Genomic DNA, 144,179 nt, shown 5'->3' with positions numbered 1-144,179 from the left:
TCAGTTAAAGAAGGAAAAACCCACAATTCTCACTGAAATCACTTGAAACTCACAAAAGTAACAATAAATAAAAATTTATTGAAAATTAAATAATCAAAAACAGCCATTACTTTTGAATTGTTGATTAACATAATTATTTTAAAAAACAAACTAATGAAACAGGCCTGGACAAAAATGATGGTACCTCTATAAAAGATTGAAAACTATTTGACCAGAGTGACATGATTAACTCAGGTGTGTCATTTAATTGACATCACAGGTGTTTCCAAACTCATAATCAGTCAGTCTGCCTATTTAAAGGGAGACAAGTAGTCACCCTGCTGTTTGGTGAAAAGGTGTGTACCACACTGAACATGGACAACAGAAAGCGAAGGAGAGAATTGTCCCAGGACATCCGAAAAAAATTATAGACAAACGTCTTAAAGGTAAAGGCTATAAGACCATCTCTAAACAGCTTGAAGTTCCTGTGACAACAGTGGCTCATATTATTCAGAAGTTCAAGACCCACGGGACAGTAGCCAACCTCCCTGGACGTGGCCGCAAGAGGAAAATTGATGACAAATTGAAGAGACGGATCGTTGGAATTGTATCCAAAGAGCCCAGAGCAACCTCCAAAGAAATTAAAGGTGAACTCCAAGGCCAAGGTACATCAGTGTCAGATCGCACCATTCGTCGTTGTTTGAGCCAAAGTGGACTTCATGGGAGACGACCAAGGAGGACACTACTGCTGAAAAAAACTCATAAAAAAGCCAGACTGGAATTTGCAAAAATGCATGTTGACAAGCCACAAAGCTTCTGGGAGAATGTCCTTTGGACAGATGAGACCAAACTGGAGCTTTTTGGTAAGGCACATCAACTCTATGTTCATAGACTCAAAAACCAAGCATACGAAGAAAAGAACACTGTCCCTACGGTGAAACATGGAGGAGGCTCAGTAATGTTTTGGGGCTGCTTTGCTGCATCTGGCACAGGGTGTCTTGAAAGTGTGCAAGGTACGATGAAATCTGAAGACTATCAAGGCATTCTGGAGAGAAATGTGCTGCCTAGTGTCAGAAAGCTTGGTCTCAGTCGCAGGTCATGGGTCTTCCAACAGGACAACGATCCAAAACACACAGCCAAAAACACCCAAGAATGGCTGAGAGAAAAGCGTTGGACTATTCTAAAGTGGCCTTCTATGAGCCCAGATCTGAATCCCATTGAACATATGTGGAAGGAGCTGAAACATGCCATTTGGAGAAGACACCCATCAAACCTGAGACAACTGGAGCTGTTTGCTCATGAGGAGTGGGCCAAAATACCTGTTGACAGCTGCAGAACGCTCATTGACAAATACAGAAATCGTTTAATTGCAGTGATTGCCTCAAAAGGTTGTGCAACAAAATATTAAGTTATGGGTACCATCATTTTTGTCCAGCCCTATTTCATTAGTTTGTTTTTTTTAATAATTATGTTAATCAACAATTCAAAAGTGATGGCTGATTTTGATTATTTAATTTTCAATAAATTTTTATTTATTGTTACTTTTGTGAGTTTCAAGTGATTTCAGTGAGAATTGTGGGTTTTTCCTTCTTTAACTGAGGGGTACCAACAATTTTGTCCACGTGTGTATAGATGTTAAATATTTTCAAATTAGGGACAAAGATATAAAAACAACGCTGATCAGGTCATCCCGAATAGGTACGTATATATTATCTGCAACGATTGATCACCTACTTCACAATTGTGAAATTTATTGCCAACTATTGTGATAATTGTCCTAAATGTTTTGATTCCAGCTGTTTTTTTCTGGTTTCTTTCCTCTTGTACAACTCAACACACTTTGGAAAACACTGATGGACATTTTTCTATACACACTTTATAGACTAAACAACAAATTGATTAATGCAGAAACTAATTAACAGATTAATAAATGATTTAAAAAATCAGGAGTTGCAGCTGTGATGTCTGATGTAGTTTTGGAAAACGTGAAATGACTTCATGCACGTATCACTGTAGGAAGGTTTATTTCATTTGGATAAGCTGTTTCCTCTCACGTCACAACCACAAAAATAAAAAACAAAGGAAGTAATGAGGTGACATTTCTGCAGCAGGAAGTCCTCCGGGATGTGATTCCCGACAGTCTGATAATCTGAGATTTAGTTTGTGGGAATTCCCTCCTTTTCAAAACTTCCCAGCGGTTTTACGACAGACCAGCATCTTCTGATGTAAATTGACCTTCAAATATTCTAGATCAGCTGCAGTACCTGATTGTTCCACCAGGTGGAGTCTATCATTCGACCAGAGGAGGCGCCACTCCACCTACAGTTTATGTTAGCAAACAGGGAGCATTGTGGGGGTTTAACTAGTAAAGGGGCAACAAGACAAGGACTTTTATGACACTTAATGACCTCTGATGGTCATTGACTCAGATGTTTCAATGACAACTTAACTGGCCCCAATCAGCTTGAGGCACTTCTTATTAAGACCTTACGGTGGAAATGTCCCAATCTGTTTTTGTTTTGGGTTTTTTTTTGCCCCAATTGAATTGGAGTCATTTGGTATTTAGTATCTGTCAATATCAAGTAACTATCTGTATCAATGGGCACCACGACAAAAACTTCTGTGAAGGTTGATGACATCAAAGAACAACTTGATGAACTTTGATGCATTTGAAGTTTGTTTCATTTGAAAAAATTACATTGAATTTGGACTCGATATCTATAGATCTATTCTCAAATCAAGAACAAAAACTGAATCAACTCTAGTATGTCCGTATACATTAAATACCTGCTACTGACAACTGTGAAATTTATCACCAACTATTTTGATAATCGATTAACGTATTTGAGTAATTATTTAAGAGAAAACGGTCTAAATTCTCTGTTTCCAGATGTTTTTTTTTTCCTGGTTTCTTCCCTGCTTTATGAGTCTGAGCTGAATATCTTTTTCATCTTGAGTTCTGGGAAAAACACTGATCAACATTTTTCACCACTTTATACATCAAACAACCAACTGATAAATCAATAAAATAATGAACAGGTAAATCAACAATGAAACTAATCATGAGTTGCACCTCTAATGTCTGACACTACTGTTGAAAAGATTGGGGTAACTAAAAAATGTCCTTATTATTGAAAGAAAAACAGATTTTTTTCAATGAACATAACATTAAATGAATGATAAATCCAGTCTAGACATTGTTAATGTGCTAAATGACTATTCTAGCTAGAATTTTTTAATGGAATATCTCCATAGGGGTACAGAGGAACATTTCCAGCAACCATCACTCCTGTGTTCTAATGCTACATTGTGTTAGCTAAAGCTGTTGAAAGGCTCATTGATGATTAGAAAACCCTTGTGGAGTTAGCACATGAATAAAAGTGTGAGTTTTCATTTAAAATATGGAATTGTCTGGGTGACCCCAAGCTGTTGAATGGTTGTGTAGATTTGGAAACATGAAATGACTTCATGCACGTATCTCTGTCGAAAGTTTTATTTCTTTGAGCTGTTTCTGCTCAATCACTGCTTTTATTTTTCCTTCTCTTGTCCACAAGCACAAAAATAAGAAACAAAGGAAGTAATGAGGCGACATTTCTGCAGCAGGAAGTGCTCCTGTACTACGATAATCTGAGATTGAGTTGTTGGGAATTCCCTCCATTTCAGAACTTCCCAAAAGGCAGTGCTTTTACTACAGGAGGCACTGCGTCACGGTCGCTGGTGCTTCATGACTGAAGATCACGTTTTCATTGGTCTCAACAGGATCTGATGAAGCTCTGAGCTCAGAATTAGCAGCACTGAATGAATGGATGTGTCAGCAGATGAGCAGGGAGAGGGAAGCTTCCTCGCACTGATTCATCTCTTTCCTAAATTCTGCACCGAGGAGCAGGAAAAGCGGCATAAACACTTCTGGGACGGGGTGAGGAGGTGGGAGGACATCCAGGATGTTGTTCCAGCTCCAGATCCTGTTTTTCCCAAGAAGCTACCCTAACGCAGGTGCACAACCGGCCGATTCGCCTCCAGCGCCACCTTCCAACCAAATAAGTCCAATCCTTCCCTTGTTCTGGTGGCAGCAGCGTTTTATTGGATGTGTTGGCATCCGCAGGCTGAGGAGATTAAGGAGGACACGAGGTTCAGGGATTTTCGTGAGGACTTTTTGTCTTATGTAACACTTATTTTCACCCTTTATCGACGATGAAAACATGCATTTGTCAGCCGCCTTGAAAAGCCTGAAGCCTCGGGGGGACGGCTGTTGTGCTCCAGAGGCCAGAGAAAGAAAAGGGAAGAAGGAAAAGGGTCAAGTGAGGCTTTGTTGGGTCATATTTGCAGCTCAAAGCCGCGGGGCTCCAGAGGTAAAACGTCCATTAAGGCCCACATGTCTGCCGGCTGGACATGGCGGGATGGAAAAGCTGCTTCTGGTTACGTCCGAGCAGAAATGCTGAGAGTTTAATGAACATAAAAACTCTTCCCTCCAGTCCAACCTCACATCCCCTCCCCGAGAAAGAAAAAGAGAAAAGCTCTGCAGGGGCTGCGTTTCATTATAAATCATTCTCCAGTTTTTAAGTGCGCTGCTCACAAGAGTTTCCATGACATCATCAGCTGTTGGTCTGAGAAGCCAGAAACTCAAATCAGCAGCACCGCAGACCTGCAGCCACGCATCTGCTGCATGCAGGAAAAAAACCTGCAGCCACGCATCTGCTGCATGCAGGAAAAAAACCTGCAGCCACACATCTGCTGCATGCAGGAAAAAACCTGCAGCGCTGCATGTCGGAGGTCAGAGGTCAGGTTCAACAGCAATGTTTTAGTGACTGGAGGAGGAGAAAAAAGGTTAAAATTGTGATTTTTTTTTCTTAGCAATTTATTGTTATTTCATAGATTATCTAAATGGTAAATGGTTGTATTTATATAGTGCTTTTATCCAAAGTGCTTTAAAAGATACATCACATTCACACACTGATGGCAGAAGCTGCCATGCAAGGCGCTAACCACGATCCACCAGGAGCAATTAGGGGTTTGGTGTCTTGCTCAGGGACACCTCGACATGAGCACGACAGGCCGAGGATCAAACTGGTAACCTTCCAGTTACAAGACGGCCACTCTACCCACTGAGCCATGCCACCCCCAAACATCTCTGTTTATCTCTGTTTTTATTAAATTACTGATAATATCTGGTAAAAATGCAGGAAAAAGAATTAAAAGCCCAGTATGGTAACTGTCATCCACATCTAAATCAGTATTCTTATAAATGCAGAATTATTCTTTTACAACATTTGAATGGAAAATTACACAATTTTTACTGCAAAGAAAATTTTACAGAAATTTGCAGTTTTAATTTGAAAGAATAAAACTGTATATAATATCTTAAGGATTAAAAATAATTTTAAAAAGAACTTGGCTTGTATTTTTAATATTACAGAAGAAAGTCATAATTTACATGCTGACTTCACAAAAATGGGCCACAACACCCACGTCTGTGTTTTCACAAAAAATTAATTGTTCTGTTTTTTTATTTTTCTCTTTTCCATCTCCAGTTTAAATGAATGATGTCAGATCATCATAAAAGAAAAAGAACAGTTTGTGAAAAACAAACGCGTCAGCAGTGGAATGAGAGCGGAGCTCCTCCTGACCTCTGAGGCCACAACGCCGACCAGCTCCACTAAATAATAAACTCAGACATGTGGCTTTTCTTTTGCTTTCTACGAATGCAGGACAAGCTTTTCCAAACTGTGGCCTGAACTTTGCTCCCCGACGTCTGAGAGAAGCTGGAGGGAAGGAAGCGCTAAAAATATGCAGTCCAGACTTAAAAGTGAGCTAAGCTGGAGGGATGTGCGTCAGATGGAAGCAGTTTCAGGTGGTTGAGCTTCTCTCATCTCATTGCTGTTTGTCAGGAGATTCTCTGTTTTTATTTTCTCTCTCGGCCTGAAGTTCAGCGGGTGCAGCTCAGAGATCAGGTCTGCTGCTACGTGACGCCTCCCGGCCTCCGCAGGACGCTTTACCACCAGATAATGTTTAGACAGCAACTTCAAATTAGAGATGAGAGCTGTTTCTACAAAACTGGACGTGTTTCAATCAGAGCATCGACACGCTGGACAGAAAATAAAGTTACTTCCATGAAACAAACTCAAGAGATCCAGAAGTTTGGTCTTCTTTGGATGCTCGACTGAAATAAAGAAAGAATGAAGAACAGATTTGATGTTCTAACAAGTTACAAGACATCAGCATGAGTGTTCCAGTAGAAAAACATACAAGAATTTATCAGAAAACTGTGAAAATACTAAGATTAAACCTACAATATAACATGAAGTACAAATTTACCGGTCTAACTTACATGATAAAGATAAAAACCTACAGGATTGTACACTCTGACATGATTAAAATATTAAAGTTAAGATGAATTATTATTATTTAAATGAAACAAATGACATCTTCACCTAAACTAACCCTGAATTTAACTGAAATATTTGGATTTTTGTTCTTCTTTGGATGCTTGACTGATAAAAGAAAGAATGAAGCAGAGATCTGATGATTTATAAGTCGCAGACATCAACATGAGTTTTCCAGTAGAAAAATAAAATTAGAATTTACCAAAAAATAGTGTAAATATTAAGATTAAACCTACAATATTACATGAAGTACAAATTGTGCCTGAGTTAAATGTTAAAGGTAATACCTGCAGTATTGTACACTCTGACATACAACCTGATGATTTACAAATCAAAGTTTATTTAAATGAAATGAGTGACGTTTTCACTAAAACTAACCGATGTGGAAATATACTGAGAACTTAACTTCCCATGGGACCCGGCGCCGTCGCCACGGCAACCCTCCCCGAAAACCCACCCGACGGCAACCAATAAGAGCCCGTCGTCCACGTACAGTAGCATCTCTGGGTCCCCCCCGCCCTGAATCAAAGAAGAACACGACAGCGCAACACCAGAATCACGTAGAGCTGAGGAGACCAGCGCTGAACCAGAGAAACACCAAGCTCCACCGAGTCACAAGTCATGGATTGGAGAAATGTGCAACATCCATCCATCCATCCTCTATACACCGCTTTATCCTCACTAGGGTCTCGGGGGGTGCTGGAGCCTATCCCAGCTGACTCAGGAGAAGGCAGGGGACACCCTGGACACCAGTCTGTCACAGGGCTACATATACAGACACACAATCACACTCAGACCTACGGGCAATTTAGAGTCATCAATTAACCTCAGCATATTTTTGGACTGTGGGAGGAAGCCGGAGTACCCGGAGAAAACCCACGCATGCACAGGGAGAACATGCAAACTCCATGCTGAAAGATCCCAGGCCCAGGCCGGGATTTGAACCGGGGATCTTCTTGCTGCAAGGCGTAAGTGCTAACCACTGGTCCACTATGCAGGCCGAAATGTGCAACAGAAAGAACCAAATAAAAACCGTCTGAAGCTTCTAGAAGTTTCCTCTGATTCTCACCTCCACATCCAGTAAAACCTCCTCATGCAGAGATACGTGCCGGCGGTGGGAAAAACTCAGAGGAACAGTGATGGGATGTGAAAATAGTCAGTTTCCACTCGGACGTCCTGCCCTGGTAACCCCCGGCAACGCAGCTTTACTCAGCAGGTGAGAAAAGACACAAATAGACTGGAGGACGGGAAATCCCACATGAACATCCAAGCAGACATCTATGAACGCAAGAAAACCCCCCGTTTAACTCGGTGACGGTTTATAAAGATAGACAGTGAGCGGGTCGGACAGGAAGAGACGCCTGACTGGACGTGACTCTGTCCTCAATGAAAAGTCAATACGAGTCAACGGAGACATGAAGAGTCACAGAAACAAAACCATGAGGTTCTGGAGCAGCTAAAGGACACGTCGGGTTTACTTTAACCTTCTTATTGATGTTTTTGTTGAGTCAGGAGTCACAGAAATGAAACATGAATCATTTTAACCCTCTGAACTGCAGCAGCTTTGAGAAGCGAGATATTGTTCAAAAATAATTTTAAAAAATCACAGAAATTACCCCATTTATCAGAGCTAGAAACTATAGAAACAGAAAAAATTATCTGATTTTTAATTTTCAGTCTGTCCATGCAGCTCCATCAGGAAAATTAACCAAATCTAAGCTTAAAATTTTGACATTATCATTATCAAAATGGATTAAATTTGCCAAAAATCAACTGTTTGCTTTAACCAGATTCTGTAAATACAACATGAAACTTTTGAACCCTCTGAAAACCACCAGTAGGTTTTAGCAGCATTTTAGCAAAAAATTACCCCATTTATCAGAGCTAGAAGCTTGAAAAACAGAAAAAATCTGTGACTTTTTCATTTTCAGACAGAATTCAAACCAAGAGATTCTTGATTTATTCGGGAAAATTAACCAAATCTAAGCTTAAAATTGTGACATTGTTTTATCAAAATCAATTAAATTGCTTTGAACAGATTCTGTAAATATAAAATGAAACTTTTTAACCCTCTGAACACTGCCAGTAGGTTTTAGAAGCATGTTGTCTTTTAAAAAATTGCAAATATTAGCCTATTTATCAGAGATAGAAACTGGAAAAATAGAAAAAAAAAATCTTTGACTTCATTAATTTTATTCCAAGACAAGAAAGAAACGCTGCAGAGCGAGGAGGAAGTGAGGAGGAAGTGGACAGAAAGTGGACAGGAAGCGGAGAGGTGATGCCATGCAGCGTGGAGAGGAGGAGCTGATCCCTGGTCGTCCTGATCACAGGATTCCTCCTTTTCTATAGAGAGGCACATAGAAGGCTGGCAAGTTACCGTTTCAAAGCGTCTGGAGCCAAGAAGAACACGACATAAAACATAAACGCACACACAAGAGTCTCTAATGGAGCGTCAAGTTTCCAGAGGAGGAACAGCAGTCGTAATAAATAAGAGGAACTGCAGGAAACACGCCTGGAGTAAATAATAACAACAAGGATTAAGAGAAGAAGAGCAACAACGTCCAGTTCCTTTCCTGTCCAACGCAGAGTGGAGAAGGTAGTGATTGGCTCAGAGCAGACGACAACACACACACACACACACACACACACACACACACACACACACACACACACACACACACACACACACCACTTAATAATGTGTTTGTGGTTTGCAGGGCTGCACGGCTCCTCTGCAACATCAGACTCACGTGTTTTTATAACTTCAGAGTGAAAAAACTGAGTTAGAATCACAGAAATCAAAGAATCCAACATAATTTGTGACTAAAACTTTCTGAATCTGGACGAAACAAGGAGATGAATTAAACCTGACTCGCTCTCAGAGGCATGACGAGGCTGCAGGAGAATAATTTCATGAATAAAAAGCTGCATCCTGAACCTTGTGGCTCACAAGGCTGCGTCACAATTTTGTCTTGTAGCTTCTGTGTGCGGATTTTTGCAGCTTCTGAGAGAAAAAAATGACTTTTAGTCACGTCCGTCTTCAGGGCTACGTCTCAATTTTGTCTAACAATTTCTGTGCACGTTTGTGCAACTTCAGAGGAAAAAAAACTGAGTTTGAATTGACAAAATTCAACACAATTTGTGGCAAAAACCTTTCAGATTTGAACACAAGAAGGAGATGTAATTCCAAAGTGAAAAAACTGAGTTAGAATCAAGGAAATCAAAGAATAAAAAACAATTTGTGACTAAACCAGAGGCTCAACGAGGCTGCAGGAGAATCATTTGATGGAAAAATGCTGCATCCTAAACCTTATGATGTGCTGATTTCAGTTTTCTTTCAATTTTTGCTAAATAAATAATTCAACATTTTCAGTTTTTTTTTCTGTATTTTTGTAATTCTAAGACATTTCTGAGTTCTCTCCTCCTTTTTTCTGTTTCCATAGAGGTGCAGGACTTTATTCTGCAGCAAAAATGAGCCACAGTGAAGAAGAACAGCTTAATCTGTCACAATTTAATCCAAAAAATGTCCCACAAAATTTTCTTTTTTGGCAAAAACTGCCTCCAGAGTCGAGCAGCCTCACAAACACACAAACACACGTTAATCACGCATCAGCTCGCGCACACTGTAACACACTGTAACACACTCAGGCAGCACAAAGAGCCCAAAACGTGACCTGGGCAGGAACCAGGGATAAAGCAGTGCAGTGCAGTACCTGTGTGTGACCACCAGGGGGCCCTGAAGTCTACAGCTGCTCCTCACTGGCTGTCTGAGCCCGTTTCTACCCACAGATAAACTCTGTACATGCAGTCAATTAATAATCTGATGCAACATGTTGCTTGGAGTACGCAAACATTTAGATTATACACAGAGAGCACTATATCGTCGGCACATCGCCTGAACCTCCGCAGCACAAACCACTCGGTTCAGGAGGCTTCAGAGCTGAGCGGATCTAATCAGAGGGAGCTTTTTGCATACAGGTAATGATTCCAGATTACTGACGCTCCGCCCACCGGGTCAGGTGATGCAGGCAGGTGGACCAACAGGTGGGAGGACTCCTGCAGGTAGCAGGGGCTGCTTTGTCGGTGCTTTTTCTTTGTGGTATTTTTTCTTCTCCAGCGGATCCTCCCTCCTCCGGCTGAGAGCTGCAGCTCAGTCCCCCAGGATGACCTTCACAAAGCTGGCCACGTCCGTCTCTTTGGCCTCGTGGGAGGTGAAGAAAGGATGTTGCTGACGAGGAGACGGACACCGAGTTAGTCGGAGTGGACGAAGAAGTCATGACAGCAACAGCTGTGAAAAAGTTGATCTCCAGACAAACATCTGTAAAACGGCCTCCATACCTCAGGCATCAAACCAGACAAACATGGTGTGGGTGAGTTTACCTCGTCTGTTTGTAGTCATCTTGCATCTTGCATTTTTTTTGCTTTGCGCTTATTTGTTGTTATTTTGCATCTTGAACCCATCTTTTTGTGCCTGTGCATTAGTTTTGCATCTTTTTGTGGTCATGTTACATCTGTTTATCGTCATGTTACATCTTTAGTGGTCATTTTGCATCATTTTGTGGTCATATTAGATCTATTTCAGGTCATTTTGAATCTTAAGTGAAAATTTAGCATCTTTAGCAGTCAATCTGCATGTTTTTGTGGTCATTTTGCATCTTGATCCCATCTTTTTGTGTCTCTTTGCATTAGTTTACATCTTCAGTGGTAATTTTACATCTTGTGGTCAATGCACATCTATTTATGGTAATTTTGCATCTTTTTGTTATAATTTTGCATCTTTAACTGAAAAAATTTACATCTTTAGCAATAATTTTGCATGTCTTTGTCATAGTTTTGCATTTTGAGCCCATCTTTTTGTGTCTCTTTGCATTAGTTTTGCATCTTTTGTGGTCATGTTACATCGGTTTATGGTCATTTTTGTTTTTTTTACAGTCATTTTGTATCTTTTTGTGTTAATTTTCCATCTTGAACCCATGTTTTTGTGCCTCTTTGCATTATCTGTATCTTTTTGTGGTCATGTTACATCTGTTTGTGGTCATTTATCATCTTTAGCAGTAATTGTGCATCTTTTTGTGGTCATTTTGTACCTTGACCACATCTTTTTGGTCTCTTGTGCTTTAGTTTTGCATTTATTTGTGATCATTTTGCATCTTTTTGCGTTACAATGTATCTTTCATAGTCATTTTGCACCTCGTAACCATCGCTTTGTGCCTCCTTGCATTAGTTTTGCATTTCTTTTTGTTCATTTAGTATCTTTAAGTCGTAATGTTTCTTCAATCTCTGGTCAATTTTCATATTTTGTGGTGTTCTGTATCTTTTTCAGTCTATTTGCATCTTTTTTGGATCATTTTGGTTTTATCGGTAGTTACTGAGTGTCTCTCTCTGTTTTTACCTCTTAGTGGTCATGTTGTATCTCTTTGCATTGGTTTGTGTTGTGTGTTTGTGTTCATTTTTCACCTCACAGTTGTCACTTTGCCTCTCTTTTGGTCACTTTAGTCTCTTTCTGCTTTGTTTTAATCTCTTTGTGGTTGTTTTGCACCTGACAGCAGTGCCTGTTTGATTGATTTTCCAACAACAAACATCAACACTTGTCCCTTTAGTTTCTGTACAGTTGGTTCATTTATTAATCCTCTGCTGATGTTAATACTGAAGTGTATTTGCTCGTCTCCTCAGATGTGAAGGCGAAGGTTTGTCTTATTCTGCCCTCTAGTGTCTGACTTACAGCATTGCAGGTGATTCTTCTGTTTGTATGTCAGGATTCTAACACCAATAAGGAAACTCTCACCATGAGTTCTGTGTAAGTCGGCCGCTCTTTGGAAACTTTCTTTAAGCTGCAGCACAAAAAACAAACAAAACACAAACAACACCAGAAATCTATTTTAGTTTCTACACTTCCTACAAACTAAGAGTTTATCAAATATTGTTGGTAAATAAAGGTTAATTTTGCAGAACAAGAAACAAAATCTGAAGTGAATCTGACTGCAGGAACAGCTGGACAGATGTGTTGGATGACAGAACCAGAAACAATAAAAAGATCCTCCTCAGATCACACAGAGTTAAACGCTCGTGTCTTCCCACTACATGGATACCTGCATGCGTAACCAGGCAACCAAGAAAGTAGAAAACAAAACACAGGAAACAGAAGCAAATGATCACAGAGTTCACGTCTCACAGGAGAAGAAGAAGAAACACAAAGAACAGACAGGTGGAAACACAAAGACACACTGATGTTACACAAACTACCAGAGCTAATGAGGAGATGGAAGATAAAGAAACTCAGCTAGGAGGTTTTTAGTACAGAAAGTTTGTTAGCGTCTCAATCGATTGATTGTTTGCAGAAAAAAATCAATATGTTGTCTTGAAGTGAACTAAATGACTCCACCTGCAGCATTTTTAGCATAAATGATGCCTAAAGCAGCATAAAGACCCAGAATCTGCAGCAAATAGAATCAATCATCAGGATTAAACAGAAAGAAAAAAGACCAGAGAGGGAAAAAGTGGAGAAACAGAGTTAAACATGGTAAAATGCAAAACACAGAGTTTCAGCATAAATAAAAGAACAGAGCAAACTTCAATAATATAAATTAAACAATAACTAAAAAGGAGTAAACAAGGAGAAGTTACATAAAAGCAAATCAATAGAAATGGGTTTTAGGAAGTGAACTGATTCTCTCCTCAGATAGGACACTCCACAGCCGAGGAGTCTTAACGGGAAAAACTCTTTAGATTTATGTCTCGACTATGGAACAATCAGAAGAAGCGGACCTGAGCATCGAAGGCTGAGAAATGGCTCATATGGGGTCAGCGTTTTTGTTATAGAGCTTGGGGACAGACAGTGATAAGTCTGAATTGTGATTAATACAGCTGACTCTGAAATGAACAGGAAGTCAGTGGAGGGAAGAAAGGATGGGAGTAACATGATGTCCGTTCTGAATGTGGTGAAGAAAATACCAGACCTTTTTCTACAGATACTGACCGTCACGTGTCACTCCATTTCTCACGGTTATCCACAATTCTTCTGTCTTTCATTATGTGCTACTGTCTGCCAGATCCCCTCTTACCTTTTGTTGTCACACCTTTACTATCTGCACTTGTTTACCAGACTTCTTGATTCCATGACCCTTTTGTTCTGTTGTCTTCCCCTCAGTCACTGATTAGCAGCCATACACAAATGAACCTCTGTTCACCCTGTAGTTACATACAGTCCTCCCTACCTTTGATCCATCCTCTGACATTCCCTGAAAATGCTCTGGGTCGACTTACCTTTACAGATCCATGCTCTGTGTCAGTAAATCCACCATATTACTGGAAAAACCACTAAAACACCCAACTACAGCAAACTACGAAGGATTAAGAATGAGATTTCTTCAACAAATGTTTAACTGAATGTTTGGTGGGTATCACTTGAATGCATTACATGCAAACTGCCTTAAAATCACAAAACAAAACCACAAAGTTCAGTTCCATGAACAAACTCCAAGTGTGATTCTTCCTGGATCATAAACAGTCGACAGCATCCCTTCATAGCATCTCTCTGTACGATCTCTGGGGTTTCCCTGCAGGTTTTTTAAGGTGTGCTAGTCCGCCACCACCAGAGTGTCTCCACACTCCAGTAAACACCCCCAGTCCTCCCCTGGTGGAGGCTGCAGCCTTTGTTGGAGGCTTTGGAGACAAAAACAGCCCCATGTCCTCCACCTTACTGATGGACTCCTGCTGGCCTGGTCTGAGGACTGATGGACTTGGTGTTGGGGATCGTGTATTGCAAAGAATCTTTCATGAACAGAAATACTAACAGAAGTAATGATATTGCACAAACTGTTCATAAGTACAAAAATATCTGTAGAGCACCTCTTCTGGTATATGTAGAAAAATAGATGTTGCATTAGTTTTTAAGAGTACACAATATTCATCATGAAACAATGATATAAAGAAGCGATATTATGGCTGTTTGTCCTGTTTCTGTTGTTTTGACCACAAGGTGCGCCAGAGTGTTGAATTCACAAGCAGAGCAGCAACAGTAAACTCCCAGACGACGGTTTAACGCTGTAATCCTTTGTGTACATTGATCAACAATACAAATAAAGTGGTTTCTAACATAAACTAACCAACCAGTGAACCGCTGAAGGCGTGTAAAGCTGCATCACTCATCAAGGTGTCTCGGGTCATCATTCTTACCTGGAAACTGTGACTGGACTTCAGCTCAAATCAGTTTTTTTTGGCTGAGTCAACAGGGAGGTGGAAGGCATGTTGTCCTTTTTAAATCCTGCGTGTCGGACCTCGGCGTGACTCAGTGAGTGGAGTCGTGGGAAAATCTGTGCAGAGGTGGAGGAAGTAGTCAAACTCTCAAAAAAAACATTTTTTTTTTACTTTCAATGCTTCTAAAAATGCTGATAGCTTTATTAGTAAGTGGCTTTCCTCACATTTAACAGGTGAATTTGTTTATGTACCTGATATATAATCACCAAGTTCAGTCCAGTGGTTTCCAGATAACCCGAACCGTCTTTCTTCATTGCATTTTGTCTGCTTGTGGTCATTTTCTGTGCCTCTGTGGCTGTTTTATGAGTCTTAGTCATATTTTTTGGGTCTGTTTTATTGCAGTTAGCTAGTGTTTTTAAACATTTTATGTCTGCTTGTCTTATGTTTGTGTTTATTTTGGGTTCTTTTATGTGTTCCCTTGATATAGTTGTGAACAGAAGTGCCCACACATTTGTAAAGATCATACATATCATGGCAGGCTTGAGTTTCCAGTGGCTCCTATAACTCTGAATTTTCTATTATAAATCACTGAAACACAAGCGTCCTTGTCTCAAAACAGCTTGATTTGTTAAAGAGCTTCTTGAAATAAAATCTACTTGGTCAAAAATGTACATACAGCACCAGGGGTGGACTGGGGCAAAAAATCAGCTCTGGCATTTCTGGTCCAGACTGGCCCACAAAATTATAGGTTGACTGAATTAAGCACTAATTTTTGAATGACAAAAAACTGACAGAGAGGTTGGATTTTCAGAACAAAAATTCAAAAACATCCTTAGAGACCTATACAAACTTGTTGACAAGTTGGAAAAAAACAATTGCAATCCAGTAGAGCAGGAGTATTAAACTAAAATTCAAAGTGGTCCAGTCTGAGAAAATGTATGAAAGCAAAGGTCCAGAGCATCATAATGTCAAACCTGAATTAGTACGATAGCTACATGTTGATGTAGCCTACTAGTTTTATTAGCGTCTGCATGTAACCAGTAACTGACTATCAAAACCACAACCGATATTTTTTTTTTTTTTTTTTTGGGGGGGGGGGGGGCAATGAAAAGTTGTAAGAAATAATGAAAGCTGCTACCAACCTCCACCACCACTTTATGGTGTGCCGAAAACTGAGTGACGCTCCCTCTTCCACAGCGCTGCATCACGTCGGACCAGCCGTGAGGAGGACTCGGAGGTACGGAGGCCAAGGAGGAAGTGTGCTGCTCGTCACTCATCGCCCTGCGTCGCCTGTTCCCCGGAGAAGATTCCCTTAAAAGGACTATTACACCGGCCAAGATAAGCATAGCCTCAAAAAGACCAGTGTGCTCTGTTTTATTGATCTGATGCCCCCAACGGGACTGTTTTTCTTTTTATAGATCTTAGTAGGATTTTAGTCTATTCTTTTTAAGAGATTGTTTATCTTGTGTTGTTTTTTAAATTTAGGAAATAAATTTCCTTCATTGTTCATTGCATTTGTGCACGTTTTTTTTTTTTTTTTTTTTTAACAGTGGAAATCAAGTCTGTTGACTGCTGGCAAAAGGTTATTCGAATCTGTGCAGTCCGTGTGACATTATCACCAGCAGGGGAGTCTGGGCCCCTGTAAAGAAATTTTACATGGTCCCTGTAGCGCCGGACATAAGGCCTGCGAAAATATTTTGTGCTGTTTACATAAAACTGCATTTTAATAATATTTTTGACTATTATTTCCCATGTTTGTGAAAAGGACAATATGTGACAGTTACTTGGTAGGGGAAGCATTGAACACTCTGAATACAATGTTTCATTTATTTACAGCAAGATTGATTCTCATTCTTCAGCATAAAATTTCCCCAAATTAAATTACATGCCTGAATAATACAAAACAACCTCTTCCATTAAATAAATTGCAATTATCTGTGAAGAAACAGATAAAATAAAATACAAAAAGCCAACTGCCTTTTATGATTTCTCATCACCATCTATAGAATCATACAAGAAGCACAATAAAATCAGCTGAAGATGTTAAACTAAGTAAACAAAGTAGGTCCATTCATAAAGGAAAAAACACAACAGGCCAGATACAGCCTTGCTCAGCCAAGCTTCCTCTTGCACACATATTTACAACCTTTCTAACCAAAGAGCCCAACGCCGAGCCTTCTCAGTAGCAAAATCATTGATCAGGTCTTTGAACTCTAGCTTTCTAGCCAACTGACTTTCGATGGACAGCATGGCAAGACTGCAGAGCCTTTCCTGTGACATTTTGGACCTAGTTTTTTTTATCATTTATACTTTGTCTTACTTCATTTTCAAAATCAGGTGTAAGATCACCAGAACACTTTGTGATCAATTGTTGGCACAGAGAAGAGATTTTGTCCTCACTAATCTACCCAACTTTCAGAACAGCAGAAAATTCATTTACAATATTTTCTGTGGTCTGGAACCTAATTCCCAAGTCACTTATGATCCTGTCCATAGCAGTAAATAAGTGTTCCGAAACACAGTTTCTGCACTCTCCTGAGACCGCTCCTCTTCAGAGGTCTCGTCATGGAATCTTCGCCTTTTCTTCTGGCGGCTGCAGTTGCTCACCTCCTTCCTCATTTGTGGGTACTGGGGCTTGTTCAGTGGTAGGGGGCTCACAGGCCTCATAGACAGCAGCTGTTGCTGCTGCACTTGACGTGTCTGTTCAAACATGCATCATTTTGACAGGGGGGGCTGATTAAATATGGACAGCTTGCTAAATGTGAACAGTGAAATATAAAATTCCAGAGTTTTCTTCAAAAATATGAACTAATATGGGGAGAAAAGTGAGCTAGCTTAAAAATCACAAAGTTAAGATAGAGTAGAAATAACAACAGGCTAATGTTCCAGAACTTTCCACCACATGAACCAACCCCACCTTGTTTTTTTGAAAAACTGGGTAACATATTGCCGGCCCTTGGCCTCTCTCTCCTGCCTTATCTTTTTTTCTTTTCGTTTCTGACTACCTGACTTCTGAGGCATACTGTCGTCACCCTACTCAGTCTGACTGAAGCACCGCTGGCGCGCAGCAGTTCAGTTGATTCAGTAGGACTGAACCATTTTACATAAAAAGAGAGGGGGGGCCCTTGAGAAATGTTTCCAAAACAAATAAACTTAGCGTTACCAGCGCATTGTAAATAATATTTATTTGTGATTATAAATTAACAAGATAGTGCCATATTCATTTTGTCAGTATTAAAATGATGGGCCCCTAGAATCATTCCCCTTTCCCCCCCTTTTCGGCGCCCCTGATCACCAGGAGAACCGGTCCTGACGGTTTGTTCTTCATCAAGCATGAATCATGTCGGGTGTGGTTCCTCAGCAGATATTCAGGTTTCCTCTTAGACAACTGTCTAACTGTTGTACTTTAATTTTCTCATCTGTCATTAGGCTCCAGATGGAGGTGATCACGCCCTGTTTGGACGACATGTCTGTCAGCAGAGGAGCACCCACCTGGAGCTCAGGTGTGACCAGGAGGGCGGGGCTTTAGATTCGTCTCCAAACTGAACGCTGATCTGCTCTCAAAGGACCTTCTGCCTTCCAGTGCAAGCGACAGAAAGCAAAGTAAGTGCTGCCGTTTTGACGTTTTCATGCAGTTTTTGTGTTTGTGTAGCATTTGCCTCTGTGAAAATATTAAATGTTTCTGAGTTGTGAAAGCCTCTAACGAAACTGTGTCCAACCAATAAGCTGCATTAAGTTAAATTAATTAATTTTTGCTTTATAATCAAAGGTACACTGTAAAAAATGAACAGATCTTTCATTTCTAAAATTGCATGTACTCTCTAGTAAAATCACTGAAAAAAGCAGGAATTTACACAATATCTATGAAAAACACTGATGAAAATAATGTCCACATCATTTTTAAAAATTGTTATTATATTTGTTTGGCTGCAGTGTTTGACGGTAAAATTTTTTTAACTGTATTTAAATAAGCATTTTTTTTTAGTTTGCAGACATTTTCAGATAACTGAAAGACAAAAATATATATTAAAAATTGAAAAATGTGACTCATTTTTAGATGTTGAATTTTAAGCTTTAATACATTACGATTATACTGTAAAAATAAAAGCTTTAACTAAGATTTTTTTCGAGAATTTGTTGTTATTTTACAGATTTTGTTTTTGTTGCATTACAGAAATATCGAGTAAAACCTCTGGAAATTCACTTTATGTTCACTATAAAAAATGAAAAGCAAAAAAACATGCCATGAGTTCGCACAATGTCTTAAAGAAAAATATGAATTATATGAATTAATTTATAGTTGTACAGCTATAATATATGTATAAATAATATTTTTAAAAGCTGTTTTTTTTTGTTAAGTTACAATTATCATAATAAGCAGTAAAACCCGTGAAAATAATAATAATTTACATGTTGATTGTAAAATAAACTGAATAACTGTAAATAATGCCCGCAAAAATTGTCATTTTTTAAAATAACGTTTGAAAATATAATTGCAGCTTGACTGTATTTAAATCTGAGAAAGAAATTTTTTGAGAGATATTTTTTGTTATTTTTTACTTTTTTGGCAATTTTTTAAGCATTATAGTATTCCATACTTTTTTATTCATTTGTTTTTTCCATATTTTTTACAGTGTATTTATTTGCTGTAATTGTTTTTTAACATTATAATATTTCATAATTTTTTACTGTGTAATTTAAACTACCACTTAACGTTTTTTATAGGGATTGTAAAATAATATTTTTTATTTAATTACAATAATTAGGAACCACAATTTTCAAAGTCTATATATTTATGACATTTTTTAAAGATTTTTTAAAAATAAACTGCTCCAGTGTTCAGTACGTAGAGGAGGGAACCTTAAGGTGAAAAAATAATAGTTTAAAAATTTAGTTTTATTAAGTTTCATCAAGTTGAATTTAGTTTCAAATTAACTGATACAAAAATTTGAGTTTAAATCACCAGCAATTAATAAGTTGATGCAATTTTGTGTTAACTAAACCCATCAAAAACAATTTAAAGGTTCATCTAAAGCAGCAAAGTTGACTTTTGTACCCTCGCCTGAACATTTGACGACGGTTTTTCCTTATGTTTACATCTTTTCACTCCACCTCTGATAGCCTTTTCCAGCTGCCACCATGCCTGACACTGCAGAGTCCCACTCCCACACTCTGACCACCAACCGGAACTGCACCATCGAGATCACCAACATCACCAGTGACATGTGTCTGGTCAACCCAAAGTAAGAAACACCAGACCGTTTACCTGAAACACGGTCTAGCTTCACATTTACAGACGCACCACGTTGTTCGGTTATATCAAAGAGACGTTTACCGTCCAACATCGAGGCTCAAATGAGTGAAACTAGACAAAAAATCCACTCAAACGTTTGTGTCTTTAACATGTTGGATCAATAAACTGAAACCGAACACTTTAAATAGTTTAAACCCTGGATGAGTTCAGTAAAGCCCCACCCTCCCGACAAAGGACAGTCATAGATTTGAGGAGGTTTTGTTGATTTTGTGTCTTGCTAAAGTCATATTTTGGTCATTTTGTCTCTGTTTGGTTGTTTTCCATGTCTTTACTTCTATTTTAAGTCTCTTGATGGGGGTGGGGGGTCTCATTTAGGATGTTCTGCATTTCTCTTTGATTTTTTGTGTGTCTTCTTAGTTGTCGTTTGTTTGTTTATCATAATTTTTGTCTCTTTGTGGTTGTCTGGAGTCATTTTTTTGACTGTTTTTCATTTTTTGTAATCTCTTGGGGATTTTTGTCTCTTTTTACTCATTGTCTCTTTGGTTGTTTTGCTTCTGGTTTTTGTTATTTTGTGTTTCTTCCAAGTCACTTTTTTCACTTTAAGGTAATTTCTGGTCTTTTTTTGGTTCTTTTGCCTCTGTTTTTGTTTGTCAGTGTGCTTTTATTGTTATTTTTGTCTGTTTTTGGTCCTTTCGTCTCCTTTTGGATGATGCTACTTTTATGCGTCTCATTTTTATGATTTTTAATTTCTTATGTTCTTCTGCGTCTTTTTTAGGTAACTTTTTGTCTCTTCTTGGTCATTTTGTGTCTGTTTTGGTAGTTGTTTTACAGAGTACCATCAACCCACTCACTCTTCCTCCTTCTTCGTATGTTTCAGGGTTCACATGGAGAGCGGCTTCTCCTTCAACCCACCGCAGCCCACCGTACGACTCAACAGGCCTGAGGTTTGCTCCTTCACCAAGGACGACAACACAGCGTCGGGCGCTGTGGGCATCCTGACCTACGAGCTGTTCAACATGCGCACCCGCCAGTTCAGTGAGCAGATGGCGGTCATGTTCTCTGTGCCGTTCGACTACAACTTCTACAAGAACTGGCTAGGGATTGGCCTCTACGAGCGCGAGCGAGCCTGCGATAAGAAGCTGTTCGACGAGATGTACAACGACAAGGACCAGAAAAGCTTCGTCCGCCACGAGGCCGACGGTTCGGGCGTGGTGCACAGGGGGAAGACGATGGACGTGAGGGCCTGCATGTCCAACGAGGGCAAGGCCATTATCAAGCTGGAGCTGTACGACAGGTTGGGCTGAGGGGATAAAACGAGTCGATGCAGATGTTCCTAAAAGTCCTTCCACTGTATCGGTGCTTTAAATGAATAAAAAAACAGTTGAATCCATTTCTTGTCTTGGTATTTCTTTGTTCATCTGAGCTCATGAATCACACTTGTCTTGAAGTTAGAGGTTGTTTTGACATGCAGGCAGCAAACTGTCAGAGGAAAGGTGTGGCGCATGAGAGACGAGGAAGCTCAACAAACCTGCTCGTCTCGGTGCGGGAACAAAAAAACTACAGTTGCATTGTTTTTCTTGGCTGCGCCTTCTGTCTGTACGCCTCCTGGTTCATTCCTGAGGTGGGGCGTTTGGGTGTGACGGGGTTCAGGTGTGTTCTGGGGGTGGAGACACTTCACCGTCTCCATCAGGACGCCTCCAAAAGACGACACTTCAGGTCTGACAGCCCGGCAGCGAGCATCGCACCCGTGATCCGGACAGGTAAGCTGAGTTTGAAGGTTCTCCGGCTGATGTTTTTCAGAGCCGCTGACGGATTCTGTTAAACTTCTCCACAGATCTTGAGTTCACTTCAACCTTTGCACCATGAGCGACTCAGCGGAAGCTTTGGCTGCCAGCCAGACGAGCCGACGAAATATCACCATCGAGATCACCAACCTGACCAACAACTACTGCCTCATCGACCCCAAGTGAGTCCAAACCACCGCGTTCATCTGATCAGTCTGAGGTTTAAACACACAGTCAGTGCAGACACTTTATGTAAATTTTCCTTCTTTTGTTGAAGAAAAAATGTCTGTGTACTATAAAATAAAATTACATACGATACATAAATTACAACAAAGTCTGCATCAGTGTGTATTACACGACACATAAATCCCTTTAACATTTGGATGTTCTTTATATGGAACATTTTGCATTTTTTTAAATTGTTTCTTTTCAGTTACTGCACATTTTTGCTGATTTATTTGTATTTATTGTGGTGGGAACTGAACTCTTTCTTTTTCAACTAAATTCATAGAAAAAAAGTCACAGATTCCAAGAGGTTTTTCTTCATTTTGCATCTTTTTTAAAATTTATTTTGTGTTGTAAAGTCGTTTTTTTTTGGCATTTTTTGGTCATTTTGTGTCCCCTTTTGGTTGCTTTACATGTCCTTACTGCTATTGCAAGGCTCTTCTCATTACACATAAAACACTTTAAGATCTACACTTTCTTTACATAGAAAATGTTGCAGTTTTTCTTATTGTTAATTTTTATTTACTGCACATTTTTGCTGATTTATATGTATTTATGATGGTGGGAACTGTACTCCATCCATCCATTCTCTATACACCGCTTTATCCTGGGAACTGTACTCTTTCTATTCTGTTCTATTCTATTCTGTTCTATTCTATTCTTTAATCTTTCCTAATAACTGCGGTGGATACACAGTGAACCATGTCTGGTGAGGAAAACGGCAAAACAGAATAACAGAAAATGGCAAAATATATACTGCAGAGACTTCTGGATTTAGTTTAATACTTCTTTCTTTAAAAAGCTGCATTTTTCCCTCTCTGGTTCCTCTCATGTCATTATCATATTTTTTCTTCCTCTTGTCAAAACATCTTCATATTTCTCTGACAAATATGACCATTAAAAAAAAACACAGTCGCCAGTTAATAAAAGAACAGACACCATCACGTACTGGATGCCACTTGAGCGCCATCCACTGGTGGCCAAGAAAATTACAACAGAAATATTAAGATTATAAAATGTGCTTCAGCCTGTATTATTTGAATTATTTATTATTTCTTGGCTGTTTAATGAAAAATATAGGTTTTAATAAACGGATAAAATCAGTCTAAGTCACATTTTACAGTAATGAACTGTGCCTGATGAACAGTGAATCATATCTAACGAGAGAAAAATATAGAAAGATAATTTTTTGACATCACTGACTAAAATCATCGTTAACATGCAGAGCACAGCTACAAAAAAGTGCAGAACAGAGTCTATGTGAAATTAAATTTGTAAGATGCCGTGTCCAAAGCTGACCAAAAAAATAAAGATTTTATGTCTTAAATGTGACTTGAGCGCCATCTGCTGGTGACCAAGATAATAATAATAATAATAATGTGTGGTGTGTAGTTATACACAGTAAATATATCCATACATATATAAATCAGGGGTGACAGTAAGCCGGAATGGTCCGGAACTGCGTACTGGCAAAAGATCTGGTGGCGGTACGCTGCTCTTCCACCGGTATCTATGGATACGCCGGTACGCTGCCTGGCAGCCTGCTATCCATAGATATCGACCGGAGTTCACTCAGCAGTATGTGAGTGCGCATGCGTGTCTACTTCCATAACACAGCGATTGTTATGGCCAGTAGCAGCCAATAGCAAATAGGTGCGTTTGATTTATTGCACTGGGACATTTTCCACAACCAGTCAATAGACGTGAATAAGCGCACGGGGCGAGCAATAAATTACGCCTGAAATTTCACACGTTCTTGTGATTGGCTGAAAAACTTTAAACTGGATTTACAATGGTTAGCATTGACAGAATGGGGTGAAAGTAAGCCAGAACAGCCCGGAAATATTACTAATAGTTCTGGCAAGAATTTAAAACTACTTTCACCCCTGATATAAATATATGTATAGATAAATACATTTACTGTACATAAATTAGCAAAAAATGTCCACATTAATTTTTTTAAACTGTAAAAAAAATTAAAAATGTTTTTTTACTGAATTTAAATGAGCAAAAAGTGTTGTTATTCTGCAGAGATTTGCTGTTAGCTGTGATTTGTCTTTAGGAATGTACTGTTATTTCACAGATTTTCTCTTTTATTGGGATATTGTAGATTATATCTAGTAAAATCCTCAAAAAGTATGAATTTACTTTATGCTCATTGTGAAAAACTAAAATCAAAAAACTTGCCTTAAGTGCACAGAAAATCTGTATTTCTTTTTTAAAAAGTAATTCACTGTTGTACAGCTTTCATATCTGTATATATAATATTTTTCTTTTTTTAACAGATTGTCCTTGTTCTGTTAAGTCACAGTTATTACAATACGCAGTAAAACCTGTGGAAATGGGAACAATTTACATGCTGACTGTAGAAATGAAAAGAAAATCTAAATGTGCATCAGTCTGTATCTTCAAAATTATTTATGATTTATTTACCGATTAAAGTCTTTAGAAACCTGCCTTTTATTAAAAACACATTTTGTCTCTTTCCTGTTCATTGCAGGGTTTACCTGGACAGTGGTGATGTCCACAGTCCACCTCAACCCACCATTCGCCCTCAGATGACCAAATTGTGCAACTTCGACAAGATCAAGAGCAAGTCGACGGGGGCGGTGGGCGTCCTGACCTACGACCTGTTCGAGAGGCAAAGCAACAGCGCCCGTGAGAAGGTGGCCATCATGTTCTCGGTGCCCTTCGACTACAACTTCTACAAGAACTGGTTCGCTCTGGGCCTCTACCCCAAAGACACAGAGTGTGACGAGAAGCTGTACAAAGATATGTACAACAACAAAGAGCCAAAGGCTTTTGTGCGTCAGGAGTCCAACGGCAGCGGTCTCACCTTCGAGGGCTCCTCCCTGGACATCAAGGGCACCATGTCTCCGACAGGCAGGTGCATCATGAAGGTGGAGATCTGGGACAAGATCTTCTCTCCTGGGATGCACCAGCAGTACTGAGCTGAGTCCAGATAACCCGCCTGCACAGCTGTGTGTTGTACACCTGCAATAAATCTGATACGACAGAACACCAGTGTTTCTATTGTTATTATTATTAAGCTTCAGGGCTGCACAGTGGATTCAGTGGTTAGGACTGTTACCTTGCAGCTAGAAGATCCCTGGTTGGCATCCCGGCCTTCCTGGGATCTTTCTGCATGGAATTTGCATGTTCTACCTGTTCATACATGGATTTTCTCCAGGTTCTCCAGCTTCCTCCCAGTCAAAAACATGCTGAGGTTAACTGGTGGTTCTAAATTGTTTGTAGGTGTGAATGTGAGTGTGATTGTTTGTCTCTATGTGTAGACCTGTGATAGACTGTTACCTGCAGATAAACCTTCATCCTAAGTCAGATGGGATAGACTCCAGCCCCCTTCGACCCCAATGAGGATTAAGAGGTGTATAGACGATGGATGGATGGATTATTAACCTTTATTTTACCAGCAGAAATCCCACTGAGATCAAGAAGCTCTTTTTCAAGCTAGTTCTAGCCCAGACAGGCAGCAGCAAATACAAAACACAGTTACACAATAAACACTAGCAAAAAACAAAACACAAACAGATTAAATTTACAAGTGCATGCTGTGGAGTCAAGAACTCAGAGTTTGGATTTAAAAGTCAGATTAACTCTATTAGCTTCCAATCTTTCTACAATGTCTTCCATGCAAAAGGGGCAGAAAAACTGCAGAGCAAATTAATAATCTTTCCTCTTTGGTTCCTTTCCCGTCCTTATATCATTTTCTTCCACTTCTCAAAACAGCTTTAAAATTCCCTGACAAGTAGAAGCATTGAGAAAAGGAAAAAAGCAACATGTTTGTGTTTTGTGAAGTTAAATTCGAAAAATACAGCGTACAAAATTGATTAAAAAAAACATATGACTCAAATGATATAAGTGGCATCCGTTGGTGGCAGAACATAAAATGTGCATCAGCGTGTATTATCTCAATAATTTATTATTTCTAGGCCATTTAGTAAAAAAAAAAAGTTTTAATGTACAGATACAATCAGTCTAAGTCCCGTTTTATAGTAATTAACTGTGACTGATGCACAGTGAATCATATCTAGTAAGAGAAAGACACAGAAAGACAATTTTTTACAGACTGAAGTCATTACTCAAAAAAAAAACTGCAGAACTGCAAGACACAGCATCCAAAGTTGATGACAAAAATGAAAAAATATGATTTCTTGTATTAGATGTGACTTAATGCATTATCCCAGTTAATTTCCAATCTTTCTGTGACACCTTTCAAAATAAAAGCCTTTTTAACCATTTGGTATGGACATAAGGAACAGAAAGCAACAAATGATCTCGAAAGAGTAAAGATCAGCACTTTTCTGTGCAGTTAAGGAAAAAATGTAGGTGGGCAGTAGTCCAAATGTTGCCTCATATATGAAAGTCTGCTACTAATGAGTCCTTCTGGTGGCTAAAGCTGGCTCTAACACCCCAGAGTAGATTTGTAATAAACCTCAGAGAAGCAACCACTGAGCAGAAACAGTAATAAGACCTCCAGAATCGAAGAAAAAAAACAAAACGTTGGTCTGCATGAGTCATTTCAATTGTTTGTTATTTAGTTCTTCATTTAAAGCAAATTTCAGTGGTGGAAAGTAATGAAGTACACTACCGTCACCCAGACAATTTAACGTTTCCCATGAAAACTCACACTTTTATCCATGTGCTGCACAAGGGTTTTCTAATCATCAATGAGCCTTTCAGCACCATCAGCTAACACAATGTAGCATTAGAACACAGGAGTGATGGTTGCTGGAAATGTTCCTCTGTACCCCTATGGAGATATTCCATTAAAAATCAGCCGTTTCCAGCTACAATAGTCATTTACCTCACCTCACTTTTGAATAATTTGGCTGAAATTGGTAAAGCTATTGCAATTTTTCACACATAAATGAATTACAAACCTGCCAATTTGTGTAGCAGAGCTCTCTTTATCTTTTTCACAACCCTTATAAACCATCACACGACCTCTCACATTTATCTAGTGACCCGAAGAGGCCGGACCCCATGGTTGGGAACCAGTAGAATTAACTTCAAGGTATTTTCTATGAAAGCATGACTTTTACTTGTTATGCAGTGTCTGATTACTTCTTCCACCACTGATAATGCTGTTCAGAAAGGTTCCAACACCATATCTTACATAAAGTAGGGTTCTAAAGTGTGATTTTCGTTCATTTAGCAACTCATCTACACCTTTTACATTTGTTGCACAAGGGCACCACCTGGTGGTCATAAGTATTTAGTGCATGTCAATACTAGTTGTACTCAAACACAACATTCATGTTTTTTTGTTCTTTAACACTGAATCTTAATGAATTTAGGAGATGCATCTTTGGCTGAAACTACAGCATTGATAGGCTGCAATCAGAATCATTCACCTTGTTGTCTTTAAACCATTTCTGTGGAGTTCTGGTTGTTTGCTTCAACTCATCACCTGGATGGAAAATAAATCTTCTCCAAGTCTCAGTTCTCTTCAGACTGCATCCATGATTTCTCTAGACTTTGCTGCAATAATTTTACCCTCACCCTTTACAAGCCTTCCAGGACCTGCTGCTGAGAAACATCATGATGTCACCACCATGCTTCACATCATGATGCCTCTACCGTGCTTCACGTCATGATGCTGCCACCGCCGTGCTTCACGTCATGATGCTGCCACCGCCGTGCTTCACGTCATGATGCTGCCACCACCGTGCTTCACATAACAATGCTGTCACCACCAGTCTGGGTCAGTTGATTTGTTCCGGTCTGGATAACTTGTTGTGTTTTCTTGTGTGTAAACAGTTTTAATATGTGTCTAAAGGACGATTCAATTAGATCTTTTTGATTTATTTTCAAACAATGGGCAGGTTGATAAATCTGCGGGCTCATTTCACCATGAATCTCACCTGAAAGCAGGTTGTGAACTTCCACCTACAACCATAGTTACACCTATGAAACAAACATGCACTCTTACACACCTGTTGTCATGGTGACTTGTTAAGCTGGGCTGTAAAAAAAAAAAAAAAAAAAAAATATCACTGTGTATGATAATGGAATAAATTATGTCAGATATTCAGACAGACTAAGCTCAGATTAACTTGATTATTGCTAAGTTTTATCTACAGTAAATAGTGTTCATACTTCTAAAGGATCTCCATGGTTTCTTAATAAAGAACTATTTAACAAAGGAAGCATATTTTATGTACTGTTCCCTGCTCTGAGTTCAGACAGTAACTAACAAGATTAAAGGCTGATAACATGTTTCATAGTTAATTATTTCCAACACATTACTGCTCCTAACCCAGCTAGCAGGGAATGTTCTCACAACACTGGCTCTGAGAAGGTTTGATAACGTGTTAAAGTATAAATCTATTATTCGAAGAACTTTTTAGGAAATTTATCATTTCCAAAATTGTTAGTATAAAGTTAAAAGTTCACTAAGACTTTTAGAAAAGCTGAACAAAACATGGAGTAGACTATGTGTTAAATTTACAGACAAGAAGCCAAACTATATGGAAATGAAACATCATACAAGGATAAATACACATTTTGGGAGGTATGAAGTAATTGATATCTGTTGTCATGCATAAATGTGAAAATAAAACAGTGAAAACAGCTAGCAGATGTTTTGTTGAGATGTATGCTTAATGCACTAGTTTATTTCAACAAGTGTTTGTCGGCTGGACGTCATTAAGTTTCATAGAAGTCTATGTCATGGTGCTCCTTGACTAGCTAAACTCCCACAATGTTTTCTGCTTACCAACAAACAAAATTGCTGCCAGAGTAAACCCACAGTATCTGCTAAGTCCCAATCAGATATAATTTTCCTGGATAATACACCATTAAAGTAGATTAGCTGTAATACTTGATTATTCCACCAACCTCTTACTGTTTAATGCTATCGCGACCACAGGAGGTTGGCATTTCCATGTTGACAAGCAGAGAACATCGTGGGGCTTTAACTAGTAAAGAGGCACAATGACAACATCTTTTGTGATGCTTAATGACCTCCAGGAAGTGCATGTGTTGAATAAACCTGAAAACTCTTCAGTTAATTTTCTGGATTTGGTGTTTTTAAGTTCAGTTACAGCACTTTTCCACAACTCATGATCTGCATAATTCATCCAGGATCAGCCTGATCCGGAGCACTGCTCATAGAAAACACTGACGACAGTGTTGAACCTGTCCTTCAGGTACATCTCCAGCGTTTCCAGGGACATTTGTCTCACATCATAGCCTCTGAACTGCCTCTTAGCCGTCTTGTTAACTGGTACAATCTCCTCGGTGCTGTTGGGGTCATTGCGTCCAACGGCGGCATATGTTGGAAAGGCGTCGCTCAGCTGCTCTGGGAGACTGTGGTTGTAGTTTGGGCAGCAGTAGGCAGACCAAAGATATTCCGGTACTGCCACACGGTGATTCTTGAGCCAGTGCTCATTGTTCCGGTATGGGATGATGCCCGTGACTATGTAGGCCTCCCCAAGACAGTAGGCTGCTAAGGTGTTGTTGACGTCTTGCTCCAGGAACTCCCAGGGCCCATCGTTGGATCCAGCCTTCTGAGGAACCACGTTGGTGAGGGTGAAGGTGGCCGAGCGCATCTCACGGCTCTGGTGGTGAAGGCTGGGGTTCAGGTGGCCCCGAGAGTAGGTGGAGTTGATGTAGTCCAGATCCACCGCCTGGCTTTCCACCACATTCTGGTCCAGAGGGCCTGGCGGGAATGGGATCATGTTGCCATCAGCTCCTGGATACGCCAACTAGGACAGAAAGCAGCGATGTTAACAAATTGCCATTAGTGGCCTGAGGTCAGTCAGCCAAATGGTAGCTGTAGTAGACTACTGTGGGCTTAGTGGCCTGAGGTCAGTAAATTATATAATAATCTCTGAAAAGGAGCGCCATTACTGAGACTACTATGGGCTTACTTTACTAGCTAACTCCCACAATGTTTTGTGCTTACCAATATCTATATCTACTTTTAGATGTATGTCGCTTTGGATGAAAGCGTCTGCTAAAGGAAACTGATGAACTGTAGAATAGAAAATTGCCCACCCACAACAGTATTAAACAGCAAGAGGCTCCACCTGGTGGCACAACCAGGTACTACAGCTCGACCAACTACAGCGTTTGGATATAAAATCAACCAAATCTGATTAAAGTTCCCACCTGACTCCCTCGTAATCCACACATTTTTTGTACAATAGCTTGAGTATGTGTAGTCATGAATTATGTAGCCAAAAATAGGTATAAAATCTGGTTTCTGTTACTCTACATGATAGGCCAATGCAGTTTTGCCGTTAAAACTAAGATATATCCCATGGTACTGACATTCAAGGTTGGTTATACACTTGACAAAGCTCATCACAATATTTGGATCTTGAAAGTTTTACCTCTATCAGTTAAGACTTGTTTGCTGGTCTAAGGTCACTGAGCCCATAGTAGTCTCTGTAAAGGAGCACCATGACAGAGACTCTGTCATAGTGCACCTTTACGAGCCAACTCCCACAATATTTTCTGCTTACCAACACAAAACTGCCCATGAACTACAACATTAAACAGCAAGAGCATAGACTGTATATAAAGATGGACGTAGCATCTGGCTCCAGAATTGAAGCCAACCCGGAAGTGTCAAAAACTTGCAATATCACGCCGTCCGCTAGGGTTGGCTCCAAAAAGCTTTTTCTCCATAGACCCCAATTCATGTTTGGAAAAAATAAAATTTGATAGACTGATTTTCTACAGCTCAGGATTTTTTTCCCGTTAGTTTTCATGGTCAAAATGAGAGATCAGGTGGCCGATCTTAAAATAAATCAATACTGAATTTTAAATAAATCGTTAATTTGGCGGAGCCAGGGGGCGTGGCTATACTTGATAGACAGCAACAGAAGCCTCTGCGGTAAAACGTGGGCGCAGTAAGAGAGTCCTCAGCCAATCCTGCCCCTAGTTGCTCTCCAGTCCAGCCTGTTTGATGACGCTTTTTATGTCACTGGCTCCAAAAAATCCAAAACCAGGCAACCAGGAAGTAGCAAAATCCGGGTTTCATTTTCTCAGCGCTGAAACCAACGGGTGACGTCACGGTTAGTTTACGCCTGAGCAAGAGGTTCCACCTGGTGGCATGACCAGGTACTACAGCTCAAACAACTACCGAGTTTGGACATAAAATCAACCAAATCCGAAAAAAAAAATCTCACCTGATCCCCTCAGAACCCACAGATTTTTTTGTACAATAACTTCAGTATATGCTACCATGCAGAGCCATGTAAAATGCCACTTTTATATGATAAATATTTTCAGAGGTACAAGTCCTTCAAATCCATAAAGGTAGGTCAAAATTAATTTTTCCAACATCTTTGTATCAAAATATAGGCATAAAAACTAATTTCTGTTACTCTACATGATAGACCAGTGCAGTTTTGGCATTAAAACTAAAATATATCCCATGATATTGATGTTCAAGGCACGTTACACACTTGAACAAAGCTCATTAAAATATTTGCATCTTGAAAGGTTTAGCTCTATCAGTAAATTAGATTTCATTTAATTGGGTGAAGTAGGAATATGCCTCTTGGTTTTTTACTTTATTTAAATCAGGCAAAAATAAAATTAGTTTACAGATATTTGCTGTTTTCCACACTTTCTGAATTTATGCCAGTTGTTTGACATTTTTTTTGACACCCTTGCTGAAACATTTGTACAGATGTAAAACCACTGACAGTTCAGTATCATTTACCCCATGCAGAGCAAACAGAGTGTGATCGGATCAAACTGTTCTCTTTCACTGGGACTCGTTTCCTCATTTTATTATTTGCTGAAAACCACAGTCTGAAATGTTGCATAACTGCTGCTGAACTGGCTCCTATAAACGGTGGCGCCTTTTTAAAGAGCAATGTCAATGTGCAACCTGTTGGTCTTTGCAGATACACTCATTTTAAATCCCCGCTCACCTGTGGCTCAAACTTCCAGGACGCTGAAGGCCTTTTTCCTGCAGGAATGGAGTACAAATAAGCCGAGAACCAGGGCGAGCGGCGAGGTCGGCTGTACAGCGTGGCGAAGCGGTGCTGGTTGTAATAACGCTGGCAGATCGGGGTTCCCATCAAACCTTTAGGAGGCCAAGAGCTGTAGAAGAACTGCAGACATGGAGCGAAATCCCCGACGTCAGCTGCACAGCGACCGGTGGCGAAGACCAGGACGAGCATAACGCCAAGCATTTTGATTTCGTAATCTACAGTTCAATGTTTAGAGACCTGTCATGTCCTCCACAGACACAAACTCTGAGGAATTAATGGACAGATGTTCCCTTTTCAGTAACACTTGGCCTCTGTCTAAAAGCAGAAGCATTTTGAACTTTAGTTTCAGGTTTGTTTCTTTTTTACAGGAAGCAAAACCACTGAATTTGCCAACAGGGATGTCTGCACTTCAGCAAATAAGTCAGACCTTTCACTGAACCAACGTGCCAAATATACTCTGGATTATTATACAGAATTCCCCATTACAGTGGATGATAAGAATAACTCATGCATCACTTTAATTCCACATAAACTGCAAAAAAAAACACTAAAAAATCCTGGCAGCAAGACTTAAAAATATGTTAAAAGAAAGTAGAATATTGTAATGTTCAAAATCTATAAAAAAAATGTGAAAATTGCAAAAAATCTGTAAAATAATGATTTTTTTAGTTGATTAAAATGCAGTAAAATAGTGTAGTATTACGGTCAAATGTTGTAAAAGAACAAATAACTACTTGTAAAAATACAGATTTCCTCGAATTTTAACAGATATCTGAATGATCTAAATCTTGACAAAACAGCATTTTTTTTGGAATAATGGTTAAAAAAAACGCTTGACATTTTTCAAACCATATCTTTAAAATAACAGCAAATATCTGTACAATAATAACATCTTGATTTAATTTAAATAGTTTGATTTTACCAGACATAATCTGTAATCTAATAAAATTGCGTAAATCTATATAAGAAAAGCAAAAGAAAAAAAAACCCATGACAAAAATATTTAGATATTTTAAAATCATATATATATATATATATATATATACACACACAAAAAAAAACTGGAACTTTTTAACAATCTGATAAAACCAAGAGTGATGGAAGAAAAATATTTTATTCATAGTAACTGAAACCTTAAAACATGCCATTTAAGAAACAATGATGGAATTTTCATTTTTTAAAATTGCTTCCTGTAGATGGCGTCCTCCTGTACGAATGCATTCTTGAAATCTACCTGGGGCTATCTCAAGAGTAAAGTGTACAGGACTCGACCAAGAACTCTGGATGAGTTAAAACAGAGAATTCAGGATGAAATTCACAGTGTCCCAGCTGAGATGTTGCAGCGGTCAATTATGAGGAATCTCAAAAGCAGACTTCAAGAATGCATTCGTACAGGAGGACGCCATCTACAGGAAGTAATTTTTAAAAAATGAAAATTCCATCATTGTTTCTTAAATGGCATGTTTTAAGGTTTCAATTACTATGAATAAAATATTTTTCTTCCATCACTCTTGGTTTTATTGGATTGTTAAAAAGTTTCTATTTTTTTGTGTCGCCCTGTATATAATTTAAAAAAACATATTTTTTTTCTCCCTGTGGTGTTATCAGTTATTATTAGTAATTTAATTAAACAAGAAAAATCTGTAAAATAACAGCAGCGGCAGTTATTTTACACTTGACACCTTAAATTTTCGATACTTAATATACAACTGTAAAATAATAACATTTCTAGCTGATTTAAATGGAGTAAAACAGTATAATTTTACGGTAAATTCTTTAAAATAAAATTATGGTTACGACTGGTGAACTCCTTCCTGCAGCGCCCCCTGCTGTGTGACACCTGAATCTGCAGTTTGTTTACGTGTGAAACCGGCTGCTCATCAACTAAAATGATAGAATACATCATATAAATGCAGCTCTGAGAATTGTTAGCAACTAAACATGTGAAAATCAAACTTTGAAAGTTGTTTCGAAATTAATTCCTAATTACACAAATCTGTTTTTATTGCAGCCGAGTAGACATTAAATGGATTGAAATGAATTGAAAGTCATTTTCTTTCACCACTTAAACATCATTTACTATCATAGCAAGAAGAATTTTTTTTTGCCTTGTGTCATATTGTTTTTATTGTATTTTTCTAGAGAAATTGTGCATTTGATGCCCTAGATCAGGTGAGTAAAAGAAGTATTTAATGCTCATATATTTCATGGTGCAGGTGTCCTCGTGGTTCAGTCACAGGTCAAAAGCATTCAAAAGGTTTGTGAAATCACCAGCAGCTGCAGAAAGTTTTGTTCCGGCCTCTAAATGAGCTCCTTGTTCCAGTTGCAGCAGCCAGATTTCCTTCCTTCTGCTCTGTTTAGATGAAAATATCGTGTTACTGCTGCACAGTTAGAGGGCGGTCTCTGATGGAAAACTGTTTGTCTTTCCTCCCACATGTGTGCTAAGTCCACACAGTCACGCACCACTCCTCTCTTTTCTTTACATAACACAATAATCGGGCTTTAGGTTCTTTTGCAAACAGACGCTGAGCTGCAGTTGAGCACGGATGCTTCAGAGTTTGTTTCTTTGCTGGATTTAAGGTGGGTTTCAACACTGTTTCTACAGAACTTAAAGGCCTACACAGCACTTCTGAGCAAAGGAGACAGGAAGAAAACTTTTAGCTTGTTAGCAAGTCCCAGCTGAATGCAGATGAGGAGATTAGATCAGTAGTAAGACCAGGCATTACTCAGCACATGCATTCTTCTGGACTTTACTGCATGCATTCCTGCAGCCGTGTGTTTATTTTACTTTGTGCAAATCAGAAACCATGGAGGAAAAAAGGGGGATTCAGAGGTATGAAAATGCACAACTGTATTTAGGAGCACAAGCAGAATGAGATAACATAGACTGTTAAAAATTAATTTTTATAGCGTCGCCTCCTTCAAAAGGCTGAGCAGCTGTAAAAAGACATTTTAAGTTACGTACACGAAGGAATCCCATTCATCATTTACAGCTGTGTTCAATCATTTTCTAGCAGCAGTTTATTCACCCTGTGATGCACTGTTCTTATTCAGCTCGTCATAACTGCATTTTTAAAGCTTTTTATCTTGAAAAAAACAGTTCCATGCTTTTGTCTTTTAGAGTTTATCTGACTGGTTTGTTCACTGTAAACATTTTTTGAACATTTTTTTTGGGAGGGGAACAATTCACTGTTATTTTGTAGATTTTCCTATTTGAGTTATTTAAATATACTGACTAGTAAAAAAAATGTTTAAGTTCTCTTGTTTTTTTTTCAGAGTTCATCCATGGGGAGCCTTCCAGGAGTCCCTCTTCTCCTTCTGGTGGGGAGTTTGTCTCTCCTGATGAGTCCCGGCGTCCTCGGTGGGAAAATCCTGGTGTTTCCGGTGGACGGCAGCCACTGGGTCAACATGAACTTGCTGATTCAGAACCTCCACGCCAGAGGCCACGACATCACGGTGGTCAGGACCTCCACCAGCTGGTACATCAAAGAAAGCAGCCCCCATTACAGCTCCATCACCGTCACCCTACCTGAAGCCAGGAGCATCGAGAACGAAGACTACTATGTCACCTACCTTGCCAAGATGTTGGAGTTCCAGAAAGGAATGTCCTTAATGGGCTTGTTGAACTTCTTCTGGGACTCTTTTGGCATGCTGTCAGAGATCCACGAACAGGCCAGCCAGGTGGTGGTGAAAATATTCGAAAACGAAGAAATAATGCGGAGACTTCATGACACTAAGTTTGACATGGCTCTGATAGACCCAGGGGTGCCTATCGGAGTTCTGGTGGCTCACGAACTGAAGCTGCCGGTGGTTTATAATGTGAAGTGGATCACCAGTGGAGAAGCACATTTTGTGGCGGCTCCATCTCCACCGTCGTATGTTCCGACTAATGGATACGTTGCGTCTGACCGGATGACGTTTTGGCAAAGACTCCAAAACATGCTGCTCTACGGCATGAACACCGCCATCGACAAGTTCATCGTGTGCTCTCACTATGACAAACTGGCGGACAGATACTTTGGTCCCGACGTGAACTTCTATCACCTTCTTCAGGGCGCCGACATCTGGCTCATGAGGGTGGACTTTGTGTTTGAGTTTCCTCGGCCAACGATGCCCAACATAGTCTACATCGGTGGGTTTCAGTGTAAACCATCGGAGCCGCTGTCGTCAGAGTTGGAGGAGTTTGTTGAGAGTTCTGGAGATCACGGCGTCATCGTCATGGCTCTGGGGACGCTGGTCAAAGGTCTGCCGCTGGAGATCACTTCAGAAATCGCAGCTGCCTTTGCCCAACTTCCCCAAAAGGTGATATGGAGGCACGCTGGCGAACGCCCCAACAACGTGGGCAACAACACCCTCCTGGTGAAGTGGATGCCCCAGAATGACCTGCTGGGTCACCCCAAGGTCCGAGCCTTCGTGAGCCATGGTGGCACCAACAGCATCTATGAGGCCATTTACCACGGAGTCCCGTTTGTCGGCATGCCACTACAGTTTGACCAGTTTGAAAACGTTCTCAGGTTGGAAACTCGCGGAGCTGCTAAGACGGTGGAGGCGGTTAAAATCACCCGCCAAAACTTCCTGGAAACTCTGCAAGAAGTTCTCCACAATCCGTCCTACAAAGACAACATTAAGCGACTGTCGGCTCTCCATCGGGACCGACCGATTCATCCTCTGGATGCTGCGATTCACTGGATCGAGTTTGTCATTCGACACAAAGGAGCTTCACATTTGCGCACTGAGTCCTATAAGCTGCCCTGGTACGTCTATCATTCGGTGGATGTTTTCTGCTTTTTCCTGGTCGTCTTCTTGGCACTGACGGCTGCTGTAGTAGGATCCATACGATTCCTATGCCTTCGACTTTGCTGGAGAAGAAAACCGAAGCAGGAGTGACTTAACTACATAAAATATCCTGATGATATTGTGGATTGTTCTGACTGAGCAAATTCAATGAAAAGCCTGATTCTAGCAATCATACCGCAAACACACTGCAGTTTACTTTGACTTAATCTGTCATCCTGCTGCTGCAAAGATGCGTTAAAACGTCAGTTGTGTCCAAACCTGAAAACAGTCCCCGACAAACACGATTTATTCCTATTGTTTGCTAAAAAAACTACAGTGCTCAGGTGCTTTATGGATCAGCACATTCAATCAATGCACTCAAAAAATGCGACAAAGGCGAAAACATGCAATGCTTTGAAAGGAGAAATAAGAAATTTTTTCATGCATTTTGTAGTACCACTGCAGTAACTATACTTATACCATTAATTACAGTACACAGATGTGACATTTAACATTGGACTGATCTGCTGTGTTTCATGGTACATCTTTTTAAAGAGAAAATCAACATTTTACGATTGATGCTGCAAAATTTGTTGCGGATTATTGCTTGAAGACAAAATACTTGATGAAAATAAAACATTAAAAAGAAATTGCTTGGCTGGTTCTATTTATGTTCTCTGCAATAATGTCTTAGAGGCCTTTGGAGGGTAAATGCTGCTTTATTTTGAGAGAAAACACAGGCACCTTGTACAACTCTGATATTCTAAAGGCAAACATAAACATATTCCATTATTATTTAACCTGATAATGATACAACCACATAGTAACTCTTAGTCACCAAGTTAAATCACAGACAGAACGTAGTATTTCTGAAATTAGCATTTACAACCATAACTTGGTACTTATAGAATACAATTTCAGTCGATATAACCCTTAATACTTTAAGTTCTTGGACATATAGTAGTGTTTGGTCTTGAATAAACCTTTAAATCCATAACTTGTTAGAAAGTACTGTTTGAGTAGAATAAACCTTTAAAACTACGTGTAGTGTTTGGACTGAAATAAGCTTTAAATCTACAAGTTCTTGGACATCAAGTAGTACTTTGTGTCGAATACTCCTTGAATAGACCTTTGAAATTTTAAGATACGTGTAATAGTAGTATTAAATAGAGTGCCTGTATAGCAGAGTGGCGACAACTGGGGATTTGACGCCATTTTGTTTCCATTCACTATGCCACGCACTAATGCACCCGTGACTGTGTGTGTACTTGCTTAGCGCTATGTGTTTTATTTGGATTTTTACATTCTAAGCTTTCTAGTCATCGTTCAAAAGTAAAAAAGGATGATTGCTTATCAATAATAATGATTTTTTTTTTACAATTTAGAGGACACAGGAACTCTACTGGAGCCTATCCCAAATATGGGATGCGCAGCGCGAGGTGCACATTCACGAAAACTAGCTATTTGTGGATTGTTTACTGATTTCAAGACATGTTTTGGACAAAATATTTTACTCGCTTGTTTTGTCTGGATGTCCAAGGTTGGATTATGGCCGTTTTTTGTTGAATATTTTCATCTGTGACTCGTTATGAGCCTTCAAAGGTGAGTTGTGCTGTTTAGGTTATTTGTTGTTTGTTGGACAAATGTGTTTATATTACCCGCTGTGGTAATCACATCTGAAAGTGGTTTATACCGGCGGATTCATGAGAATCTAAGCTTTCCATGGGTGTATAATGTTTCTATCATCGAGTTTGCAGCTTCAGTCAATTTAGCAAAATACGTTTGCACATCTCAAGATGGCCTGAATATGGGCCGCTGAAGTTTAATGGGTTACGGTACCCAACAGTCACCAGTAACACATCTCCATGCATGAAAATGGTCAAAGTCAAAATAACCACAACTGCCTAAAATCACATCAAACTTTTCTATCTGTCATTCACCCATACATCATAACATGAAAGTACATACATGGGACTAATCTGGCACAAAAACCATGATGAAGTCGGTTTCCATCCCACTCTCCGGACTTTATTTTCCCACAGTTTCCTTCTTTCGGGATCACTGGGAAACCTAAACATCTGGAATCCCTTCTCTGACCGATTTGTGCACCCAAAGGCACAACAGCCCGTCATTTTTCAGGGAATTTAAGAAGCGTTGGAAGACCTGGAATTACTCTCTGCGGTGTAAACAACGTTAACAGGAAAACCCGGCGTTCATGAATAGGAAACAAAATGGCGCCCATAGATCACGTGACCAAAATTTTTTGGACCTGTCATGTCGCCACTCTGATATACAGGCACTCTAGTATTAAACAGCAAGACGCTCCACCTGGTGGCACAACCAGGTACTACAGTTAATCTGCAATACTTAAAGTGTGTGTTATTTAGAAAAAGACACTAAATATTAAATGACTTGAATTGGATCAGAAGCAATGACAAAAACTACATTTGTGCATCTCCAGTGAAGACCTTAAATGCTGATTTAGAATTAAATTTTAAGATGCTCTAATTCTAACTTTTCAAACCTTGTATTGGCTTTTTCTGGTTGTTTATTTCAATTAACTGGGGATCTAACTGGGGATGCTCTAATTTTTGGGTCCAATCCAAGTCATTTCTCAGAGTATCTGGTGATGCATTTTTTCCTGGATAATACTTTTGTTACAACTTGTTCAGGGCTGCTTGCTACATCCGTCTTTATATTCAGTCTATGGGTTGAGCTCTCGAGACTATAAAGGCATCTGATTCCACTGTCATTGTATCTGATAATGACACAAGCATATATTTTAATCAGAGGAGGATAGGAATATTCCTGGTTAAAATAAGTAAACCAGCAGATTCTTCTGTTTGGTAAAAACTATGGACCTGTTAACTGCTTCCAAACTGTCTGCACACTGTAAACCCTTCTGATGTGTCTGATTAAGACACGTTTCCGGTAAGTGGCCTTCATAATTTTTTCATCTGTGATTTTTTTGAGATAACACTTATGTCTTTCACCAAACAGGAAATATCTGTCAAATAAAAATTACAAAATGATTTATCATTTTTCAGTCCTTAATATACAGCATTTTAAATTCCAAATATTTGTAAAAAAGAAAAACAGCTAATCAAAAAGCAGCAAAAAACATAACAAAAATGATGAAATAGTGTAACATTACATGGTGAAATTGTTGAAAATAATGTCAAATATATATAACTTAAATATAGTAATGCTCTCATTTTAGGGTCGCACGCTGCAAAAACAAGTAGTCACTATTTGTAAAAATACAGATTTTTGACACAATACAAGAACTTACTTTAAATTCAGTTTCAATTTGAGTTGAATGATGTGGACATTACTGTTGTCATTTTTTAAATTTATATTTCTTGACATTAGTTTTAGAGTTTTTTAAAGTCAGTATCTGAAATAATATTTTATAATATTTTATTCTGGTGATTTTACTGTATATTATCTGTAATAAAAAATGGAAAAATAAAAAAACATTTTTAAATATTTAACTGTTACTTCTAGTAACGGAAACCAATCTGCTCTATTTAAATATAGTAACAATGATGACATTAAAATACTACTTTTAAAACTACACATTTTGAGCCTTTAAAAAAATAATAAATATTTTTTCTGCAAATTTCTCTGTTATTAGCTGTAGATTGAGAAAACAGGGAAAAACTGTAAAACAAGAGAAAATTTGAAAAACTTAAAGGTAAAAACTGTTTAAAAACATTTATTTTTTGGCAATGTAGACATAAATATTGTTTAATGGAAATAAGTCCTAAACGGTGGAGCAAAAACTTAAATATCTGATTAGAACTTATCTCGTATAATTCACAGAAAACACTCCAACTAAATCTAAGCTCATGGCTGTAAGACATCTAGAAATGTAGATTTTTTTCTGAACCACCTGTGATGATTTTCTCATAAACTTGTTCTGCGATGAAGGTGGAGACTAATCCTGGACTTTACTCATCCAGACGACCAGATAGATGAGGACGAGGACGAAGCCGACAGGGATGATGGTGAGGACGACGACCAGGCTGTGAGGAGCGTCCTCCAGGAACTCCTCTCCTTCGCCTCCTTTACTGCAGTTGTGGAAGTATGTGGAGTGGATGAAGAGGAAGAAGTCCTGGATGTCGGGGTTTGGGAAGTAGCAGCCGAACAGACGAGTCAGCTTCTCCAAGCAGTTTGTCATTTCATGGTATGGCCTGCAACAGATGAGGAAAAGTTACAGATGCAATGTCAAAAACCCCAAAACAAATTTAAAAAAAAATCTTAATGTTTTTACAGTGACACCCAAAAATTATGGAAAAGTAACAGAAATTAACTGTCTCATAACAATTGTAATAATATTCCATCAATTAAATACATTTTCTAGCCTTAATTTTAAATGAGAACAACAGTATTTTTAGTTTTACTTAACAATACATATTTACATGTGTTAAAACCACGAAAGTACCGATAATAATAACAATAATAATAATAGTAAAAATAATATTTAGAGATAGACGGATGCTTATACTAATTATACACAAATAAAAACACATCTATTCCACATTTTTGTTGTGAAATCTTCAGTAATTGTACAAAACATCTCTCATTTAAAAAACAAATCTGTGTAAAATTACACAATCAATTCTTCTTTTGTCTGTTAAATGTCCCTAATTGCATGAAATGTTACAATTCAAATTAACTAGCAAAATTACAGTAAATTTATAAATATGTTTTATCTGTTGATTTCAATTTTTAAAAAATCTCAGTTTTCTTTCTAAAAATGTAGATGTTTCATTATAGTTACAAGTTTTCAATGTTATGTTACAACAGACATGTAAATTCAGAGTCTCTTTTGTAATTTCAGTCTCATGTATAACAAAAAAATAGAGAAAAAAATGCACAAAAATACAGAAAAAATTGTAAAATTACAGATTTTTATTACAGTGTAGTGTGAAATGATTCCTATATTATGTTTTCAATGCTAAACAAAAAGCCTTAAATCAACAGCTGCACCATTAAGTGTATGTGCATGAATTACTTGTATTATTTATCTAACCATTTCTTATCTATCTGCAGTGAAATAAAAAACATAGAATACACATTTTTTTGGGGAAAAGCATTAATTATTTCTAATATTCCTAAAATTATTGTTGTTAGGTCATCATTAATTACATATTTCACATTTTTATACCACTGTTCAAACCACTTTGTTGAAAAAAATAAAATCATCATTTAATAAGTGAATAATAATCGTAATATTTGAACTAGTAGTTGTATTTTGTTGTGATTCCTTCTGTTGAAGTTTTCATTGAGCTCCTTTAATATACTTTAATGTGCAAAACAGCGCCTCTCTGGGTAGTAACGGCTGGTCAATGGGAGTCACTGAATGTGGTCAGAAACGGTACTGCAGGGTCACCGTCGAGGTGAAATTTATTAAATAATTACATCAACAGACGTAAAGCTAATGTGAAGCTGTAAACGGACAGAACTGTGGAAGAAGAAGCTGCGAGGAGGAAGGAGAAATTCTACTGTAATTTTTTGACGAACAAAACTTTGAAAATTAGCAGAAATATTTCGATAAAACAACCAGGAGAGTTCGAGAGCTAAAGCTAGTTTACCAGCGATGCTAACAAAAAAGCTAACAAGCCGACCTAGCTTCTTAGCTAGCAGCCGCTGACATTTGGCGTTTTGTTAAACAAGCAAACAAACAAACAAACAGTGGATATAATAGACCACGGAGATGGACGACTTCTAAAAGTAACACAAGCTTCGGTTTATGGTGAGTTCTGACTGTATTTTTTTTAACATTTTATTGTGTTTGTGCTAATAAAGTGGACGATTAGTGGAGGAAGTACTTATATACTTTATTAAAAGTACTAATATCCCCGTTTAAAATAGTCCAAGGCCTGGGTTTAGAGTGTTACTTAAGCAAAAGTACACAAGTTTTTTTAAACTTCAGAGTTAAATTACCTCCTCTGTAGTAAAGAAATAATATAATTACCAATAATAAATAATCATTTCTGTACAAATTAAATGTAAAGTAGAATCCTGCAGGCATTAGCAGGCTGTTATGCACCTAGTATGTAGTTAAAATAGTAAGTCATAAATTTTGATATAGAAATAAGAAATGGTGTAATTTTACAGTCAAATTGCTGTTTGTAAAAATACAGATTTTTGATGTGGCCATTGTTCACAGTTTTACTTTACAGTCATGATGTAAGTTAAGTTAGTTTTTCTGTTATTTGAAAAGATGTTATGTGTAATTCAACAAAATAGGGAAACATTGACTTTTTAAAAATGTAATTTAGGTATTAGTATATATATATATATATATATATATATATATATATATATAAATAGCAGATAATAATGCTGTAGAAACTGTGTACTAACTACGGTCAAACATTGTAAAACAAAGTAATGGTGTTTGTGAAGCTGCAGATTTTATACCTGCACGTTATTTACATTTTATTGTAAAGTCAAGTTGTAAATCAGTAGCATTGCAATGACTTTACTAAATATCCATGTCATGTATTTTGACACCAGCACTGATGCAAATTCACAAAAGCAAGACAGAAAAACAAGCAAAACAACTGAACAATGCCCGGATAGCTACAGGGCATTTACATCATCCTTCGGTCTTGTTAATCCTTATTTTCCCCTCCAACATTGACATTTCCAGTCCTGTATTCTGTCCATTTGTGCTTCCTGTAGTCTCAGTTTGTGAGTTAGTTTTTCCATTATGTGGATGTCCTTAATAATTTTCAACCTTTGGTCCTCTGTTGATGCTTCTGTTTCCCAGTTTCTCGTTCTGCCTTTTTTTGCATGCCACTCGCAGTATTTTCACTACATATCTGTCATTTCCCTTCCCACTCTCTTCAAAGAAATTACAAAGATAAAGCACACTGCCACTCACAGGGATCTCATCACACATTATTTGTTGTAGCTCTTCACATACGGTTTCCCTAAACAGTTATTTTCTCACATGTGAGTGAGCTACATCAAGTTCTCCACGCTCATTCTGATGTCAGTTTAAATGTTTATTTTCATCTTTGCTGTAATAATAAAGCATACTAAATTTTTCTAGTGGATGTGTGATGAATCTTCCACATATTAATCCAGTCATCTGTAATTTCCATGTTTCGTTCCTTCTTCCAGTTATGTTTGATATAATTAGTTGTATGTTGCTGAAATTATTCTCATACTACTTTAAAGTGGAGGTATTTTCAGTGTTCTTAAGTTGTTTGTTACCTGATGACATTCTCCAGGATGCACCACTTCTCTGGGCTGATTGACTCCATTTCCTGGTGAAAAGTTTCACCACAGTAGTGAGTGGACTCTGCCAGCAGCTCCTGATGGCAGTGTTGACCTGGAAATATATTTTCTTGCTCCTGGAAACTCTCTGCAAAGTGTTAAATACAGCTTCTGACATACGTGAACTAGCAGCGACACACACTTATAAAACAAGCACCGGCTTAAATGAATAAACTACGTCAGTTAAAGTGTCTCGATGTGAAAGGTTTTCTGAGACGTTACGAGCTCGTTGAGCAGCGATTGTTTATCTCGGCTTCTGTGTGAAAGTGAAACTGGGTTGCTGGTCGCTCGCTGCACTGTTTTAAAGTTTCAGCTGTATAATGCACATTCTCCTAAGAACAGGAAATTTAAAGGCACAGATAAGAACCGGGGATTTCCTTTCCTCATGCAGAATAAGTAGTTTTCGACTCACCGTCATCCTCTGTGATTACGGCAGACGTGTAGTTGCTTTCCAGCTCATCTTCAATCTGAGTCTTCTCGTCTGAGTACAAACTGGATGTGACGTTGTTTGGTTTCCTTGTATCTGCAGGAAAGATTTAATTCACTTTATATCAGCAATGCTGTGTTTGCTGAGTGAATGATCTCAAATCTAGGTCTTAAGTGGCAATCATTGCTTTTTTCATACTTAAAATGTTGTCTACTTGTACAGATTTAATGGTACAACAAATTTTTTAGTGAATTTTCTTTCATCGTTGGTTAATGAAGTTGTTTTGTCTATAAAATGTCAAATGGGGGAAAATGTTTGTTTCCCAAAACCCAAGATGACAGAAAGATAATCAGTTTACTCTCATTGAGGAGAAAAAATAAACTGAAAATATTCACATTTAACAATCTGGACTTTTATACTACTGTATTAACTTTCTGTTGCGATTTATTGGTTAAAGAAATAGCAGTAGTACTAGTAGCCGTTTTGAGAAATGAGTAATTATCTCACAAATTTTCATCTGATTTCAAAGATAACTAAAATGTTCTGGGGTTCTTTGCCTCAGTTTTCCTATTGTTGACTAGTCATTTACAATACATCTATTGATTATTTCCTTGATTAACCTGTGAGTTGTTTGGTCAGAAAATGGTGAAAAATACCAATCTGCATTTGTTTGCTGTCATTAAGGAGGAAAGAAACCTGGAAATATTCACATTTAAGATGCTGGGATTAGGGAATTTTAACTTTATTCTGTTAATACTAAGTTTATATTGCAGTTATTAGCAGCAGTGGCAGTAGTAGTACTATTAATAAGTGAGTAATTATCTGACAAATTTTCATCTGATAACTGACATTTTTAGGGATCCTTTGTCTCATCCTCTTATGTACACAGAAATTAAACATTTGGTTGTTTTTAATCGGGCTAATCAATGACTAGGGATGCACATTTTAAGCAGTTTTCTAATCTGATAATTGGCAGCAACATCAATCAGTAATTAATTAACAATAAAATGAAATGGTGGACTATTATGTTGTATTATCGGAGTTTTGTTTTTGCAAAAAGCAGCTTGACTATAGTAGTGGAACATTGTCTTAGCATCTCTCTGCTGGTCTGAATCCATAAACTGCCACAGAAGTCTTTGTCATGGTACCCCTTGCTAGCTAAACTCCCTCTGTGCTCTCTGCTGACCAACCCAGAACTACTCAGGTTACTGCATTATTTAACAGTAAGAGGCAAAAACAGGTACTGCAGCTACTTTATCAGCTATTATGATATTTATTAATCAATTATTGACTCATCACTATCATACTTGTCTAGGAAAAGGTTGAGGATTTATTTGTGTGGGTGGATGACAGAGATGCATGCAGAGATTCATTCAGTTTAGAGGGGAGAGCATAACCCAGGCTGTTTTCTGAAGCTACAATTTACAGATGTTCTCTGAACGCCTCATTAAAGCTGTTATATCTCCACTCAGTCACTGAGACAGACTCAACCAGGATTGTGACCAAAAATAAGTTTGAAAACAGTGAAATAGGTCATTATAATCTTGGATTTACCTGAATTTAAGCTGAGTTATTTTGTCTACCTATGCAGGCCTCCCAGAGATGCTCAGACAGACCTGCTTAATGTCAGGTGAGACTGATTAAAATATTAACACTCCCATTTCAAAATTTAGAGCACATCTCAACAAAAACAAAACCGAGTTTCAGAATAAGAGCATGAAAACGATTCTGAGCAAGGTCCCATGAGTGCCGCCTGCTTCTGAAACTGTGGAAATGTGGGGCAGAAAATATAATTCATCTACTGTTTTGACAACCCAGACATTAAAGTCATTTCCCCCAAAATGACCTGCCTCCAGCTTCTGCTCTGGTTCCAGATGTGGATATTTTATGGTTTTATGTAACTACTGATCCATTTGTCAGTCAACGCTGAATTAATCGGCAACTAAATAGATTTGGTTTAATTAACGTTTGCTGGATTTAACAAATGTGAATATTGATTTTGCCATTTTGGATAGTAAAGTGAATATGTTTGGGTTTTGGTTTGTTGGTCAGACAAATTTTAAGATTATACCAGACATTTGTTCACGTTTTATGGAGAAAAAACTAATCATCTAATGCCCAAAATAACTTACAGATTAATGAAAAATCAAAATAATTATAGTTACAGCCCTGATAACCATTGATTGAATGTTTTGAAGCTGTTGGTTAAACAGGAGAAGTAGTCTGAAGATGCTGAAATTTCACAGATTAAAGAATTTATCTGTTAATTTAGGAAGTAACTGAAAACATTCGTTAGTTGAAGCAACAAAATAAACTTACTGTTGTTGTTTGTGGACAATGTGAATGTTTGGTTTCTCTCTGTGAGGTTGGCCGCTTGTAAATCCACAATACCTGCAGACACAGATTTAACAAATGAGTGAAACGTCAAACTAGCAAGCGTTTAAAAAAAAAAAAAGGGAACATGAGCTTAATTTGCTTCTGCTTTATCCTTCATCAGTTTCACACACAGGCAAAACAATGGACGCTCATGGAAACAAGCAGCAAACACCAAAAAAAAACAGGAAATACCATCTAAACCTGAAGCACCACATGTGAAGTGAGATGCGAGGATGAGAGCGGTGAAGAGCAGATGGATGATCATGGTGGACAATGAGCAGCAGAAACCTCCGAGGCCGACCAGAGCCGAGGTCTGAGGCCAAATGCCTGAAGGCTCAGCGGGTTAAAGAAGCCCTGCCCTCTTTATCTGAACTCTGAGACTGAGGGGATGTGCATGAGTGCTTTAGTGCTGTAATCATAAAAGATGCTGATAAACATATAAACAAGGCAGATGAGGGTGTTACGGGGAGTCAGCGCAGACAGAAAACTCAGCACTCAAAAAATGCAGAAACAAAGATTTTATGACAAGAAGCAAAAAGCAAACAGTACTGAAGGGAGAGAGAGGAAGGTGAATGAACTAAGGAAAGGGTTGAACTCAACCTGAAACTAGAGGGCGGAGTGGAGAAAACAAGCCAAGGGACACCAGTAGGGACAGGACTACAGCTATGAACAGGCTAAAATATAAGATTCAGCAAGGACTAGACAATGGAGAAACACTCAGGGAAAATAGGCCAACCAGGGCTAGGTAAAACCGGGCTGTCGTATAAGAAACATTAACTTTATGAATGCATAAACTACAGGGTGGGCCATAGGATTCCATACATAGGAAAAATAAGCATTTTACAGCCATGGCCATAAGTTTGGACACAGGTACTATGATGCTTGTGAATCTTAGAAAATACCACAAAATTGTCACTTACAATACAGTACACAACTCCTGAGAACTGTATTAAGTTTCATATTTAAAAAAACATCAAAAGAGTTTGGTGTCATTTTGTTATTCTTACCAAATTCGGTTGTGAAAGTACTGCACAACCGAAGAGAATATTTGCCATTTATTGCTTGACAAATGTCTGAAACAGTTAATTAAATATAATTTGCAGTTCTATAATAAGGAAAATATTTGTTAATTATAACATGTTTCATCCTTTTGAAGACGCTGCAGTCCAGGATGGTGGAGTTGGTCTTCGGGACGCGAGTTTCACCTTAACGACATCAAGGATCCACCATAACAGCGACTTAGGTAGGAAAACACAGCACTAGGTAGCAGTGACTCAACTTTTAAAAGAAAAAACATGCAAGTATTTTCTTTTAAAAGTTAATGATTTAATCTACATGACTCCTAACTACAAATTTAACTTGTCCATGGTATAAAAACATCAGATCATCCTCGCTTATGCTGCCGTTCAAAAGTTTGGGGTCACTTAGAAATGTCCTTATTTTCCAAAGAAATTCTTTTTTTCCAGTAAAGATAACACTGAATGAATGATAAATCCAGTGTAGACATTGTTAATGTGGTAAATGACTATTCTAGCTGGAAACGGCTGATTTTTAATGGAATATCTCCATAGGGGTACAGAGGAACATTTCCTGTGTTCTAATGCTACATTGTGTTAGCTAATGCTGTTGAAAGACTCAGTGATGATTAGAAAACCTTTGTGCAGTTATGTTAGCACATGGATAAAAATGTAAATTTTTATGGAAAGCAAAAAATTGTCTGGGTGACCCAAACTTTTTAACAGTAGTGCATGTCTGAATTTCTCAAAATGTCAAAATACCGTCCTTTTTCCAGGCTTGACTACAAAATAATACACGTTATGACGCTAGATATCCCCATAAACAGCATGTTATACAGCAGGTGTCATTTTTCTGTAGTGTTTTAGTTCTTGGAATGATGATATCATTCATTTCTGAGTTTCATAGATCGTATTCGTCTCTGTCATAGAGCTCTACTGTCGTCCACACATATAAAAAGCACATCGCTTTCAAGCTGCAAGTTATCCGACAACTATTATGGTTTCAGACGTTGTTTCAGGCAAAAAAATAATCAAATATTTGCTGTTTTTTGTGTGGCAAATACAAGGATTTGCTGGTTTTCTTTGTCACACATGACAGTAAACAGACCTAATAATAATTTTAACATATTTAGTGTTATTTAGCGTTAGCAATGTCAAGCATCTCTTGACCTATTGATCTCAGTGTTTGTAAAATTCTGCCCATTTAATGTATTAATATCGAGCCAATGCTGATAATGCTATGATTTTATTTTATGGTTTATTTAAAAAAGGTTAAATACATGCAGTTTTTAGATTCTTAAATACGAGGATTTGCTGCTTTTCTTTGTCACACGTTATAGTAAACTGAATATATTCCAAGATAATAATTGACATAATATAGATAAAGATTAATCAAGCACATAATGTCTATTTGCCACTCTAAGAGGAATTTTAGTTCCTGAAATTGTTCCTTCACCATATTAACTTTGAACTAATGCTGTTTATGCAAAGTTTTTTTTTTTTTAAATTTAAGATCAAATGTATGGACTTTATGGGGATGGCTAGTAACTACGTCATCGTGTCCAAAAACGTCAATTCCGTGTCCTACCAAACCAACGATATAATGGTGCTGTGTTGTGTCCCGTGTTGCAACAATAGAAATGATGTAAATAAAACGATATCTTTCTACCACTTTCCTCTGGACGAAAAGGAGAAGATGACTGACACTGATAAGGTAAGTCGGATTTCTAATCTTAGAAAACACGTTTAGCGCTAGGAGCTAACGTGCGCTAGCTAGTATTAGCCGCTTGAATCATGTTATCTTTTTGTGTTATGAGGAGTGTTTGGGCCACATTACAAAAGAAACTAAAAGTGGTCGAGATTAAAGTCTCTGATAATAAGTTTATACTTTTAATTTATAAGAATAAAGTCTGAGACTTTTGTCCCAGTTTTGGGGACTTGGACTTGCTTGACCAATCTGCCCAAAATACTCAACTTGACTAGGATATGGGTCTATGTGACTTGGATTTAATTGAGTCCAATACTTGGACTGACTTGCTAAAAATGTTTGGCTAAGATTATTTTAACTGTTATGGATTCATGATTAGTGTAAAGAGATGCGTAGTTATTTACATATGCAAATTAGCCATGTGCTCCCCTCACAAGTTGGCGCTAGAGTGTGCTGCTGGGAATTTTTCCCTTTAAAACCACCTGCCACTCTGTTTGAGTTGTAAGAGTTAAGACCTCGCTTTACCGACTTTGGAAAATCCGCAAAATAAGATGTCACAGTGAAAAAGGTGACCGGTTCTTTCGCTACTGTCATTGTGTTTTTCGTTCGGTGTGCCGCGGCGTAGGACACGGAAGTGGTCCGTGACATCACACTAGCCATTCCCATAGCTTTGCAAACATGAGGTTTTCTGAGTAGTTAACTTTCTGATGTAATATAGACAAAAAATGGCTAATTGCTATGCAAAGAATAATTTTTGAATTTTTAGTCTATTTAAAACATTTCTTTGGTTATTGATGGAAGAAGTTGATTTCATGACTTGAATTTCTCAATGTTGATGCAAATCTTTTGGAATTTATACAAAAACACCAACTATATGTTGATGATAGTTTCAAAAATAAGAGAATTTGATGCTTTTCTTTGTCACGTGTGATAGTAAACTGGACAAGTTTGGGTTTTGGGTTGTTGATCTGACAAAACAGGACATTTGATGATGTCACTTTTTCCCATTTTTAAACAAAACAAGGAATAATTTAGTTCAAAAACAATCAATTAAAATAGCCGTTTACTTTTTTTGACTTCTACATTTCTGCTGAATTAAATGCTAACTAGAAAACCAATTTTTTATTGATCCACTACTGTAAATAGTCCCAACAAAGGCACTATTTTCTCCTGTTTGCTCAACATTTGTTTAATACTACAGTGTCTGACTGTTTTGGGAAATGACAGTGCCTTTTTAAAGATGAAACTGCACATTTGTGACATATTTTAACACCGTGTGAAGTCAAAAAGTAGTGCGAACCGTCTCCAAAACACGGTGTTAGTTTCAGTCCTCTGCTGTGGTTTGTCGACAATAAGCAGAAGCTTCATGTTTATCACTGTCGCTGAGAATAAGGGGAAGTACTGGTATGTCCTCACTCCTCTACTGACATAAACACATGATAATACGAATTGCTGCAGCGCTGCATCTCCTGATTCTGGTGGGACTGTCCCGATGTTGGTGGTAAAGCCAGCGAACGGGGGCAGCACGCCCAGTTTCTTGTTCGTACTCAGATAGCCGGTGAAAACACTCTTAAGGGATTTCCTTCTTCGTTTAGCAGCAGCGAAAGCGGCTCTCTGGACGGAGAATCAGGAAGCTGGTGCAGCTTGAAAGACAGACATAAACAGAGCGCCTTCTGCCTCGGACAGATCTGATCTGTTTGCAGCAAAATAACAGCTGAAACAGTCACTGTAGTTTCAGCAAAATTTCAGGTGATTTTCTGCACACTTTCATCTCCTGAAAGTTAGTTTACATCTTTAAAAGTGAGTGCGTTTGCCCCAGACAGCCACTACATGCACCCAGCAGTATAAAAACAACAACGTCCTGTGTTTTGTGGTTTTAATTGCGCAGGATGTCAGAGCTTTTTGTAATGGCGTCTGTCTTCACCTCAGCCGGTGGAGACAGGAAGCCGAGTTCTGGCATTCAGGCGTGTTGAAAGACATCTGAGTGGGTTTGAATGGGCGAGAGTATCCTGGTTAGGACCGGGTGTTTGAGGCACTACGTTTCTGTGTTTGCACAAGTAGACATAAATCCGAAACTTGGTTTTAGCTGGAGAATGAAAGTGGAGGGTGTGGAGTCAAATATATGTCAAATGTCTGTACATGTGCAGCACGTAGAGAGAAACAGAGTCCCTTCATGTACAAAAAAAGGCAAAATATATGTAAAGAATACAAAATGTGTGATATTGTATCTGCAGCAGCATGTTTGGAGATTTTCCAGGTGTCTGAATGTTGCACACTGTAAAAAATATTCTGCAAAAAAGAAAAAATCAGGCAGTAATTATACTATAAAAAATATTAAACATTTCAAACCCACAAAATCAGTGACAAAAATAACAAATACCTGTAAAATAATTATGGTGAAGGTTTTGCAAGTTTTCAGAAATTTGGGGAATTTTTTTAATCTTTTCAGACTTAACAATATTTTTTGGTGCCTGTAAATGAGGACAACAGGAGGGTTAAAAAACAGTTCAACAAATAAAAGAGAACAAAAACAAGATAAAATAGTAAATTTAAGACAGCAGCTGCTGCACCAGACAGTCATGACTGGCTTTCAGAAAATAATTATAATATTACATCATGTCATTACGTGTTTTCAGTAATTCATATTTCTTTGTGGATTCACACCTTTAAAATAGACATTTCTCCTTCTGCACCTGGTGGAGAAAATCTGCAGGGAAGATAAACTGACTCAAAGCAGAAACAAAGAAGTGTAACCTGCCCACACATAGTCAACCACTAATCCACTGAGAAGCATCACAAAGTAGTGCTGTTTACATAAGAGGTATTCTGCATTTGTGTTACAGCTCAAGTATTAGTGCTGTTTGTTGAGTCTCAGTGCAGAGCTAAAATGTTACATTTGTCCGCTACTGAAAGATGATGTTAAACACCATAAATAGTTTGTTTTCTTGTTTGCATTTTCTGATCTGATTGGAAAAGAGTTAAATTTCTTAAATTAGGGTAAAAAAAAGTGTGAGACTATTCAAACCCAACCAGTCACTTCCTCACTTTAACAACTAAACCCACAGAAATATAAATAGAGCAGCTTCTTTTCTGAGCTGCAGTTTAATCTGGTGATAAATTCACTGTTTGAGTCTTTCATTCGTCCTCCGGTGGTTAAAACCAGCAGCTGGTTATTAGTCATTTTCAAGTAACATCAGTGATTCCACCTGATCTGAAACAAATGTTTTTTTCTCACCGGGTCTGACTAAAGATTCGCTGCCCTCCCCTCTTCACACTTTCTGCTCGTCTCGTTTCAGAATCACACATTCAGGCTGTAGGATGATTAGTCGCTGCACGGCTGCTTTCTAATGAAAAAACAAACAAACTTCAACCGGCTTCTCATGCTCGTTGTCTGCCCTAAAGAAAAAAGAGAGGAAAAGTAGATTTTTCTTTATGGAACAATGACAGTTAAATGAGTATATGAACATAAATCACATAAACAAGAATCAAAAGAGAAGAGATTAGGCAAAACTACTGCATCTTTCATAATATCAGTGACTGAATTCACAGATCAAACTTGGAAACAGAAAGACAAGTCCCTGAAAGCAAAAACAAAAGCCCACTTGTTTCACTTGTTCCTCGCTGAGAAAGAAACTGTCATAATCTCGTTAAACATTAGGGCTGCAACTAGCGACGCGTCGACGAGTCGTCTGAGCGCGATACGTCATCAAAAGTGGAAGTGAGCGTGCAATGCAACAGAAATCATCGTCCGACTGGAGCGCGGAACACGGACGGACGTCGGCGCTGCATCGTGCATGTATTATATATGCACGATGCAGCGTGGACGGCCACGTTGTATCGTATACATGGATGTCAGTGTTTACTATACAGCTGTATCTAAACACGGACGTCCACATAATATATGCACAATGCAGCGCCGACGTCCGTCGGTGTTCCGCGCTCCGGTCGGACGGTGATTTCTATTGCATTGCGCGCTCACTTCCACTTTTGATGACGCATCGCGCTCAGACGACTCGTCGACACGTCGTTAGTTGCAGCCTTATTAAACATGAAATGTATTTTCACAAAATGCAAACAATTTTGTTTTAAAATTTTGAATGAGTGTTTAGCAACATGACTCTAAATTTTACAGTAACACCTGGAAAACAGCCTCCAGCACTAGATTTAGATCTGCAGTTTCATTTTAAAACTGTTCAATATAAAACATAAGAAAATGTTCAGTAATGAAGAAAAATAACCCAGAGAAATTAAAGGAATTAAGCCATTTAAACAGCAAATTAATATACTATACTACAATGTTTATACACTATTATTAAGGTGCAGCTGTACAACATTCTATACAATTTCAAAAATATAATTTACATTTGAATTTTGTTGACTTTGTCAGAAATGTGTTTTTTTTTTTTTGTTTACAGCCGTATTATCTTTAGAGGTTTCTCATTTTTGTCCTGTTTGTAAACCTGAGTGAGGCAGAATATTCCAAATCCAGACTGATACCAGATTTAACATTAAAATCAAGATTTACAACGATACAGTTGGCAAATCACAACGGCTGCAGTGTTGGATGTATGTTCTGCTGCACGTCAGACCGGTTTAAAGTGTTCTAAAGTTGTAAAGCTTCTGTGTTTCAAATCTATTACAGAGTGAGTATTTAACTGAAACTTGACTTTAACTATATTGCACACTAACCACAATATTTATCGTCTATAAAAACTGTTTTTGCATAAAGTTTGCTTTTATATTGCTCCGGTTTTTTGACACCGTCACACCAGAACTGAGGTCACAGTTGGTGGTGATTAGGGCATTTTAAAATGTCTTATTGCATTTTCCGAGTGTTTGTTTAAGTCGTCACTGCGTGTAAACTGGTCAATTATTTAATGCACGAAGCAGCATGTGCAGAATATGCGATAAATAAATTACAAGAAAGTGCAAACAGCAATAAAGAAAGGAATATTTTGAAAAAGATACAAGAAAAACTGAATAAAGCGAGCAAATCTTGAAATCTCTAGTTGTAAATTGCATAAATCTGGCAATAAATGCAATGAAAAAACATCTGATGTTCTGATGAGGTTGAATGTTAGAAATGTTCTGCAGAGTCGAACAATTAAACACTTTAAAGACTGTGAATATAGAAATAAAAACTAGATTCTGTATCATACTTGAAGTGATTTATGTCTACAAAAGTAAATTAAATACATAAACTTATATTTTATTATGCACCTTTCAGCTAGAATTGTATGATTAAAGGTGATTTATGAGGTATTTAAAAGGTTAATTAACCATTAAAATGCCATCAATTACTGAGTACAAATGCAACTAATTATTACTTTAGCTGCCAAAGTGTGTGTTCATTATTGTCCCGACTTTTAGAAGATTAAAAAAAATAACTTTTTAATGCCTCAAAGATTTTTTCTAAACTAAAGACTAGAGGAGAGTGTGAAGAAATTTCTTAAAAATATAGATTTTTTAAAATAAATATACACGCGCGTCACCTTAATTTTATTTTTGTTTTAGTATTTCAGTTTTATGTTCAGCTTTTTTCTTGTTTGATTCAGATTGAAAATTTGCTTTATGTGCGACCTTTTAGTTTATTTATTGTGATCAACTAATACGCCTCAATTAATGTTGCTAAATGTATTGTTTTGGCCAGCTATTGATGTTAAAGCACATTCTATTCACTGTACTTTAGTGAAAGAAAAGCAGGAAGTTTTCACAAATGCGGAGCTAATTTTTGCGTTTTTTTGCTTGAAAACAACTAATTGATTATCAAAACGGTTCACCTGATTAAACAAGAGCAACTTTTTCATTCAATATCACAACTACAGTAAACATTTTAATTTTTACTGGTGTACTTAATTTTCCTGGTTGGTTTTTATGATTCAGACAAAATAAATTTTGTTGTAGATGCAGTTTTTCCCCAAGAAATTATAAATTACACACAAACGTCTGTAAATAGCATAGAAGTTCAGAAACATATGTATGGATAAAATGACACCTTTTTTAGTATTACTTGTTTTATTAATTACTTTTTAAAAACACATTACTGACCACCTCTAGGCTCTTTATCAACACAGACGTCTTTTAAAGTGTCTGTAAGCAAAGGTGAAGTCAAAAGATGTTCAAAACTATTTTTAAAAAAGACGTTATTTCACGCTAATGAGCTGCTTTAAAGTGGTTAATTTTTAAAAGCTAAATAGGTCAAAGTGAAATAATTAAAAAGCAGGATGTGGAGCCTGACTATTGTTCACAGGTTGAACAGCAGGTCACCACTTTCACACCAGTTTGCAATAACCACACACACAAACAAGCGACGAGGGAAGAAGTGCAGCAAACCACAGCGTGGATCAGGATCGTCAACATGCTCACCCAGATGTCGGCGTGGCAACCGTTCCCACCAACTAGACCAACCTACAGTCGCCTTTCTCACCAAAGCCTGTGGTCTGGAGCTTGCTGTTGTTTGTCGTCTGCGCTGCGATTAGAGGAAATTGTTTACCGTTTGCACACTAAGATTGCACAGATTGATTTACTTTTACCCTCTGGCCTACTGGGAAGCCGTTGGGTTTTTATCAACCAGTAACAGTCTGGAGGAAATATCAAAGCATGTGATTACTTTCACGTTTACAAAACGTCTCTGTGCGCACCTGTAACCCTCTGAACCTCAAGTAGTTTCTGGGCGTTTTTCTGTTCCTGTCACATTTTTACTCACTGTGGGCTTAGATTTTACTGCAGTATTAAGTCCTGCTGCTCTATGGAAACCCAACAACCATGAAGAAGTAGAAAGAACTCAGAAAAATGATAAATCGTAAGGTAAAGTAAAGTTGGATGTCTCTAATTACACTACTGTTCAAAAATTTGGGAGAAATGTCCTCATTTTTTAAAGAAAAGCAGTTTTTTTTCAATGAAGATAACATTAAATGATTGATAAATCCAATGTAGACATTGTTAATGTGGTAAATGACTATGCTAGCTGGAAATGTTTAATGGAACATCTCCATAGGGGTACAGAGGAACATTTCCTGTGTTCTAATGCTACATTGTGTTAGCTAATGGTAGTGTCTACAGATACGGACCCGTACCCGTAGCCTGTGGCCTACGGATACGGCACTTTCCATTTGCCAGACAGATACGGACCCGTACGCGAGTCTCGCGAGTCAAGAAGCTGCTAACCACTGCAAACTGTTGAAAGCTAAGCAAAGGTTAGGGTTAGTGTTAGGGTTAGGTTTAGGGTCCGTACCGCTAGCGTCTACCGGGAGTCACGTGACCAGATCTTGCTTATCTGATTGGCAAATGGAAAGTGCCGTATCCGTAGGCCACAGGCTACGGGTCCGTACCTCTAGCAACAACCTTAGCTAATGGTACTGAAAGACTCATTGATGATTAGAAAACCCTTGTGCAGTTATGTTAGAACATGGATAAAAGTGTGACTATTCATGGAAAACAAGAAATTGTCTGGGTGACCCCAAACATTTGAACTGCAGTGTATGTCTTTAACAAAAATGAGATGTTTCCAAGTCCTCAAAGTTTCGACAACATCCACCTACTAGAGATATTTCACCATTTCAATGCTTTTACAAATTTGTTGTTTTTCGCAGCACTCCGCTGAACTCCAAAAAGATGTTTCACCATGCTGAATGTATCTTCCAACAACCTGCTGCTCTGTTCACTGTTTTAGAGACGTGCTGCATTTGTTTTTTTTAGCAGAAAAGCCTGTGAGTTTTTGCCATGTGACTGTTGATCACAGCTGAATCGGTCGTAGTTTCTGGGTTCCACAGAGGAGCACAGTTTTGTTTTTTTTTGTTTTTTTCACACAAACTAGTTCTTTCACACACTTTACATCTGGTGAATTTTTAAACAAGACATCTAGATTAAAGTGATTATGACAATTTTAAGTTTGGTTAATTTTCTCGACAGATCTAGAAGTCGCACGATTTTTTTCAATGATTGTCAGAAAGCTGACATTTCATCAATTCTTTGTTTTTACAATTGAAGACTGATAAATGGTGCAATACTGATATTTTGAAGATAACGTGTGTGTCAGTAACCCATTGACCTACTACTACTACTTTCACATTTGCAACACTGGTCCTCTAGTAGTTTCTGGGCATTTTCTTGTTCTTGTCACATTTTTACTCATTGTGGGTTTAGTTTTCACTGCAATATGAAGTCCTGCACCTCTGTGGAAACAGAACAACCACAGTGTTTCCCCTCCTATATGACCGAGGCAGGCCGCCTCGCTGGTATAAGCCACCGCCTCATTACAATTTTGCCGACATTGCGGCCTCTCTGGTCCGCACCAAAAAAAAAAAAAAGTAATGCTAAATATTAGAAAGCATTGACACATAAGTCCGGTATATTCGCCGCTGAAATCAACAGAATGGCAGCCTTTTCTCGCCGTGGGTGAAGACAGCAGGCACATCCCCGTTGGTCGGTAACACTCAGTTCTCGTATGACATCCCGCGAGTTCATGTTTCAAATGTCGGCCGTTCCGATTGGCGAACAACGAGCATGGCGGACAAGAAGCGGCAGCGCGCCATGGTTTCGTTTTTCGGGGCTAAAAGTAGGTGTGTATCACAGACATATGTCAAATTAAGTATCAAAACTATCGCGTGTCATCAAAATAAAGTGAGCAACGCAGTGTAGGCATCGATCTCGCTTCCTTTACTGAGTTTGCTTACTGTTTTGTTGTCCGCGGCGATACGAATTGACAGTGACTGCAAAAATGGCTCCAGTTAAAACATTTAGGCACGACAAAACCCGTTCTCATGAACGAGACAAATGATTTAAGCGGAATATAAAGTTCCTAGTTTCTTTTGATGAAATGATTTATAGAGTGCCCGAAATTATATCATTCAATGGCAAAACAAATTCTGTGTTCAAATTCTAGTTCTGTGTTCACAAAGGTAAGTTTTGAAAACAGAACTAACTCCTTCAGAAAACCAGTTGTTAACCCAGAGTAGAAGTTTTCTTTCACATTTTTTAAGTAAAATGAAGGTCATGACATAACCTTTTTATTATAAATAAAAATGAAGTGGGAATTTGGTACCTAACATGTAGTTGTTTATAGAAAAAAAGTAAAAGTCACCACTTGATTCCAGATTCAAGTCCTTTGTCGTCTTTTTCAAATTTGTAATAAGAACTGATGTGGCATTTTGGAATGGCTTGTGGAAATCTGACCAGAATATAATAGACTGGACTAGTTGACATGTTTTGATCGCAAGGACAAGTGGGTTTATATTTGTCATATTTTCTCCCTATCACTAATTTTTCGAAAAGAAACATGAAAATTTTATTTAATATAGTTTTTGGAAATGGCTACAAATACAACAAAATGTGCTCCAAATTGTGCCAGAATGCCCCATTTTGCATCTTGATTTTCAACATTTTTATGGGGGGGATGCCCCCGGACCCCCCTAGTTGCTTCGCGCCTCCAACGCAACCCACCACCTCACAGCCATTTCAACCCAGGGAACACACTGCAACCATGAAGAAGGAGAAAGAATTCAGAAATATATTCTGTAGGAATGAGTCGATACCACTTTTATTGGATTCGATACAATATCGATACTTTTTGGTCATAAAGTTCAATATCGATTGAGATACTTTTCTAATATTTCAGAGATATGTTGTAATATTTACCGATGTTCCCTGAACGCCTCACAGCGCAGACTACAGTACATGCTGCTCAGTGGCTGAGTGATCAGACAAGTGTGAGAGCAAAATTTACTTAAATTTACTTATTTAAAAGAGTAAGATAAAGTGTCCTCATTTCAGATTAGTCCAAACAGCAGAGAGAAAACAGAGAAAACAGCACACATAAGTGCACTATGTCTTTAAGAGGGGAGCGCATTTTTAAATTGTAAAGGCTGCGGTCAGTTGTTCTCGTGGTTAGAAGCTAAAAATCATGATTATGATGAATGATTATTTATTTTTTTACAGCATTAGTCTTTGTAATTGTCTCTGGTTTAGTATCTTCCTGCCTGCAGTCTGATCTGTCACTGCCGCTGCAGGTGATCTGCATGAATGAGATGAGTTGCAGGATGTGGCCGTGCTCCGCAGATCGCCGTGAGCACCGCTGCATTCCCCCCCCCTCTACTGTCGCCCCTCCGGGAGCCTGTCTCCCCCCTCCCTCTCCTGTTGTGAGTTTCTGGCCAGTGTTAACATTATAGTAACTTGGTATTCATTCTGTGAATAAAACCCGTTTAATTTCAACCTGCATGCCGCCTGCTCTGCGTAGCTCTCACTCTGGGTTCAGTTCCACCGTACCATAACATGATCATCAGCTGTGTCTCAGTCTGTCTCCTTCTCTGCCTCCTCTTTCCTCAGTGTTGGTTGAGGAAGGTACAACAGCTAAACAGCTCATTCTACACATTAGACAGGAACAGACTGAAGAAATTAAAGTTACACTTTCCACCACTATGATTTATGATGTACACATGTGGACAAAATTGTTGGTACCCCTCAGTTAAAGAAGGAAAAACCCACAATTCTCACTGAAATCACTTGAAACTCAAAAAAGTAACAATAAATAAAAATTTATTGAAAATTAAATAATCAAAAACAGCCATTACTTTTGAATTGTTGATTAACATAATTATTTAAAAAAACAAACTAATGAAACAGGCCTGGACAAAAATGATGGTACCTCTATAAAAGATTGAAAACTATTTGACCAGAGTGACATGATTAACTCAGGTGTGTCATTTAATTGACATCACAGGTGTTTCCAAACTGTTGATCCTCAGGGCCAGTGACCCCCTAATTAACTTATTCAGCTGTCAGGGAATCACCGGACCAGCTCTTCATCCTTCGGGTCCGGTCCTACTGCCCCCTGAGATCTTACTCAGAGGGATGCTGCAGAACTGTTAAGCTGGTTGACGAGGAAAATTCGCCTAGCTGTCTCACTGCCTTCATCCAGATGCCTATCCCTGCTTCCTCTGATAATTAATTTAACCGAGTAGCCACTTCGGTATAGTTAAATTTAACCACCAGATACACCTGTTAACGGCAGCTTTTCCTCTCATAGATCTGGCACTTGTTAAGTTGCTAGGTTTAATTCAGAGATTATGGACATATAGACAACCTCTAGGATATGTTTATACTGGGCCAACCTGACCCCTATGACTAGGTAACCTTTCAGAACCTTGCTACTATCATGCACGCTGTAAGTTAACTTATTACATTAAGAGCTAGATGTATAAGTATTCATTCAGGGATAAAAATAGCACTTGCAATTTGTTGTCTTTAATTGCAGAATAATGCTTTATTAATATATTTTAGCAGGGCAAAAGCATAGCCAATAAATCATCAGACAGTTAATCAAACATCACTATTCTTTCAATTGTTTAACACGACTCATTAGTGGAACTATGCTTTCATAAAAGAGAAGTAATATTCACCCAGATTACATAATTTGGAGGGAGAGCAGTCACGGTGTGGCCACACCCGGCTGCTCACCTGAGACCCGCCGGGGCCCAGGGGGAAGTGGACGGGGGTCCGACCAGATTTAGATCTGCATATATCCATTTTTGTTGTTTGGTCCAGTATTCCTCACATGGAAAATAGAGTTCAGTAATGTTCCTTCAGACAGCATTATTTCCAGATCACAGTTCAGTAATCCTCCAACACTGCAGGAAACGCAGTACTTTGGTCCATAATTCCAATAGAACAGTTATTCCTTTGCAGATCATGTTGAATTCCCTGTCCGAGTTACGTGGTAATCATCCCCTGTGCTCAGACTGATGTCTGGATTGCACCCAGGCAGATACCCGCAACAAACTCTCAACTTGCATCTCGATCAGATGTAATTTATAGTTTACTGTATCTTTACCCCCTCCCAACTCACACACTTGCCCCATACACTGACCGCATGATCACCTCCACTTTTAAGGAACTGAAACTATCTGTTTTGGACTGTCCAGACAGCCCATCTTGCCCCCCCTGATCTCTCCTGTCTGCAACTCAGCACAGGCTCCTGATCAGGAAATGGAAAAGCGGATGTCTGCCTCTAACTGTCGCTGGCATCCCATTGTGCAATCTTTTGGACAATGTGTACAGACTTATTAAAAAAACCCAATCTATTTTGAGTCTAGAGACCCTTATTGTGAACACTTGACTCTAGTTCACTTAACTCGTGACTTCTCACCTCATAACAAAGTTAAAACCCTCTTATCTTAACAGTAGTCAAATCAAAACTCTTAAAAGCATTCCCATTTCATAACGCATAAGTTCCTCTTTTTAGTCAAATCTATCAAAAACATCAGTTTTCACAGTGAGTCACGCTTCTGACCTCTACACTGTTTCAACATTAAAGAATGTAAGAAATAGACACTTGGTTAGTTCAAACTCATTCATTAGGTTATGGCATAATCTGATCCTAAATCACAGTTATATCACAATGTTCCCTTATTTAGCTGTTGTTCTGTAAGAGTCTCCCCTTTGTGGCTGATTCTGGGATCTCATATCTCCATGCTTCACAACAAAACTCATAATCAGTCAGTCTGCCTATTTAAAGGGAGACAAGCAGTCACCCTGCTGTTTGGTGAAAAGGTGTGTACCACACTGAACATGGACAACAGAAAGCGAAGGAGAGAATTGTCCCAGGACATCCGAAAAAAAATTATAGACAAACATCTTAAAGGTAAAGGCTATAAGACCATCTCTAAACAGCTTGAAGTTCCTGTGACAACAGTGGCTCATATTATTCAGAAGTTCAAGACCTACGGGACAGTAGCCAACCTCCCTGGACGTGGCCGCAAGAGGAAAATTGATGACAAATTGAAGAGACGGATCGTTGGAATTGTATCCAAAGAGTCCAGAGCAACCTCCAAAGAAATTAAAGGTGAACTCCAAGGCCAAGGTACATCAGTGTCAGATCGCACCATTCGTCGTTGTTTGAGCCAAAATGGACTTCATGGGAGACGACCAAGGAGGACACCACTGCTGAAAAAAACTCATAAAAAAGCCAGACTGGAATTTGCAAAAATGCATGTTGACAAGCCACAAAGCTTCTGGGAGAATGTCCTTTGGACAGATGAGACCAAACTGGAGCTTTTTGGTAAGGCACATCAACTCTATGTTCATAGACTCAAAAACCAAGCATACGAAGAAAAGAACACTGTCCCTACGGTGAAACATGGAGGAGGCTCAGTAATGTTTTGGGGCTGCTTTGCTGCATCTGGCACAGGGTGTCTTGAAAGTGTGCAAGGTACGATGAAATCTGAAGACTATCAAGGCATTCTGGAGAGAAATGTGCTGCCTAGTGTCAGAAAGCTTGGTCTCAGTCGCAGGTCATGGGTCTTCCAACAGGACAACGATCCAAAACACACAGCCAAAAACACCCAAGAATGGCTGAGAGAAAAGCGTTGGACTATTCTAAAGTGGCCTTCTATGAGCCCAGATCTGAATCCCATTGAACATATGTGGAAGGAGCTGAAACATGCCATTTGGAGAAGACACCCATCAAACCTGAGACAACTGGAGCTGTTTGCTCATGAGGAGTGGGCCAAAATACCTGTTGACAGCTGCAGAACGCTCATTGACAAATACAGAAATCGTTTAATTGCAGTGATTGCCTCAAAAGGTTGTGCAACAAAATATTAAGTTATGGGTACCATCATTTTTGTCCAGCCCTATTTCATTAGTTTGTTTTTTTAAATAATTATGTTAATCAACAATTCAAAAGTGATGGCTGATTTTGATTATTTAATTTTCAATAAATTTTTATTTATTGTTACTTTTGTGAGTTTCAAGTGATTTCAGTGAGAATTGTGGGTTTTTCCTTCTTTAACTGAGGGGTACCAACAATTTTGTCCACGTGTGTAGCTGAGCCTGCTTGCTTGTTTGTCAGGCGCCGCGGAGTCACGTGACGGTCAACATCCAATCACAAGAGGAGGATTAGCAGCTGCTCCTCATGGAGGACCTCTGACAGGCAGATCGCCTGTTCATTGAAGCCACATCAGTTCAAACATACTCGACGCAAACTGAAACTAAAGTATCGATATCACAGCACTGGTATCATTCGATATTATCGATATTTTAATCTATCCGCCCACCTCTGATATTCTGTACTGTATGACACATTTAGAATGCCACCTCCACAAACTATTATGTATCATAAAACAGGAAAAAGTTTAATTTCTTTGTTTATTTTTCCTAAAAGTGTAAAAACTTAGTACTCACAGGCGACTCTACATATTATAGATATTAAAGTATTTACCTACTCTGCTCTTTCTATACTTGTCTCCTTTCTCCTCTGTATAAACACTTCCTGCAGCTCAAACGTTTAGGAGTTTGTGTCATGTTACTGTTGGTCGCAGCTGTGTTAGTCTTGGCTTCTCAGTTTTGCTGAGGAACAGAATCATATTTCTTCAAAATAAAAAAAAAACACCTCTGTACTAGATTCTGTAAAAAAAAAAAAAAATCTAAGTTCCTCAGAAGAACTGAGAGGACAAGAATGACTCAGCTGTGATCAACAGTGTTGTGACCAAAATTCTGAGTTCTCAGGTGAACTGCAGGCAGGAGACAAGGGTAAAGAGTATTTAACTAATGAAATAAATGCAGCAGTGGCTTAAACTTGTCTGAATGTCTGGAAAAAAACAATGTCCAAAATTCATCCAAAAAGCAAAGAAGATCAAAGCTCCTGGATCAATAAAATAAATGCAGCATGGCTCAGAAACAGTAAACAGAGAAGCAAGTTGTTGGAAGATACATTCAGCATGATGATGTTAATGAAATTATCTAAAATGGCTTGAAAATTGGTCCAAAATGACTTAAACTTGTAGAAATAATTGAAAGAAGTGTCTAAAATTACTCTAGTTTTGTTGAATGTGACAGAAACCTGAAAAATGATTGATAAAATTGTTCAAAATAGTTTTAAAATTTGTCAAAAATGGCTCAGATTTCTTCCATAAAATGAAAAAAATGTCCACAATTACTCAAGATTTGTCCAAAATCATGATTATGAGAGGAACATCAAAGCTACTGGATAAATAAAATAAATGCAGCATGGCTCAGAAACAGTGTACAAAGGAGTAAGTTGTTGGAGATACATTCAGCATGGTGAAACGGCTTTCTAGAAATGAGCAGAGTAGAGACAAAGTCTGGAAACATGGGAATAGTTAAATATCTATAGTATGTGGAGACAAAACAGCCACAAAGAAGCACAAAATGACAAATTAAGGGGAAAGAACGACAAAAACAAAAAGAAAGCAACAAAAATCAGATAACGGATGACGAATGAGACACAAAACAGATGAGAGACTCGGAGGAAAATCAAATATTCTGGATCAATAGAATAAATGCAGCATGGCTCAGAAACAGTGAACAAAGGAGCAAGACGGAGATACATTCAGCATGGTGAAACATCTTTCTACAGATGATGAATAGCCTAGCCGCGCTAGACAACCCACGTCAACGAATTTAATTCTCTGCCAGGGTGGGTCAAGTTATCCTCGGTAAGCCTCGAGGTTGGATGCTCCTAAAACTGGCCGACGAATCACCATGAAATGTAGAGTCAGAAGGCGGGCGTAACTAAGTGAATTGAATTGAATTGAATTTATTTATTTGATAAGGACGATGCAGTTTAACATAGTTCCATTACTTAGCATGAATCTGATGTGTTGCACAGAGAGTTTATAGCAAATGTTAATTTCCAACTCTTGTCCCTAGATGGGCCTTTAAATATAAAAGTCAGAATATACAACATCATAAAATAACAGAAAAGTTTACAAAAGAACAATAAAATATATGTTCACATAAAAACAAATAATTACCCAAACCAGTTCAAAATAAGTTAATTAAAAAAACATGGCAAACTAAGAATGATTACAGCTCTGATTTGCTTTAAGCCAGCACTTGACCTTTGTAGAGAGGGGTTTTAAATCTGTGATTAATTTGATATCGGTTGGTAATGAATTCCAGAGTTTCGAGCCTCTAAAAGAGAAAGCTGACTGTCCAAATGTTGACTTACATTTTTGTATGCTACAGTTTCCATTCACCTTACTTCTTGTTACTCTGCTACTGTTCTGTCTTTGAATAAATTTGGATAAGGGTTCGGGGGCAAGATTATTAATACATTTGAAAACTAATTTAAGGAATGAAAACTGCATGAAACTTTCAAAGCTCAATAGATTGTATTTTTTCAAAATGTGGCAGTGGTGCCAACGGATGGGTTTTTTGTCCATTACTTTAAGGGCTTTATTATACAAGGATGACAGATTTTTGATTGTTGAAGGTAAACCCTGGGCCCAAACTGTCATACAGTATGGGAAATGAGAAAATATCATAGAGTGCATAAATATCTGAGCTGCCTGAATTGGTATGTACTGCCTTATTAATTTAAAACAGTTCAGATTACTTTTTACTGATTTGGCTATTTTCTTCACATTTATCAAATCTGAGCTGTGGATCTAAAATGACTCCCAAGAATTTGAATTAATTAACTTCTTGTATTTCTAGAGCCTTTATTTTCACACAAAATCTTTCAAGTTGGCACCGTTTCCTTATGGAGAAGCACATTGACACTGTCTTATTTAAGTTTAAAACAAGATGATTGAGCTCCAGCCACTGCTGGACTCCATACATATGGTCAGTCAAGATTTCTGCTGCCTTGCTAGGTGACTTAGCAGGAGCATAAATGACTGCATCATCAGCATAAAGCTGGATGCCATTGTCTGAACACATTTTGGGCATATCATTTATAAAAAGACGAAAAAGCAAAGGGCCAAGAATTGACCCTTGAGGGATTCCCATTGTGTTTTTTAAAAAGGGTGATGTTTGTCTGTCAACTTTTACACACTGTTCTCTGTTTAGGAGGTAAGATTTGATCAACTGTGTTTTTAGAAAAGTTAAAAGATGAAAGCTTGGAAACTAGAATGTTGTGGTTGACAGTGTCAAATGCCTTTTTTAGGTCAAGAAGTGACGACAGAGGCGCGACGATTCTGACAGAAACAACCGGAAACAACTAGCCTAGCCGCGCTAGACAACCCACGGCCATGAATTTAATTCTCTGCCAGGGTCGACAACAGTCGTTGAGCTCCATTAGCACAGACTCTGAATAATCTTTCTGTTAACATGTCTGTAATATACTTGAGCTTCACCCATTTACTGTATAAATAAGGCTTCACCAACCTCCCGCATCCTTTGATTTCCGGTGCTCTAGGAACTACGTCAGCCTATTCGTTGCGCTGATTGGTTGTATACCTACCCAGTAGAGAGGAAAATGCAGTAGTATCTATAGTATGTGAAGCAAATCTGTTTTTTGCAGTGTTTGTAAAAGAAATATCAAAGAAATTTCACTGTTTTAGAATTTATGACACTATAACTGGGTCAAAAAAAAAGAGCAAAAATTCTGCAATCGTTGATGCAAGTGAAAAACCATTAGTAATTTAGGCTATTTACTTAGAGCAGACAATGGTAGAAACAAGTAAAACAATAAAACAGTTAAATGTTTATAGCATCTAGAGCCACCAGTGTTGGTAACATCTGTAGACAATATTGAACATGTTGGCTCCAGGTTTTTAAAACTTCAGAATAGAACGTTATAATATAGTAGTAAGTGATTTATAAAAAAAACATGTTTGAGGTATCCTTACTTCGAGTCATGGTTGTGCTGTCTCCACAGAGATCCAGGACTTTATATTGCAGTGAAAAAGGAGCAAAAATTGAGCAAAAATCCCCCACCCATAAGCACTTTGAATTTAAAGGGTTAACTAAATGTCATCAGTGAAGCATTTGACTGAAGGATGACTTGTGTCTAAACGGCACCACAAACGATCATGTAACCTCAGAAGGAGTCAAGAAAAGGTTACGAACTGGTTTTAGTGGCACTCAGCAGTCACACCCAGGTGTGTTCGGGCACGTTTTGTCCGCTCGTTGAACCTGCAGCTCCATGCATTTTAATGAATCCAGCCTCCTTATCAGGGCACATTACGGGTTTGTCACAGGTAAAACCACTGGCAAACCAAAGAATGCCAGCTCACATACCTGGCAGAGATTAAAATTACACAAAACAACACAGAAGCCTTCAGTGCCTCCGTTGACTGACAGCTCATCACCAAGCCACAGACCCATGACAACGCTTGAAATGCATCAGCAGAGTTTCAGCTCACATCCGTCAGCGATACAAACAACCAACACTGGGGGGTATGGCGAGGTCAGCAAAACACAGAGCGGGTATCATTGGTTAAGATTACCCCACAGCCTCGTTTATAAGGGCGTCAGTCCCACAAATCTGGTTACCAGAGCCAGGAGCAGCACTTAGGACATGCAGAACACCTCGAACAGCTCAGGTAAGGCACCTTCAGACAATCAGGCCAGCTTTGAGTTTTAAATTAATATCTAAGGTGTCTAGATTAGCAGATAAATGCAGTATGACAAGACGTGTGCAAACAAAAAGCATTAGGATGCATGCATGTGGGTAAAAATACACCTAGAACAAACAAAAAAGGAGGCTTTTTCAATAAATATAAATAAATTCTTACATTAAACAACCTTGCCAAAGATGAAAAGCACCATTTCTACATAGATTTGCATGCACAAGCCGGTAAAAATAACATTACAGATGTAAAATTAGTCGTTTTAAAGGAGATTTACCTACAAAGCCGAGCTGTGTGTGAACAGAGAAGTTGTTGGAAGATACATGGCATGGTGACATTGATGAAATGGTCTGAAATGGCTCAGATTTCTCCAAAATAATTTAAAAAATGTCCAAAATTATTCAACATTTGTTCAAAATGATCATGAGAGGAAAATCAAAGCTGCTGGATCCTTTCTACATAGATCTGCATGCACAAGTCGGTAAGAAATAACATCACAAATGTAAAATTAGTCATTTTAATGCGATTTACCTACAAAGTCGAGCTGTCCGCCAGTGTGGTTGTAGTTCATCACAAATCTGAGCCCACGTGTGACTCACATTCATATGATTTGGGTTCTTTAAATGCAAGAATCTTGTCAGCTGCCCAAGCACACACCCGAGAAAACTTTCCAAGGTTGTGAAATAAATGTTAAATTAGAATAACTGGAGTGTCAGGAAGCAGAAGCCGAACTTAAAGCGACACAGTCAATTCAGGAATAAATTTCAAAAGTCAATTTCTAACCGTCTCGACTTGCAGAAACAATTTGTTAAAAGTAAAAACATGACAATTATACTGTGATTTCCTCCTGACTCTACTGACGTGTGACGCCGTCGAGGTTAAAGCTGCTCAGGGGTTCCTACCAGCGTCTCTCGCGGCCGTGAACAGTGACTAAAATAAAAACTGCTGCCCACTCAGATGGTTCAACAACACACAGATCTCACTTTCAAAGTGATTGCAAAGGATTTAGAATTTCCTGATATTGTCACGCAAGATGCTGTTAATGAACTGTGGGCGATATTTAACGTAGGGTCTTGGTGAAATTATGCAAAATCTGAGATCAAGTAAAACACTAAACCGATCCTTAATAATAACAAAAAGCTAATTCAGTTAAAGAAAGAGAATGAAAAGTTTTTCATCAAGGTCTCTTTTAAACCCTTTTTTAAAAAAAATCTTTGCTCTTAGCGTGCAAAAAAATCTCAACCTGGTTTCAAGAGGTTCGTCGAGTCGTTTGCCGACTGATTTACGAAACTAAAAATGTATAAATAGAAATAAACTTATAAACGAAGAAACACTGAACATGTGCATGCAAAAAAATGTAAATAATTTCTCCCTGTCGTGCATCTGATCAGCAAAAATTAGTTAAAAGAAATACAAACATTTAAAGTAGTATTTAGATTGTGTGCCGTATTTTTTATTTACATCCGAGAAGAAATGCCATGTAGATTTGGAATAATTTTAGTTATTTAAACATGATGAGACGTCTATCCCTATAGAGATAAATAATGTGTGGAAAATTTAGCGTTATTAAAAAATACACTAAAATTGACAGTTTAACAACTTTTTTTTTATCATCTTTTAAGTATAAAAAAACTTAATATTTAGATTTCGGATGTTTTGTGCTAAAACAAGCTGCCAGATTAATCTATTTTTGTTTTTTTAGTGTGAATTAAGATGTGAAATTAGTCAAAAATGCGTGTAGAGATGAGTGTTTCATTTATCTTGAGGCAACGAAAGCACGACACTGATGAGTCAGAGCCGGAGGAGGAGAGGAATCACTGGCATGCAACGTACTGCTGGTAGAATTTACAGTAGACACTAAAATACACAAAATATAAATATTTATATGCCGAATAAATAATAATGGGCCATGAATTGATCCAGGTGGTTCTCTTTTATCCATAGTTAAGTTGTATAAACTTAAAAACTGCTGTTTTTGTGCTCAGTTTTATGAAATGCTAATTTTGATAATGGGAGAATTGCTGTTTAATTATTTTAATGCAGGAAGAAATCCAAATAAATACAGATGCGGTGAGTTTTTGTTGGATTACAGCTTGAAATTGCACACGAGAAGCAGTTTAAAGCCAACCAAAACCGGGAGTTTGGGTGGTGGCTCATCAGAAAAAGCATGACTCAATTTTATATTCTCTTTGAGGAGACATTTCTTTGTCCTGTCTGCTGCCAGAACAACAAACAATGTGTTTTTAAATTAAATTTTTATTAATTTGTCCCAGCTTTTAAAGTTGAGGGAGTTTTTTATGTGAAGTTACTTGGCATAATATTTAACACAACCGTGGCTGAGTTTATATTAGGGCTGAACGCTAAATAGAAATATTATCAAAGTCCTAATATGGCCAAAAGTAATATTTATAATAAAACAGACAAAATTCAAATTTATGCGCCATCCTGTGGTTATATTCTCTAGATATACGTGCCCGATTTAGTCCCGACAGCTACAAAAAACAACATAGGAAATTCAAAAATGACAATTCCTACTAAAATTTCAATTCCTATCATAGTTACAGCTTTAAAAAAAAAAAACTAAATATGATTTTTTTTTGTGTGTGTATTATTCAGCCTTCGTCTGTATTTAACCCTTAGATGCTCCAGTGATTGGATCTACACTCCACCATGAGTGGGTCAAAAATGACCCATATAAGAATTAATGTGTTTTTATATCATTTTTTGGGTAATTTTAGATGAGAATAATAATTTGTAATATTAACCAAAGTAGTTTAAATCAATCCACTGGACTTTAACAAAGTTCCTTGAAAACGTCTTCAAGGAACTTTCTTAAAGTCCAGTGGATTGATTTAAACCACTTTGGATAACCATAACCTGGATGAATGAGAACCTACACAGACAATTTGTAATGTTGTTTATATAATATTTTTGTCCACACAAGAATGATTTCATGTTTGAAGCATGTTAATTTTTTACTTAATAACAGATTTTGATAATTGAAAAAGAAGAATATTAAACAGAACAGCAACAGATGAACGTCAGCATCCGTGTTGTTGACATTTTTTTTAACTCTTTCTTCCACCTGTTGCTCTCCATCCCTCAAAGTTTTCATCACCTCTTGTATTATCATCACTGATAAAGAGCTTGGGATAGTAATGCAAATCTTACAATTTCTTTAAAAGTGTAAAAGGCAGCTTAAAGATTTGAATGGAATGATATCGAAAACATGTTTTTGAAAGAATAGTTGGAATACTAAATGATAAAACTTTTCTATTCCAAGATATTGGAAGAAAACAACCTCACCGGGCATCGAAGGGTTAATTCCAAACTGAAATAATTCTCTGTTCATTATCAGGCTTAAAGAGTGGACAACTACAACCATGCTCACTGTTCTTCTGCTTAATAAATATGTAGCCAGTTAAACAAAGACTTTCTACAGATATTATTTTCATCTTACCTTCAAGGGAAACTCCTTAATGTTTGTCCCCCACCAACAAGTAAAGACAAAGAAATGAATTTAATGCTGTATCGCCTCAGTGGCAACAAAAGCACACAGTGGGAGATGAAATGATAAAGGGTGATTGTGGAAACTGGCTATAAAGGCTGTTAGCACGCGACACTGACTGATCTGTAGACCTTGAAGCTGCCCACAGTTTCCCCTGCTGCCAACGACCTGATGCCAGTGTCACGCAACCGGCTGCACTGTGACTAAAATATCGCTGTGCTTACTCAAAGCGAGGAGCACAGCTTTCAGCCCGATTGTAAGAGACAGTTGGCATTTCCTGATATCGTGACGCGACGCTCAGAACTGTGCTCAAAAGTCAAGCGAGGCTTCGTGTAAATAAGAACACTGCATGTTTTTGAACAGAAGTGGCATTTTGCAGAAGCTCAGAATGACTCACACTAATCATTACCGCTACAACAGGAAGTTTTTATTAATGTACAGTCTGGGCCCAAAGTCAGTGCTTTCTGTAACTGTAAATGAGGTTGAATAAAGGAAAGTTAAACAACTAAGTCAAGTAGAGAGATTTAAGATGTCTACTGAGGAGTTTGGCAAAGTAATATTGCCATAAATTTAAAAAAAAAAAAGTAAAAGTTGAATTTCTTTGATCATGTCTCATATAGAACCGTGAATTGGACGGTAAACCACTTTTTGCAAAAAATCTAGTTCATAATCGTCAAAAGTTACGACCTTACTGAGCTTTCAAGCTTGAACGATTAATCAATTAATTGTTAAATTAACCGACAACTATTCTGATAATTAATCGTGTGAGTAAAGAAAAAAGGTACTCCTATTAAACTGTGATGAATAAAGTAACATGAATAAAAGAAACTTTAATAGAAGGTTTCAACTAACAATTATTTTAATATCACTTCTGTAACTGTAAATGACATTAAAAACAAGCCTGAGCAGCAGGAAGTCACTTCCTATGCAAAATTAAATATAAGAAAGCTAAAAAACTGAGTCAAGTAGAGAGATTTAAGATGTCTTCTGAGCACTTCAGCAAAATAATAATGTCATCAATTTAAAAAAAGGAAAAACAAAAGTGGAAATTCTTTGATTATGTATCGTACAGAATCGTGAAGCAGACAAAAATCACTTTTTGCAAAGAATCTGGGCCAAATATTCAAAAGTCTTGACCGTACTGAGTTTAAGAGCTGAAACTATTAATCAATTAGTTGTTAAATTAATCTACAACTATTTTAGTAATTGATTAATCGGTAAAGAAAAAAGATCATCCTCTTAAACTGTGACTGAAGTAACAAATATAGTAATATTAATAAAAGAAATATCAATAGGAGGCTTCAACTAATGATTATTTTAATATCACTTCTGTAAATTATGTTAAAGATACTCGTTTTTAATGTAAGGAAACAGATAAATCCTGTCATTAGGTGGAGAATAACACCCACTGAGATAGTTCTGCCAAAAGTTAGCTAGATTAGCTGAGCAGCAGCTGGCTTCTTGGTTGCACACAATTTTACATTTACTGCAGAATCAAGGATTATATTTTGCCAAATGTTTATCAGGTGATTATGACTGAATATAACGATTTTTAAATTTCCAATCACAGATAAGTAGTAGTTACTGTTTGTAGCTATAACAACTTTGGCAGTTTTGGTGATTTTTTAAAAACGAAATAACACTGATTTGCTGTTTATATTATCGTCACGTCGTCATTCTCATTACACGTCTTCATTTTTCCCCACTAGCGATGGATTACCCCACCCCTGATTACGATTATCCAAACATCTCTTTCTGGAACCAAACAAATGGCTCCGATGCTGACGATTACGACCTGTCCTCTTACTGGTGTGAAGCCGGTGATGAGGAGGTCTTCATCAAAATGTTCCAGACCTGCGTTTTCTGCCTGATCTTCCCGCTCGGCATCGTGGGAAACTGCCTGGTGATCGCCACCTTCGCTCTGTACCGCCGCCTCCGCCTTCGCTCCATGACCGACGTCTTCTTGTTCCACCTGGCGCTGGCCGACCTCCTGCTGCTCCTCACGCTGCCCCTGCAGGCTGTTGAGACCCACCGGGGTTGGATCTTCTCGGTTCCCCTCTGCAAGCTGATGCGAACCTGCTACGCCATCAACACCTACAGCGGGCTGCTGCTGCTCGCCTGCATCAGCGTCGACCGCTACATGGTGGTGGCTCGAGCTCAGGAGATGCTCCGGTTTCGTAGTCAGATACTGACAGCCGGGAAGTTGGCTGCCGTGGGGGTCTGGCTCGTCGCGGTGCTCCTCAGTCTTCCTGAAATCCTCTTTTCTGGGGTGTCGGGGGTCGGCGACGAAGCCTACTGCGGCATGCAGAAGAGCGGACTGGTCAAGAAGGTCACCAATGGCGCCATCATCGGCATCTTCTGCCTGTCGCTTCTCATCATGGTGACCTGCTACACCTCGATTGCTCGGGTGCTGTGGGAAGGTCACGCCAACCGCCGTGGGAAGCAGTGGCATCGGCAGCGCACCCTGAAGCTGATGGTGGCGCTGGTGCTGATCTTCCTGGTGTTCCAGCTGCCGTATACCGTGGTGCTGTTGCGTAAAATGACGGGTCAGTTCTGCGGCCTGGTGCTGGAGTACATCACCTGCACACTGGCGTTCGTCCGCTGCTGCCTCAACCCGATCCTGTACGCCCTGGTAGGCGTTCGCTTCCGTAAAGACGTGCTGAGGCTCGTCCATGATTTGGGCTGCTCGTGCGGCGGCCATCTTGGGCCGCAGACGTCGAGCTCCACTTCGATCTCCGCCTTGTCGCCGGCCTTCATCTCAGCTCCGATGTCTCCTGATCGCAGCTACTCCAGCCAAGACACCGTGATCAAGTTCCAGTTTCCAGCAGTTAAATAAAGTTCGTGAAGCGGACGATAAGCCACTGTTTGCAAAGAATCCAGGTCATGATATTAAAAATCTTGACTTTACCGAGTTTTAGAGCTGAAACGTTTAATTAGTTGTTAAATTAATCAACAACTATTTTGATAATTGATTAATCGGTGTGAGTAAAGAGAGAGGTCATCTTCGTAAACTGGGACATTGTCTAGAAGATGAATTAGTAAAAGAAAGGTGAGAAGATTTTTATTGTCATTTTCATAAACAAGAGAACGAAATTCCGTTTCTCGACCAGTGGATGCAGTGAAATAAAAACATCAATAAATAGTGTATGTCATGTTAAAATATAGACATCATAATAAACTAATAAATAGCAACCAAATCAGATTAAAAACAAAAAACAAGTACATCTCTCAAACAATCCAGTCTCTCTAAAGTGCATTAAAGTGTGTGGGTGTGTGTGGGGGGGTGGGGGACAGTCCCCACTTTAGTAGAGGGGACTTCAACTGATCTTAGTTTCTCTATTAACTGTTTGTTCTTTAAAACTCTGTAAAAAAAAAAAAAAAAAAAAAAAAGCCGCAAATTGTACTGTTTAGATCCTAAAATCAGCAAATATTTGTGGATGAAAAGTGCCTCAAATGATTCATTTTTTGTAATTAATCGGTGTGGGTCAACAAAAAAGTCAAAATCCTGGAATAAGTGTAAACAGCTAAATTTATTCCCAACTGTAATTTTTGTCAAGAAAAAATGTCAAAATCCTCTGAATCTGAACTCGTCTTTGACAGTAAACTGAATTGTCAAACAAGAACTGCCAAAAATCTCCAAATGTCATGTTTTGTTTCACCAAAATTCCCCAAAATATTCAGTTTCAGTCACGATATAGGACAAAGAAAAGAAGCAAATCTGCAAATACTCAACATTTTATCCATTATTTTAGTGCTGGGTGCTAGAAAATGTCAGTATTTGTGTCGTGCTTGTTGGTTTAGATCATTTAGTTTAAGGAGTACAGACAATAACGACTCTAAGGAGCATGAAAGGTTTGTAGGTAATTATACATTAGCTGGGTAATAATTAAGCATCTTTGAGTGTTTATGTGACTCTCATCACTTGAAATGTCTTGAAAATCGCTGTACGATTACATGTCACTGTAAAAGGAAACGGTGACATGTCAGAGGTCAAAATTCTGAAAAAAAAAATTGTTCCAGGAACGTGTGTGTGTGGGGTATTTAGGCACGTTTAATCACGATTAACTGTATGACTGCACAGGTTTACCGTCAGGTTGCACCTAAATACGTACGTGTTTGTAAATACTGTGTACATAGAGACATTGATGACATATTTAAATGCTTTTGTATTCTCTGAACTCTGAATATGTATTTACAATAAACATATGCTCATTTGCTTTTATTTTTTTTATATCAAGATGGCTTTATTGAGCGTTATAAACATTTCCAGCCACATTTCACAGCATAAAGCAGCCTGTTAGTTTGCTGTCACAGTTAAATACACAAATGAAAACAGTTTGTTTGTTGTCATTTCCAAAGTTTTGATTCTGATGTTTGTGCACAGAAAACAAAAATTCAAAGTTGAGTTCATGTAAAGATCACCTGACACCGAATTTGACTAAATAGCTGCTTTTGTTGTCAGAATTATTTAAAATATTGCACCGTGCTTCCAGTTATTCTATTTATTGTAACTCAACAATAAATAACTTGAATAAACCTGTTTGTTTGATGGATTTTACTGTAGTTTACTTCAGAGGGTTTTGGAAAAGTATTAAATTTACATGTTTATTTTACAAATTTACAGTCGTCAAAGTTTACGACTATTTCTGGGGAAATTTATGTAAACTTCCACATTAAATGTTCAGACCTGCAGCAGCACTCCTCAGGGTTAACAGAATCATTTAGTGAGTTCACAGCACAGTAAGTCTGATGTAACGGCTTCTCTCTGCTCACTCACTTCTGAAGTTTCTGCCTCCTTATCCCCTGTATCTCTGCAGCATCAACCAGCAAAGCCTTTTCTTTGTTTGGACACATTTAACGAGTGTGACGTACATTTAATGAAAAAGAAATTAAGATAAGCCTTTATTTGTCTCACAGTGGGGAAATTTCCAGCATTAGAGCAGCAAGGGGACAGTTCAAATGTGCAGAGGACATCACCAGAAAATAAAGATAAACTACAAATACAGTAAGTACTGTTGGTATTGTACATGTTCCTCTGGATGAGAAAATAACACTCATATCTATATATTGAAAACATGGACTCTGGTATATGTAGAGGAAATTGATGTTTGAGGATTTTAGACGATAATGATACATTTAAACCATGTTAGATACATTTTATTAATTTTAGATACATTTAACTAGTTTTAGATACATTTCATGATACATTTAATTAGTTTTCGATAAATTTAATGTTTGTCTAGTTTTATATACATTTAATGATATATTTAACTAGCTTTAGATACATTTAACCAGTATTAGATACATTTAATGATACACATAAGTGTTAGATATATTTAATAAGTTTAACTATTTTTAGAAAAATTTTATGATACATTTGCCTAGTTTTAGATACATTTAATGATATATTTAGTGTTTCAGATACATTTGATACATTTAACTAGTATTAGAGGCATTTAACCACTGTTAGACACATTAAGTGATACATTTAGATTGATTCAGACACACATGATATATTTAACTTGTATTATATACATTTAATGATACATTTGTCCTGTGTAACATCACTGTAGATGATATCATACAGGAAATATAAACTTTGGATTTGGAAGTTTTATTTATTTTATTCATTAGATTATTTTACAAATACAGCATTCAGTAAAATAGAATAATCAGCACTTCTGTGTGGATAATCCAGCTGCTGATCAGCTAATCTAGCTAACTTTTAGCAGAACTATCTTCGTGGGTGTTTGTTTTTCTCCACATAATGACAGGATTTATCTATTCCTTTACATTAAAAACGGGTGTCTTCTCTTCAGAGTCGTGTCTTAAATGAGGAAACAATGACAAAGCAGTCGGAGCTACCTTGCAAGACTAGTAGCTGTGTGTTGTTTAGATAGACATGTGGTTTGATGCTAAGCAATCAAAATAGACACAAGAGCAGCGTTTGGTCACACTTTGTTTAGTCACACCTTGTTTAGTCCATTTGATTGTTTATCATTGTCAAATGACAAGAAGCAGATGCTCAGAGTCACTTCAGGTTTCGTAACCACACAGTGACCAGACAGGAAGCACGAGAGCGTTTTCATTTCAAGGAACTACAATTCTGCAGAAGGTCTTGACGTTGTTGATGAAGCAGCCTGCACAATTTTAGTTTGCATTTTTTATTGTCAAATGAAAACTTTAGTTATTGGCAGTGTTCAGCTTTGAGGATTTTCCTTTTGTCGTCTGCTCACAGAATAAAACATTTAGTTTTGCCTCAGTGTTTATTATGTAGAAATGTATGTAGTTGCATGTTTTGCATAATAATTCGGTCACCAATAGAGCCAGAGGGCATTGTTGTGTCCTTGACTATAAAGAGACAAAATATGACAAGAAACAGGCAAAATACGGCAATAAAGTGAAAAAATATGACAAAGAGACAAAATATGACCAAAAACAGGCAAAATACAGCAATGAAGCAACAAAATAGGACTATAAATAGACAAAATGTGACCACAAAGAGACTAAATACGACCATAAAGAGACAAATTACGACCATAAAAAGACAAAATAATGACCAGAAATAGGCAAGATATGGCAATAAAGTGACAAAATATGACTATAAATAGAACAATATGACCAAAAAGAGACAACATATGACCATAAAGAAGCAAAATATGACCATAAAGAGACAAAATACAGCTTTAAAGCAACAAAATATGACCATAAATAGACCAAATACAACCATAAAGAGACCAAATATGACCATATAGACACTAAATATGACCGAAAACAGGCAAAATACGGCAATAAAGCGACAAAATATGACTATAAAAAGACAGAATGTCACTATAAAGAGAGAAAATAAGGCAATAATGCAACAAAACATGGCTATGCAGAGACAAAATATGACCATAAAGAGACTAAATATGACCAAAAACAGGCAAATATGACAATATGACAAAATATGACTGTAAATCAGGGGTCTCAAACTCGCGGCCCGCGGGCCAACTGCGGCCCGCGGGCCGATAGTTTGCGGCCCCCGTCTTAATATGAAACATTAATGTTAGTGCGGCCCGCAAGTTTGATGTGAATGACACTTTTCAGTGTTGTGCGCGGAGCTGAACGAATCTACCAATCACAGTGGGGTATATGGCTCTTGAGGGCGGGACATCGGCCAGGCTTGTTGCGACCTCGCGACATTAGCTTACGTTGCTGCTGAGCGGGACAGACAGTTTTATTCACAGAATGAATACCAAGTTACTATAATGCCAACACTGGCCAGAAACTCACAACCGGAGAGGGAGGGGGGAGACAGGCTCCCGGAGGGGCGGCAGTAGAGGGGGGAACGCGCCGGCGCTCACGGGTTCTGCAACTCATCTCATTCATGCAGATCACCTGCAGCGGCCGTGACGGATCAGACTGACCGCGGCCTTTAAAATGTAAAAATGCTCTCCCCTTTTAAAAGACGTAGCGCACTGACGTGTGCTGTTTTCTCGGCTCACAGAAAACAACATATGGACAAAATCAATCGCTGTCATATTGGACTAATCTGAAATGAGGACACTTCATCTGACTCTTTTAAATAAGTAAATTTAAGTACATTTTGCTCTCACGGTGGTCTGATCACTCAGCCACTGAACAGCATGTACCATAGTCTGCGCTGTGAGGCGTTCAGGGAACGTCGGTAAATATCTCTTGTTAAGCAACCAGGTGGGACCAGATGGGTGCCATGAACTTACAATGCGCAGGGCCCTGTATTTACTTGGTATCGGATCAATATCAAATCTTGCAGTATCGCACACCACTAGTTTTTAGTGTTATTAGGCAACGGTCCCATTTTCTGTTTACATTTTTCTGGCATTTTATGCACTTTGGTGAAATTATCATAATTTATTTACTTTGGTTACACTTTTTGTTATGTATTACACTTGAAAACAAAATCTGTTCAGTTGTGACGTGTACAACTGCAAAATTTATTTGAAAGCAGTGCATTGTTGGAATAACAACCGATGGAGCCCCATCAATGACAGGGAGGAAAAATGGACTGGTGGCACTTGTTCCAAAAAAAATGGAAGAGGAGGGTGTGGAGGAGGCCATAGCTCTGCACTGCATTATCCATCAGCAGGCCCTTTGCAGCAGATGCCTGAAGTTTGACAATGTGATGTCTGTCGTTGCATCAACCTCCCTGCATCAACCAAATCAGATCCAGGGGCTTAAAGCACAGAAGGTTCCGTGCTTTTTTAGAGGAAATGGAGTCAGAATATGGGGATGTGCTCTACTTCACCGATGTACGTTGGCTCAGCAGGGGAAATCCATTGAAGAGATTTTTTGAGTTGAGAGCAGAAGTGAAAGCCTTCATGGAGAAGGATGGGGTGGCTGTTCCTGTGCTAAGTGATCCCAAATGGCTTATGGACTTAGCTTTTCTTGTTGATATCACACATGAGCTTAATGTACTGAACAAGAAGTTACAAGGCCAGGGACAACTTGTCAGTGCTGCCTATGACAACGTGAGAGCATTCTCCACAAAACTTGTGTTATGGAAAGCCCAGCTCTCGCAGACAAACCTTTGGCATTTCCCAGCATGCAAGGCCCTCGTGGATGCAGCCACACCATTCAGTGGTGAGAAGTATGTTGAGGTCATTTTGAAGCTACAGGAGGAATTTGATCACAGATTTGCAGGCTTCAAGATGCACAGAGCCACATTTCAAATTTTTGCGGACCCATTCTCCTTTGATGTGCAAGATGCCCCTCCTGTGCTTCAGATGGAGCTCATTGACCTGCAGTGCAATTCTGAACTCAAAGCCAAGTTCAGGGAGGTGAGTGGAAAAACAGACAAGCTTGGACAATTTTTGAGAGAATTGACCCCCAGCTTCCCTGAGCTTTCCCGAATGTTCAAGAGGACCATGTGCCTTTTTGGGAGCACATACTTGTGCGAAAAGCTCTTCTCCACCTTGAACTACTAAGTCCAAGTACAGGTCCAGACTTACTGATGAGCATCTTCAAGCCCTACTGAGGGTCTTAACTGCTTCCTCCCTCAAGCCAAATGTGGCTCAGCTGTGCGAGAAGAAGCACTGCCAGGTCTCTAGCAGCAAGAAGTAGGCAAGAGAAGCCATGTTCAGAACAGTTCATTGCCAATGTTCCATTCATGTTCAGAAAGTTAAAGGTTAAAGAACTGTTAATACAGACATTTGAATCTGAATAAAAATAATTAGATTTCTCTAGTCAGCAACTATATGTGGTTTCTTCAGTCATCTATATCTGCTGTATTATTATTATTATTATTTTATTTACTTATTACTGATTGATTTATTTTCTTATTAATTCTTAATTCGTTTATTTATTTTTTCATCTTATTTTGTGTTAAAAAATAAAGATATTTGAGAACATTGGAATGTTTTTATCAGAGCTTTTCTTGTGGAAAACTTGATGCGGCCCAGCCTCACCCAGCCTCTGTCTCCAGCGGCCCCCAGGTAAATTGAGTTTGAGACCCCTGCTGTAAATAGACTAAATATGACCATAAAGACACAAAATACAACGATAAAGAGACCAAATATGACCATAAAGAGACTAAATGTGACCATAAATAGACAAAATGTGACCACAAAGACATTGTTTATATTAGTCATTTTAAAAGTTTACACAGATTACCTTTTATATTTTACAGTGTTCTTCTACTTTAAGTGCAAACACAGCCTGTAGTTCAGCCAAATATTCTGTGAAATTTTTTTTTGGACTGTTGATTTAACATGGCTCCTCCACTGTGCAAAGGAGGGCAGAATTATTTTTATTTTTTTATTTTTTACAGAATCTTTTTTGTGAAAATGTTGTATTTTTGACATTGTTTTAGAAAAATGACACAAAATAAAGTGATTTTTATTTACTGAAAAGACAATATCATCACATTTCTAACATTTTTCTTCATGGTTTAAGCTCACTTCGGGGTTTAAAATAATTTTTTGTACAGTTTCAGAACAGATAAACCTATTTATCGTCTCCCTCGCAGCCCAACCTACATCTGTCCTCTCTAATCTCCAGATCCTTTTTCCACATCAAACTGTCATTTTCTACTTTGAATATTTGACATTTTCCTATGAAATATTGAGGCAGAGCATAGAGTGTGAGGAGAAACTTTTGAACATTATTCTCTTCCCACGCTGCTCCTCAGCTGAAAATACTTCCAAAAATCAGTGAGATTAAATGCGCTATAAGGTCTTCAGATGATATAGAACCGTGTGCAGATTAAAGGGATTATTCCATCTGGAGGAGCAGCTTTGTTTATGTTGTGATGTCCCCAAAACCTTGTTGTAAAATTAGACTTCCTTCGTCTGTCTGGTTTGCAGTAAGCGCTCCATCCATCTTTACCCACTCTCTTAATTTACCCAATTCTATGCTACACAAGTCTGTTTCTGTTAGAGTCGTCTCCTGAGGCGTTTTCAAACCAGTTCTGGGCTTTTGTTCCATTTCATAAACATAAAGTTGTGATATTGTTCACTTCATGAAACACCACATAAATCTGACAAATGGAACATAAAATACATATTTCTGTCTTGATGCGTAGCGGTTTTATGCATCTGGAACATGTGCTGTCTGTGTTGACTATATTTAAACCTGACCTTCATTTAACCAAAACCATTCTTTCCACTCTTTAAAGGCACAAGAAAAAAATACTTTTTTTTGTAAAAATGCAGGTTTCAGGTTATTTTTTGCAGTCAACATGTAAATGATTTTACCAGATAGTATCTTTAACAAAACAGAAAAAAATTAACCACTGTTAGATGCATTTCATGATACATTTAATGTTGTTTAGCAAGTTTTAGATAGATCAAATGATACATTTAACTAGTTTTAGATACTTTTAATGATGCCTTTAAATTGTAGTAGATACATTTAATCAGGATACATTTAAATATTATTAGATACATTTAACCAGTTTTACACACATTTAACAATACATTTAACTAATTTTAGATACATTTAATGATACATTTAAATAGTGGTAGATACATTTAGCCAGGTTTAGACATATTTAACCAGTTTTAGGTATATTTAATGATACATTAACCAGTGTTTGATACATTTAAATAGTGGTGGATACATTTGACCAGTTTTACACACATTTAACCAGTATTTGATACATTTCACCAGTGTTAGATACATTTAATGATATATTTAACCAGTGTTAGATACATTTAATGATATATTTCACCAGTGTTAGATACATTTAATGATGTATTTAACCAGTGTTACACACAAATGTTTGCATTACTTCACTGACTTACATTGATTTCCTGCTGTTGCACTCTCAACTAAAAACCACCAGTAGCTGAAACCTCATACAAGGTCCTCAGATTAAAATTGGCTGAATTTAATGGTGGCGGCTTTTTTTGGCCCCAAAACGTTTAAACAGGTTAGTGCTGCACCACATTCACTCTACTTCTGCCATTACTGAAGCTTGTGGAGGCTCAGTGTTGCTCAAAGAAGCAGCAAACAGTTCAAGTTGAACCATTTTTCTTCTTTTATTGAACATAAACTTTACATTAAGCTGCAGTATGATCGGTTAATGGGTTAATGTACATTAAAACCAGTCGTCTACTGGAAGTTTGTTGATTATTACAAAAACACCTACCAAAAGTATATCTGAAACTTTAGTTGCTAAATATAGACATCAGCTGAAAAGTCTAAATTCTTTGATTCTAGCTTCCTAAATGTGAATGTTTTTGGTTTTTTTCTCTTCTATGAGAGTAAATTGAATATATTCTGGTTTTCATTTGTCATTTTGGGCTATAGGGAACACTGATCAACATTTATTTTCAATTTTTTCCCATTTTATAGACCAAAAAACCAATCAATGAATCAAAAAAAATAATGGACAGATTAATTGATTGAGATGAACTGACTTCATGTTGGGTTTCAGTAGATCATGTGTGCATACATCTTCTTAAAAATACTAATATCCTCCATTTCAAATAGTTTTTAATCAATAACACGATGAGACATAACAGTGCATATTTTATCTGTAATCGTTCCTGGTATACGATAAATTTCAGCTGCTGAAAGTGGGTTGAAGTTGCGGAAATTACTTCAGAAATACAATTAAACATTTCACAGATTCTGTTAGTGTCTAATACAGGATTTTCAAGCAGAAGGTTGCTGGTGATTGGAGATGGAATAATGTTTTAGTAAACGTGTGGACAGTCTGAACACAGAAGAAACTTTGCTGGTTTTATTCTCCACCTGCTAAAGTTTTTCTCTCTAAACACGTTTTAGCTTCAACTCGTGAAGCCGAACTGATCTGGTGGTGAGAAAATGATTTAAATCACATGAATCTCTGCCGTCTTCACCGTCACGGCTCACAGTTCACCACAGAGTTTTTGCAATTTAGTCTGAGGACATGTTGGCACATGTTTCAGTGATTTGAGGACCGGTGTAATGTGGTCCAGTTTCCTGGTGTTAGTAGGACTCTGGCAGCCTTCTGGATCAGCTGCTTGATTGATTTCTTGTTAAGACCTTTAAAGACGCCATTACAATAGTCTAACCAACTGAAAATAAATACATGGACATGTCTCTGTGTCCTCTCTAGACAGGAAACCCTTGATTCTAGCGATGTTCTTCAGGAGGTAGTAACAGCTTCAAGTGGTTGTTAAAATGGTGTTTATTTTACCTGACTAATTTGCTTAAATTAGTTTAAACATAAGACATTTGTTCTCCAAACAAAAAGGATGCGCACTCAATGAAGGACCAAGGATCCCTGAGCCATCATTATACACAGCAGTGAGCAGATTCCATCACTGGGGGTCATATAATATTAAATGCTGAAACCATAATGCTATATACAACATAAATGCACTAACAAACAATAAAGTTAAGTCTGATCCACATTATTTATTGTGCAGGTTTACTAGGGCTGGACCCAAATATCTGAATATTCGGTTGTTGTGCTAGTAGTCGACCATTAGTTTTCATCTATCATTTACATGTGATGACATTAAAATATAAAGATGTGTCTCTTTTTTTTATATAAAGATGTGTTGTCCGCATATGTCAGCTCAGTTACTTCAGGAATTTGAACAACAGATAAAATAAACATCAGGCTACTTTAACTGTAATTTAGAAAAAACGTCCCAACGACTGGTCTGACAAAATCCAAGCTGCAGTAAATAAGCTCTAACATTATTAATCTCTTTATACCGGCTGGATATCAGAATAATCCCCACAGCTGATCTCCATGTTGTTCACTGTGGTTAATCCAGCTGCTACAGATGTTAGACGTCCACAAATACAGTCACAAAAACTGCCTCAACACTGGGTGCTGTAACATTTTAGATAGTTGTTTAAAGAGAAGTACAACATGACAACGAAAGGCATTTTTCCATAAATACAAACTTCATGAACTTGTTGAAAAGCCTCTGAGATTATCACACAATCTTAAGAACAGAACTAAGACATTTGAGCCCTTTCTTAAGTGTTTTCAAGTAAAAATTCATGTTTTTAGTATTTTATTTCAGAGTATTTTACGCCCACTACATGTCAACAGTCCTTAAGATGAATATAAAGGGAGTTCAGTGTTATTTTCATGTAACAACTGTGTAAAAATATCACTATTAATGTAAGCAGAAACTCATCACTGTAACCTAAAGCTTCTACTGCAGCTGGTGTTAGTGCATCAAAATATTCAGAATATTCCAAATTGGTGTATATATGCACAGAAAAATAGACAAAAATTGTGTACTTATGAAAATCTAATTTAATTTGTTGTAAAATCTGATTTTGAACACTCATATTTTGCTCAACCGTAATATTTTGTGGTATTTTTACAATAATTAAAGAGATTTTGGATTTCATAACACAACATTTCCACATTTATTCCTTCACACTCTTCATATTTATGGCATTATACGATGGCTGCAATGAAATTTAGCATTTTAATTTTAAACAAATTCAAGAAAATTACCAAAACCAACAGTATTATTACTAAGGAGCCTAAAAAATATAAACACGAATACACATTTTAAGTGTTTAATTTTCAAAACAGCTGGATTATGTTGGTTTTGATTGGTCCAAATTGTAAAAACTACATGAATAAAACCTGAATATGCTTTGAGTCTTTTCATTTGATGTTTAAAGTATAAATGGTTTTTTATTTGGGGACGTTATATCCAAGAAGAGAGAATAATCTTGTGATTTAAAGAAAAACTCAAAGATTAAAAAACAAATCCATAAAAGAGCAGATGAGTTAACCTGACTGCGTTTCATCTCTAGTTTGTAAATGAAAACTCAATCCTGACATTTAGAGACTCGGTTCTGAAATGATGACTCTGTGGTAAAGGAGGAGGTCAGATTTCCTGCTGTAATAAACCGTTACGACCACTAGATGTCAGTGTGACTCAGAACACGAGTTACAGCAACACTAATATATACACACGTGGACAAAATTGTTGGTACCCCTCAGTTAAAGAAGGAAAAACCCACAATTCTCACTGAAATCACTTGAAACTCACAAAAGTAACAATAAATAAAAATTTATTGAAAATTAAATAATCAAAATCAGCCATCACTTTTGAATTGTTGATTAACATAATTATTTAAAAAAACAAACTAATGAAATAGGGCTGGACAAAAATGATGGTACCCATAACTTAATATTTTGTTGCACAACCTTTTGAGGCAATCACTGCAATTAAACGATTTCTGTATTTGTCAATGAGCGTTCTGCAGCTGTCAACAGGTATTTTGGAACACTCCTCATGAGCAAACAGCTCCAGTTGTCTCAGGTTTGATGGGTGTCTTCTCCAAATGGCATGTTTCAGCTCCTTCCACATATGTTCAATGGGATTCAGATCTGGGCTCATAGAAGGCCACTTTAGAATAGTCCAACGCTTTTCTCTCAGCCATTCTTGGGTGTTTTTGGCTGTGTGTTTTGGATCGTTGTCCTGTTGGAAGACCCATGACCTGCGACTGAGACCAAGCTTTCTCACACTAGGCAGCACATTTCTCTCCAGAATGCCTTGATAGTCTTCAGATTTCATCGTACCTTGCACACTTTCAAGACACCCTGTGCCAGATGCAGCAAAGCAGCCCCAAAACATTACTGAGCCTCCTCCATGTTTCACCGTAGGGACAGTGTTCTTTTCTTCGTATGCTTGGTTTTGAGTCTATGAACATAGAGTTGATGTGCCTTACCAAAAAGCTCCAGTTTGGTCTCATCTGTCCAAAGGACATTCTCCCAGAAGCTTTGTGGCTTGTCAACATGCATTTTTGCAAATTCCAGTCTCGCTTTTTAATGAGTTTTTTTCAGCAGTGGTGTCCTCCTTGGTCGTCTCCCATGAAGTCCACTTTGGCTCAAACAACGACGAATGGTGCGATCTGACACTGATGTACCTTGGCCTTGGAGTTCACCTTTAATTTCTTTGGAGGTTGCTCTGGGCTCTTTGGATACAATTCCAACGATCCGTCTCTTCAATTTGTCATCAATTTTCCTCTTGCGGCCACGTCCAGGGAGGTTGGCTACTGTCCCGTGGGTCTTGAACTTCTGAATAATATGAGCCACTGTTGTCACAGGAACTTCAAGCTGTTTAGAGATGGTCTTATAGCCTTTACCTTTAAGATGTTTGTCTATAATTTTTTTTCGGATGTCCTGGGACAATTCTCTCCTTCGCTTTCTGTTGTCCATGTTCAGTGTGGTACACACCTTTTCACCAAACAGCAGGGTGACTACTTGTCTCCCTTTAAATAGGCAGACTGACTGATTATGAGTTTGGAAACACCTGTGATGTCAATTAAATGACACACCTGAGTTAATCATGTCACTCTGGTCAAATAGTTTTCAATCTTTTATAGAGGTACCATCATTTTTGTCCAGGCCTGTTTCATTAGTTTGTTTTTTAAAATAATTATGTTAATCAACAATTCAAAAGTAATGGCAGATTTTGATTATTTAATTTTCAATAAATTTTTATTTATTGTTACTTTTGTGAGTTTCAAGTGATTTCAGTGAGAATTGTGGGTTTTTCCTTCTTTAACTGAGGGGTACCAACAATTTTGTCCACGTGTGTATGTATGTATGTATATAAAGAACGCTGAAAGACTTCTATCTAATGTGTCTCTGGCTGCAGTTTATCTTTATTTCCTCTGATTAATCTGCTCTATTTTCTTGAATGCTCATCATTCATTCTAGAAAACATCATATGTTGATTGTTTTGTCAATTTTCTGTCGCAGAAATCAACAAATATTCAGATTTCTAACGTTTAAGGCTTCACAGTTACTAATCTTAAATGTACATATTCATGTTTCCTTCCTCCTCTTTGACAGTAAACTGAATATATTTGACGTGACCTTGAGATTTGGGAAAATCCAAATGACATTTTTCACCATTTTCTTACCGGAAGCTCGGATAATTAATGACCTGAATTTGCTCTGTGCAGTTTATCGCTGCCAGCAAAATCCAGAAATCTCTGCTGAGTAAGAAATCAGAAACAAAAAGCTTCAACTCCTCCAGAACATGAAAGTCTCAGAAGGAGGGAAAGGATTCACTTTGTCGCAGTGTTCAACGTCGTCTCCTAGAAGTTTATCTGAGGGCGTTTCAAACAGACAATAGAGTCGCTAAGTGGAAATATCTGCTGTCTGTATTCCCATTTCATAACTTTATTTAAATTATATCAAATTTTTATTGAACACAGAAACACGGGAGTCTCTCAGATAATCTAAACAAGCCTACAGGTTTATATTGGGGCTGCCACTTTGAATTATTTTACATTTATTTTTAAGATATTCTGCCATGATGTCCCCACACTGCAGGACCCACGAGCTTGGAGTGTTTTTGCTTTTGAGAAAAGAGGATCTGAGGAACCAGAATGCATCATCTTCTCAGCAATACCTTCTTGTTTTTATTAAAGCGTCCAGTATTTTGTTCATAATTTAGACGAGTAATTGCACTGAGAGTGAGAAGTTATAAACAGGTTAACTTTTTTTAAATTGGAAGAATAAATCCAAAACAAAACAAACAGCTGTTTGCACCTTGCTACCCTAAACATTAAGATCTGACCTGAGTAATTTAATTATTAAAGTTAAGAACCTACAATGTTATATACTGCACAAATTTACATTACTAGTTGGAATATTAATGATTGTTTTGTTAAGCAGTTTGGAATACATAATAATGATCATAAAATAAAAATAAGGACAAATTGTAAAACTGGACAATTATGTATTGCATAAATTTACTTAATTAAAAAAATATAGTTAAAACCTAAAAATGGTGTTTATTTTACTAATTTACCTGACGAATTTAAAAAATATAATTAAAATCTAAAAATGGTGTTTATTTTACTAATTTAAATAGAACAACAAAACACTAATATTTAAATGCTATACATATTTACATGACTGGTTTGAATATTAAACATTGTTACGTTGAAGCACCTGAAGCGCTTTGGTTAGGGAAGTCAGGGAAATATTGCAGACTTGAGATTTAATTTGTGCATGTTATAGAGTTATTTGAAACCACAATGTGATGCTGTCGCCTATTTTACAGACTACAGTTCTTTGTGTCACTGACTTGAGTTTAGTTTGGCCACCATCCACCCCGACCTCCTCCCTGCTGCTTTATAATCTACATAAATGTAGAGTTTCTTTGCTTTTATTACAAAAACTGACTACATTTGTGATTAATAAACCTTTTAGTAAGATATAAAGTAGTTTCTTGTTAGTTTCTGTTGTACTACACGCCATCATAACGCCGCCGTAAACCTGATAAATGACCCGTCATGTTGGTTACGTCCTGCTGCTGCCGACCACGTGTGTCCAGACGCTCAGGTATCAGCTCATCATTTATTAACGTTTACTGCTTCCACCTTCCAGTGACTCTGCAGCTCAAACATTATGTCACCGCTGCTTATGACCGTGCTTAAGAGCTTTATCCTCTTTACTACGGCGGTGTGTTTGGGTGTTATGACGCAACATGAAAGTATGAATGAGGCTTTGATCACAGAAATATCTGGCTGAGGGATAAATCACCCACCGCTGCTCTTGTTTACTCTGTTCACTCCGTTTCTACACGGAGATTAACGTACTGTGGTGATTGTACTCTTAATAAACTCATTTTTAAACATTACCAGGCAAACTTTAGTTGGTTTATGGGGTCAAATGTCACGAAATAAACTAAATAACTTCATGTCATCCAATGAAAACAAACTGTATTTCATATATAATACTAATGTCCTTGTATAAATTAGTTTTTAAAGCACATTTTGACTTTATACTAACATTAATAATACAAATATCTTTTATTTTAGTGCCCCAGTAAACCTTCTTTTGCTGCTGTTCCGTGTCAAAATGCCATCGGTGAAAAAGGCCAACAACATAAAAAACAATTTAAGGTAAGAGATTTTTTTTGCTTCTTCAAATTGTGAATTTATATCATTCCTCTTTTACTCACATTTTGCTCTAAAATTGTGAATCTGACATAACAGCACGTTTTGTGTAGTTTCTATGACAGATTAGCACTACTTAATGCATACAGTGTGATTAAAGGCAGAAGCATATAATTCTCAAATTATCTTTAATATATAAAGAAAAGCAAAGAAAAAAAATCAAAACAGCTAAAAATGAGAGATGCACTTGTGGTCTTAGACTTTAAATTTGGACATCGGTTCATGTCAGCTCACATGCAGACTGTTAATCCTGCAAATGTGAGTTGAGTCATTTTTAAATAAAATATAAAGATATTTTCTCAATAATTTCCTCCTTTTCTTCATATTAACATAGTAAAGTGAATATTGTTGAGTTTTGGTGACATCATCCACAGCTCTAGGAAACTGCACAATCAAAAGTTCAATGTTTTATGAAGTTAATCAAGAAAAGAATTTTAATTTAGTCAGTTGTGAGTACTTTCTGTGGATAGGTAGTATGTATTTCAGCTTAGAGCTAACAAAAGCAAAGAAAGAAACATCTTTATAAAACAAATATGAAGTAATGACATCCAGAAAGTCTTCTTTGGTTTGGATGTGTTTGCACTTGACAGACTGCAAAAAATGAATTCCCATTATGTCTGCACTGCCTGTAGACATCACGGTCCTATTATCACACCTGAACTGATTTTACGGCTCTTATCCAGGTTGTTTTCTCCTGACTAGATCCTTGCTTGTGTTCTGTCTACTCTCAGATGTACATCGCTTTGGATAAAAGCAACTACTAAATGAAATTGTAGAATTGGAGAAAGCATTCTATTTGAAGGAATAATTAAGTTACAGTTATTTACAATGCACATCATTAAAACAGAGTCAAAATGAGGTTGTTGATAACCGTAATGTTAAATCTGGACAGGATGTAAATGTTATATCTATAATTTATGACTTGAAAGGCAAGTTGTCTTTAAAAAGACATCAAAATTACATAATTTCTCAAAACTACAAGCAGAAATAATTGTTGGATTTTCAGCTTACCAACGGTCCTTGATTAAACCCTGTGACGGAATAAACCATTCGTTCCAGATTCTGTAAAAAAACAAACAAATTAGAGAGACAGAGAGGAAATAAAAACCTACTGGATCAATAAAATAAATGCAGCATGGCTCAGAAACAGTGAACAGAGGAGCAAGTCAATGAAGATACATTCAGCATGGTGAAACATCTTTGTACAGATGAAGAGCAGAGTAGAAAGAAAAAGTCTGGAGAGTAAACATGGAGATAGTTAAATATCTGTTGTATGTGGAGACAAAACCACTGTAAAAGAGACACAAAAGCACAAAAATAAGACACAAAATGAAACAAAATAAGGATTACAAGACACAAATTGATAAAATCAATACACAAAATGACACAAAGCAGATGAAAAATGCTTAAAAAACAATACAGAAATAAAGAGAAACAAAATGACCAAAACAACACAGAAAGCAAAAAAAAAGACACAAAATGAATGCAAACAGACAAAAAACCCCACAAGAATACTACAATAATGCACAATTAATGGCTCAAAAACAGTGAACAGAGCAGCAAGTTGTTGACGATACATTCAGCATGATGAAACATCTTTGTACAGATGAAGAACAGAGGAGAGAGAAAAAGTCTGGAAAAATCGTAAGAATATAAATAGTTATCTGGAATATTCTTTTGCAAAAAATAAAGAAATTCAAACATAGTTTTTTTTTAAACAATGCACAGCTTTATAACTGTGATACTTCCAAAAAAATACAAAACAGCTGTCTTTCGTTTTAGTCTAAAAAAATCAACAAAATCTAAGCTTAAAATTGTGATATTTCATCTGCTTTATTTGTGCCAAAAATTCACCATTTGTTCTAACTAGATTCTGTAAAATACAAAAAAATTCAGGGACTTTGCTGTTAAAGTTCGGGCCGTGTTGAAGCAGTGCAGAGAGGAGACAAGTATGTAAACAAATAAAAATTATTTTAACTGTCTTTAGCATGTGGAGCCATTTTTTCCCCTGCAATAGTAACATCTGTGGGCACTTGGAAAGATGTTAGAGTGGTTACAGTTATTGTGATTTTTGTAAATGAAAGAATCAAAGAAATTCCACTTTTTGTATGATTTATATGGCATTATAACAGAAAACATGCCATAGTTGTCTCTCCTCCTATCCATGGAGGTGCAGGAGTTTATACTGCAGTGAAAAATGAGCCACAGTGGGTAAAAATGCCTGTTTAGAGGGTTAAACCAGTTTGTCATCGTCTTCTCTCTACTGGCTCTAAGCATCAGGTGCAGCCTGAATATGGAGGCTTTAGGACCCAGAGCCTGGGTGCTGTTGAAGCTGCTGCTGCCTTCAGTCTCCGTCCTGTCGGATAGAAACAGTCACTGCTGGATCTCTCCTCTCTGATATGAAGCTCTGAGGGCCTCAGACTTCCAGCATCCAGCAGCAGATGGAGGACTTCCACAGATCAACTACCTGCTGTGGGAGTTTCCTCTGAGTTTCCTCCTCTCACCGGTGACACCTTTGTTGTTGTGTTGAATTTTTGCTGCTCGTCCCGGACAGAAGCCACAGGCTTGAACTCCTCCTCCTCCCTTTTCTCTTTCAGCTGTCAGTCTGTCTGTCACTGTCAGGATATCCCCTTCCCTCTTTCTAGGGTTTCATAATGCGGCCAGCACCGACTCTCATTCAGCAGCTCGGGTGGATTTCATCCCGCCGCCTGTCCAAGAATATCGACCAGTAATAACTTGAGCATGAGGCGACACAGTGGGGTCGTGGAGATAATGGAAGGTCACGGGCCACACAGGACTCAACTCTGAACCAACAGTTGTTTTCTAACCCTCCTGGCAGCGCTGTTAAGATTTTTGAGTTTTTGAGTATATGAGCGTTTTTTTGGATTTACAGTCATGGGAAATGCAGCAGGGAGCATCGAGGCTTCCCAGGGGAAGGATGGGAAGGCGGCGGCCCCGGGGTCCAGCGGGCCGGCCGGGGCCAAGCTGCCGATGCCACCTGAGGAGGAGCTGGAGGAGAGATTCAGCGCCGTGCTGGTGAGTCAACTTTCACACAGAGAGGAGAGCGCACGGCAAACGGCAGAAAGAAACAAAAGAATGTGGAATATGTTGGAAATGTGCACGTCCTCAGGACAAGCTTATCGGAGTGCCAGGTACACAATGCCACTGTGGAAAGATACATAAGAGCTCCTTTATGCTGAGGCTTACTGCAGCTTTAGGCTCACTGCTTCTCTACGGGCTGTTGAATAATGAAACTAGGAAGTCTGGTCTGTTAATAAAAGGTACTCAGCTATCTTTACAACGTTAAATATACTTAGAATACTTTGTTTAATATAGAACCTCTTAGTTTATTAGTTACCCAGAGAGGGTTAAGTGAGTTTCACACTATATGGTGAAAAGTATGACAGCAGAAAATTAAATTCCACCATTTTCAGTAGCAGATTAGATGGTGAAAACTATTTTTCAACTTCAACATAAACGCTTATTTACAAAGAAAACTGCTTCACACACATTTTAATTCACACGCATATGGGTTCTGTAAAGTGTTTTGAGACAATTTGACCTGTAGTTGGCGCTATATAAATACAATTGAACTGAATTGAATAGATTAGACAGCAATGACAGTAGCTGGTAGCTCACAATAACAGAAATGCTATGCAGTGTGTTAGCCCATACAGGATAACATTAACCTAAACGAGATGACATCTTCCACAATGTTAGAGTAAACGGGATAATATTAGCCACAACATTAGCCTAAAACAAAATAACACTATCGGCTACATTAGCCCAAACAAGATAACATTAACCTGAACAAGATAAAGTTAGCCATTATGTTAGCCTAAATAAGATGACATTAGCTTCCACTTTAGCTTTATAATTACCTAAACATAAACAAGATAGTATTAGCCATGATATTAGCTTAAACTAAATAACAGTATCTGCTATATTAGCCTAAGCAAAATATCATTAGCCACTGTGCTGGCCAATGCAAAATACTGTTAGCCGCTACGTCAACCTAAACAAAATAACATTAGCTTCCATATTAAGCTAAACAAGACGACGTGAGCCATTATGTTAGAGTAAACAGGATATTTGCCACAACAATAGCCAAAACAAAATGACACTATCGGCTACATTAGCCCAAAAAAGAAAACAGTGGTGTAAACAAAATAACATTAACCTGAACAAGATAAAGTTAGCCATTATGTTAGCCTAAATAAGATGACATTAACTTCCACTTTAACTGTAACCATTACCCAAACCTAAACAAGATAGTATTAGCCACTAAATTAGCCTAAACTAAATAACAGCATCTGCTATATTATCCATCCATTTTCTTTCGCTTATCCGGGGCCGGGTCGCGGAGGCAGCAGGCGAAGCAGGTCGTTCCAGACGTCCCTCCCCCCAGCGACGCTTTCCAGCTGTTCCTGGGGGATCCCGAGGCGTTCCCAGGCCAGACAAGATATATAATCCCTCCAGCAAGTTCTGGGTCTACCCCGGGGTCTCCTCCCAGATGGACGTGCTCGGAAAACCTCCAAAGGAAGTCTCCCTGGAGGCATCCGAGTCAGATGGCCAAACTGCCTCAACTGGCTCCTTTCGATGCGAAGGAGCAGCGGCTCTACTCCGAGCTCCCTCCGGATGTCTGAGCTCCTCACCCTATCTCTAAGGCTGAGTCCAGCCACCTTACGGAGGAAGCTCATTTCGGCCGCTTGAATCCGCGATCTTGTTCTTTCGGTCACTACCCAAAGCTCATGACCATAGGTGAGGGTTGGAACGTAGATGGACTGGTAAATCGAGAGCTTCGCTTTACGGCTCAGCTCCCTCTTCACCACGACGGTTCGGTACAACGCCTTCATTACTGCTGACGCCGCACCAATCCGCCTGTCCATCTCTCGCTCCATTTTCCCACACCACTCCCCTCAACCCAGAGGGAGCAATCCACCGGTTTCCGGCAGAGAACCATGGCCTCGGACTTGGAGGTGCTGATCCGCATCCCTGCCGCTTCACACTCGGCTGCAAACCGCTCCAGTGCGTGCTGGAGGTCACGGTCTGAGGACGCCAACAAAACCACATCATCCGCAAAAAGCAGAGATGCGATCCTGAAGCTCCCAAACCGAAAACCCTCCCCACCACGACTGCACCTTGAAACCCTGTCCACGAAAACCACAAACAGGATTGGAGACAAGGGGCAGCCCTGGTGGAGTCCAACACCCACCGGAAACATGTCTGACTTAGTGCCGAGTATGCAGACACAGCTCTCACTTTGGTTGTACAGGGACCCCATACTCCCGCAGTGCCCCCCACAAAGCCCCTTGGGGGCCACGGTCATAGGCCTTCTCCAAATCCACAAAACACATGTAGACTGGCAGGTCATACTCACATGACCCCCCCTGCAGCTCCGCAAGGGTAAAGAGCTGATCCGCTGTTCCACGACCGGGACGGAATCTGCACCATCGCCAGTGTTTTGGCGCGAGCTATCGCGCGATTTCAGAACGAGATTTGCTTTCTAGCGTCCAGAGATTTGGATACAGACCACAACAAATAGCGATCACCAGGTAATGTGGAGGTTTTCGTTCACTTCTCATCTCTAGTATGTTGTGGGACACTCGTTGAGACTATCCGAGCCGGTCAGTGTGGGGGAAAAAAGCACGTTAGGGCAGACTTTGACGCGGGGGGGCAAGTTGCCCCATACTTTTCGCTAGCCGAGCTGCTAGCTGAGCTGCTAAGCTGCCTGCCTGGCTAAATACTGGAGCTATGTCGAAAATTCATTTCTCCATCACTGACATGTATGAAAAGACATATGAAAACAGACCCCAGGTTGAAAAAAAAACAAAGTTCCCCTTTAATGCTGTGATATCACAACAGCATCACTTTATTCTACACGCCTCATTTAAAAATTACCAAAAATAAACAGCTTGTTCTTATCAGATTCTGTAAAAACTAAATATTCTGCACTTGACAGCACAACTAAGATATGTTTGAGTCTGCTGTGACCAAAAGTCACATGAGAAATATTCAGCAACTTTTCAGGTTGAACAGCAGGCAGTGTTTACGCAGATAAAATAAAAATCAAACCTACTGGATCAATAAAATGAATTCAGCATGGCTCAAAAACATTAAACAGAGGAGCAAGTTGTTGGAAATACACTGAGCATGGGGAAACATCTTTCTACAGATGAGGAGCAGAGCATAGAGAAAATGTCTGGAGAGTCTGGAAACATGGAGATATTTAAATACCGACAGTATGAGGAGTCAAAATGACACAAACCAGTCAAATGAGACAGAAATGATCCAAGATAAGAAATATGAGACATGAAATTAGGGAAACAAGACGCATTAATGACAAAAAAAGAGACAAAACTGTCCCAAAGTGCCAGAAAATGATGCAAACGGCTCAGAAAAACAGCACAAATGAGACAGAAGTTGTTGGAAGATACATTCAGCATGGTGAAATGTCTTTCTACAGATGATGAGTAAATTACCCAGAGAATTAACGAAATCCACACTTAAAACAATTTTTATGAGTATAATTAAATGCTTAAAACCGACATCAGATCTTAAAACTGAGAAGGCATGACTGCTTTAACTGCGACCACGTGACAGAAATTCATTGAACATTCGGCTGAACTGCAGGCTGTGTTTAAGCAAAGTCCTATTGTTTGACGGAGAGCATTCCTCGACCGTAACTTCATCCTAACTTATTTGTCTCAACAACACGAGCAGCAATAGACTAAACTCATGTGTACATGACGACAACAAAAAAACAGAAAACAAGGAAGCAGCATATCTGAGTGTTGACGATGCCATGCTCAATATGTGGCCAGACGACCTGCTCTGTGATTAACTGCATTCCTCTTTACATTCCTCCATCCGTCTTATCACCAGAGCTTCATGGAGACGCTGTGGTTTGATAACGTAAACAGAACAACCCTCAGGTTCACTGTCAGTGTGAACAGACATTCCTGAAGGTGAAAGGTAACGAACCAACGCCCTGATAGACGCCGATTACCTCCAGAGAGGAAGCTGGATCGATGTGAGCAGAAAACACTCCCTGTTAGGGCAGAACCTGAATTATAATTACCCCTGCTCAGCGCTAATGTTTACGTTCCTTCACTGGAATATCTTTAAACCACTTCAGCCGGTTTCTGTGAGATTTAGTGGACAGATGGGACTCAATCTGCAGAATTAGAAGATTACGAAGATCATGTTGAAATAAATATAACCCCCTAAACCCCCAGACAGTTTCTGAGGGTTTGTGCTCCTGTCACATTGTGACTTATGTTCACATGTTTTCCAGTGTTTTAGCCATGCTGCATTCAGTTCAAGTATTGTTTTGTTTCCCCCTCAGTTCCTCTGGTCACACTGCCTGCAGTTCAGCCGAAAAGTCTGTTGTGCAGTAAAACTGTGTAAAAATACAGATTTTTGATGAGAACATCATTAAAAATGTGTTCTTTAAACAGTCTACATGTAAATTAATAATATGTAGTAAAATCACCAGCTATTATCTGTAACTTCATTTATTAAAGCAGGATTTTTTTTTGAAATAACAGCTATTTTTGTCAGTATTACATTTTAGGAACTTTAAAATGCCAACAAATATCTGTAAAAAAGATTTTATTTTTCTAATTTAAATATAGTAAAGGTAGTGTACATTTTAGGGTCACATGCTGCAAAAGAACAAATCATAATTTTTAAAAATACAGATTTTTAATGAAAACATTACCCAAAATGATGTTCTTTTAGCAGTCTACATAAAAATTAATATCTAGTAAAATCACTAGATATTATCTGTAACATAATTTATAAAAATGAAGAAAAAAATTAAAATGGCAGCTAATTTTTTCTGAACTTATTTTTCAAAAACTTTTAAATGCAAACAAATATTTATAAAATAACATTTTATTTTCTGGATTTAAATTCAGTAAAGGTAGTGTACATTTTAGAGCCACATACTGTAAAAGAACAAAATAAAATTTGTAAAAATACAGATTTTTGATGTGGACAGTTTTGACACATTTTTCTATGAGTACTAAACATCTTTTTTTTTCTGTGATTTGTTAGATATCTGTAATTAACCAAAAGAAATCTGTGAAATAACAGTTAAAGCAATTGGTGAGAACTCAATGATGTTGTCGCTTCGCCACCGTCACACGCTAATGTCACACATTAGCATCACATGCTAACATTACACGCTACGGTCACGCTAACGTCATACTGAAGAATGCAGAATTGTATTTTTTTCTAGAATTTACTATGTAAAACAGTTTGTATCTGTCTAATTTTAGAATAAGACACTTATAATAGGAGTAATTTTGATTAAATATCAAATATTTAAGCTTATATTTAGTTTATTTGTTCAGCATTTATCACATTTCAGGTTTGAATAATTCAAGAACCATCAGAAAGTTGAAAAACTGATGAATTTTTCTGTTTTTACAGTTTCTGGCTCTGATAAATGGTGTAATTTTGGCAATTTTTACAAATATAACATGCATAAACCTTGAGGCAGGTTTTGTGTTTATAAATCCTGAGGTGGTTGTAACTCATCCATAAAAAAAAATCTGATTTAGTTGTTTTTTTGTCACTTTTAGTTTCTTATCCATGAAGTCCTGGATTTCTAAAAAGCATCTTAAGATTAAATTGGTCGAAAATCTGTTCTTTACCAAAGCATCATAACCAAAGATTGTAGACGAACAAGTAAGCAGCTACCGGAGTTTATATTTGTCATCTACAGCTTGAAATTTACTTTCACAAACAGCAGCTAAAACAATAAACTTAATACATTCTACTGAGTTGTAACTCGGGATGCACCAAATGATGCATCGTCTGAGCAGGAAACATCATCAAAAGCGGAAGTGAGTGCGCAATGCAACAGAAATCACCGTCCGACTGGAGCGCGGAACACGGACGGACGTCTGCACTGCATCGTGCTTATATTATGTATGCACGATGCAGCACGGACATCTGCGATCTATTGTAAACGCGGATGTCAGCGTTTACTATACAGCTGTATCTAAACGTGGACGTCAGCGCTGCATCGTGCATACATAATATAAGCACGATGCAGCGCTGACGTCCGTCCGTGTTCCGTGCTCCAGTCAAACGGTGATTTCTGTTGCATTGTGCGCTCACTTCTGCTTTTGATGACGTGTCGTGCTCAGACGATGCATCGAAGCATCATTTGGTACATCCCTAGTTGTAACAGCATCTACGCTTTGTGGTTTATGTATTTTAACATACAACACGCTTTATACACAGTTAATATGTTTAGTAGGGCTGCAGAGAAACAGGCAAAGTAAATCAATAAATAGATAAATACAGGCCACAACTGTGAATAACATCCACATCAATAAAATGAATGCATTTAAACCCACTAAAATTCTGTTATTTCACAGATATTTGCCATTATTTTCAGTTTCTGAATGCTACAGTCTTCCACCATTTTAAAACATATTTTTGGCACCCTTGCTGCCAGATTTGCACTGTGTTTTTCCCACAGTAATCACTCACAACAACTTTGTATTGATTCATAGTGACCCTTTTCTGCACATTAATAAAGCCACCAGATCTCACTGTGGAGGTCACGGCTTCAGGTTATTGCTATAATTTGTCATATTTCTGTACGTAAAACCTTTTCTGATGATAAAATCTGAGAGAGTGACATACAGTCATGTATCTTTTCACATTTTAGTTTAGTAAGCTAATTTTTTTCAACAAATGCTGCTTTCTTTGTCTCCAGTTTCAGTAACGGAGCTCAGAGTGAGCTGCAGTCGGAGGATTAGTGCGTACGACGTGCTGAGGGTCGAAAACTGCAATGAATTTATGAGCCAGCAGCAAACGTCTTGTGCCAAAGCCTGCAGCAGTTTGTGTTCACGTGCAGAAAAACATGCATCTCTCTGCTGCATTTCTTCCTCCGCTGTGTTTGTGTATCTCCCTAAATATAGATGATCTCCCAGCCAGTCTCTGTGCTGACGGTGCACAACAAACCTGCTGCACTAAGTGGAGGAGAGACTCCGTCTGCATACAAACCAGCAGAAGTGATGCTGCAAACTGTCGTCGCTTCCTTCTGCAGAGACTAAAAGCTGGGAGGGTTTGGGGCTGGAGGTGGATAATAACGTGTCCACAGTATTTGCGTGTGTTACGAGCCGCCGGGTTTGTTTTTTTATCGACGCTTTATGAAGCTTTTATGTGACGCAGCGACAGAATCAATACGAAATCTGCACAGTACGTTCAGCTCAGCGTGATAAATGCACAAAGGCTTCAGTCACATCCAAATTTACGTCGGGCACTTTTCCCCTCAGTGTTTTACATAACACTTTGCATATTTCCCAACAGGGAATGCGGCAGTGGGTGGAATTGTAAATGTACATCTGTGGATTCGTGTACTGTATTTACAGACACAAAGACAACAGGAGGGAACATTTTGTCTCTTGTTAGTCGATCTGCTCTTTTGGCAGGCTCCTTTCTCAGATACTTTAATAGTTTCTTTGTGAAACACAAAATCTGAGACATCAGGTGCTTTTCCAGCCAACTGTGTTTTAGTTTTGCAGTGAATAAACTACAGGCTGTTTCTAAAGCCTGAACACAGGAAATCTCATTAACTAACTTTTTTTTTGCCTCAGTGGATGTGAAGGATAGCAGATGAATTTAAAGCATGCCATCCAAAGAGGATTCCACTTGACTTTTCCACGACGACGAAGGTGGCTAAAAAGTTTAAAGAAACAGGCAGTGTCATAGACAAACCCTGTTCAAATGTATCAGTCAAAACTAAATTGGTCACGGCTAAAATTCATGCTTGCTCCCAAAAAATCATTTGCCAAACCTTAACCCCAACACCAGCCCAAGCCCAAACCTCAAACCCAGTGCCAGCACCAACCTCAACTCTAGACCCCAACCCTATCTTTTGATATGTCCATCCTTCATGCCCACTGAGAAGTACCATTTCAACTATTTCTTCTTTCAGTAAAACCATATTTAATCTGTTGGGGCAAAAAAAAAATGCAAATAATGAGATTTCCTACAGGGTGACCCAAAAGTTTGGAAACAAATGAAAAGTCTATAATCCAAATAATATAATGTTATTTAAATAAATCAGTACCACAGATAAATTCAGAAGAGTAACAGATTAGTGTAAAACAAACATATTTCGACATGTTCATGTTTGTTTCTTATACAAAGCTGTGAACGTTTCCACCACCTGGTTACACTGGAATCTTCTGGAATGTACCTTCATTCATGCTTATGGAGGTTCCTCAAACTGGCCAGTAAATGTTGCCTCATAGTACTTTTGGATGTTTAAAAAAATTAAGACTGTCAGATACTTTATCATCAAGAGTTTTGAAATCTGACACTGATGGCCTGCCTTTTGAAGTTATGCTCCAGCATACCTGGACCTTATGGTTCTATTCTTTTTCTTTCGAGTTATTGCACTTAGCAAATACTATGCTTTTAAGTTATTTTATTATGCTATAACAAAAGCGGGTAAAATAAGAGTGAATTCATGCACCCCCAACTCAAATAGACACTACAGTTAAACTTTGTTTCCAAACTTTTGGGTCACCCTGTATGTGTCTAGACTTTAGGGACACCCTGTAGAGTGGAAATTACCACTGAAGCCACTTTAACCTCCCAAAAACTAATTTAACTTCATCTTTTAATTATTCACGCAGCACAATAAACATAAAATGAGAGATTTAGATGCTGAGCATCATTTATATCATCAATAGGAAAAACATTTTCTTTAAACAAAACTTTCAGTCCAACAAAATCTAAATTTCATGTATTTTATTTTATACATATATGCACATATAGAAACAATTTCTTTTACAACATTCTATGGTATGACTACTTTTTCATGTTTTTTGGGGCCCACTATACCACGTGTATATGTATGTCTGAAAATGTATTGTAGTTTAGCTGTAGTACCTGCTTGTTCCACCAGGTGGAGACTAAAAGAGGCATCGCTATAGACAGTTCATATTGGCCAGCAGAGAGCATTGTGGGGGTTCAGCTAGCAACGGGTACCATGACAAAGACTTCTGTGATGCTTAATGACCTCCGGACAGAACTCAGGCGTTTCTTTGTACTCCTATTAGAGCTGCAGCTATCAATTATTTTAGTAATCGAGTATTCTATTGATTATTCTGGTGAGGCCAAATTGATCTAAAATCTGTCCTTTTTTGAAGCATCAAAGCTGCAGATTGTAGACGAACAAGTAAGCAGCTAACAGAGTTTACAGTTTGAAATTTGACTTCACAAACAGCAGCTAAAACTATACAAGTTTACTCAGAATAAAAGTCAAATGAAACCGACCTGTAGAAGAATATTACTAATGTCTTTTCTGTTTAGATAAAGCAGCTAACTGACAAAGAAAACACTGAACAAATTAACGATTAATGCCAGGAGTCTACTGTGGAATAAATAAATATACACTACTGTTCAGAAGCTTGGAGTCACTTTGAAATGCCCTTTTTTGAAAGAAAATCAGTTTATTTTCAATGAAAAAAACATTAAATGAATCACAAATCCAGTGTAGACATTGTTAATGTGCTAAATGACTATTCTAGCTGGAAACAGCAGATTTTTAATGGAATATCTCCATAGGGGTACAGAGGAACATTTCCAGCAACCATCACTCCTGTGTTCTAATGCTACATTGTGTTAGCTAATGGTGTTGAAAGGCTCATTGATGATTAGAAAACCTTTCTGCAGTTATGTTAGCACATGGATAAAAGTGTGAGTTTTCATGGAAAATTGTCTGGATGACCCCAAACGTTTGAACGGTAGTGTATGTAAGACGAACAGAGCCTTGTGTGAGCTGCTGCGTTGATAATCAGCTAACAGTTCACTAATTTTTAAAAGCAAAAAAGTCATATATTTGCTGGCTGCAGTTTCAAAATGAGTCACAAAATCTCAGGTGGATTTTGGGTTGAATTAAATCAACCTGTGAGAAATTATGTGAGAATAATGTTTTTCACAGTTTTCTGTTGTGGTAAAACAGTTAACCGATGAAAACACTGAGCAGTTTGAGGTTTATTAATAATATGTAAGACAGATGGAGTCTGCAGAGAAAGAAAACAGAGCAGAGATTTGGTGCAAACGGATAAATCCATTGATCCGTCCTCGGCACATTTAGGGATTCAGGCGGCGTCACGATGCATCATTCAGGAGTTTTTACTGCAGAACTCTACTTTCTCTCTCTGAGCCTCGTTGTGTTGATTGCAGGAATAAAAGTCACTGATTTCACTTTTTAACGCCACTTAAATCAGCCCGACTGGAGGAGAGTCGGAGGGTTTAGTGAGCCTTGAAGCGGGTTGCCATGGAGAGTTTTAATGTGACGAGAACAGCCGCACAGTTTCACACTTCTTCTGTCTTAGTGTGTTTAAAATGGTTCACAAAACCAACAGCTAGTTAGAGAGTAAACATGAAACCTGACGATGCAGGTCGTGTTTACATTCAGGTCTTCAACAATGATGTGATTATCTGATCAAATGCTGACATTTGATACCAAAGCGCCGCCTGTTCTGCTTTGTTTACGTGAATGAAGATGAAGCAGCTCTCGTTCTCATTTATACAATCAGCTGAAGCTTGTTTTGACATAAACATGAAAACCTGAAGACTTTCTAGTCTTTTTAAGAAGCGAGTTGTAAAAACAGCAATGAATTAAACTCACCAGCAAGTGTTGAGGGTCTGCAGGGAAGCCTGTTGTTGAAAACTTTATTTTATGTCCAAGAGAGAACTGAAAAACAAAAATCAAACATGAATATTCAGACAACACACAACTAAAGCCAGATAACCAAAAGAATTGACCAGGAAAAGAATAATTATATGAACAGTTAACAAAAATATGAGTCAAATTTACAAAAACATTCACAAAAAAACAGCATAAAAACACACTTATTCAATTTTTTTAAACCAAATTTTTTATAAAGTTGCAGAAAATGAAGCTACAATCTCTTCCAGTGATTAAAATGAGTTTATCTTTTTGGTTAATTTTGTCTTAATAAACTATTTTTGGTTAAATATTATGCAGTGATGCTTGTTTACATCAGAGTGTCAAAGTTATTTTAATTCAGGTTTCACATTCAGCCCAATTAGATAAAAAGTGATGAGTAAAATCACAGCACAGTTACCTAAAAATAACCACAACTCCTAATGTTTCCTTTGTTTTAGTGCAAATAAAGTACATTCTGAAAATGTTCACATTTAATGAATTATCTTTTTACAAAACATTATGAACAACCTGAAATTTCTGAAGAAAAATTAGTTAAATTTCAACAACATTATGCGTCAGTTTATCATTTCCACATTACAACTTCCAGATCACAAAGTGTCTACAAAGGAACACAACATTTAGTCACAGCTCATTTAGTCACAGCTATCTGGAACTTAACGATATAGTGTTTTATTTTATGATCAAAACAACAAAAGACAGACAAAATAAACAACAAAAACGAGACAAAATATTACAAACATGAGACACAAACCGACATGAAACAAAACAAACATGAGACAAAAAAGTTAGAAAGCCGCAAACAATGGACAAAACAATGACAAGTGAGAAACAAAATGACAAAAAATATGTTTGACTGGTGTACATCAGTGTCAATTAGTGGTGCAACGGATCACTAAACTCACGGATCGGGTCGGTCCTCGGATCAAGAGTCACGGATGGGATCATTTTTCGGATCAGCATGTCTATGACATATACACATGTCGAAAATATTCGGAGCTCGTCTCTTCCCTTCACCTTTGGCCCATTTCGGATCATCCCGTCGTGTTCAGCTCATCTCGGCTCCTCCATTCGTGTTCGTAAACACCACCTGAATGACCAGGTTGCTGCCGACTCTGACGTCACGCTTCACTTCGTTGCATAAACACAAGACAAGATGATGAAGACCTCCGCTGTTTGGGAATTCTTCAGTTTAACTGAAGACAAAATGAAGGCAAAATTCGGACCCGAGACCAGACGAATGGATCCGAATATTCGGGCCGTCTCCACCACAAGCCCCGCTCCCGCGATGATGATCCGTTGCACCACTAGTGTCAATGAGAACTAGGCTGAAAAATCTCAACAAATATCATCGACGACCTATTTTTTGTGACAAAAATCCAACTATAAAGTAACGCTTCATGACAAAAGTTTAGAAATTGTTTGTAAATAAATGAAGATAGGATAAATCATAAATCATACTTTTGTACAACCGCACAGTAAAACTTAAGTATCGTCCACATGAGTGCTTAAAAATAGACGGACATGCAACTGTCAAAAGATCCTAATATAAAATAAATGCAGCTTTGGGGCACTTTTTCTCCCGTTACACATTTTTACTCACGGTTAGTTGGTTTCTCTCTGCAATATAAAGTCAGCTGTTAAATTTAAACTTCCTGAGCCTTTTGTGATCGTGTTTCTGAATATATTCATATTTAATTCTAATGTTTTTGCAGCCACTGAAGAGGACTCATTAAAACAAACACATCGTTAGTTTTGGTCTTTCTTTAGTCACTAACAACAAAAACGACCTCATCCCGTTTGTGTTTTTGTAGATGTTAAAGAAGCGTCGTGACATTTAGCGTTTGAAAGAAGTCTGAGATCCATCTGCAGCCTCCTGAAGAACAAACAGTCTCCAGAATTTTAATGTGGTTTATTTATACGCACCTCCTACTCTTACTGTACCAGATCACATCATTTCCATTGTGGCTGCAGAGGTTCTCTTATGTAAAGTGTTTCTGGACCAGAGCTTCGCCTCGTTTCCATTTTAACCCGCCGTCTCATGCTTCACGTCTCCACACCGACTCTTCTAGTTTACATTTGTTAAAGTCAGATGATCAGTTGGTGCCATTAAAGATGCTAAAACTTTATTTCATGTATGAACCAGCTGCTACAGAACAGCAGTGAGACTAAAGAGGACTCAGATTATCAGTTCATGTTCAGATATTAATACTCAACTAAAACAATATGAATTAACTTAAAGTTTAAATTGCACCTTATTGCTGGTTTTGGTTTCCATCTGAGCCCCAAAACCTCACAGTGGATTTAAAAGCTGATTTTTCTTTAAAAAAACAAAAACAGACTTTACACTATTTATCAAAGCCAGACACTGTAAAAACAGCACAGATTGTTGGATTTTCACTTTTTTATGCTTAATTCATGTTTCATATTGTAAAATTGCAAATTTAAGCAAATTCTTACAATTTCTTCCAAAGATTGTGATATTTCTTGTCTTTATTCTACATCTCTCATTCAAAAATATGCCATAAAAGCAGTTTTTGCCAGATTATGTAAACAAAAATGTATTCAGCTCGGCACAATTGAGAAGCCACCTGTTAAAAATTCAGACAAAGTGTTTTCGGTTGAACTGCAGGCAGTGTTTACACAGAGCAGAGAGGAGACAAGTATGTAAGTAAATCAAAAATGTAATTTTTAAAAAGTAGTAAAATATTTAGAATATGTAGAGACCAGTGTTGGTGACATTTGTGGACACTTGGAAACATATTCTGCTTGTTGGTTTAATTTTTGTAAAGTAAATAAACAAAGAAATGTAACTTTTACTTTTTTATGATACATTTCTAGGCTTTATTTCATTCTAACTGAATGCTATTATTGTAAAAATGAGCCCACAGTGAGACAAAATGTGACAGGAGCAAAGAAAACATTTGTTTATTATCAGTTTTAAACCTGATCATTTATGAGTTTTATTTCACTGTCAAAAAAATCTAAAACATTTTGATGAAATGTTACATTTTATTTTCGTTTTAGGTCAGTTTTTGTCGCAAAAAAACAGGTTTTCAGTCAAGTATGAATATTAATATTAACGTGGTCAGAGACGTCACTATGCAGAGCTCAGCAAACATCTAAAGTGACTGATTATGATCCTCAGTTTAGAGGGAAGACAGACGAGGCAGCGCTTCCATCATCATCTGATTCACTAAACAGGTTTGAATTTGGTCTCAGACTGACTCAAAAGAGACTATTAAAGATAAAAGATTTTATCAGAAATGACCGAGAAGAGACGACAAAGATGCAAACGTCAAATTCTAGAAATGAAACCTAGAAAACAATTATATTATATAACTACACTGTAATAAATTACAGTAAAAACTGCCAAATTCTAACTGTAGGCAATGTTTTTTCTAGAAAATACATTTAAAAACTATAGAATCTGGTATTTTTGGAGCCATAAGCAAGAATATAATAATAATAATGTGAGAGCTGAACAAAATGCTGAGAATATTAACGATTGCTTTGCACTACTGAATCAAGAGGAGTCATTTTAGGAACTTTTTTAGTGTAAATTAAATGATTCTTCCTTGCTTTCGGAAAATATATCTATTAAACTACCATTTCCTTTACACTTCTACCTTTAAATAAAAAAATAAATGTTGAGGATCCATAAAAATGAAACTTATCTTTTATATTTTAGGTGTTAAAGTGCTTCAGGCTTTTTTAAAACGTTAAACTGGATCATAAATAAAAAAAAACACATTGTTATTTATGGTCCGTGTCTGCAAATTACAACCGTTTTTACATATTTTGACAGAAGAAACTGCAGTAACAGCAGCAAGACTCTATAAATAGTTTATTATTGAAAGTGTAGTTAGAGTAATAAACAGTAAAGCTCATATTCTACTGTAGAGCACTTTAATTACACAGTGCTTGACTTTTGAAGTAAAGTACTCTAACACTGTACAAATACAGTAAAATGTTGGCAACCACAGCTGCCACTGTTTTACTATAAACTCCACATTCTACACTTCACTACAACAATTTATTTAACAGTAATTAACTTTAAATAAATGACTACAGAGACACTTTAAAAATGATTTTACAACAAGATTCATCCGTACGTCGGCGGCATCAGTGCAGCTTTCTGCTGATGTTGTGTTTTAAAGCACTTCTGGGAAAACACCAGAGCAAACCTCGGCTGTTTTTCAGTTTCCATCCAGTCAGATATAAGCAGCACTTATCGACCCGACAGGCCTGATTTATCAGATCACGTCCAGCATTGATCTACTGCCCTGTTTTTCAGAGCGGCATGGATGACCACAGCTCTCCAACATGTTTCAGTGTTTAACCTCGGCATGAAAAGACGCCCTGTTTGGTCACTTTAGACGCTGGATTCACTGTTCATTTTAAACAATCAGCTTGAATTCACAAACTGGTTAATGTGGCTCAGATGAGGCTGATCTCAGAGGGTAAAGCTGCTGTCGGACTTTCCTTTGAGTCGCTGAATCCAGACCGACTCTCAGGACGTCGGACAAAGCAACAAGATCCGAGGAGCGTTTAGGCAAAGTGACACTGAAGCCGAGTCTCCAGTCGATTAGCCCAGTTTCTCCAGTGTGCAGGTTATAATTAGTGTTAGTCATGCGGGACATCTCAGAAACTTTTAGCTTTTGCCGCCTCATAAACAAGCATCTTTTAGCAGCCAGAGGCCAGACTTCAGGACGGGCATTTTGCTGATTCGCTTCTTATCAAAATGCAGAATCAGCTCGTGTTTTCCAAAACAACTTCTGACCCAGAGATACTCTCCTGAAATGTGGTAATTTGATGCTGCAGTGTAGCATTAGCAACAAACCTGTTATTGTGTTGTGACAGCGTGCCGCCGATAATCAGCAGTGACGCTACTAAGACCTCTGACTCACTGTGACTCGACTTACAACGGGATTTTCTGCCTTAAATTATTGAAGACGAGTCCGAGGGGCCCTGAGGGGACCCGGTGTTTGGTCACGTTGCTTCTAGGAATACCTCGACAGTCAGGAGTTTGGAGTTTCTAGGCCCAGAATAACAGATATCTGCAGTTTGAAGGAGTTTTCTTGGTTGACCAGATAGCAGATCACTGCATGAGTTAAACCTTCAGGTAACAAAAGCATGTAGTTTCTGACAACAAGGTGGAAGTTCTGGAGGCCGAGTCAGAGTCCAGACCTCAATCTAAATGACAATATGTGGATGGACTTGAAAAAGAGTTGCTAATGATCCCTGTGGAACCTGACAGAGCTAGAGCAGTTTGGGAGAGATCAGTGGGGCCATCTCTCCTCTATGATGCTGCCGCCATCATGCTTCATTCTGCCCACCAAACATATCTAGTCTGATGAACAAAAAGCTCAAATTTGGTGCAAGGCTGATGGAGACAAATCATAACTGTCCACACAAACTCAATACTATAACTGCATCCAAGGGTGCATCTACTAGATAATGACTTGAAGGGAGTGACTACTTACATAATCACTTATTTAGTTTTTGTAAATATTTGACTTTACTTTGTATAAATCTGTTTCCATTTTGAAATGAAAGTCTTTTTTTTGTAAATTCTTGTCAAAACAGTCAAGTTTCATTGACTGATCAATGTTGAAAAGCAGTGTGAGGTTTAATGAACTTTAATGGTTTCAGACATTTAAAATAGTCTTTCCAGTGTAACTGCAACACAGAAGACATATTCTACTTTTTTACTCTCTTACATCCTCTTTTTTTTTTGCTTCCAGAACACGATGAACCTTCCTCCAGACAAGGTGAAGATCCTCAGTCAGTACGACAACGAGAAGAAGTGGGAACTGATCTGTGACCAGGTAGATTTGGGTTAGAGCTTTCAAACCAACACTGCTAACAAATCCACACCTCCGTCAAACCGAGTTATCCTCTGGGTTACGTTGAATCAGGGGAGTCAGTTGATTTCTTTTCTGTAAGCTAATGTGTTTGTTGTTCTTTTAGTAGCTTTATTTGTTAAGTTTCTATTGTTTGTAACACAAAAACTTGTTATATTTTCTTCAATACACCCAAAAAGAAACATTTTTCTATTTCAAACATGTTTGATTTGTTTAAAAATGTTTTAAATTGCCCTGATTTGGGATTCAGAACCAAAGCAGCTATTGATGATTTTCTTGCACCACGAGGCTACAAAGTGTTCAAACATCTTCCAAAAGACAAACTTGTTTGTTTACTCCGTCATCTAAGACGTTGTGTAGGCTTGACAAACACCACTAGTGTAATTCTATTTCAGTGTGTTGTAAGTGGGCCGACAACCAAGCCTGAACAACCGCTACAACCCTCACACACACACACACGAGGAAGCTCATCAATATTGTACATCACCATAGCAACCACAGGACGGTCCATAACAACCGGCGTCCTGATGGGAGACTGACAGGAGACACCTGTCGCCTTCATGCAGTGACTCAGTCGACTTTTATTCAGCAAACCGTGACATATTTCAATGAGCCCAGAGAACGTGATGCAGCTGAACACAACGAATCGTTTCTGCCGGCTCATTAAGACCGAGCTCATTTGCATAAGAGATGCCGCGTAATCAAAGAGCCCATTTGAGACCCAGGCTGAGCTCTGCCCTCCCTGCAATCAGATGTAATTAGAGGTTTGTGTTTCTCTGCCTCTTCAGGAGCGATTTCAAGTCAAGAATCCGCCGTCTACTTATTTGGACAAACTGAAAAGTTATCTGGATCACGGAGGAGTCAGTCGAAAGGTACAAACTCACATCACACAGCTCAGTTTGAAGAACAAATTAAATGAATAAGAAGTCTAATCGCCTTCTGTATTTATCTGACTGACTTCTTCCTTACCTTACACGTGTTTTTTCAGTTTAAGAGACGAGTCCAGGAGTCGACACAGATCCTGAGAGAGCTGGAGATCTCCCTGAGAACCAACCACATCGGGTGAGTCTCACTGAAGGTCGTATTTGGGGAGAAGTGCTTCATCTTGTACTTTAAATCACTGTCAGAGGAGAGAAACTGGTGAAATCACACAAATTAAACCAAGTTCTATAAATTAACTGGACAGTATGATTCATAATATGCACTGCAGTCTTTTATACCTACATATAAAGATGGCATTGGACGACACAAGATACTCATTTTTTTACTTCATGATAGTGGAAATGCGTAGGAAACATCAGTAGAAACAGTAGCCCACCAAAAATATTTCTAAGTACTGATGATATTTCACAGATTATTCCACATGTGGAAACACAGATTCCTCTGGATGTGGAAAATAAGAACATTGCAGACATCTATATACTGAAAAACAGTGAAATTGCAGATGTTTACTATATTGCAAAGACTCTTTCCTCAGTAGAAAAGACTGCTATTAGAAATACTGCAGACATTTTATCTACATTACAACGAATAAAAATAAAAATACTGCACATTTTTGTCCTTGTACAGAAACTGATTTTGCACAAAGTTTCTTATTAGCACAAAATATTCATAATGCAAGTTTGACCATGTTCACGTTGCAATAAATAACAGAGTGAAGTTGATTTAACACTCATACTTCTTGATACTTCTCGTGACCGAAGAACGTTTCTTTGTTGTCTCAGCTGATGTTTGACACAAAAAGTTGAAATTTTTCCATCTCTGAGTCATGCATTTGCTTTAGATTGTAAATAAGGATAATTTTAGAGCAGAGGTATCGAAGGTGTGGCCTGTGGGCCAAAACCGGTCCACTAGAGGGTCCAATCTGGCCTTCAGGACGACTTTGTAAAATGTAAAAATTACAGAGGAGACATTAACTGCAGATTGTAAAATTGTAAAACTATAAATTTAAAATAATTTCTCCACCATGACAAGTTGTTTTGATCATAAAGTAAAATACTAGATTGCCCATTGTTGTTTTGTTGTTTTGTGTCTCATTTTTAGAATATTTTGTATTTTTTTGTCTTTTTTTGTCTGACTTTTGTCGTTTAATTCATGTTTTTGTCATTTTGTGTTTTTGCCTTATTGTTTTGTGTATCATTTTTGTCGTTTTGTTTGATGATTTTGTAATTTTTTTTGTCTCATTTATCCATTTTTTGTGGCACTTAACTTTTTTGTCCACTTTTATGTCTCATTTTTGTCATTTTGTTTCTTGCTTTTGTCGTTTTGTGTCTCATTTTTGTAATATTTTGCGTTATTTTATTTGTTTTTTGTCTTTTTAAAGTAAAATTCTATATCGTGACTAAATGTTTTGTTCCTTTGTAGACACTCTTATCTGTTAGCTGTAATGTGGAAATGATAAACTGAGGCTGAATGTTGTTGAAATTTATTTTTCTTTAGAAATTTCAGGTTATTCATGAGGTTTTGTAAAAAGATAATATACTTTCTTGCACTAAAACAAAAGGAAACACTTGGAGTTGTGTTTATTTACAGGTTATTATGCTGTGGTTTTACTGGTTACTGGAGATCAAACTGGGATGAATGTGGCCCCTGAACCAAAACGAGTTGGACACTCCTGGTTTAGAGTCTTAAACGTCACTGTTGTTTTCCTGTTTTGCTCCTTCAGTTGGGCTCAGGAGTTCCTGAACGAGGAGAACCAGGGTTTGGACGTTCTCGTGGATTATTTATCCTTCGCCCACAGCGCTGTCACGTAGGTATCAGCTGGAAATGTCACTTTTCTTTCAAGGCTGAACTGTGTCTCGTATCTCCGTCATACGGACACTGTATATCTTTATTTCTCCTGATTCTCAGGTATGACGTGGACGCTCTGGAGAACGGGACGCCGCCCACAGAAAAAGGCAAAAATGTGGACAAATCAGTGGAAGATCTGAGCAGAAGTGCCAGTAACTCACCTAGTCACAGTGCCTCGAAGGCCAGCAAGGCCTTCACAGTCAGGTAACGGACAACACAGGTCTGATGGAGAAAAATAAGAGTCTGATCAGTTTACATGAAAATACTGTACTTTAAGATATGCAGATATGTAATGTGGGCTTCATTTGGAATATTAAATTTCAGTGTATAGACTCTGATACACCAATATACAGCTAGCCTTGATTAAATCTACATTTATGCTCTTAAATAATAAATATAAATCCAATTAAACACAAATGTGAGGATGCACATATATGTCACATAATTAAGGCACAATTTAAATCTAATCTTGGAAGCGCTAAACTAGTCCAGCTAACCCAGATAGCAATGCATGCAGCTGCCATTTTATTTTTTTTCAGGATTTTCCTTTGGCCGCCTGAAACCTGAAAGTAGAACAACTCATTTTTAGTTCAGTTTAATTAGCTCCTATTAAAATGTGGCTTCAGTAGTTGCTGTTTGTCCACTAATCACTGGTTGTTGGTTCCACTGCACAACAAAAACAGATAAGTTCTTAAACCACTGAGGGTAAACAAGCTGTTTAGGATTCAGATTTTACAGGTGTTTAGTTACTGCCGGAGAAAGAAAACAGTTCTAATGAGCTGTTGTGGGAGTGTTTCAGTGTTCAAACTACACCATGTTCATGTTTTACTGCCACTAACTGGCTCGAGTGTCGGTCTAACGCCAAAAATGAACTCATGAGCAGACATACTTATCTCCCTGATCAGAGCCGACTGCATTCCTCTCATAGCAAATATGTACAAATGTGAGTGCAGCAGGTGAACAGATGCTGAAAATAACCACAAGGAAGTTTTGATTTATGACTTCTACAGTGTTTTAGTGGGGACTGGTGACTGATGCGGGGATTGATTATGTTGTAAATTCAGGAATGCTAAGACTAAAAAGAACCGGAATCTGTTTCATCCACCCAACACATTTCAGAAATTATCGGAGGACGTACTGAGAAATATGATAAAGTATTATCAGAGAGGTCAGGACTCCTCCAAGGCTGCTCATTCCCCCATGTGGCGGAAATGCAGCATTTTTTAAAATATAAATCCAGCATTTTTTTAGTAGTTGCTGATAATCAGAAATGTTCATGTTCTGCATGTGTACGTTATGTACGGATACCGAATGATGTGACCTAAATATGTAGCAGGAGGAGGGAATTGATGGGACTCAAACACCCCCACAGGTCAATCAATCATTCCTTGTATAAGTCCTTTTTTTCTCTATTACCAGCCATGGTGTCATTACTTAAGCTGCATGCAAATTTTTTTTCTTCTTTGTGACTGTGACCATCACCTGCCCTCATGGCAAATTAACCTATCATGTTTAATTCAAGCTGTTTCCTACATTGTGCCATTGAGGGCTGTGCACACCCATTGATGGATAAGTCCTCAGCGGTGGATTTCAGCTGATGTAGTGTTCACTCGTTGTCATGGTTACAGTGACATCGTGCCGCTATCTGGCAACGATACAGAACTCTAACGATTCTGTGGATCCAGACTATAAGCTGCATCACCGCCAAAATCTAATCACTTTGTCTTTGTGTTATTTCTGAGCTTCCCTGAAAATTTCATCCAAATCCGTTTGTCTGTTTTTGAGTAATGTTGCTAACAGACAGACACACAGGCAGACAAACCAACTCAACGCTGCTTCATGACCTGCTGTGTAAATATTTATTGTTCATCTCTCACATTATTATCTTCTTGTTTATGTCTCCAAAAATGCCCGATTTTATAGTTTTTAAGAGTATTTTATAGAACAAACATTGTCTCCAGTTAGAATCTGTCTGTTTATACTGTCATTTATTACAGTACAGTTATATCATATAACTGATGGTTGAAAATTGAAGCTTCCGGCTATTAAGGTTTCATTTCTAGAATTTGACGTCTGCGCCTTTTTTTTATCGTCTCCTCAGTTGTTTCTGATGGACCAGTTCTAAATGTCTGAGTGGATTCTTACATGAGTCAGTCTGAGACCAAATTCAAACCTGTTTTCTGTTTAGTGAATCAGATAATGATGGAAGCGCTGCCTCGTCTGTCTTCCCTCTAAACTGAGGATCATAATTAGTCACTGTAGATGTTTGCTGAGCTCTGCATAGCGATGTCCAACTCTCTCGTTAATACTCTTGTTTGTGCTTCACTGAAAGCCTGTTTTTGCCACAAAAAAGTCAACATTGCTTTAAGAATGTTGAATATTTTTTGACAGTGAAATAAAACTCATAAATGATCAAGCTCAGAATAAATGTTTTAACCCTCTGAAGCCCAAGTTTTAGGGCATTTTCTTTAACATAGGCTCTTTTTTTAGAATATCACCGAATCAGAACTTCCTTGATGGAGTAAGAATTCCAGATCTCGAGGTCTTTACTTATTTTCTGTCACAGTTTGGGTGCTGTAGTTTGAAACCATAGACTGTATATAAAGATGGACGTAGCATCTGGCTCCAGAATTGAAGCCAACCCGGAAGTGTCAAAAACTTGCAATATCACGCCGTCCGCTAGGGTTGGCTCCAAAAAGCTTTTTCTCCATAGACCCCAATTCATTTTTGAAAAAAAAAAAACTTGATAGACTGATGTTCTACAGCTCAGGATTTTTTTCCTGTTAGTTTTCATGGTCAGAATGAGAGATCAGGTGGCCGATCTTAAAATAAATCAATACTGAATTTTAAATAAATCGTTAAAGTTGGCGGAGCCAGGGGGCGTGGCTATACTTGATAGACAGCAACAGAAGCCTCTGCGGTAAAACGTGGGCGGGATAAGAGAGTTCTCAGCCAATCCTGCCCCTAGTTGCTCTCCGGTCCAGTCTGTTTGATGACGCTTTTTACGTCACTGGCTCCAAAAAATCCAAAATGGCGACCAGGAAGTAGCAAAATCCGGGCTTCCTTTTCTCTGCCTTGAAACCAACGGGTGACGTCACGGTTAGTTTGCGCCTGTTTGAAACAGGGATTAAATCATGTTCATGTGGTGTTAAAATCACCTCCAGACGTCCTATTTTTATCTCAGTGAACTCTGCAGGTGATGACAAACTCGTCTCACCTGGATGCTGTATTTGTCTCAAACCAGAAAAGCCCTGAGGAGCTCTCGAGTCGTGAGCCAGAAGGACGACGTTCATCTGTGCATCATGTGTTTACGTGCCATCATGAACTACCAGGTATTTACGGCCACCTGTTCATTCTGTTTTTGTGTTTATTATGGTCTGTACTTGTTAGGATAAAAGTCTTTCTTTTCCACAGGGCAAAGAAGGAAGAAATGAAAAGTTGTGTTCAGAGTTAATCAAGTCAAACTTTCTCATCTTTTTATTCCAGCTGAGTAGATCTGGAGCCTTTACAGATTCAGAATTTCAATTTACAAGGAACAACTCAGGATTTTGACGCTATTTTTCCAAATCAGGAGATGATAAATACAAATTTTACCTTCTTAAAGGTCCTTACACACCGGGAGCGATGCGAATAAACGATGCAAAATTGCGAAATATTCGGATGCGAGTTTTGACGCACCTGTCCATACATATCAAGCACGATGCGTTTTTGCAACTTTTCGAAGGGGAGGAAGACGTTGCCGTAATGTATTTCCACCTCTTCTTCTGTTTTCCACCTGCCTGGCCACTCCTCGTCATTTCTCCCTCCTCTCTCTTCTTTCTCACGTACGTGTCCCTCAAATTCCTCCACATCTTCTTCACTTCTTCAACTATAAAGTATGAATAATAATAATATCTACCATATGCCACAGATTCTAAAAGCAGAAAACACAACACCGGACGGATTATTTTCAGTTGTGATTAGATGCGTTGCGATGCCTTTCTGTCTTGATCTCATGTCCTGTAATGTGAGTCGGGGCCAGTACCGGGTAAGCACAACATTAAACTATAATCCATAAACGTAAGGTAACAACTGAGACCTAATTGATGACCGTGACATCAACGCAATTGACAGTGAAAAGTATGTTGTATGCCGGTGAATGGGACGTCGCAACAACACGCAATCTGATTGGTCAGAAGTGGTCACAAAGAATGCGAAACTTTAGAAAAATCGACCATGATCCGAAAAAATAAATGCCGCAAAATCGCTGAGCGAGAAAACGTTGCCGATGTGAACGCGTGTATTGACAGGATACAGGTTCGAAAAAAAACATTGACGTCCGAAAAAAACGCACGTAAAAAACGCACCCGGTGTGTAAGGACCTTAAGTCAAACTAGGCCATATTTATGAGAAAATTCAGACATTATTTAAAACAAAACAAGAATTTAACTTTCTTTTTTCACAGATATCGAGTTCAAATCATCACTTTCTAAACCGAATCATTTATAATTCAGACGCATCATTTCAGCATTTTGAGTTTAAAAATTAATTTTCTACGTTTAAATTATTACACAAAGTTTAAATTCAGGCTCTAATTGAAAACAAACCCAGAATTTATTCAGATTGAGAGATTTAATCCAAATGATTACCTTCTAAGCTGAATTTGTTCGAATTAAGGCAAATATCGTCAGAAATAAGAGTTTAAAAATGTTGAAATTATAACATAAAATCAAAATCCAGCCGAGTTTTGACTTTCGTTATTCAGATTTAAAGTCTAATTATGTTATTTCTTAGCAAAATAAGTCGATAATTATGAGTTAAACATTATATTTATACTTTGAAATCGAAATTAAACCAATATAAGGTCATAGCTTTGCATTGACGTTTATATATTGATGTATTGCATTATTATTATAAATTACTGTAATATGTATTTGTTGTACTGTCTAATGATAGATAACTGTTTTAATGTAGTGTTTACACTGTAATTCTGAATTTGTTTAATTTTCAAACAGTTAAATCAGCTGATTATTGTAGAAATTCAGAGATGTGAAGAAAGTTTAAATTAATTAGATGGTACAAAGTGTTCCAGAGTGGAATATGAAAGGCAAAGCAAATGAAGCAAAACAATACATACTAATAAACTATAACTGTGACTCTTGCGGTTTTTGTGTTTTTTTTTCTTAGTCGGGGTTCAACCAGGTGATGAAACATCCCTGCTGTGTCAACGAGATCACACTGAGCCTCCACGACAGAAACCCCAGGTAACAACAGAACAAGAACAGAACATTTTTAGAAAAACTTACCCTCTACTCAACAAAAAACACAGTAAAAATACTCTACTTAATACTTAAAGTTCTCATTTCACACATGGATAAGAAGGTTTTGGGTTCAGAGGGTTAATTTCACACCGTCTGTTTCACTCAAAATGTGAAATTATTCAAAATTAATGAAAAGAAATATAATTAAGAGTAAATGCAGCAAATTTTCTCACTGGAGAAGCTGTGATTATGAAATATAACTGAAAATGAATTTTCTATATAAGACTGTTTCAGCTGTATCTGAATTTATTTTGATGTTTTTATGTCGTAATAACGAGAATAAACTGGCATGAAGATAAAACACTGAAGTACATGCACTATTATCTAACTGTTCTCAGGACCAAAGCTCTGGTTCTGGAGCTGCTGGCGGCCGTCTGTTTGGTCAGAGGAGGTCATGACATCATCCTGTCAGCCTTCAACAACTTCAAAGAGGTGAGACGTGTTGCCATGGCGACCGGCAGCCATTTACAATCCAACCTGAATCTGTTCTTTAAGGACTTCCTGCTCTGTGTGTTAACAGAAGATTTGTTTTAATTAAGCTCAAGTTTTAACACAGACAGCTAAAATGATCAGTTTTCACATTTTCCAGGCGTCTGACGTCCCCAAAAAAATGATTTGTTATGAATTTATGGGGCCTGAAAACACTTTTTCTTTCTTGGATTTCTTCACATCAGACCCACGAAGCAAAAGCAGACAAATAAGTTTAAATTCTTCTGCAAATCTCAAATATTTTAATATCATTTTGTGTGAAATTCACATAAAATGATGCACATCACATGTAGAATATTTACATTTGATGGCACATTAAATAAAAGACGCGGATCTGAATTAAAATAAGTAAATAAATAAAAATCCTACAGCTGTCAGAAACTGGGGATCAATCAGGAATTTAGGTGAATGTTAGTGATTAACATTAGAGTGGATGTGATTGGTTGCTTCCTGTTTATATAAAAGGCTGTGAGGACTTTTACGATCACGTTATCGTACATTTTTAATTAGTTTTTTCCTCCTAAAATGATTCTTGTTTTATGTGACGTTCTTGTTTACATGTTTATTTTTTTATAACACACCATCAGAAACAGATTATTCAAAGAGCTTTACAGGCAAATACAACATAAACTCAATAAAACCTCACAAAAATGTAATTAATTAAAACTAAATTACTCAGAAAACAACGCAGAGAAGCTGAACAAAGTGTTCCAGAATTTATCGAATAATTAAAACCGACCGACTAAAACAGCTAAATATCGATTTATTGCATTTTTATAACTAACTGTAATATTTAATTACTTTACTAAAACTGTAATAGGTGAAATTGTATTTTACTTTTTTTTACTGTAAATATAAGTCAGAATCTAAATATAGAGTTTTATACTGTAATTTTAAATTAGTTTAATTTTTAAAAAGTTTAATGAGTTGATTGTTTATTAAAAAGGCGAGAAACTAAAAGAAAATTTGTTTAAATTAATTAGATGTTATAAAGTATTCAAGAGTAAAATACAAAAAAGAAAATGAAAGTGCAGAATAAATATTAAATAACTGAATAAAAAACAATACAGATCATAAATAAGTCAGAATCTTCATGTAGTGTTTAATACTGTCATTTTAAATTAGTTAAATAATAAATCTATGAAATAAATAAATTTTAAAAAATGCAGACAGGCTGAACAAAGTGCTACCAGATTTACTGAATAATTAAAACTGATGAAGCTAAAAAAAGAAAAAAAAATAAGGGAGTGTAGAGATAAGGTGTGAAATAAAACAGAAAAGAATTAAAATTAAAGGAGTCTGAGTGCAGATAAGCTTAATTAAAGTAGAGACGCTTATGAAGGTAGCAGCTGCTGACTTCATTTATCTTTTTTTATATTTATTATATTTTATATATATTATTTATTGTATTTTCAGGATGACTCAGCTGCACTCAGACATTATTTTAAACCTGAACCTTTGCGTCCTTTAAAGCACCGAGGGGCAGGTTTAGGGGCAACCAAACCTGCCCCTGGTTGAACAAACTGCCCCCCGACAGCTGCCCCATCCAGCTGTTCAACCACCGACCGAAGAGGCGTAAATAAACGAAACACGTGTCGAGTCTCCGCCGACCTCCTGGGCCTCAGAAAGCAGCAACTGTTGCCTCCTGCAGACAGACGTGAACCTGAACTACTTTGGTTTATTATTAGAAACGTCAGAAAGCTGCCCTGCAACAAGAACAGCCCTCAGTGGGCACATCTTCACCGCTGATCGCTTTAATATTTCTCTAGATCCAGAAAAACTCTGAGCAGCAGTTTAAAGAGACAGAGCGGCTGCTTTAGTGGATTTTACTGAAGTCAAACCATTGAATGTAAGAGTTTAATTTTGACTCAGGTCTGAATTTATCCAGGAAGAGCAGAAAAGATGAACACAGTTTGATCATTTGTTCACGTAAAAAGACGCTCTCATAAATTTACATTTTTATCATAAAAGTTGTACATTGATGCAGAAAAAGCACGAACTGATGCATAAAGGTTCACCAGAATGCAGTAAATTATACGTTTGATGCTCTTATTTCGTCTGTCTGCGGTCGTTTAACCCTTTAAGCTTCAGTCAATTCCAGCCGTTTTCAGTACAAAAAAATCGCTAATATTCTATTTTTAAATAAAAAAAAATTACGAAAAATACAGGGAATATTGGACGGGCATCGCGAGGTGCATTTCCTTGAAAATGACCGATTCGGGGATTTTATACCGACTTCAGGACATGTTTTGGACAAAATAGTTTACTGGCTTGTGTCATCTGGATGTAAAAGGTTGGATTATGGCCGTTTTTTATGGAATCTTTTTTTTGTGTGTAATAATGAACCCAGAAATGTGAGTCGCGCTGTGTGCGTTGAAGCCGTGTATAGAGAACGGATGGATGAATATTTGTTTTTGTCGGACAAATGTGTTTTTCTCACCCGCTGTGGTAATCGCATCTGAAAGTGGTTTATACCGGCGGATTCATGAGAATCTAAGCTTTCCATCGGCGTATAGTGTTTGTATAATCGTGTTTGCAGCCATCGGACATTCTTGAAATTCCTATGCAAATTAGTAGGTGTACCGCCGGCAGTACACTGAAGCTTAAGGGGTTAAGTAGCGTTTCTGTTGTTTTGTCATTTTTTTTGTCATTTTGTGTCTTGTTTTGGTTGTTTTATGTCTCTTAGGGATACGTTTATCGTGTCTCATTTCTGTTATTGACATTTTATGTGTTATTATTTTCTCTCTTGTTTTGGTTGCTTTTTGTGTTTTGCAATAGGTTTGTCTTTTTGCGTCTCATTTTTGTTTTGTTTGAAACTTTTGTGTCTTGTGTTGTTTTTGGTTACATTTCTAACATTTTCAGCCTTAATTCTGCATTTTGTGTTGAAATACTGGTTGTTTTATGTCCTTTTGTGTCTTGTTTTGGTTGTTTTATGTCCTTTTGTGTCTTGTTTTGTCACTTTTGGTCTTATTTCTGTCATGTCATTTCATGTCTTGTTTTTGTGTTTGTGTCTCATTTCTGTTGCTTGGTTTGTTTTTTTGTGTGTAATTTTCTGTCTTTTTTTGGTTGCTTTTTGTGTTTTGCCGTAGTTTTGTCTTTTTGTGTCTCATTTCTTTTGCTTTGTTTGATATTTTTGTCATTTTGTGTCTTATTTGTGTTTTTTCGATTATGTTTTTGAAATTTTCTGCCTTTTTTGCATTTTGTGTTCAAATTTTGGTTGTTAATGTCTTCTTGTGTCTTTTTGCAATTGTATTGTCTTTTTGTGCCTCATTTTGTCACTTTTGCTCTCATTTCTGTTGTTTCATGTCTTGCTTTTGTAATTCTATGTCTTATTTCTATTGTCGCTTCTTGTTTTTGTCACCATGTGTCTTGTTTTTAGTTGTTTTATGTGTCTTGCGCATGTTGGTTCTGGCTTGTGTCTTTTTCTGTCTCATTTTGGTCTTTTTCTGCCTTGTTTCTGCATTTTTTTGGTCGTTTTGTGTCTGACTTGTTTAATTTTTTTGGTGCAAAGAGAGCAGTGAGAGTGAAGCAAAACAGTCCAGATGAGCTAAACAACGAGCTGAAAGTCACTGTAAAATGTTGGAAGTTAAAGTTGATGAAGATACATTCAGCATGGTGAAATACCTATCTGGAGTTGATGAACAGAGAAGAGAGAAAAACATAATTTGTGGACATTAAATTAGTACAGAGAGTCACTATTTATTTCTAGTAGTTATACACCTGTGGACGCTTGGAAAAATGTTGTCGATTCCAGATTCTTTTTTTGTGCAATAACCACAGAAATTCAACTTTTTCTTACATTTTTCACGATATTTAACTCCTGGTCATGGTTGTTCTCTTTCAATGGAGGTGCAGGAGTTTTACTGCAGTGAAAAATGAACCACAGTGAGGAAACAGGAGCAAAAAATAACCCAAAAACTTGCCTGGAGTTCAGAGTTAATAAAGAATAAAGGAAGAATGAAGTGATGAATTAAAAACTGGTCCATCTGTTAGAACCAAACCTCCGCTAGTTAAATGCAGCATCAGGTGCCACGGCGGCAACTCGAGTATCACTGCGAGCGGCGCATGTTTTGGTGCAGCAGCAACAGCATCGTGGTGAGTGTGTGGGCGAGTGGGAGGAAGATGTAGAGAGCGATAGAGGTGGAGGCCGACGGGCTCAGAGCCAGCAGAAGGTTCACGTGTCCCTCAGCAGCAGCAGCAGTCTTTGTTTTGGCTTCTGCAGCCCGTCAGGTCGCAGCGCTGCATTATTTAGTGGACATGAGTGGGCAAAGAGGGGAAGGCAGAGAGGAACACGACTACCAGGAATCTGCTGAGGCGTTAGGAAACAACTACACCGCCGTCACCACGTTTTCTGTTTCACTCCCAACAAACACGGCGGCGCTCAGGGAGAACACTTGTTTGTTCCTGTATGGAGAATATTACTCTGGTTTTATTACTCTGTTTGTTCTCTGCAAACAAACTGGCTGCTGCTTAATTAGATCGTCTGTTTGCTGGAGAGCATTTATTAAACTCACTGAGGATCCATCAGTGTGAACATACTGCCCCCCTGTGTGCAAACTACAGTAAACCAGCAGCAGCAGATCTCTCAGGAGTTAACCTACATTCACTGGAGTCGATCACCAACCGTCATAAAACAATAAAGAGCAGCTCTGTGATCTGAAGTTTAAATCATCTGTTGTTGTCTTTCAGGTTTGCGGAGAGAAAAGCAGGTTTGAGAAGCTCATGGAGTATTTCCGCAATGAAGACAGCAACATCGACTTCATGGTGAGGATCTGTTCACGTATATGCAAAGAAAACGGCATTTATTGTGTTTTTCACGGCACAAACTCAAACTGGATCAACAAAATAGATCCAACATGACTCAGAAACAATCTCTGAAATGTATTTTGTGCAGCAGTTATGATTCTATAAATCATAAAAATTAAAAAATGTTAAATTTTTTGATGGTTTATTGTTTTTTCCCAAAAAAAAACAATAAACTAAGTACCCACAGGTGTCATCAATGCTGTAAAAAACAGTGATTGTAGTGATTATAGAGATTTTACCACCTAGTTTTATATCCAAACTCAGTTTTTCTATCTACTCTATAAAGATGTTTCACCATGCTGGATGTATCTCCAACAACTTGCTCCTCTGTTCACTGTTTCTGAACCATGCTGCATTTACATATTCATCCAGTAGCTTTGATTTTCCTCTAATGATCATTTAGGACAAGTTGAAGTCATCTTAGGTAACTCTGGTCACTTTTTTTTCAAACATTTAACAAATATGGAGTTATTTTGGGGATGACAAAGCAGTAACTTTGGACAAGTTTATGTCCCTTTGAACACATTTCATTAATTTCCAGCACTTTAAAAATCATTTGACACATTTATGTTATTTTGGACACGTTTTATTCACTCTAAATATGAATATTTCCATGTTTCCAGCCTCTCCAGACTTTTTCTCTCTGCTCATCATCAGTAGAAAGATGTTTCACCATGCTGAATGTATCTCCAACAACTTGCTCCTCTGTTTGCTTTTCTTGAGCCGTGCTGCATTTATTTCATTGATCTGGGTTGTTTTATTTTCCTGTTTCTCTAATTTGTTTCCATACTTCTACCTCTGCTCTGTAAAAACACAGCCTGCAGTTCAGCCGAAAGTTTGAAGGTTTTGCTAAAGAGAGCCGAAATTTTAGTTTTTTTTTTACGGAATCTGGTTACGGACAACAGTTTGTTTTGAGCGGTTTTTTTGCATTAAACATGTAGAATAAAGTGATTTTGGTGAAATAACCCGACTTAAAGCTTAGATTTGTTTAACTTTTACAACAAAATGGAATGTTATGACACAGATGAGTAATTCATGGACCAATGGAAACTTGAAAATATGACAGTTCAATCTGGTTTTTAAATTTCTGGCTCTAAGAAAGTGTGTAAAATCTTGACTGAACAAAGAGACGCCACCAAAACAGTCGACTGGGTGCAGTCAATTGCTGGAATCTCACTGACAACTTCTTTGCATGTTTGTTCTGTGATAAATTGAAAAACAATCAAATTTAAGTTTAAAAAAAGTGGAATCTTAAAATCTGTCTTAAAACATACAGAGAGTGAGTTTAAAGAGGCTGAAACAGGAGTGATGTTATGTCCTCTCTTCCTCTTGTAGACGAGGCTTCATGTAAACAGGTTCAGTGTTTCCTTTGTTTGCCACCAGGTGGCCTGTATGCAGTTCATCAACATCGTGGTTCACGCAGTAGAAAACATGAACTTCAGAGTTCATCTGCAGCACGAGTTCACTCAGCACGGACTGGACGACTACCTGGAGGTAAGTTCAACCACCAACCCTGTAGATGTTTTATTTATCATTAAGTTTAGGCTCCCTGGGTCTACATTTCATTGTTTATTACCTGTGTGTAGAAGCTGAAGTTCACAGAGAGCGACAGGCTACTGGTGCAGATTCAGGCCTACCTGGACAACGTGTTCGATGTCGGAGCTTTACTGGAGGACGCAGAAACCAAGAACGCTCTGCTGGAACACATGGAGGAGCTGCAGGAACACAACACACAGGTGGATTTACTGCACACACACAAACACATCGACTAACAAAAAGAGTTAGAGGATAGTTCTGCTTCATGTCAACATGTTTCCCATTATTGTGGCTGCTGTAGCTCTACAAACAAACCTCTTGTCTGTTCCAGGCAGCCAAGTTCTGTTCTTTTTACAAACTTTTTAAATTGTTCATATAAAAATCTTTTTTTGGAAACCTGTCTCATAATAGATGCAGTTTTGTGTGACTCTATTTCCTTAAATCGCTACAATGCAGGTGAAGGCTACAGAGTTAGCATAGCGCCACAGCAGCCACCGTGATGAGGAAACATGTAGGCTGAAATAAAACAAGCATCTTTAATTTACCATTTTTCTTGTATTTAAACAAAACAGTTGAAGTCTCGCTGATGTTGAGTTTTATTTCTCATTACATGTCTCAGTATCATGTGTAATAATTTAATGTTATGTGCGTTATTATCATAGCTAGCATTACCTCTTCCTTTTCTAATCCATGTTTTATTTTAGCTGACTTAGTTTATTTTTTAGTCATGTATCATACTTATATCTGATCCTGCATAAAGTAACATGTTAAATGATTTAAACTGTTGTAATATGTTTTCCTCAACAATATACTGTTTATTTTATTTTACAGACTTTCTTTCTTTTGATATTTTTAGACTTTTGTAATACCAAAAGGAAAACAGATTCTCCAGCTGCAAAAAGCAAATAATGAAACTATATAAGCTAGTGGTGCTAAAGCTAACTAGCTTAGCTTAACTTAGCATGGCAGTAACTGGCAGCTCTGTAGCTTCTGACTGGTAAATTTCACATTTTTATTTGACTTAACTACTAAATTAAGTTCTAAAATGCTTTTAGTTAAATAAGAAAGGTCATTGCACATTTTGGCTGCCTTTTAGATTCTTCTCATCTGAAAGGTGATTTGTCTTAAAGGGCAATAAATTAAGGTTTAATGTGTAATACATCTGCTGCACAGTTTAGATTGGAGCCTTTAAACACCAAATCCTGTTTTCTTATCATTACTGTTGTAGTTATTTGTGTAAAAATATCCTTCAAACATGAACATTTTATTCTGTTCTCACAGCTGAACACCAGACTTCAGGAGAGTGAGAGGGAGGCGATGGAGAAAGTTTCAGAGTTGGAGAAGAAGCTCATTCAGACCACTAAAGAAGTGGAGCTGCTGAAGGTAAAGAACAACATTTTAATCAAAACAGTCCCAATCCAACACCATTTACTGGATAATACACACTTTAGATACATTAAAGTCATGAAAATTAAGCATTTTTGAGGTTCAGCGAGCAACGGGCACCATGACAAAGACTTCTGTGGTGCTTAATGACCAAAGCTCATGAGTTTCGGACAAACCGGGGTCCTTTAGGACAGTGTTTTGTGATAGAACCTTTACAGCCCAAATTATGTGTCAGTTGACTAAAACTGAAAAATCAGCCAAGGACAAATGAATGTAGAGTAGAATAATAAATAAAATGTTTTTATTGTCTTTGTACAAGAACGACAAAACTGAAGGTGCAATCCTACCGTAGGTGTCGTAAAAAAGTTTTAAAAACTGGAATAAAATATAAAATAAATACGATTATAAGACCCAGGTGCCGAAAGCAGGGTTGTCCAGCTCATTTTAGTTCAGGAGCCACATTCAGTCTAATTTCATTTCAAGTGACCAATAAAATCACAGCATAACAACCAATAAATAACCACAACTCCAAATTTGTCTTTTTAGTGCAAAAATGTTCAGATTTAAGGAATTATCTTTTTACAAGTCAATATGAACGACATGAAATTTTTTACAAAAAATAAATCCAACTTCAGCAACATTATGCCTCAGTTTATCTTTTACACATTAAAACCTACAGATCACAGAGTGTTTGCACAGGAACACAACATTTAGTCACAGCTATCGCTATCTGAACGATGTAGTATTTTACTTTATGCTCAAAACAAGTCAGACAACAAAAAACAAAAAACAAAAAATATTACAAACATTACAAAAACTGAGAAACAAAATGAGACAAACGACACGAATGAAAACAAAAAGACAAAAAATTTGATGAAAAAGCTACAAAACGACAATGAGACAAACGACACAAAATAACAACAATGATACACAAAACAATGAATAAAGCAAAACAAAATGACAAAAACGAAGAACAAAACAACAAAACATGAGACAAACAAAAGTCAGACAAAAAAAGACAAACGACACAAAACAAACAACACAAGAGACAAACTATTCGACAAAAAAGTTACAAATTGACAAAAAAATACACAACACAAGCGTTTTACAAATTTACAATCTGCAGTTAATGTCTTCTCTGTAATTTTTGCACTTTGAGGGCCGGACTGGACCCTCTAGAGGACCGGTTCTGGTCCGTGGGCCGCATGTTTGACACCCCTGACCTGATATGCATTTGACATTCAAATCCCACAAACACTCAGTTGTTTCACATCATCAGATTACTGCACATGTATGACTGTTATTCTGTGTTAATATCTGATGATGTTTAGGGCAGTTCTGGCTCTACAGGTCTGAGTCACAGCGTCTGATTAATTTGGTGTTTTTCTTCATATGAAGGCATAAAATCATCTCTAGTGGCGTTTCATTTTGTTGTTTTTCACATTCAGCTCTAATCTCTGCAGAACGGTGAATGTTCTCAAAAAGAAAACTAATTCAGAGTCATCTTTTGCTTTGAATTTATGTAAAAAGAGTAAAAATGAAGCTCTAACTGTTTTGTGTATCATTATGAGCGTATATAAACTCCACGGTGACTTGGCAGCTTCTCCATATGTGTGAGATGATCTGATGAGACTATGAAGCACCTTTCTGCATAAATCTGCATGTCAATGAGCTAAAACTGCTCCCCATAAACAGCTCCAACTCCTTGACACTTCACACTAACAGGTTCAAATTGACACCAGATGTGTAGCGGGCAGAGATGAATGTGTTGGTGGAAAAAAAAAATCACTGCAATGATGGAGCTAATGAGCTTAATTAGCAGGAAACTGACTGTTCTGGTGAAGGCGAGGGTTCAAGATAAACACAGCAGAAGCTTCATACTTTAACACTTAGATGTAGTGATTAGATTTTGCTGCTCCTGGATGCATAAATTAGCACATTAATGACTTTATAAAGCTCTTTTTAATGTTCTGGTGCCTCGAATATAAAGAAAATCTGATTATTTCAGAATACAAAGCAACAAACAAGACATTCTTCATCTTTTTATGTAGCAGAGTCTAATCAAGTCTGGATATTTTCATGCTGAAACCGATATGTTACAATTTTAAAACAAGAATCTAGAAGATCTAATTATTTTCTAAAACTGTGATAGTTCACAACTCGAACTAAACTTGTGGCTAAAAGTGTGTTCCATAAATACTTCCCTTTTAAAATAAATTTCACCATAATTTAGAGGATATAGATCTTTTTACTCTACATTTATCTGAGAGCTGTAATTTATGAATTAATTTGACATTATTAAAAAAAATGGTAAATCATTTTTAAACTGTTACTTTACAGATTGTCAAAGTTTTTTAAATTAAGGAGGACAAGCAGGGTGTCCCCTGCCTTCACCTGAGTCAGCTGGGATAGACTCCAGTACCCCCCATGACCCCAGTGAGGATAAAGCGGTGTATAGAGGATGGATGGATGGAATTGTAATTACCTTTATTGATCATTGATTTACATGTTTATTGTGGATTTATGGGAAAAAAAATTGTTCTTTAAAAACTGCAACTTTTTTGGGCCTTTATTAATCCCACAGTGGGAATATTTGCAGTGTGACAGCAGCAAAGATTTAAGGAATATCAGTATGAAAATAAAAAATAAACCAAAATATACATAGTTTTAGAAATAATAGTATTACACCTGGAAGTTCAGGGATGTCGAGGCAGAAGTAGAGACTCAGATGATTTAGGTTGTGAGTAATGTTTACTAATCTATCAGGAGAAGTGACACCAACAGAGCAGCAGTTCATGGCAGCATCAGTTCTGAGGATTCTCTGATCTTTGGGTTTATATTGGAGTTGGGAGAAGGTCAGATTTAGATTACAGACCAGCATGGAGACAACTAGCCTGACCAGTCACATCAGAGGAGATAATATCAGATCTCAGCAGTGTCTGCCTGTCTAAACCCATTATGACCTGACAAAGGGGTAAAGGTAACTTTTCCTTCACATGACAGATTATTATCTATAATGTTTACTATTATTATTCCACCAAGGAGGAAGAACCTCAGCGGAGTTATGTGACAATCAGCATTGGTTTGTCTGTCTGTCTGTTAGCTACATTACTCTAAAATGAACTAACAGATTTGGATGAAACTTTGAGGGAAGGTCAGAAATGACACAAGGACCACCTGATCAGATTTTGGCAGTGATGCAGCTTAAACGGGGGGTCCTGGACTTAACCCAATTTTCGTTGCAAGTTGGAACTCGCATACTGTGACGTATGTGACGTCTTCCTCGTTTAGCGCTGCGTTATGACGTGTTTGTCCGCTCCACTTGCCAACTAGTTGTGGTGCACGGTTTCTTTTAACATCGCTAACGCCGTACGTCAGAATGATGGAACAAGATTTTCTTAATAAAATAATGGGAGGTGGCAATGTAACCACGAAACGCTGCAGATCGAGGACCTTTTGTAGTCTGAACCCACAGATTCGTGAAAGATTTCTGTATCATTGTGAGACAGCGGCACAGCGTCACTGTAACCATGACAACAAGAGAACACTACATCAGCTGCTATGATTGTGATCCTACTACAAATCCACCACTGAGGACTTATCTTATGGGAAATGATACAAGGAACAACTGACTAAATTGTGGGTGTGTTTCTGAGTCCTGTTAATTCCCACCACCCGCTGCATCTTTAGGTCACGTGATTCAGTATCCGTACATAACGTACTCATGCAGAACACACGCCTGTGTTTAGCGTGAGGTCATTTTGTTTGTGGCTACATCTGTATTAAATGGTGCCATAATTTCTGCCACTAATTTTTCAAGATTTCAGCCGTCAGAAACGATACGACTGAGCAGCCTTAGAGGAGTACTGCTCTCTCTGAATGCTCTTCTTGTTCTTATCTATGACTGAATATTTTTTCCACTGCATTATAAAACACCTGCGTCTGTATTTCAGGAGAGTCTCCGTGAGTCGTGTTCTCAGGTGACTCTGCTGCAGCAGCGAGAACGAGAGCGAGAACTGGAAAATGAGAGGGAGAAGGAGAGAGAGAGAGACCAGGCCCGGTCCACCCAGAACCTGAAGGAGCTGGAGGTCCAGGTCCAGGGTCTGGTGGAGCAGGGCCTGGTCCGGATGGAGAGGTCCTCCTCTGGACGCCTCCACGTCCAGGTGGTGCAGCAGCAGAAAGGTGAGTGAAACAAACCCCTACAGCTGCTTCTGTCCAGGATAAATATTCATCATCACAGATTTATCTATGTGTATGAATAAATAATAAAGTGTTTGTCCTCCAGGTAGAGTTTAAAGTTCAGGTTTAGAAAGAAAGCGTTAGGGTCAAACGTGACATAAAATACAAGTTTTATGCTCCTCTTTTGCAGCCCGACAAGAAAAGTAAATTCAAAACTGAAAAAAATTCAAATTTGCACATTAATTTTAATCGGCTGCATTCAGCGAGTCTAATTTCTCTCAGTAGAATTTATTAACTAAAATTCTGATTCATACCGACGCAGCTTCATGCACTAAATAATCACCAGTTTAATTGAACCAGAAGCAAATTTTACATTCGATGTGATTTCAGAAAAACTCACCCGTTTCTTCCTGCAATTATCCAATCAGCCGATCACTCATGTGGCAGCAGATCAGCAGAAAATCCTGCAGATAAGAACCCGGAGCTTCAGTTTATAACGAAACATCAGAATGAGGAAACTACCGAGTGTTTCTGAAACTGCTGACTTCATTCTCTTAAAAGTAAAAAAACAACCTTTCTTAAACTCAACTTCCATTAAAAATGATAATGCAGAAGTAAAGAGTGATATTTGCACACAATAATCCAAAAACATTTAGAAATCTTTTTATTAGGAGATATAAAAAGTTATTTTAGTCAAACTGATGACTGATTGAGCAGGTTTGACAAGTTGTACCACAAAAACAAAACTATTGGTAGAGTCTGATCCAAGAAGAACAGATTTCTGGAATAAAATGGTTCAGTTTGGTATATTCTGAATTATGACATGATTAAAAATAAAAAGCTCTTTATTTAATATTGTTATCCAAACAGCCTCAGATTAAATTTTCTGCTGAAAGTAGATCGATGGAAAATTTGAAAAAATGCATATCTTAGAAAGTACTTAATATATTCATCTAAACTTTAACAAGTACTTTTATGAAAATCCATATTTTCTGCTATAAAACTTTCGAGCAGATCACAGATGTATGAGCAGGATTGTTCTAAGAATCTGGTGACCTGAGATGGACTGACCCAGCGCTGTTGTTCTTCAGCTGCAGATGAACCTGATGCAGGAAACAACCAGGAAGAAGCTCAAACCTCCTCAGAGTCCAGAGCTGAAGCCTCCTCACAGCCAGTGATGGTTCCAGCTCCTCCTCCTCCACCTCCACCTCCTCTTCCAGCTGCAGCTCCTCCTCCTCCACCTCCAGCAGCTCCACCTCCCCCGCTGCCTCCTGCTGGTGGTACGACCCGGCTGTCAGCAGAGGGGACAGGTGGGAGTTCAGGTGAGTCCATCGCCACAGCACGGGGTTAAATGTTCAGATTAACAGTTTTAACGTCTGACTAGAACAACAGTCAGGTTCTCTATTGACGCTGTGACAAGTTTTTGTTTCGGACACAGAAATCGGGAAGAAACCAACCCAGAATCTGAACGTTTTCTGACTTTTCTTTCAGGCTGTAAGAAGAAGAAGCAGATTCAAACCAAATACCGGATGCCGCTGTTCAACTGGCAGGCTCTGAAATCCAACCAGGTGGCAGGAACCATCTTCAACGAGCTGGACGACGAACACGTCTTAGAGGTTCCATCACTTTGAGTTTCCTCTTCTGGGTTTACATCCAAATGTGGAGCAAATTTTATCCAGATCTCTAGACCTGTAGATAGAAAGAGAACATCTCAGTAAAACAGTAGCTACTTCTTCAAAAAAAATCAAGTGGTTGTAGGGAAAAATAATCTACACTTTATCTGCAGATGAAATAAATCAGTCACAGTGTTTCCAAGTAAACATAAAATAAGTTAGATAGTTTCCATTAGGTTGGACCAGTTCAAACATTCAATACCAGTGTGCTCCTGTCACCGCAAAAAATATGGAGTGGTCCTGCAAGGCTGCTAATTTATTGTTTTTCTCCTCATTAAGGCCACAAAACAAATTAAAAAAAAGTCTGAGCATTTGTGCAATAAATTTACTCACACTTACTGGTAACTTAAGTTAAAAAAAACACAAAGTTTTCTTGGACTTTAAGAACATCTTCGTCTCCAACAACACTTTACGACATTTAATTTTTAGAAAATAAAATAATTTAATGTAAGCTCTCAAGGACTGTTTATATTATAGTTTTAAAAAAATAAATTGCAATAAACATGAACATGTTTTATCTGACATGCAGGTGATTTACAGTAAATTGTTAAAAAAAGATGGTAATTTAAATATAATACATGAAATTATTTTAGTAATTTCTCATCCTAATCATCACCACTGATTAATCATCTCTGCTTGTGTGTTTGACTTCTCGTTAGGAGCTGAACATGTCGGCCTTTGAGGAGCAGTTTAAGACCAAAGCTCAGTCCACACCAGTCGATCTGGGAACCCTGAAGATGAAGATGGCCCACAAGACTCCCAGTAAAGTGTCTCTAATGGAGCCCAACAGGGCCAAGAACCTGGCCATCACCCTGCGTAAGGAAGGAATGGCAGCTTCAGATATCTGCTGCGCCATCGAGACGTAAGAGATGAATCTAAAGTCCTGAACGATACGACCATAAAACAGGAGCATGAACGGTGCAGACTTACAGACTTCCATGTCGTCTCCTCAGGTACAACCAGAAAGCTCTGAGTCTGGACTTCCTGGAGCTCCTGGAGCGTTTCATCCCCACCGAGTACGAGATGAAGCTGATCCACAGCTACGAGTGCGACGGCAGGAGCCTGGACGAGCTCAGCGAGGAGGACCGCTTCATGGTCCGATTCAGCAAAATCCCTCGGCTGTCGCAGCGCATCAACACGCTCACCTTCATGGGAAACTTCCCCGAGAGCGTTCAGCTCATCCAGCCGGTGAGTCCAGCAGAGGTTTCAGGAGGTTTCATCGGCCGTTTTAAAAAGAGAACGAAGCGAGTTAAAAGGACGGCTGGTATCTCCGTTTATAGCAGGAGCCTTGTCAGAGCTGCACAGAACAGCGTAATCTCTGGGATGTAAACACGACCGAAGGTTTTGTTTGGGAGGCGACACTAAGCAGGAAATTTTAAGCATCAAATAATTAGTTTTCTGCATTCTGGTGGACTTACAGGCAACAATTTATCGTAGAAATGTTATCTATGTAAAAGAAAACCGAAAAATCTTTCACAATGAGTTGTAGGCGACAAATCACCTGAATCCCCCTAAAATCTATACTTATAGGTGTAAAAACTGAATACTGACACTGAGTTACCTTTGGACTAAATTCGGAGTGCAGCATGTTTTTAGCATTTTAGCAAACGGGCACCATTTAAAGTAGCCACGTTAGCTGTTAGCACCTCGTATTCCTGCTGTCTCCATGGGTGTAAACACATCACTGGATCAGTTTAAGACTTAAAAAAGACACATAAAAATTTTTCATATCATAAAAACAATGATAATAATCTGTGTTTGTAGTGAACTTCTTTAAAATGCAGGCGCTTCACAAGGCAACAAAATAAACTCATGAAATCAACATAACACAATAAAGCACTGAAAAAGGTAGCAAGGGCCGTTTGTTTTACTCTGTAGTTGTAAAAGTCGTATTGATCCTCTCATTTTATTGTCTGCAAACAAGTAAAAGGACATAATTCCCTGAACTATGTAGGATTAGTTGTTGCAGCAGATTGTAACCGTCCATTGATCTCAGTCATGTTTCTTCCAGCAACTAAACGCCATAATCGCCGCCTCGATGTCGCTCAAATCCTCCAGCAAGCTGAAGAAAATCCTGGAGGTAAGAAGTACTTTTTTAAAATTTCTGTGGTTCTCTGATTTCTAAAACCTTCTCTGCACTTTCTGTTAATGTCGTGTAAAGGTCTGATGTCTGGATGAACGTGCTGCTCGCTTTCATGTAAAAGTGTAAAAGTCACAGTAACGGATCAAATGACGTGATCTGAGGAGGGATTCTAAAACATTTCAGCTCCAATATTGATACAAAAACATCACATGGAGCTGCCAAAGCCACACAAAACTACCGTCTTGTTCAATTTGTTCTTCAGTTTCATGTCTGTTACAAACTGAAATATCCACAGAAATCCAACTTTACTGCCATGAAGACACAAGGAGCTGAAGCTTAGTTTGTTGTTTCCACTTGTTTAGGGGTTTTTCCTCTGAATTTATTAAACATTTGCAGCATCAGACAAAAGCAGGATCCACATGAGCGTCTCCAAAGAGAAAAAGCATGTATGCACGGTAAACCAAAGCAGGAATTTTATTAATTAGCTGTAATCAGAAATGATCAGGATCCAGCTGCAGGTGAATCTGGTTACACAGATTTTAATTACTGTTTTTGTTTATCAGTGCCTTATTTTACAACACCTGATGTTCGGTCCAGTCTTCCTTCAATTTGAAATAAGAGAATGAATGTAAAAGTGACCTTTCTGAGTTCATGACTGTTGTTTCTAATGTAAAGATCATCTTGGCATTTGGAAACTACATGAACAGCAGCAAGCGAGGAGCAGCGTACGGCTTCAGACTGCAGAGTTTAGATTTGGTGAGTGAACTCAGCAACAGAAAGCTTTTTAAATGCTGTTTCTGTTTCTGTAGATGATCCAATAATCTTCTTTGTGGCCCACTATCATCAATCTAATGTCAGACCTTTATTTTTTACCGTTTCCTCCAAGCTGTTGGACACTAAATCAACGGACCGCAGACAGACTTTGCTGCACTTTATTGTAAACATCATCCAGGACAAATATCCGGAGCTGCAGTCTTTCTACACGGAGCTGCACTTCCTGGATAAAGCAGCGCTCGGTAGGAACATGATTGAGCAGAGCAGGAGACAATTTAACATTTTACAGGTAGAATTAAACACCTCAGTGAAGACTGAACTCTAATTCTGTTGATATTTTAGTGCAGTCGATAAGGATTTTGTCATCTGAGACCACAAACTGTAAAATATGGACGCAGCCTCCAGATTTGTAAAGTGAAAACTTAAAGCTGCGTTCTGTCTAACAGCCAGCAGGGGGCCACACCTCTGGCTGCAAACTGTATAGGAGTGTATTAGAAAATGAACCTAATTCTCACTCAGTAAATATTTTCCTCATGAGTTTATGGTCTCAATCGGTAATTTCAAGCCTCCTTCAGTACAGAAAGTTGTTCGTTTGGTAAATTATGGTCCCATTTAGAGGAAAATACCGTTCGTTTTCTCAAATATTAGATACATATTTGTCTAAAAATCTTGTTTTTGCAGCAAAAACAATGCTCTGATTGAGGTCATGTTGCTATTTATTGGCTCCTGGAGATGATTTTTAAATGAAAGTATCTCAGCTGAGATGATATTGGAAATAATAACAACACTTTTATTTATATAGCATCTTTTATAAACAAAGTCTTTAAAAGAAGGGGCAAATAAAGAAAAGAAGGAGAGTCAGGAAGATGATTGAACAACAGAAGGCTGGTTTGTCCACACATCATAAAAGATTCTGAAATAAGTGAGTACAACACCAGATAAAATATAAAAACAATCAGAATAAAAGAAAATAGAGGGTGAAACCATGAACTCCAGGTTAAAAATTATAACAACAGTAGTGAAAGAGAATAAAATGAACCATGAAATAAAGTGAAAAAAACATTTTGATGAATACAGAATAAAAGTAGAACAAAATATAAATGAGAACGATCACTTTATTCCTTCAGGTTATCTTTCCTTTCACCTCTAATTAGCTTTAACACCGTATAATTTAATTACCTTTAAATGGTGAGAATGTTAAATTAGAGCTTACCTTTGAAGCGACCTCTTGTTTTGTGTCTTGTAGTTTCCATCGACAGCATCCTGCAGGACATCCGAGCTCTGGATCGAGGCATGGAGGTGACCAGGAGGGAGTTCTCGGTGGAAAAAGAGAATCCGGTTCTGCAGAGGTTCATCAGCACCAACACCGAGCTGCTCGACTCGCTCACAGCCGACGGGAAGACGGCTCAGGTCGGCGTCTTTAAATAACCGGATAAACCCAGCGGTAGTTTCTGCAGGCCGTGAGATGACTTTGTTGTCGGTGTTGCAGGACGTTTACGACTCGGTGGTGGAGTACTTTGGAGAGAACTCTAAAACGACGCCTCCCTCCATGTTCTTCCCTGTTTTCGTCAGGTTCATCAAAGCGTACAAGGTCAGATAAACGCCGCTACAGTAAATCTGCTGTAAAGTAAAGTAAGCTTTTTATGTGACCTTAATGCTTTTAATGGGTTCCTCTCTGATAGCAAGCCGAGCAGGACAACGACCAGAGGAAGAAACACGTCCAGAACTGTGACACTCCACCAACTCCTCCTAAAGCAGAAGTCACAGCCAACAAGGTAACGTCTCAGCTTTAGTCTCCACTTTAAAACAAAGCAGCCAGGGTAGGTAAAGTAAATAAATAAGCTTTAAGTCTCCTGCCACAGCAGCTACTAGCAAAGAAGAGCCAAAACATAGAGAACACTCACAGAAGAAACAAATACCTTCAGGATATTTTAACCTTCTAAACCCAAATCGTCAAAATTACACCATTTTGTGGAGCAACAAACTGTAAAAACGAGGAAAAAAATCTTGATATTTTCAACTTTCCGACAGTCGTTGAAATAATCGTGTGTGACTTTCAGCATGATTGGCATTAACTAATTCTAAGATCAAAATCTGAATATTTTAGGTCAGTTTATTCAACACATCTCATTTAAAAATCGACCCAAAATAAACTCTGCGTTCCTTCACTGCTCGGCTGAACTGCAGGCAGTGTGTGCAGAGAGCACAGAGGAGACAAGTGTAAAAACTAATTAAAAAAATAAGCATTCAATTCTATTCATGTCATCTCAGCACACCTCACAAATTAGAAACAAAGAAACTCAACAAATCCAAGATAAAGAAGAAAAGATTAATGAAGCGATGACATGCAGAGGCAGCCTTTTTGCTACCACTTATCAAAGATTTTGGGCCAAATTAAAGTGAAGTTAATGTTATTCACTGAACATACTCTGTCATAAATACCAGTAAACCAATCCATTTTCTAGATTACGTTCCATTAGTTGCAGTTTCAGAAGTGTAAATCAGGACCAAAGATAAAAACAGATTTATGTGTTTTCTGCATCACTAAATGAATTTATTTGAGCTTCTGTAACGACACAGGTTCTTTCAGTGAAATTACTGAAGTGTGGAATAACAGGTTTGCAAATTAAACATTGGCAGAGAATCTGTATTGCTTAGAAATAATATCAATTAGCGAAAGGGAGATGATTTCCTGCTGATTTAAATCTCAAACTCTGAATAAAACTGCATCAGTTACCATGTAGAGCCTCAAAACTAGACTCAGCAGACGGTCAGCTCAGTAAATATTTGGACACAGTTTTCAGCATTTTGGCAGATGGATTTGAAATGAATCAATCAGAATGTGCTTTAACCCTGCTGTTGTCCTACGGGTCAAAATTCACCCGTTTTAAAGTTTGAAAATGTGGAGAAAAAAAAATATTTTCACAGTAAAACTTAAAAAAAGTTTAGAAAAAAAAAATGTTAAAAATGCTTCTTAAGAACATTCACAAAAAAAATCTAATCAATCATTCTGTGAATGTTCTTAAAGAAAATATTAAAGAAAATATTAGACATTTTACTGATATACATGTAATCACTTTAGATATTTTTAGGGTTTTTTGAAGATTTTTACTCATTTTTAAAAAATGAAGAGTTCATTTGCAAAAACAGATAACTCCATTTTGATAAATCTTCAGAAAACTTTTTTTTATTGTTTACTGAGATAAATTAATAAATAAATAATATCAAACTGAAGTTAGTGGATTTGACTCAGTAGAAAAATACACGACAAAATAGAGAAAAAATAAATTAGTGGTATTATTATCTCAAATAATCAATAAAAAACGAGTTTTCTGAAAATTTCTAAAACTGAGTTACTTGTTTTTGCAAATGAACTCTTCAAATATATTTACATTTTTTTTTTTTTTTTTTGCCAAATTTGGTGGATTCTTTTAAGGGAAACTTTTAAGGAATTATTGGAATATTCTTCCTGAAGGTTTTGCAAATTTTTAGAAATTTTTTTTGCTGAATTTTTGTATTTTTTTCAGACAAGGAAACAACAATATATATATATATATATATATATATACATACAGGAGGGTTCTGTGCAGACTTTCAGCTCTAACTTGAAGCCGTTACAACTTGTTTTAGATTTACCCTCCACCTTTTTAAGAGACCTAAAGCAATTAGCTGCTCAGCTGTTCTATGGCCAGGTGTGTGCTTATTCCCTCATTGTTTCATTTATAAGGAGCAGATAAAAGGTGTAGATCAGGCGTGTCAAACTCATTTTAGGCCACATACACATTTGACCAGCAGAATCACAGCATAACAACTCCAAATGTTTCCTTTGTTTTAGTGCAGAAAGTACATTCTGACAACATTCATATTTAATGAAATATTTTTTTCCATAACATGAACAAATTGAAATTTCTTAATATAAGTGTAATTTCTCCAACATTATGACTCAGTTCATCATTTACAACTGACAGATCAGTTTATCTGCAAAAGAACAACATTCAGTCTCAGGTTTGTGGAACTAAATAATCTAGTATTTTACTTTATGATCAAAACAACTTATCGAGATCTAGAAATTAGTTTAAATTTGCAGTTAGTGTGTTCTCCATAACTTTTACACCTTCCAAAGTCGTCCCGCGGGCCACAGGGTTAGGGTCAGGCCGTATGTTTGCCCCCCCGGTCTGGAGCATCACCAGGGAGCAAACTGGTGATGTCTGTCATTGACTGCAAAGGATTTAAACCAAACATTAAAAGCAACAATTTGGTTTACACTCATTAATTATGATTAGATTGTCCATTTACAGCTGGTGGAGGGTCCATCTAAACTGTGATGTAATTCCTCCACCGTTCACCTGATTGGATGTAAATAACCTCAAACTGAAGCTGAAACTCTGCACTTAGAGCACATCTTAGTCGTTTCATTTCACATTAAATTTAGCAGGCCGTTATTGAAAAGAGGAACCAGTTCTCAACTAACTTATCTGGTAAAGTAATTAAAATAAATCCATGGTGGTGGTGTTCAGAGCTGAAACGATGAAAATTATGTCAGTGTCCAAATACTTACGGAGCTGACTGTACCTGCTGTAACACACCAGTTTGTTTACATGTTTACTCAGCAGCTCAGAGTAACGTTAGATGAGAGTCGGATATTTAGGTTTGATGGTCGGCCATATTTATCGGAGCCCCCAGACGAGGAACAGAATCAAACAGAAGACGAGATTTGGAGGATGGAGGCAGAAAAAAACAACAGACTTCAGGAAACTGGTGGTTAGTGATGCATGAACAAACCTCCTGTGGGTTACATGACAGACATTTTACATTCTCACTCAATACTGGAGCAATTTCAAACATTTTTGTCCCTATTAATCATTTAGTCTAAAAGATGGAAAACAGGGCTCAAGTTTTAAAACGGTGGAATTCTTTTTAAAAATCAGCCCACAGTGTCCCTCCAGGGCTCCCGTACAGTTCAGACCTCAGCCGACAGAATGATAAGCAGTCAATGTTTTTGCACTTTCTACCAGTTATAATAATAATATTTAACTCACCAAAGTAGCTGCTCAGATCTAGGAGGACTTCAACGCTGCCACGCCTACAAATATGTCAGCCCGGTCTGAAGCAAACAGACAATTATTTTGTATAAGTGGTCATTAAATCAGACAGTTTAGGTGTTAAATTCACATCCAGATTATTATATCTCAGGTTTCTAGACAAAAGAACAGCAGCATAAACCAGGCAGAATGAGTCATAAGGTATTTATGATAAACACAGGCTGCTTTGAAGAACTTTGTCGTAACAATCAAGAATATAAAAAGCAAAAAGGGGCGAGTTCAGCCTTTACTTCTTGTTACGGCTGACAGACCTGAGCAGAAAAGTCTGTTCCTGTTTGACTAAACAGCAGCTACAAGTGAAGCTACAAAGTGTTTGCAGCAGCTGAAGCGATCACAAAAAGGAAAGAAGTTTTTCTGACTCACACTAATACCAACACACACAGCGACTGAGGCTGCAACAAGTAATTTTAGCTCAGCAGGAGATTCGTTTACAAGCCGACTGCTCGTAGTTTTTTTTTTGCCCATCTGACGTCTTTGTGAGCGGCACAGATTGTAAAACACTTTGAGGCAGCTCAGTGAGGTTTAATTTTCTGTTTGTATAAATAAAACTGACTTGACTGCGACTCATAGAAGAGGAAAGTTGGATTCAGACGCTGATGTGATCGGATTTGTTGTTTCAGGCTCCTGTGACGTCCAAACTGCCTCAGATGGATCTGATAGCCGAGCTGAAGAGGAGGCAGGTTTCTCCTCTGGTGAGGGAGGGGAAGGACGGAGCCATCGAGGACATAATTACAGGTAGGAAACGCCGAGATTCACATCAGATCTGCATCGTTAAGGATAGTTAGGGTAAATAAGTCGATGACAGTACGGAATAAAATGTATTTTAACCTCCTAATAAAAAGAAATCTCTGTGTAACATGAAGAATAACATCCTGTAAATCTGCTTATCTCACTCTTCCAAAAAATATTTATGTATCAATTTGACGGTTAAAGTGTTGTAATCATTTATGTTTCCTCACTCCAGTCTCTTATTCTGCTTTTTCCCGTTTAAGCTGAATTTAATCTCCTGTGTTTGCTAACGTTTCCTTCTGTTTTCAGCTCTTCTATTCCAACCTTCACTTGTTTCTGATCTTACTTGTTTGTCCCTCCTCTCCTCCCGTCCTCTCTGGTGTCTTCAGCTCTTAAATCCGTGCCCTTCACGGCTCGTTCTGCCAAACGCTCGTCTCGTCTCTTCTGCGACTCTGTCTTCAGCGACGAGGTGACGTCTTAAAATCCCTCCATGCTGCTTTCTCCTTCGCTGTGCTGTTTGTTGTATTTTCTGACCAGGAGGAGAAGCTCCATAAACACAGAGTAGAGGTTATTCTGGATATTTACACACAAAGATATCTGGTTATAAAACAAACCACTGAATCAGTGCAGTAAACAACAATAAAGACGATAACAATGAAAGTGTGCTGATGTTCCAGAGCTGAACGTGTCGTCAGCAGCAGCTTCACTGCCTCCTCACACGTGAATTTAACTCCATTTGCCCTTGAAGAATATTCTGTTTACTGGATTTAAGCCTCGTGACTTTTCTCCAGAGGTTTCGGCCATTTTCTGACACATTTGAAACTGTCTGCTGCCTTCACAGAGGATAGAAGGAGCTGGTGGTATTTTGTACAAGAACTTCAGAATAAACGACAGAATCCTGCTGGCAGCTTGTTGAGGCGTCCCAGAACAGTGAACACATTTACTGCTCTGCTACCAGCATCAGCTGACATTAATATCACAACTTCAACCTAGATTTTTAACCCAGCTTGTGATTAAACTGCTTTAGAGTCAATATTTAAATTGCTCTCTTTATCTCTTATCTATATTATGAATTGTGTTTCTTTATTATTTTTTCACTAACAGTCTACCTGTATAAATGCTGCTCTACAAATAAAGTCAGATTAATGTGAATTATGTGTATAACTGCCTGTAAAATGTCACAGAGAAGAAAAACATGAAGTGATGTGAGCCGACAGGGACAAAAATGGCTGAAAAGACACAAAACAGAGATGCAAAAAATCAATAAAGACGTACTGTTCAAAAGTTTAGGGTCACCCAGACAACTTCATGTTTTCCATGAAAACTCACACTTTTATCCATGTGCTAACAGAACTGCACAAGGGTTTTCTAATCATCAATGAGCCTTTCAACAGCATTAGCTAACACAACGTAGCATTAGAACACAGGAAATGTTCCTCTGTACCCCTATGGAGATATTCCATTAAAAATCAGATGTTTCCAGCTAGAATAGTCATTTAGCACATTAACAGTGTCTACACTGGATTTATCATTCATTTAATGTTATCTTCACTGAAAAAAAAACTGCTTTTCTTTCAAAAATAAGGACATTTCTAAGTGAACCCAAGCTTTTGAACTTTGGTGTATAAAATGACTAAAGTGACTCAGAATATCTGCAAAGCAACAACAAGTTGTCAGAATTTGATGCAGAACAACTAGAAAGAGACCGTAAATAGCTACCAATGCATAACAATGACAAAGAGTCACAAACTGATGACAAAGAAGCAGAAAACAGAAAGTATGCAAAGACGCAGAATTACCACAAAGCATCGACAAGGAGAGCCAACGTGGCACAGAATGACGACAACCATGCAAAAAAAACTCCAAGGAAACACAAATAGACCACAAAGAAATAATAAAAATGACTCTGAAGACCCATGACACAACCCTGAAAGCTGCAGAGATGCTGCTAAAGATGCAAAACGACTGCAGAGGCAGAAAATCACAGAAAACAGTTTTTCAACAAGCAGCAGCACAAAGAGACTAAACGCTAAATTTCATATTCAATTTGCAACCAGCACTCGTTAAACGACCAAACAAACAGAAACATTAAACAACCACAGACTCAAAACGACCACAAGGAGCCTAAATGCTAAAAGTTTTTAAACTGGCAGCAGCAAAAAGTTCACTTTAACCTGAAAAATATCTTTAAAAACACATTAAGTGACTACAAACATACAGGCCAACCAGAAAGAGGCTCAGAATAACTACAAATATGCAAAATGACAACAAGAAGAGTCTAAAATGAGTTCAAATAAACACAAAACAACTGCAGATACAATAAATATGACATTCAGCTTCAGTTTTTTAAATTAACCCTTCGATGCACGAGTAACTGGACCCTACACTCCTCCATAAGTGGGTCTGAAATCTGTTTATTTTTCACTTTCTAACAGATTTTGAACATTTTGATCATTGATAAAGAAGAATATTACACAGAACAGCAATAGAAGAATGTCAACATCCATTTTGATGACATTTTTCTGCTCTTTCCCTCCAAATTTGTGCCCTACATCACCTCTTGTATGACATTCTCAGTGATAAAGAGCTTGGGCTGGTAACACAAATATTAAACTTTCTTTAAAAGTATAAAAGGGAACTTAAAAATTTAAATAGAATGATAGAAAATGCATATTTTTGGAGGAATAGCTGGAATATTGCAAAATATTGCTGGTAAACGACCTCACCGGGTCATTATGCATCTCAGGGTTAACAGCAGCTCCTGTAGGTGTTCTGTGTCTTTTTCATTCATTCATTCATTGCATTAATATTAATCACAGTTCTGATCTGTAGGTGGGTTGGTTCTGTGAATAAACACAGAGGACAATAACGAAAGGACATTAGAGCTCGATATTTTAACTTGCATCAGATGATCCAACGTGTCTTTTCCTCCTCCTCAGATTTAAGGAATCAGCCGTACAGACGGACGGACGCCGGCCGACGAAGCGCCAAATGGAAACCAGGCCAGCAGCTGCAGGTTTCCTCGGACATCTCCCTGTGAAAAGACGACAAACGGACTGAGTTCTGCAGCCTCACAAGCACAAGACTTCATGTTAAACTCTGATGCATGTCGACGAATGCAGAGGTGGAAATGCATGAAAGCAGATCTGCAGCACAAAGAAACATCAGCCTCAGTTCTCATCAGCTCTGATTCATTAGACGTCCTGTGATTTGAACAATCGAATGAAGAGTGAATTATTAGCAGCAGATGACACTGGATGTCAGACGAGCTAATCAAGACGATTAAAAGGAAGAACGAGCCCAGAAGAAAGGAGAGTTCTTCATTAAAGCTGCTCAGCTTTAAGAGGAACTCTGACGGACAGAACGCTCATGAATCATTTTGATAGTTTTCTTAAAAAGGCTGCAGACATGATTTTTTAATTGGTGTTAATATTAATTGCCACTGCCCATCGGACCGTCTCCTTCTGTAGAGCTACTCAAAAATTAAGCTGAAGATTTGTAATATATTTAAATTATTTTTAATACTGAAGTGCAACAGCGATGAACGTCTACTTTGCTTCTGCATTTCACCAAATAAAGCATTTTATACCGTTCCTGACTGCGTGTTTTTACTGCTAACGTGGAACTAAAGTCACACATAACCAGAAAAACTTAACGGCCGATTAAGGGTTCAGAGCACAGAAAACTATGATTTAATATTATTTTTACAGTTATGAAGCCAGAATGTGTCAGAAATCACATAATGGATTTAATTTAATTTCCTTCCCAGTTTAAAATGTAAATTACTCAGTTTTCTTATAATAACTTCAGTCTCAAAAGAAGACTTATTTCTTTACCTTAAATTTACATTTTCATAATTATTAGTTTTATTGTAAGGAAATTACATCTTGGAAGATTTTTTAAAACTCTGGAGAAGTTCACTGTCATTGTACATTTATCTAAAAATATTAACTTCTCTTCCATAAAATATTCTATTTTTTGCTGTCAAGTTCCATCTACTAAAATTTTTTAGTAAAAATATTCAATAGCTTTCGAATGTTTTCGTAAAATCTCATTTATGAAATATTAATTGTAAAAGATATCTTCGCTTCATATTCTCATTA

At 37.9% G+C, this 144,179-nt stretch overlaps 7 protein-coding genes and 1 long non-coding RNA gene across 8 annotated transcripts; 5 read left to right on the top strand and 3 right to left on the bottom strand.

The window, feature by feature from the left end:
• Positions 1-9,915: 9,915 nt before the first annotated feature.
• On the bottom strand, positions 9,916-12,208 carry LOC127531151 (uncharacterized). The gene is made up of 2 exons (XR_007938132.1): positions 12,145-12,208; positions 9,916-10,587 (listed from the first exon to the last, which is right to left on the bottom strand). It is a non-coding gene; the product is annotated as an uncharacterized LOC127531151 (long non-coding RNA).
• A 5,553-nt stretch (positions 12,209-17,761) lies between these two features.
• On the top strand, positions 17,762-21,199 carry LOC110959505 (DELTA-sagatoxin-Srs1a-like). Its single transcript, XM_022206388.2, has 3 exons — positions 17,762-18,158; positions 19,677-19,798; positions 20,687-21,199. Exons 2-3 carry the CDS (start codon positions 19,695-19,697, stop codon positions 21,111-21,113), a joined length of 531 nt encoding a protein of 176 aa, XP_022062080.1. The 5' UTR covers positions 17,762-18,158; positions 19,677-19,694; the 3' UTR covers positions 21,114-21,199.
• A 277-nt stretch (positions 21,200-21,476) lies between these two features.
• On the top strand, positions 21,477-24,837 carry LOC110959506 (DELTA-stichotoxin-Hcr4a-like). Its single transcript, XM_022206389.2, has 3 exons — positions 21,477-21,569; positions 21,644-21,775; positions 24,319-24,837. The coding sequence occupies exons 2-3, from the start codon at positions 21,672-21,674 to the stop codon at positions 24,767-24,769; spliced, it is 555 nt and encodes a 184-aa protein (XP_022062081.1). The 5' UTR covers positions 21,477-21,569; positions 21,644-21,671; the 3' UTR covers positions 24,770-24,837.
• A 382-nt stretch (positions 24,838-25,219) lies between these two features.
• Positions 25,220-32,217, bottom strand: LOC110959479 (endonuclease domain-containing 1 protein-like). Its single transcript, XM_022206359.2, has 2 exons — positions 31,733-32,217; positions 25,220-29,548 (listed from the first exon to the last, which is right to left on the bottom strand). Exons 1-2 carry the CDS (start codon positions 31,994-31,996, stop codon positions 28,928-28,930), a joined length of 885 nt encoding a protein of 294 aa, XP_022062051.1. The 5' UTR covers positions 31,997-32,217; the 3' UTR covers positions 25,220-28,927.
• Positions 32,218-34,216: 1,999 nt separating this feature from the next.
• Positions 34,217-37,221, top strand: LOC110959478 (UDP-glucuronosyltransferase 1A5-like). Its single transcript, XM_051939832.1, has 2 exons — positions 34,217-34,375; positions 35,072-37,221. Exon 2 carries the CDS (start codon positions 35,081-35,083, stop codon positions 36,680-36,682), a length of 1,602 nt encoding a protein of 533 aa, XP_051795792.1. The 5' UTR covers positions 34,217-34,375; positions 35,072-35,080; the 3' UTR covers positions 36,683-37,221.
• A 49-nt stretch (positions 37,222-37,270) lies between these two features.
• LOC110959502 (uncharacterized) lies at positions 37,271-51,354 on the bottom strand. Its single transcript, XM_022206385.2, has 6 exons — positions 51,319-51,354; positions 50,819-51,008; positions 46,614-46,685; positions 44,280-44,390; positions 43,805-43,955; positions 37,271-40,767 (listed from the first exon to the last, which is right to left on the bottom strand). Exons 1-6 carry the CDS (start codon positions 51,352-51,354, stop codon positions 40,512-40,514), a joined length of 816 nt encoding a protein of 271 aa, XP_022062077.2. The 3' UTR covers positions 37,271-40,511.
• Positions 51,355-67,534: 16,180 nt separating this feature from the next.
• Positions 67,535-75,707, top strand: ccr10 (chemokine (C-C motif) receptor 10). Its single transcript, XM_022206387.2, has 2 exons — positions 67,535-67,681; positions 72,926-75,707. Exons 1-2 carry the CDS (start codon positions 67,657-67,659, stop codon positions 74,050-74,052), a joined length of 1,152 nt encoding a protein of 383 aa, XP_022062079.2. The 5' UTR covers positions 67,535-67,656; the 3' UTR covers positions 74,053-75,707.
• Positions 75,708-91,973: 16,266 nt separating this feature from the next.
• Positions 91,974-143,669, top strand: LOC110960446 (formin-like protein 1). The gene is made up of 27 exons (XM_051939816.1): positions 91,974-92,666; positions 109,110-109,193; positions 110,018-110,101; positions 110,218-110,291; positions 111,895-111,978; positions 112,080-112,223; positions 115,264-115,351; positions 117,186-117,262; positions 117,658-117,751; positions 122,498-122,572; positions 123,998-124,108; positions 124,201-124,350; positions 125,432-125,533; positions 129,490-129,718; positions 130,807-131,037; positions 131,207-131,331; positions 132,048-132,250; positions 132,342-132,576; positions 133,400-133,468; positions 134,147-134,227; positions 134,358-134,487; positions 135,492-135,655; positions 135,735-135,836; positions 135,928-136,020; positions 139,968-140,082; positions 140,466-140,545; positions 143,016-143,669. The coding sequence occupies exons 1-27, from the start codon at positions 92,526-92,528 to the stop codon at positions 143,019-143,021; spliced, it is 3,171 nt and encodes a 1,056-aa protein (XP_051795776.1). The 5' UTR covers positions 91,974-92,525; the 3' UTR covers positions 143,022-143,669.
• Positions 143,670-144,179: the final 510 nt, after the last annotated feature.

This window comes from Acanthochromis polyacanthus, chromosome 19 (genome assembly GCF_021347895.1).
Source record: "Acanthochromis polyacanthus isolate Apoly-LR-REF ecotype Palm Island chromosome 19, KAUST_Apoly_ChrSc, whole genome shotgun sequence".
Lineage (NCBI taxonomy): Eukaryota > Metazoa > Chordata > Actinopteri > Pomacentridae > Acanthochromis > Acanthochromis polyacanthus.
Note: the sequence above shows the minus strand (reverse complement) of the source record. Positions and strands in the feature narration are given on the sequence as shown.

Coding starts and splice junctions, on each gene's coding strand:
- LOC110959505 (XM_022206388.2), top strand. CDS start 19,695: ATGCCTGACACTGCAGAGTCCCACTCCCACACTCTGACCACCAACCGG. Junction 19,799..20,686: donor ATGTGTCTGGTCAACCCAAA/GTAAGAAACACC, acceptor CGTATGTTTCAG/GGTTCACATGGAGAGCGGCT.
- LOC110959506 (XM_022206389.2), top strand. CDS start 21,672: ATGAGCGACTCAGCGGAAGCTTTGGCTGCCAGCCAGACGAGCCGACGA. Junction 21,776..24,318: donor TACTGCCTCATCGACCCCAA/GTGAGTCCAAAC, acceptor TGTTCATTGCAG/GGTTTACCTGGACAGTGGTG.
- LOC110959479 (XM_022206359.2), bottom strand. CDS start 31,996: ATGCTTGGCGTTATGCTCGTCCTGGTCTTCGCCACCGGTCGCTGTGCA. Junction 29,549..31,732: donor CCTGGAAGTTTGAGCCACAG/GTGAGCGGGGAT, acceptor TTTCTGTCCTAG/TTGGCGTATCCAGGAGCTGA.
- LOC110959478 (XM_051939832.1), top strand. CDS start 35,081: ATGGGGAGCCTTCCAGGAGTCCCTCTTCTCCTTCTGGTGGGGAGTTTG.
- LOC110959502 (XM_022206385.2), bottom strand. CDS start 51,354: ATGCCAGAACTCGGCTTCCTGTCTCCACCGGCTGAG. Junction 46,686..50,818: donor ATTATCATGTGTTTATGTCA/GTAGAGGAGTGA, acceptor CTGTGTCTGCAG/GTATTGTGGATTTACAAGCG. Junction 40,768..43,804: donor ATCCTGGAGAATGTCATCAG/GTAACAAACAAC, acceptor CATCTGTTGCAG/GCCATACCATGAAATGACAA.
- ccr10 (XM_022206387.2), top strand. CDS start 67,657: ATGCAGAACACCTCGAACAGCTCAG. Junction 67,682..72,925: donor GAACACCTCGAACAGCTCAG/GTAAGGCACCTT, acceptor TTTCCCCACTAG/CGATGGATTACCCCACCCCT.
- LOC110960446 (XM_051939816.1), top strand. CDS start 92,526: ATGGGAAATGCAGCAGGGAGCATCGAGGCTTCCCAGGGGAAGGATGGG. Junction 117,752..122,497: donor CCTTCAACAACTTCAAAGAG/GTGAGACGTGTT, acceptor GTTGTCTTTCAG/GTTTGCGGAGAGAAAAGCAG. Junction 140,083..140,465: donor CATCGAGGACATAATTACAG/GTAGGAAACGCC, acceptor TGGTGTCTTCAG/CTCTTAAATCCGTGCCCTTC.